At 36.2% G+C, this 125,822-nt stretch overlaps 3 protein-coding genes and 1 long non-coding RNA gene across 6 annotated transcripts; 1 reads left to right on the top strand and 3 right to left on the bottom strand.

Moving 5' to 3' along the window:
- Positions 1 to 64,932: 64,932 nt before the first annotated feature.
- On the bottom strand, positions 64,933 to 72,530 carry LOC113108177 (inhibin beta B chain). 2 transcript variants are annotated; one of them, XM_026271034.1, is made up of 3 exons: positions 72,040 to 72,530; positions 71,612 to 71,935; positions 64,933 to 67,198 (listed from the first exon to the last, which is right to left on the bottom strand). In XM_026271034.1, the coding sequence occupies exons 2-3, from the start codon at positions 71,847 to 71,849 to the stop codon at positions 66,417 to 66,419; spliced, it is 1,020 nt and encodes a 339-aa protein (XP_026126819.1). In that variant the 5' UTR covers positions 71,850 to 71,935; positions 72,040 to 72,530; the 3' UTR covers positions 64,933 to 66,416. The 2 variants fall into 2 exon arrangements, with proteins under 2 accessions (XP_026126819.1, XP_026126818.1); XM_026271033.1 differs by having other exon boundaries at positions 71,612 to 72,530.
- A 3,277-nt stretch (positions 72,531 to 75,807) lies between these two features.
- LOC113109279 (actin-fragmin kinase-like) lies at positions 75,808 to 82,571 on the bottom strand. Its single transcript, XM_026272905.1, has 8 exons — positions 82,498 to 82,571; positions 78,174 to 78,372; positions 77,972 to 78,054; positions 77,637 to 77,715; positions 77,293 to 77,339; positions 77,110 to 77,230; positions 76,779 to 76,959; positions 75,808 to 76,393 (listed from the first exon to the last, which is right to left on the bottom strand). The coding sequence occupies exons 2-8, from the start codon at positions 78,334 to 78,336 to the stop codon at positions 75,808 to 75,810; spliced, it is 1,260 nt and encodes a 419-aa protein (XP_026128690.1). The 5' UTR covers positions 78,337 to 78,372; positions 82,498 to 82,571.
- Positions 82,572 to 84,889: 2,318 nt separating this feature from the next.
- On the top strand, positions 84,890 to 103,598 carry LOC113108175 (ras-related protein Ral-B). 2 transcript variants are annotated; one of them, XM_026271031.1, is made up of 5 exons: positions 84,890 to 85,023; positions 101,410 to 101,579; positions 101,718 to 101,926; positions 102,051 to 102,228; positions 102,502 to 103,598. In XM_026271031.1, exons 2-5 carry the CDS (start codon positions 101,466 to 101,468, stop codon positions 102,622 to 102,624), a joined length of 624 nt encoding a protein of 207 aa, XP_026126816.1. In that variant the 5' UTR covers positions 84,890 to 85,023; positions 101,410 to 101,465; the 3' UTR covers positions 102,625 to 103,598. The 2 variants fall into 2 exon arrangements, with proteins under 2 accessions (XP_026126816.1, XP_026126817.1); XM_026271032.1 differs by having other exon boundaries at positions 84,901 to 85,038.
- Positions 91,356 to 93,829, bottom strand: LOC113108176 (uncharacterized). Its single transcript, XR_003292749.1, has 5 exons — positions 93,541 to 93,829; positions 92,445 to 92,529; positions 92,194 to 92,349; positions 91,487 to 91,568; positions 91,356 to 91,381 (listed from the first exon to the last, which is right to left on the bottom strand). It is a non-coding gene; the product is annotated as an uncharacterized LOC113108176 (long non-coding RNA).
- Positions 103,599 to 125,822: the final 22,224 nt, after the last annotated feature.

Raw genomic sequence — 125,822 nt, 5'->3', positions numbered from 1 at the left:
AACGACCTGCCCAACGCTGTTGCCATCTTCAAGAATCGGCTAAAACACATCTCTTCCATCTTTATTTGACCCTCGAACTCTAGCACTCTCTATTCTAATTCTATTCCTTTTAAAGTAACTTGCCCCTTTTAGACTTGCACTCTATGTATTTACTACTTTTCTTAATAATAAAATAAATCAAAACTATAGTAAACTACTTCTAAAAACTAACACTAGCTTCTATTCTTTTTCCATTCTATCTGTTTTATTTAAATGTATTATATAATAATAAAAAAAACGTTTTGCTACATGTACTTGCATATCATTGCTTTTTAGTTGATATGATTGCTTCCATTGTCTTCATTTGTAAGTCGTTTGGATAAAAGCATCTGCAAAATGATTAAATGTAAATGTTGAAGCAGCAATTAAAATTTTCAAACGGTGTCTGTGTGTGTGTGTGTGTGTGTTTGTTTGTTTCTTGCAATTTATTGATATACCTTAAAATCTTAATGTTTTCTTTTTGGTGGTTGATGCCCATTATTCCAGCTGAAAAAAAATAAAAATAAAATAAAAACAGTTTAAAACAACCAAAGCCAGCTTGTTGGTCTTAACTGGTTCCAGATGGTCTCCCAGCTAAGCCATGCTGACCTCAAGTGGTTTATCTGGTAGTTCAGCTGGTTTCCAACCACTATAAAACCCATCAGTCTGATTTAATATATATTTTTTCAGTAATAATGTGTTTTGCCAAACTTTTAACACAATACAACGACACCTAGTGGAAAAGTGGAGAAGGATCGTGTGTTGGATTGGTTCAGTAGCTGTGATGGGTTTTTTCCAAGCTGGATTACTAAATATTTACAAATGTATACAATTACTTAAATGAATAAATAGATGGGAAAACAGCCTATTTGCAACTAATTAAAGATGATTCAGACACTACACTTTCAAAATAATTCCAAATCATCTATAAGTCACAGCTTACAAACAATATAGGCTATTAATGTATTTTATAACCTAAATAGTCTAAACTGTTTTTTAACTTCTCCAATTAACCTCTCACTGAACAGATAAGGCTTAAGAGACATTGTATAGAAAGTAAAGGAATAAAAAATAAAAGAGCTAAATTAAACTTATTTTTTTCACTTACAAAAGACATTGCATATGCAAATTATTTTATAGCTATGTTTTTCAAGAAGTACATTATGACTGCTAAATGACATTGAATAAGACATTTGGTTGGAGGCTATGCTGAGTAGGCGGCTGGAAGTGCAGCTTTGAAAATTATTTCTTTAAAAGTTAATTCCTCAAATAAAGTAAAAAAAAGAACCATTTTACATCAAACAGGTCTCTTGAGTTAAGTGATGAATTGAATTATATGAAGGTTCCATGACAGGTCTTGTAAAACTTATCAAGACTTATCAAAAGGCCTTCTGAAATGCATGGGGGCTGACTTTGCAAAATTTCATCTCTAAAAGGGATCTTGAGCGTTCTTAAAATGTCTGTTAGCATTAGTTTCCTGACTCATAGCCCCAAACCAAGCATTTAACTTTCTAAACATGACTGCTGTGACATTCAAGCATGCATCAAATGCTGTATAAAAAAAAAAAAAAAAAACAAAGACATTGTTTGTGCATGTTGTACATTTAAGTTTTGAATGTATGTTAATATAGCATATAAGGTAGAGAAACTCCATCTGGATGCTTGCAATTGATTAACATCTGTAGGAATATATTCACATTTTCTCAGGGTATCTTCATGTGTCTGTGGTAAAAGCAACAAAGGACCAATGGAGATAACGCCATCTAGTGGTACACAAATTCAGTCCAGGGGCCTGTACTTGATAGCTGAACAAATTCAGTTACATGATTAGTCTTGAGTTGACAAAACCAAATCTCTCCAATCTGGCTTTGTTGGTACCATGACGCTGTTCATCAACTTTCTTAGTCAACTCAGACTTTGATCCTGAGTTTGTGGAGCACGTGCACTTGAATGTGTGACAACACTGGCGAACACCCAATCACGAGCCTTGCAACACAAAGCAAGTTTGATTTACTTCTCGCGAGAGACCCAGCAAGATTCAAAACTAAAGGTTTTGCTACTGCTAGAGGTTAAGAGATTGAAGAATATGACAAATTTAAACGTCATATGAAAAATGAAGGAGGACAAATAAAATAAATAATCTTGCTCTATCAGTGCAGTGACAAGTGAAAATTGTTAACTTGTTAACTTTCCAAACTTGTTAAGTTTATACATTTGAAAATATATAGTGATAGAGAATCGAACATTTAAGGTCAGATTTCTTATTTTTTAAATAGTGCAATCTCTTGATGCTACAGCTTATTTAAATTACATGATCTGTATACATTCATATTTATTTAAAATAAACAATTTATAATAACTGTTAAACTAAAATTGCTTTTGTGTAAAAGATAAATAATAATAATATTGTGATATGAATCACAAGAATTATATAAATCATAAAATGACTTCGTAATTACCATTAATCAAGATAAACTGGAGTGACTTTGTGTCAGACATGTGTCACTTGGTCCAACATCAGTTTGAGATCTCTAACCCAGAACATAACCTGCCCCGGAGCAGGTTAGCCGTGCAGTGCACTTCCACTTACGTGTTACCTAAAACCCAGGATTGGTGCAAACTAACCTGAAACTTAACTGGCTAGTCAGCTAATCTAGCTTCATGGTACAGGCCCCAGAAGTTTTGGCATTAATATGACCTCAGCTATGAAAATTAAGAGGAAATATTAAAAATTGATAAAACAATATATTAATAAAACAATATCCAAACTGAATGTATTCTGCTAAAATTCTAACAAAATAGACGACAATCTGAGAATAATAATCTTCAACCGCAAAGTACAGAGCATGCAATGGAGAAGTAAAGAAGCCAATTTTGTGAGTTTATATACTAGATACTTACATCCTCTTGCAGCATCATGGAATGATTTAGTGTCTGATCAACAAATGTCGAACTGTTTTTATTCATTATGTCATTATCTAGCCTACATATGGTCAAATATTTCCCCTACCTAAGGTGAAATTAGTTCAGGACTAGGTCACTTTGACATGACCTACAAAATGCAGTAGGAGGATATAATAGAGACATTGGTTGTGGTTTATTATCCTTCTAGCAGAAACAACAGAGTTAAGGAAATTATTATTATTATTATTATTATTATTATTTTGAAAATACCAGCTCTTGAAAAAGAACATCATGAAAATAGAAGAAATACTTAACAAAACTCCTTGCACATATATTTATATATATATATATATATATATATATATATATATATATATATATATATATATATATATATATATACTTAAATATAACAAAATGTACCTTTTACTTAAAATTAAGTTAATATACTACGTCAATGGAATATGAGTACAAATGGAATTATCTAGAGTTCTGAATATAAATGCATAATACTCGAGTAACTGAGTATGAGTAACATAATGCAGTAATATGAATTTAATAAAACCATAAAGAAATAAGCCATAATTAATATACTGTATAAATGAATTTGAAAAATAAGAAAACATAACCTTATTGGAAATTATGATACACTATTTTTTTAATTAATTTATTAAAGTTAATTTGTTAACTGCATATTTAGTATGACAGTTCTGTCAAGTTTACTATGACACCTTTCAAAAAATAATTGCATCAATTCATCTCCTTGTCGCTAGGAGGCGCCAAATATGTAAAACAGTACTACTAGACTTATTTACCTCCAGGTTAATTCAAAACTTAAAAGTCTTAAATTACTGTAAGACAAATATATAAATGCCTTTTTTGGCTGTTATAGTTGTGTTAAAATTAATTGTTAATTTTAAAGCATGTTATTGTCAATTCATTTTTGGACGATTCAGTTTTTTTAAACGCGACACGGAAAGGTAGGCCTATATGTGCTACTACGTTTCACAAAGTTTCAATTTATCTTCGTTTTAAATAAGAAAAATAGAAACAAACTGGGGTAATTGAAGATATTGAACGTTTCGTGTTGTCATTTTGTGTTTTAGCTGAATTTTGAGTGTTGATGACTGTTTTGGTATTTTGTATTTGAAAGCTCGTGGTTAAAACTAACAATTATTGTCAAACCAGGAACACTGAGCAGAACTCGTGTTTGACATTCTGGTTGGGCCTAACCAGACACTGTTTACTTTCCCTTGTCTTTTTAAAGAGCATCATGTAAATATTTAAAAAACTTAGACTATGATACATATAACAACCACTTTTTTGAACTACATTTGCCTTTTAAGTTGTATTTTTAACTATTCATTTTAAGAGTGCTTTTGTTTGTATCAATTTACATTTATTTTAGAAATTGGCATCGTCTGAATAAATAAGTGGTTGAACGCATGTTAAGGTTGGTCATGATGGTGGATTATTAAAGTGGAGGCCCATCATGTCTAGACTTTCTTTGAACCCCAGAGTAATACCCATCGTTTTACAGCCCTGTCGATGTTATCACAAAGCAAGTCTAACGTTTTCATGCTAAAGTTTCCGTGAAACTAACGGAAAGGCCATTCAGGAGCTGGTGATGGGGCTGGTTTGTCGTGGGAAGGTTCATTTTGTTTTGACCAGTGTTGCCACTTCAAAGAACAGGAAAACTGGGGGTTTACGTGCCCTCCACTGACTCATGCCCATGGCTTAGAGCGTGGACTCCCCATTTATTTTAGGCAAATTAGACATCACCAAATGAATGTCAAAAGATGGTTCAAAAGTTATTTTTAAAGGGATAGTTCACCCAAAAAAGTAAAATTATTTTTCTTTTACTCACCCTAATGTCATTAAAAACCCAAAACAAAAGCACAGAAGAAGACAATAACACATTTTGACAAATGTCTCAGTGGTTTGTTAATTTCTGAGTTGTATTTTTTTTTCTTAAGTTATTTTAAATTCAAATTTGTATTCATTCATTTGTGGACCGTGAATCATTCCACTTCACATTGGACTATGTTGTGTGACAAATAAATTGAAGTAAATGAAGAAGGAATTTTCTTTTTTGGGTGAACTATCCCCTTAATTTTTTCTAAAAGAGACATTTTTTTTTATTTTGGTTAGTTTTTTCATGATGAATGTCAGTGAGGTCCAATGATGTTTTGGATAACATTTAGCTCTTTTTTTTTTTTATTTTTTTTTTATTATTATGTTGCTTCTGTACAGGATCAGACAGAAGATAGTGTCATTCTGCCATTTCGTTAAATGGCAAGGCTTGGTTCTATGCATTGATTTCTGATTCAGTTTTGGTATTTGGGAGACAAATGAACATGAGCTTGTAGGGACAAAGTTTTATGCAAGACCAAATGACTGGAGAAGTCTGACTAAGCGATCAAATAGAAGTCTTTTACTGTAAGGTCCAGTTATGATATTTTTATTAGACAGAGTGACAAAATGAAAAAATAAAAATGAAACGTATTTACAGATTAATTGTATACAGTAAGATCTTGCCTGTTTGTCTAAACATTGCTTTTCTGAGATGGAACTGATGCTGATCTTGTCTGAGGGCCGAACATGAGTGTGGTGTCTGACCCTAGATGCTATCTACTGCTAAATATGTTTGTGCCAGGCAGGCGACACTCATCTGTGACTCATAAACGACTCTTTCCTCCATGTTGTGCTTGCAGTGCCTGTGCCAGAGTACGCGACCCGACCATAATATCCTCTCTGCTAATGACAAACTTCCAGAGAGAAAAAAAATAAAGGCCTCTGAAGTGGGACGGCGACCTGGAAAAATGCCTCCGGTTTTCCCGTAATGTGTGGTTCTGTGCGGTTTGGCCTGCTTTTTAGTTTAATGATAGAGATGTTGTATCACTACTTTAAGAACCTGGATAAGGAGAGTGCCACAGTTTGGGAAGCCGAAAATGAAAAGTTCTCAATTTGGCCACTAGAGGGCAGCAGTGAACCTTTGATTGCAGTTTTGTTCATGCACTGTATATTTAACATAATATTTAACTTCTTGTCATTTCTATAAACTTAACAACTTGCTTTCTGGCTGGTTGTTTTCATATGTACTTAATACAATACAAAATCATGTTTTTGCATACTGTATACTAGGTCGGATGAGGTGCTGTTCTGCTATATTAGATTTATATATTGTTCCAAATTGCCTATAACCTCTAAATGCATTATGTTAAAGATTTTGAATTCTAATTAAATGCTTCAGGGTACTACAAATGTGTCAGTGCTTACTCTTTATATCGTTTCTTGTTTGGGATTTTTTACCTTTATTTGATAGGACAGTAAAGTGAGGACATGGATAGAGGCAGAGCGAGGAGGAATGGGACTGGAATACGAAGCAGACCAGATTCAAACCTATGTCTCACAATTCTTATCAAGAAGTGTAAAAATTGTGTCTCAATGCATGAGATGTTAAAAAAACAAGTGAAATATTTCACAGTGGTCAAAGATCTCAAACCCCCTCGGTGTCCCGTGAGAATTGCCATTGAGTGTGCGCTTTGCAAATTTTGTCAAGACTGCGTTTAGTTTACCGCATGTTATTTTGTATATTTCCCAGAAGGCACTTGGATATTTATGGGTGTATGTTTCTGCGTACACACACATTGAACATAGCGTGTGACCTTGTTTAAGTGCTGACACCGAGAAGAATCGCCCGGCAACTTCGCCACAGTATTTTTAGAAAATCCAGTGAGCAAACAAATTGCGTGGTGACCCTCTCTCACCTCTCCATGTTCAAGCCTGACAGGTGTGTAACTTATAGCGTGGTCTCTTCCACCCTTCTGATTACATGCCCTGGACCCCCTCAACCCCCACCCTCAAGTATGTGAGAACCTCTGTCATGGGAGGAGTTCACCTCTGACCCCCATTTCTCCTTGAACTCCACACTTTTTGTGTGTTCACTTGTGCCATGTCCCTTGTGCTGGTGTATCCTATACTTCGTTTTACAAGGAGGAGAGGAAGACCAAGCCCTTACTTTTTAGCACAAACAGCTTTTTCCTGTGACATTCCAGTGAGACTGTGGTTGTTAACAGGTGGTTTGAGCAGCTGTGTATAGAAGATAGCACAGAAATAGCCTTTGGTATGATCTATTCAAGGAAATATCCCATTGTTTTATCACTCAAATCTGGTTATAATCAAGTTCTTTACGCAATTTCACCTAGTAACAATGAGCTGAAAACCTTCCAGAACATTTCTAAACTTTGGACTTTCCAGAAAATAGATCTGGGGATACATACATACATACTGATTTTAATAATTATAGCCAGTTTTGATAAGTTGATCATTTTCACATACTGGCCAATATTCAAATTCTGTAGTATTTGACAAAATAAACTAAAATGAATGACATTTTTATTCTAGATTATGTATTAAAATTTATTATTCAAATAAATGTCCTTGGAATGAATATCTCTTATTGTGATTGGTATAAATCTGCTAGTTTCTAAAATATAAGTAATATATAATATCTAATTATATATTAATAAAAACATATTGCTTTTAATTTTTATTTTATCTCATATTTAGTACCTATAAATCACGTATCCCTAATCTGGAGAAGAAAAAAAAGGGTTTTCCAGAGAGTCATCCCCACAATGCCTTTATTATTGAGTTGCAATGCTTGGCGTAATAAAGATTTACCGCAGATCTTTCTTTCTATGTCTTCAGTCATGTCTTTTCTTGGCATCTGATATCTAGGTGTAACTCTACATTGTTTCTGTGTTGCATTTGTCTAAAGCTGGATGAATCGTGATGCTCATGGTTCACTTCTCGGTGTTGGTGGTACTGTCCAAAAAACGTGAACTGACAGGAATGTGTCTGATGTGCTGATAAATGCTGAAGGTTCGTGCGTCACTCTCTGGGCATGGTGCTTTGAATGCTATCTTCTCCCTTTCAGCCCCAAACTGCAGGGAGAGTTGTAAGATCCTCGGGCGAGGCCACATCTAGATATGAGTTTGGTTTGAGATATCTATCGTGCGCGTATGAGAGGAAATCCTCTTGCTGGCCAGTCACCTAGGAGGTTTCTCTGCAAACCCTTGATGACACGCTCATGCTTCTGCATTATGCCACCCAGAAAAGGATACGCCTGATAACGATAGAGCGTATCTGTGTTGTTAAGTCAATATATTCAGTGCATTTTTCTACAGTTTTAGTCGAAGCTTCTCGGATGTTCAAGATCTTTGTTTTGCATATGACGAATTGAGATCACTTAACCAAGTCCCCCAAGCTAAGGTTAAGCTACAATGGTGTGTGGATCACTTTGAGATCATATGAGCTTCATCAGAGTTACTTGATTCCTCCTGGGAGCGCCGCAGGAAGAGGAGGTCAGAGGTTGTTAGGTTGCCCTGTTGTGCTTTTGTAACCCTTCCATTGCTTCACTGTTAGAGGAATGAATTAACTCTTCACTATTTGCCTTTGCACACATGCTTTGTGGCTTCTTTGATGTCCTTTTGCTGAAGGGTAAGGGCGATTGTTCTTTGGCCAGGTAGGCTTGATGAAATTTCAGAGCTCTTGAAATGAAGACTCATTTTGGCCATTTGAGAATTTAGAATGGAGGGTAAAAACGAATGCAAAATTTTCGTTGATAGTTTTTTTTTTCTTCTCTTTTTGTAAATGAGCACTTCAACCTATTGTATTGAACTTCTCAAGTTAACTCTGTGGTTTTGTGGCCATTTGATGGACGTTGAAGGAAATACATAAAAAAGACTTAGATGTTTAATTTAAAAAAAAAAAAAAAAAAGATGATTTACTCTGCAAAGATTTTGTAGCTCTTTTTGAGTTAAGGTGCATGATGTGAAGACAACCGTCTGATAAGATCTTGGTTCGGACTGTTTGCTTTTGACATTATCTTCGTATTTCCATGCCGATCTGCCCACTCACAAAGATTATCAGGGATGTAGCTTTGCCGGATTTTCTCACAGTCCAGCAACTCTGTGTACAACATCCCACCTACTTCATTCTCTTTTAAGATCTTTTCTCATCTCATCTTTTCTCATCAGGTTATCATACCTGTTTTCCATAAGCAACATTTCTTTTCCCACCACGCCATTTCATCTGTCTTCAACATAGGATGGTGTGTGACTTCTCAAACTGAACTGGCATTTCTCCAATAGACATCACAGTCTTTTTGCATTTATGTTAATGTGCAGGGAACTGTTCACTACAGATTGTTATGAATGATACAGTAATAATATATTGCAGATTTTCCTACTGTTTTCACACCATATAGAGAAAAAACCCTTCTACTCTGCGAGTAGTTAAGTGCTGAATTTGCTTTTTTATTTGCAACAAACAGATTCTGTACTACCTGTGGAATGCATCAGGAATGCAGCATCCTTAGCTGCTTGGATCAGACAGAAGAAAGTGTCTCTGGCTTGCGATGTTGCTCGTGGCTCACCAGAAAACCATGATCCTCTGCTATCTGAACAACTTACACCGTACGCTACAGTGCTCACAGGGCTAGATCACTGAGCAACCTGATCTCTGGATGTTTTGTGGTGAACTCTACCTGCATTGCTCACTCACCGTTGCTTTTTTTGTAGAGGTCAGCTGCTGCGTAAGTGGACATTTCAAAAGGATTCTCTCTTGTGAATTTCCTAAAAAGTGCCATTTTAGCTAAGCTGTCAAATTGAAATATCCATTTGAAATTGTTTCATGTGATCGCAACAGTGATGCACTGTGTGTATATATATGTATATATATATATATATATATATATATATATATATTTTATTTTATTTTATTTATTTTTTTGTTATTTTTTTTTATTTTATTTTTTTTTTCATATATACCCCTTTTGTCAATGAGGTTAAATTTGTTTACATTTCATGCTAATTTAGAGTTTATCTTAATGTGTTATATTGATATAATCTTCTGCAAATCTCTAATATTATTTTTCATAATGCTCTTTATAATGTTGTGATGCCTTATTTCAGTTATAGCATTTAAAATGATTTATTTTTCTTTATTTAAATTTGTTCTTGTATTAATGCAATCCATCTACTGACCAAAAAAGTGCATCATGAAAATGACCCAGCATAGTTCGATTTCAAAATCTGATTCAGATCAATCGATCAAAGCAAGTGTGAATACAACCTAAAACTACACCTTACTGCAGTTTAGAATCTGAATTTACCTTTGTAAGAAAATGTCATGCTACTCATAATGATCATATTCATAAGTCTGTGATGCAATCTGAACACTGTGAAGTCTGTAGGTTTGTTCCTACAATTCTGGGTATTTTAGCATACCTGTCATAAACATGGGCTGTACACTGGACAGTCCATCTGAGAATGTCCTGGGGCCTCTTGCTTGTCTTAAAGCCCCCCACCAGCTGCAGTCATTCCTCTCATTGCTGCATGTCACATAACACCTCAAACCACTGCTGTCCACCTGGGCCCGTAGCAATGCCTGGCAGTAGCCTTGAATTACCTCCTTACATTCAAATGTGGTGAAAGTTATGATGCCTTCATTTTCAAATGGCAGTGTGTCATATTGTGTAGCTCGCCAAACTACATTTTATTTGTCTGCATACTTGTATAACTGTATGTTCGGAAGAAAAAAAGTGATTAAAGTTGTTTTGGCAGCTAAGGTTGGTCAGTTTTCTGCCTGTTTTATGAGGACTACCTTAATCACAGCAAATCTCATTAAAACAGTACCAGAGTCTAGACTCTGTATGAGCACCGCAGCCTTGGCAGCACAAACTAACATCACAGGGACAGGACACTTACTCCATCCGCCCCCATTTCAGAAGCACAGGCTTATTCCAGGAAACAAAAACCCCCACTGAGGTCATGTAACATCAGCTAGACAATGACCTGTGATCTGCTAGGGCAAAAAAGTGGATGCTAGAAACTTGGGAGAAAGCTGTTTTTTCCTATTTATGCTTGCCTGGTCACCTAAGGGTTTTGCATTTTTCCATTTTTTTTTTTTTTTTTTTTACTTTTAAAAGGCCTGGGCTTTGCTCGGCTGGTTAGTAAGTTAGATTTGTTGGGAAGGAAATGTCCCAGACAGTCAAAAAAGGATTAAATAAAAACACAGTGAACACCATGTTGTCCTATCAGAACACACAAGCAGATTACATTTATAGAACAATAGGTCAAATGGGCATGGCAGCAGAGTTATCCCTATTATTGCAGTTTTTGTTTTGTTTTGTTTTTGTTGCATTTTAGAGCAAAACTGGATTTCCATGTTCAACTGTTGGGTGGCAAATTCAATTAAATGTATGTGTATAATAAAGCACATTACCTTACTACTCCTAGCGAGCAAACTGCTGCTTAAACATAAAAATAAACACACATTTCTTATTTTTAAATAGGCACCAACATTGGTCCTGACACACTCTGGATATGTGAACAAAGAAAATATTTATATATTTTTTTAAATAAAGTAGTTGCAGTGATGCAAGTGAATTTGACAAGTGAACCAGTGATCATCATGAATTTTCTCTTCTTGGAAAAGGGCAACTTTGATATTCATGAGAAGTCACAGTCAGCTAATTTTCTGTTTGCAGTTGATTGTTGAGCATTAACTTTTTTGGAGACTTTTTGACAAGAACGTATAGCCTGAAGATTATCCCATTGCTAATTTATTTATTTATTTTTTTAATCATAATTTGGTAGTATTTCTATAACCTCTAACTATTATGTTTCCAGAAAGGCAGCATTATGCATAGTTGAGCCAGACATTTTTTGCTACTAGTCAGGATTAACCAACAGAGTCATTTTTGTTTTAATTGCTGAAAAGATGTAGATGAATTTGTTTCTTCATCAGAACAGATTTGGGAAAATGTGGTGCCTTTAGAATGGGCGCCATCCACCAACATATTTATTTAGAACTCTATTTGTATGTTTTCACTTACAGTATAAACAGTGCTTGATCTGTGCATAGTTCTCTCCTGATTCAGGCAAGACCGCTTTTTCAGTGGAGAAAGCAATATTATAGATAGACTCAAATTTTTGGTTATTTGTAATGGTCTTAAGAAATAATTTATTTCAATCAGTCAGCTTTTGGTTTCACAAGACATTAATTGATGGACTGGAGTCGTGTGGATTATTGTGATAGCTGTTTGAACTCTCATTCTGATGGCGCCCATTCAATGTAAATGATCCACTGGTAAGCAAGTGATGCTACAATGCTAATTGTTGTAATGCAATGTTTCGATTGAGAAACCATTTGAAGGGACTGAAGGTGAGCACGTTTTCAGTAATTATCTATTTCTCGGGTGAACTATTCTTTTAAAAAACGACATAGGATTGATTCCATATTGACCTAAAGATCTACAATACTGGAAGAGAGCACGTCAACTGATAGAAAAATGGAACACATAAGTACTAACTATCTCAACATTACCTTTCATAAAATGTTGTCACTAATTTGCATAATCAGTTAATATTTATTAATGAAACATTCATTTGCAAAGTTACTTTATAGTGCTGGTCATTAGTCTTTATGTAGCTTGTTTAGGGCATTTCCATTAAACCTTTACTTGATTGCGGTGTTGACATTGTTGCATCTCTTCATCACCTGCTATCTATTAGCCCTATTAATGATAGTGAGAAAAAGCTGTGGAATTTATTCATGTAGCTGCTGCCTTTGCTGTGGATTGTGCTTTCAGTATTTCAGTATATATGTCTGTTTTTAAAATATATATTTTTAATGATGTTTCTAGTTCTCTGTGTTGCTAACAATCATAGAGATGTGTAACTTGTAGGTGAGCTGTAACCAACTGTATTTTTCATACTTGTGATTGCCTCAGATTAATGCCATATTAGTGTGCATTAGATTCCTTAAGTATTGCTTGCATATACAAATAGTGAGTCAATAAAGTGTATATTATTGTCTATACTTCTCTTGTGTTAAATGGCAGAAGAGCTTAGAGGCCTAAGTGACTAGAACATTCTTGAGTTTCTTCAGGATAACACATTCTTGGCTTGTCTTGAAGTCATTTTCCTCCCCTTCTATAAAAAAAGGTGCACTGGATGTGTGCTTAGCCAACAAACAATAAACATATCTACTCCATCAGATCAGCCACCCACCCACGAGGGAGGAGTAATATCCAAATGCTTTCAGGAATTTCTTGATTGTATTATAATTTACAAATATGAAAGACCACTTTTTATTGTTTAACATTCATTTGTTTTAGGGCATGCACATTATTAAACCATTAACCTACTGTCTTTTGTTTTCTTCCAAAGACTCTTCCTCCTTCCTGAGCATCCGGATGGTGTTTATTTACCAAGAGTAGCAAGAGATACTGGAAAAGGTGGGGTGGTGCTTTCATTGAGTTCTGGGAAGTCTGACACAGGAATGCCTGCAGCAAAATAATTTTTGTTTTACAATTCAACAGACAATTACTCCACTGGCAGTGGGCACTGATCCTGCACAAAACCGATTCATTCAGTCTGCCTGTTTGCTGATTGTGGATTTAATGAACCTCTAGTAAAATTGTGAATGGATTACTTGTGCCCCACAGTATTATGTTGCCTTTTTCCAAAGTTTGTTAACCAGATATGTGATATCTTTTATAGCCGACAATTATTTTAAGTTTTAAAACTTTTAAAAAATATATTTCACCTCGTTATTTGCACATTGACTTTTAAAATTTCTTTCTTTCTCTTTCTTTCTTTTTTTTTCTTTACAAGGCTATCCACGCCGACATAACAAGCATTTCTTTTTATGTAGTTTATAGTATATAATTGATATATTGACACTCTGTATATATATATATGTGAATTTGCATAAACAATTCGCCTTTCTTGAGTGCGGTCCATTTTTAGCACAAAATAGTTATTTTGCTTGCACTGCAGTTCATAAATCTAATACATAGTCTCTCTAAATCTCAATCTACAACCAGTCTCTAAGATGTAATCAGTCAGTTACATGCTGATGCCCTTGTTTACTGTTGGTCAGGCTTAAATGCTCTTCCAATTGGCGAATACTTTGAGGCTAACTCTTCTCCTTTAAGGAGGTGTCTGGTTACCTCAGGTAAGCTACAGCTCAGTCTGCTTTGTTTTGGTTCGGCATGTGGGTGACACACTTACGTGGGTGTCACACCCTGCTTTAGGGTGCGTAGGTGTTAAGTCGAGAAACGTGATTATGCTGGGATGACCTCTGGCAGCAGAGGTGGTGTGAGACAAATATTGTGGCGCATGCTATTTTGGCTGAGCTTTTACCAGTTGTAAATATTTACTTGTTCGATATCAAATGAAATGGAAACATAATATGTTTTCCGTAGGGGTGTGAGGATTTTCCACCATACCATCCAAATACAATTATATAATCAAGTGTTGTGGCCTTACAGTATCTCTGTACAGTGACTGAAAGATCCAGACCCAAGGATCTGACCTTATGAGCAGACCTGGATGACATCCATGTAATTGTACCAAATGCCATCTGCCCTGTTTGTTCTTGTCCCAGACTCCCAAAGTCCTTGGCTCTTGGTACATATCCAGCCCACACCAGTATGTTATTTGAATCAAATTGCGGTAGAGTCACAGAGAAACAGATCTGTTTCATAAGATATATGCATTTGTATCTAGCTGTTATTAGGGAGTTAAATTCATCATCACGGATGTTGCACTATGGATGAGGTGTTGGAAGCGAGACCTTTTTTGATTCACCTTAAAATGACACGGTAAGAAACTGTTACGTCTACTATGCAACATTACTGTGTAATTCTACTGTTTACTATACAGTCATCAGGACTAAAGTATTGTCTTATACAACCGTGGCTGAGCTGTAAATAGGCTCCTCGTAACGTGTGCAGCATTGAAAGGGTTGCGTTCAGGCACGAGAATGAATACTCGCCTAATGTTTTCAGCAATCAGAAAGTCATGCTCCCAAAATAAAAGAAAACGCTGTGCAAACATGCTGCTTGTCAAGAGCTCATTAAAGCAGAGAGGGGTTTATAATGCAGCAGAGACATAGTAAATCACTCTATCCCCTGAAGCCCTGTTAGAAAGCCAGCCTTTTTTAGCCGTGTTTGCCCTCTTATGAGTTAATGTGCCACACCTCTAACCCACTGCTGTCAGACCTGCTGCCACATTACCTCTGAAAGCAGCTATTGGAACAGAAGGACACATTCAGCTCTCTTACAGATGAACAATCTGCTAACATATAAGATATTATGCACACAGATTTATATTGTGGCATGAATTTTGATGGCATTATGTGTTGACACGTTTGATCGCCTGTCCTCGTCTGATCAGAATCAAATAGGATAAACAAGCATGGAGAATGACTGCTTTTTTGTTCAAATTAAATGCTGCTCTAGGTGCCCCACGAGGCCCCGCTGTCTGTTTTTGCAAGAGGTAAATGCCCCCCATTCAGCAGCCCAGTTAATGTTAATAGACGTTATTTAAACAACTGTTAAACAGCGGATTAAGTTGGATTTGGCTCAAGCAGGCTTGAGGGAGCGGTGTTTTCCCTCTGTGTATGCTTACACACACACACACATACGTGCAGGGTGACACACTATGCAGGTAGACAGGAGCTTAGGGTGTCAAAAATCAGGATGTGCTACATTAGGTCACCCAAACAAGTATTGATAAAGCCAAGGGTTTTAGTTTCCACGTGGACCGTTGGATCCAGGGAAAGGTGCCACGCGACATGCTTAGTGTGTTCTGCTGCGTCATCCATATCTGCATCCTGTTTATTAAACTGTTTGGCTTGAGAGATAAGGGACAGTCGATTAATGAGGACATTCCCCTCGTGAAACCTGTAAAGCGCATATTGTTCTCAGACAGTTTTCTATTTATTGTAATCCATTTTTTTGAGTCAATTTGTGAGAATGTAATATTTTTTTTCTTTTTCTTTTTTTCCTAATTTTCTGATTTTCAGAATTTTGAAATATTCCAGAATATTTAGTTTTTCCCTAAAGAAAAAAAAATCATAAGAAATAATTGTATTAGATTAGATACAAATATCCAAACAATCTTAGAGAAGCAATTTTTATTGCCGTCAGTCTGCGAAGAGTACCACGGCCATTTCCAAACAATATTAAAGGGATAGTTCACCCAAAAATCAAAATTATGTAATTAATAACTCACTCTCATGTCGTTCCAAACCCATGATACGTCCGTTTATCTTCGGAACACAGTTTAAGATATTTTAGATTTAGTCCGAGAGCTCTCAGTCCCTCCATTGAAGCTGTGTGTACGGTCTACTGTCCATGTCCAGAAAGGTAAGAAAAACATAATCAAAGTAGTCCATGTGACATCAGAGGGTCAGTTAGATTTTTTTGAACCATAGAAAATACATTTTGGTCTAAAAATAGCAAAAACTACAACTTTATTCAGCATTGTCTTTTCTTCCATGTCTGTTGTGAGAGAGAGTTCAAAACAAAGCAGTCTGGATATCCGGTTCGCGAACGAATCATTCGATGTAACCGAATCTTTTTGAACCAGTTCACCAAATCGAACTGAATCGCTTTAAACTGTTCGCATCTCTAATACGCATTAATCCACAAATGACTTAAGCTGTTAACTTTTTTTAATGTGACTGACACTCCCTCTGAGTTCAAACAAACCAATATCCCGGAGTAATTCATTTACTCAAACAGTACACTGACTGAACTGCTGTGAAGAGAAAACTGAAGATGAAGGCCGAGCTAGATGATGAACGAAAGATTGACTCGTTCTCAAATCAGAACGATGTGAGACGCATTAAATGACAGAAAGTGATACCTTCAAGTTATTGCAGCTAAAAGTGGATGTGCAGGCTATTACACATGGCTTTTACATTTTTACACACCAAACAAAGTAGTTTTGCAAACAAAAATAATGACCTTTTTCAACAATTTCTTTTCTTTTGTGTCAGTCTTCGACACACGTTCAGGAGAGTACCACGACGCACAAGTAACTTGTGAACACGTGGGGAAGACTGACACGGAAGAGAATACATTTTTGAATAAAGTAGTTATTTTTTTGTTTTCTTTGTCTTCATTTAAACAGTATATTTATTATTTTATCATATGACAACTAGCGACTTTTTTGTGTGTCTAACTAAGTGTACTAAGTGATTTTGGGGATCACTGTATACTGGCAGGATTAAAGGCGAACGATCAGCACACTGACACATTCACCTTATCCCACCTTAAGTGATGGGGTGAATGTGTCAGTGTGTCGATCTGCATCTAGAGAGCTGTGACAGGTTATGTGCACATTATCTAATCTGTCTTTGCATCATTCACTCTTCCATCCCCTCACCGTTGTCTGACCCCATGTACGTTTTTAGGCCAATGGTTTAAAGGTTATTGCTTTCCCTTTTAAAGCAAAACCAAACCGCAACATTAATTTCCCCTTAATTCTGATTTACTAAAATAATGACACCACTTGCTACCTCTATGTATTTAACTACAGTTAATTTTTGCAAGCTTTTTTATATAACCTAGTAAACACCTCGCTTGCACTTGCAGGCAGACAGTGCTCTCATTCCCAGTCAGAATGTTGTGACTGAGAGTGAGATGGCGTAGACTTATCTCTCTCTCTCTCGCCGACTGGAAAGTGGTTTAGGTGAGACTTTTTAAAGTTGCCTGTCTGGGCCACCTCATCACAAGGCTCTCGGAAATTCAGCCTCTCTTTCTAAGTATACTGTGGCCTCATTCTGAGTTCACCCCCCTCCGCCTTCCTCTCGTGGTTTCCTTTCCACTGTGTAATTACAAGGCAGACGCCAGTCAAGGAAATTCTGTGATGTCATCACACTCACTATTGATTATGTATGCGTTGCATTTATATATTGTGCGCGCATTCTGGGTGCTTTTTTATATTGTGTGAACATTCTGGGTACTTCAAGCCAATCTACACACAGGCAATGCTAAATCTGTAAATTTATATTCTTTATAATTTTTGCTTGTGAAACCGCTATTTATATACTTATTTGATAATTGGTGAGATATTTTTGTAACAACAGGTGTGCATTAATTGTTTCCGAAATGGTTCTTGCATAATTATTGCCACATTACCTTTTAATAGAAGGCCGAACGGATGCTTGCTAATTGAATTAAAATACCTGTTGTTTTGGGTTGTGTTTTGAATGAACTGAAAAGGGGTGGTTAAGAGAAGTGAGTGGGGGCGGCGTGGACAGCTGGCCCGTCTGATCCCCCGAGTCTGCTCTTAAATTGGTTTTAGCAGCACTAATAAAGCTGATTATCTCTCTGCTTCCAAGTCCCACTAACCCTGACACCCGGGCAGCTGGGGCCCTTGTACGCCAGCCCGGCCCCACCTCACCCGTCACAGTCTCTCTGCTTCCCTCCTTTTCTCTCTCTGCTCTTATCAGTCTTAGCAGCTGCCATTAAGCTTTCATTGATGCTTCTTGCATCGTTTAAGGTGGCACATGAAGCTTTAGTGTATTTTAATTATGACTGTCAATCGATAAAATTTTGATTTACGTAAATACATGTTATGATAATGAATTAATTTACATATATAGAGGTAAATGTATTGTTTGTTTTAATATAACAGGACACAAGTATATCACTGGCCAACATCAGTAATTTTTTCAATTGAGTTTGTTGGTATGTTTGATGTAGCAGCATAGTCTACTACATATATTTTTGGCTCCAATGACAAATTGCTTGTGTTATTCCTCGTTTGTAAGTTAAAAGCATCTGCTAAATGAATAAATCTGAATGTAAATGTGGACATGAGGGCCTTTCGCAAAGAAGGCATTATTGTGTTGTGCATGTTTTGTTCCATGTACATTTGGTTGATTTTTGGCCGGACTGTAGCATTTCATTTAACCTGTTTGTGCTTATACTAATCCTAGATTTGCTCAGTGACGCACCTGCTGTAGTAGTACTATATATATATATATATATATATAGAAGAAGAAATTCATAAATTAATTGAACTTTGTAATGATCAAAGAGTCTTGGAGAAATGCATTAAAGTTTCTATCAGAAGCAGCACAACTGCTTTAAACATTAATAATAAGAAGAAATAATTGATTATTAAAGAACTACTATTAAGGATAATAATAAGAATAAAAAAAGTAATAAAAATAAGACATTTTAAGAAAGTTAATAAGAAATTAATTAATTAACAATATTATTATGAATACATTCATTAATAAGAAAGTTTCTTGAGCACCAAATCAGAAATATTTGATTTCTGAGGCACTGTGTGACACTGAAGACTGGACAATTGAAAATTCAGTTTTGTCCTCACAGGAATAAATTACATTGTAAAATATATTAAAATATAAGTTTTTTTTATTAATAATAATGTTTCACATGACTAGTTTTAATGTATTTTTAGTCAAATAAATGCAGCCATGGTGAGCATTAGAGATTTACAAAACGTCTTACCAGCCCAAAACATTTCTTTATTCTTCACCAACTTTATTATGCAATTTTTTTTTTAATTGTATAATAATTGCACAAAACTTAATGTAAAATACTTTACCTTTAAGAAGGTAAAGGAGTATCAAATGGAAATGAAAAATCCAGAACGGCCTCTGAAGTAGCTGATCCTCACCATAATTCCTTAATTACATGCGTATTGTGAGAATAATTTCATGTTGTTTCATTGGGTTTCGTGACACATGCACGTAATTCCGTAATGGCCACATCAAGGTCAACAGCCGCTCCCATTTTAATAAAATCAATACATGAAATCAGTGTTAATAACTGTAACTCAAACAGCACTTAAAAAGTTAAAACTGCATAAGTGCTTTACAGCAAGTTAATTAGCTACAAATCACTAGTTGGTTAATTGAAAGGTTATTTATCTGCCCATTAAATGTGCTTTGTTGTTTTAACAGTGATTGTAATACCGACTGTAGGAACAGTATGTGCTGTTCTGTCCTTCCTCTTGTTACACCCTGTGACAATGAACTATAAAGTTCAATGTTTTGCAAACCATTAAAGACTACCACAAACTGTTTACCATGTAATCATGGTCCCTACTACTTCGTTTAACATTAAATCCTTTAATCATCATCATATTCCGGCACATTCTGTCTCTGTATCGCAGAATTTACATTCCCACGTCAGATATTTTTAATAACTGTTTTGATAACTGGTATTCATAAAATAGTTTTCGCTGATCAAGAAGTCAGAAATTGCTCCGCAGCTGTTCTCAGCCCGAAATCAGCCATCAAAGTTTTATTAAACATGTAAACGAACAGAAAATTACCTCGTAAACATGCCACTTTGCTATGACATCTTAATGAGTATGTGGCTAGATGCAGGTTTCAGATGTTTATAGAATATAGTCGAATATACCAGATGGTTTACGCTCTGCATTCTGCAATTGGCTCAAACATCTTAAAATGCTTTCATGTTGTTTCCTGTAATTGGACTGCGAGGTTGCCGGTGGCTTACATTTTTGAAAGCCAATTCCTATAAATCTCTGCGATTTATCAAATTGGTTCAATGGATGGTGGTTTTGCTCTTGTTTAGTGAGATTGTGAAGTACTTTACAGTAAATTGAGGAGGGAAAAATAAGAAATTTGGAAGGGGAGAAGGGGGAGCAAGAACTTGGACCTGTTGGATTGAAACCCAAATTGCCTTTAAGAACGGGAACTGCCTGAGAGCAGGAAACAACTTCAAAGCCTCGGCTACGTTTCAACCATTTGTAGACACCACAATTGTGATGTTCCTCTCTCTGCTGCCTGCTTTTTTAAATGCTGGAATGCTCTTGGCTGTTTAACTAGTTCAATTGACAATAAACATTGAGTCCCCCCCCCCCAAAAAAGACTTTCTATACAACTTTTCTTACTCTAACTGGAACAGAATCAGAACATAACCAGAACCAGTGCACATCAGATGTGGAGTCAACGGCTGAGACTTGCACATAGGCTGATATATCTCACTTCTGAGAGGGAAATTTTACCGTGTTTCTGCTGTTGTGTCTATATGCCAGACTTCCATTACTTTCTCACATTACGTGGTGATTTAAACAGAAATCGGCTGATAATCTGAACTGTCATTGTCATTTTACTTCTTTTTATAATTTTGAAAAGTCTGAAACCGTATATCAGGGGTGAATAAATAGGATTTTTATTTACCTTGTGTAGTTGTCAACCTTTTTTAAACATGAGGGAATGTCATGCAACCTGCATGCATTTCTACCAAAATTATATTAGTTTGGTTGGACACAGATATTGAAAGAGATGAGAGTTACCAAAGATATGTTAGTGTTGTCTTCTCTCATTTATATAAGCAGTCCTTTCATGGTTTTTCTAATATTTCATTCAGTTTAATGTCAACATGCTTCTTTAACACATCATTTACAATATTAATGATGTTGGCTTGAAAGGAATTACATGAAATATGCATTTTATTGGCTTTAGGTACTCATGAAAGATCAAATCAACATCAGTCACAATCAGATCAGTCAAACCTTAACATGGCTCGTTAAGTCAGCGTAAGAAGTTTGTAATTTATCTCTGAAGACATTTCAAGTCTGTAGCTTGTGTCTATCAGGGTGAACGTGGGGTATTGGTTACTAAGCAGAACAACGTACCAAACACTTAGTAACAAGCATGTTTCAACACATCTTGTTGGACCGTTAACAATATGTGGTGTTAAGATAAGATTAATATGCCATTGGCTGGGGGAATTTACCATTTCAATATCACAGTAACTCTGAGCCGTACCTGTTCTCCTTTTGAAGGTGATGTTTATCATTTTTATGATGGCAAAATACTTTCTCCTTTCCCAGTTTAGTGCACAGAAAATCTTTTAAGTAAGTCATTTATTCAGAACACACAGGGCTCAAGCTAGTGATTTTTCAAAGCAAGGCATTTTGGGGTCAGAAGACCCTGCATTTGTAATTAGTCAACATAATCTTCTCATTCTGCACTCTTAATGCTTACTCCCTAAGGGTCGGGGTGGTGAGTGTCGTGTGGCAGCTGAGGTTGTGGGCAGAGCCCTGACTGACTCACAGCGGCAGGAGCTCAGAGTGGCGGTTCACCACAGTCAAACACCTAGCAAAAATGGCCAAAGAGCTGTTAAATATTCAATGTCTGACACCCCTCTTACATGATGAGAGCCAAATGCTACCCTGTTTAAAACAAACAAACATCCAACCTCTCCTTTACCACACCGATGGGTTACTTGCATTTATGCAATATAAAATGTGACGATAATTAGTCTATTTTTTGCTTCACAATAGCTGGGTTTCCATTACCTTGCTTTTATGCGCATTTTGGATTATCGCATCAGAATCGAATGATGAAAACGCTGAATTTCGAATAAAAATGCCTTAATTCACAAAAAGGTTTTTCTGATCGCTTGACGTGTTTTTTGACTTGTGCGAAAAGGGGTTAATGCGAATAATGGGAGATGGAAATGCATTTTGCGAATAAATTCCTCCAAGCACATCAAAAATTAATGTGACTGTACTATGGGACAGTAAATCCTGATTTACCAGCGGACCGATCTTGTTCCACAGCATCTGAAATGTTGTTATATGGTCATTTGGAAACGCTTGAGCAAAGTCCGTCTTCAAAATATTTCTGTATAATTGCATAATTGCTTCTCAGCACTGTTAAAGACTGTGCTCCCAAACAGCAGCATCCACCTCCGAAAGCAATAACTGCATTCATTGTGTTTCGTCTGCTCGTTCTGAGGTGCAAGTCATTTATTATATAGAAAAATTATTATATTCAGTAGCTTCTCCTACTTTTCTTAGTGATGTATAGTGCTAGTTTATCAGGAAGTGATGATTTTGTTCTCTTTGACTCGTTGGATGGAAACGGTGCTTGTTCGCAAATGTTTCATGCGATATTCCAATTTTGCAAGTTTAATTCACAACTTTGGATGGAAACCCGGCTAATGAGACATCCCAGATGATTTATTTAATTAATTGCATATATCAGCAGTGCTTAAAAAAAGCACTTAAATGAAGAGTCTGAAATTGAATAGACCTTAGTCTTAGGCAGGCGCCGTATTGAACTTTGCATGGATAAAAAAATGAGGTTTTGAGGAATAGACTCTGTATAAACTTACTTTACAGCTGTATTAAAGTGATACATCACAGATGAAGTAATGTCTGTGAAAATACAGGTTTGCAAGTGGAATAAATTACACATTTAAATATATTGTAATAAAAAACAGTTTGTTGTATAATAATATTCTACAATATTTTTGGTTGTATAAATGCAGCTTTGATTAGATTATTTCAAGAACAAGATCAAAATGATAGCACAGAATTATAGTATATTATCCATTGAATGCACTGTTACTTATGTAATATTTACTTTTTGTTATACAAATGTTTGTTTATTCACTCTTTGTGATTTAAATTAACCATTTTAAATTGACAGGTATTTTTTCTTCTTATAATTAGACATGCTATTGAGATGTTATTATGGGAGCCTGTGTTTTGTCAGTTTTGTGGTTGGTTTAGTATAGAGATGAATGAGTTCAGGAACAACAGCCTCAGGATAAAAAGAACGAGAAAAATAACAAGCCGGCTAAAGCTGATTTCATACGTAAGCAATAGTGATGAGCTGTTTATACCAGTGCCTTTTATTTAAAATGAGCAAACTAGAACGGATGGCATTATGATTATCCCACATTTGTGCTGTTTGCACTTCAAAGGGATAAGCTCCTTTAGAAAATAATTGCTCAGTTATACATGTAAGTGTTCCAATCCAGGGTCCTTAAACATAAAGCTTCTTAAAAAAAAACGTGTGCTAACGTACTTTTTCCTCCAAGCTTAATATTAATAACTATAAATAAGCTATTCGTAGATTGACTTGTATATGTTGTGTCCAGTGACATGATGTGGGGATGGGACCAATGGCATGGGGTTCTACAAACAGTAATTATTTTGTAAATTTCATTTGGTGCCTTTAAACACAACTTAAGCAAATTATACGACCTGTTAAAATTATATGTTTTCAGCCAACAAAAATTCTTGACCATATGCATTGAATAACTTTCCTTATCTGCACTAGCATTCCTTTCTTGCTGTGTTTTTGAAACATTTTCTTCACGTGTCTGTTTTGCTGTGCTTTTATGCGTGTGCACACATGTAGCGTGTTTTGTTTCGGCAGCGCTATTGCTGTTTTTAGAGCTGATAACCTCAGATAACAACTTTTCCCTTTGATATTTTTGCTTCAGAAGACTTGGGTGGATATGCTGTCTTTGTGATAGGCAGTAAGTAAAAACAGCATGAACAAAAGCTAAGTGGGTTTGTTCTGATGTGCTTTTACACATGAAAACATTAGCTGAACTCTTCAAACACGTGTTGACAACTTTGTCTAAGAGCCGATTTACAGCCAGTGCCACCATCATGCTAACAATCTCTTTAGTGTTCCACTGAAGGAGGAAAAAGTTTTGGAAATAACATGAGGGTGAGTAAATGATGACAGAATCTTTGATTTGACTCCTGAGCCTTAGATAAATCTTAAACAAAGAACAATCCACCTCCGATGGCTCATTGTTTGCTAATTGTTAAAAAGTCAATGGAAAAACCCAACTTTGTGTAGTGCTGGGAGCAGTTGACATTAATGCTCAGTGCCCACATTTTGGTCCAGTTGGTCCATATCCAGTTTCATGCCTCTCCTCATGTGACTTTGATGAAAGCAACGCAGCTCGAGCAGCAAAGTCCACTGAAAGGTCACCCACCACATCTCAGTGATGTAACTCAATGCTGACACATCTGGAGCATGTCAAAGCATGCGGGCGTTCGTGTGTGCGCGTGTAAGTGCGAGCATGTGTTCATGACTTTCATACATGTTTGCGCATGTCTTGAAACAGAAAAGTGTCAGTCTTCTGGTAACGTGAGATACTCTGTCATCATGTGTGTTTGGGATGAAGAGAACGCTGGGGCGTAGCAACCATTATAACAACTTTTAGATATTTCTAAGTTCATCCCTCCCACTTTGAAGGGGATAATCATTATATTTTAAGAGTTTCGTTTTGCTTGGCTGCAGGGCAAAGAAAAAATTGTAGCTGGGCCTGTAAAATGATAGAAGCGTTTACTAGAAGTGTTGGCAGTACTTTTATGATTAGTTATTTTGCATTTGCATATGTGTCTTTATTTTTTATATTCTTAACGTCATCATCTTTTGGGGTATTGGTAAGATTTTATAATGGTTTTGGGAGGAAAAAGTCTCATCAAGGTTGCAGTTATTTGATCAAAAATACTGTAAAAACTGAAATATATTAAGAAATATTTTTACAATTTAAAATATCTGTTTTTATTTGAATATATTTTACAATGTAATTTATCCCCCTGATGACAAAGCTGAGTTTTCATCAGCCATTACTCATATGATCTTTCAGTAATCAAAAAACTTTTATATAACAGTTGTGCTGCTACAGGAAATATTATTGTGGAAATCGTGAGGTCCCACTTTAAAGGGGGGGGGGGGGGGGGGGGGGTGAAATGCTATTTCATGCATACTGAGTTTTTTACACTGTTAAAGAGTTGGATTCCCATGCTACAACATGCGATGTTGTCATCAAACTGCACTTTCCACATGTACACCTTAAAAAAAAAAAAGACGACATAAAGCGGAACTTAGTCATTTTCAAAAACCGTTAAAGCAAATATATACAGTTTCAATACATACTACATAGAGACGTCCTGATGTAGTCGTTGCTGCTGCTGCTGCTGCTCATCTGGCTGATGTTTTTTTCCTCACGGTAATGTCACACCTTCCAAACGCTCTCAACGCAAAAGCCTACTCGCGCTCGTTATTCTTTAGCTCCGCCCACACGTCACGCCTCCAGGCGCTCGTGTTTTTCCGTGAAAAATCTGTACAGACTATCTTTCTCTTATAAATATAATAAAACTAAAGACTTTTTGGAGTTATGAAGGATGCAGTACTACTCTATAGGTACTCAAGATTAACAGGATATTGAGTGAAAAAGAGCATTTCACCCCCCCCCCCCTTTTAAATTAAGTGGCCTTAACTACTATCTACAATATGTATGGACTTTTAAAATTAATTATTTGGTACAATGCACATATTTTGTACATACATGGTTTTACATGGTACTTATATTCTAAATATACCTACTTAAATTTTTGTAATTAACCTACATTTCTAATTACACTGTTGACCTATCGCTTCTACCTTAACCCACCCTTAAACTTACCTATACCAACAAACCTGTCCCTAACCTTAAACATGTGTCCCTCCTCAATTGCAGCAAAAGTGTTTTGCAATACAGTATGAACACAGTAAGTATACAGTATATACAAGTACATGGTAGTTAAGGCCAGTTAGTATAAAGTGATTTATATATATATATATATATATATAATTTTTTTTTTGTTTTTTTTTGTTTTTTTTTTTTGTAACAATGTAGTATTTTAATCTTTCCTTGTTTAATAAAGGTAGTAATTCCTTTTCATATAAAAACATCTGACCCCAAACTTTTGAACAAAATAGTGTACGTACACACTTTTTGTAACACTAAGAAATCTTCTTAACGGCTTGAGCAATATTCAGAAAATCCCCCTGACAAAAGAACTATTAATTCAGTGTTTGATACTGTCCCGTCTTCAGTTACTTCATGGCAATGATTCAGTCAGTTTCTCAAGCAAGACTGATGAGCTTTTCCCAAACAATGTGAACATTATCTATTTACCACTGAAAAACAGCTCACACAATTGGAATTGGAGTATAAGCCATGTGAGAGCATTCTTGTGTTTGCTTGCCCTGTCCTTTTTCCCTGCATTGCAGTAACTGATGCTCTGTTTTTGGATCTTGGACCAAACACTAGGGAACAGAGTATATTTAGGACATAGATATTTTCTCCCAGAATGTGCTGTTTTAGAAAATTCTTAAAATGGAGTCATGAAATCTAGTTGAAACAGGGTCTCAAATCTCTCTAAATTGGCTCCAACATGTTAACAGCTTCACAAGTGCAATCGGTTTGGTAACCAGAGAGTCCTGGTACACCTTTAGGGTTTATTTCAAGTCATGGTCAAGTTGAAAAACAAATGGATCACTTAAGATGTATTTGAACACCCCCTTCTAATTAACGGGTTTGTTTCAACCCCTTTATCTTAAAGCTACACCATACAGTGACATTCTAGAGATTTGTGTGTTTCTGAAGTTATGGCAGCGGTTTGAGGAAGGGCTTTTTTATGCTTTAGTGTGACAATAGACATGTGCACAAATTGCTCTATTAATGCCCATGGTTTGGAAAATTACATGTTTCTACTCTTCAAACATTTAGGTTTAGTTGGACTTCTCTCTGTTCATCTCCCATTACTTTTTACATTGCTTTAAAGTTATTTTAAAGTATTAATTGAGCTTGCATTTGTATGGACAGTGTTTGACTAAATTTGAAAATTATTTATGTCGGCTTCTGTTGTGCCAAAAGTGTGTATTGTTGATTGTAGCAGTCACAATCATGCTGTTATTCACAAATCATATATATTAAAATTAATCAGTAGGAGACTTTATAACCAAAATGATACACTGCCAATTATAAGTTTAGGAATAGTTCACCAAAAATGAAAATTTGCAGGAATAAAGTACATAATACAATATATTGCAATAGAAAATAATTTTGAATTGTAGTAATTATCCACAATATTATAATTGTTGGTATTTTAATCCAATAAATGCAGCCTTGGTTGAAAATAAAATACATTTTACAAATGTTTTACAGCATCTGGTAGTTTGGAATAATTTTGCTAGATGTTTAGTCTACACTGGTTTGCATGGCCCAGTTAGCCTCTACTGGTAGAAGCCGTAACTACGTATTTTTGCTGGCAAAATGCATCGTTTTCCACTGACAGTTATTTAAATTTAGCCATGAAATCCATTTTTGCATGCATATGAATTGAAAATACTTCATAATAGAAGTTATTTTGACAGTGACTAATTTTGACATCTTGTTGTGGCTCAGATTAGTCTGATGTCACTGACACCTCAGCTGTTTGGCTCATAAAGTTCTGTTATCCATTGAGCAGAAAAATCAGGCATTTGGAGACACAAATCCAATCTGAGTGGTTTGTCTATTTGCAGATAAATCTGGGAAAACAATAATATTAGTATAAATTGCAGTGTTGTAGTGAGATGTTTGAGATGTTTCCTCATCTCATTTTCCAAACGAAAAGCCTAATCGGGTTGGTCCTCATTGAGGATAAAAGAAAAATGCTATTTTCGAAAGGATGATCCAGTAAATTGAAAGTAAGCGACTGACTCCTATGTTTAAGGAAAGTGGGTCTAGAAAATTCTGGGTTTGAAAAGAAAATTAGCATCTGTCAAGTTTGGTTGTGTAGAGATCAGTGGTTTACTGAGAGGCAGCTGGATATCCGTCAGCTTTAGCGAGGAGGACACAGCTAATCAGGAAAAGCACAGGAGTCTTAGGTTCTGTAAGGCCGCTCTGCATACTCGGACCCTTCACAGCAGATTGATTTAATCCCCTTTATTGAGCATGAATAAGTTCCAGGACTTCTCTAAATGATTCAAACGAAGATAAGATTTTAATAGCTTAATGTTTTAACAATTAATCTCATAAGAGCCTTTTCCCCTCCCCTCCTGTTAAGCATCAAGAGCTGCACCATCAGGAAACCAAGCTGAATTAATCCATTACATTTTGTATGTTGCTTTTTTTTTTTTTTTTGGTGAGATCTGCAGTCTGACGTCTTTTCAGTTATTTTTATATTGAGCCAAAGGATAATTTTAGGTCTATAATACTATTTGGATTTAGTTTGTTGTCATCAAAATCTGTGTTTTGTTAGTTTTTAATGTTTTGTAAGTGTTGCATAACGTGAAGCTACTATTTTTGCACTAATGCCAGATTTCTTTTACTATGAAAGATCTTATGTTTTGGTTTGTGTCAATTGAGTTCCACAAAAAAAATTGAATTATCACTTGGATATTTATTTATTTAATTATTTATAAACTCCTGCTGCAATAATTCTATAGTGATATCTACCTCTGTCTGAATATGAAATTAATCATTTTGGTCATACCACCCACCCTAGTCAACAGACATGCCTCAATCTGTTCTCTAAAGTTTGGTGTTCCTGGAATCAAATTGCTCATTGTGTCTGGATGAGAGGGAGGGTCATTAAATGACGATTAATAGGAAATGGCAGTTTTTCTGACCCAGAATGTATTCAGTATTGTCTCAGTTGTTGTTTGATTGTTTATAATAATCAAAGATTGTTATATATCAGTCCCTTATTTACTTGATTTAGGCCTGCAGATTCCCACCTGTTGATAAAATAATATCTTAAATCCATATTAGTGTGCTTTTAAAGGGCTTTTGTCCAACAGATGGTTTTGCAAATCCCCCATCATTTGCTTCAGAGCATGAATGTTTGTTTATAACATTTTTTTTTTTTTTTTTTTAAATATCCTGACGTGACATCCAAATGATACATTATGAATTGGATTTATATCCAAACAAATTAACAGATTACAGAGAGTATCATATTTCAGCCTCTCTGCAATTTTCGGCAATAAATCAAGTCTTAAAAGAGATAAAGATGAAGGGCAAACATTTGGGATATTCAGTAATCCCCAGCATACTTGACGATCTTTTCTTGTTCATGGATAAATAGGTCAGGAAGAGTTATGTAAAAGAAATTCAGCATAGAGCTATAAATATACCAAATCTGCATGTTTTGAACGGAAGTCTGCGCTTCTGGGAAAGCACTTAGTCATGGCAATGACATACTTATTTTCTTTAATCCGAAATGCCTACAACTCCATGTCGCTATGAATGATACAGTGCTACATCCTATTATCTAACCATTTAAATCCTTAAAGATTTGTTTATATAGTATTTGTTTTCCTGAATCAGAAATCGTCACTGACATCAATTCTTTTACAAATATTATTTTACATTTTTCTTTAATGACGGTCGTTCATTCTCAGGGAAGGTTTTGCATGACTGCAAAACAGAAAATGTGAAAGAGTCTGATTTGCCCTTCCGTAGTCAATCATTGCCTCTGTCCCGTTCAGCAAAATAACCCCACAGGACACTTTCTGTTGCTTTGAGGTTAAATTCGGGCAGAGGTGGCAAGGAGAAAGGGTACAGCACGGTGGATGGCCTAGAACAACAAATGCATTGTGGTTTGTGCAGGGCTTACAAAGCCAAAGCTATGCTTAAACACTTTGTGAGATGTAAAACAGATCAGATTCCTCATCCCCTTCATCAAAATGCCACTGTATGTACTATATATCCCAACTTGACTGTTTTAGGTTTGATAAAATCCCTCCAGACTGACTCTTAAAGGCATAGTTCTCCCAAAAATGAAAATTCTCTCATCATTTACTTAACATCAAGCAAACAGACCTGAAAAGCAAAAGAAGAAGAAGAGGGGTGGTTTTGGAGCCTTTTGACTTTCAGGGTATGGGGGAAAATAGTTAAAATGTTCAAAATATATTTTTCTTTTCTGCAGAAGAAAGAAAGTCCTACAGGTTTAAAGGTGAGTAAAGAATTGATTTTGGGTGAGTGATGATTTATTGGGGTGGGGTGGGGGTTTAGGCCAAAATAGTTTGAGGGTGAATAAATTGTTTTTTGGGTGAAACTATGTTTTTTTTGTTGTTGTTGTTGTTGCCCAAAATAGTTCATCAAAATGTTTTATTTTGTGTTCTACAGAAGATAGAAAGTCCTACTGGTTTGAAGGTGTGCAAATAAAGATTTCTGGGTTTAACTATGGGTGAAATTGGGTGAAATTATGATTGTTCTGGGTGTGGGCCAAAATAGTTGATCAAAATATCTTATTTCGTGTTCTGCAGAAGATAAAAACGTTCTACTGATATGAGAGTAAATGATGATTTTGGGGTGAACTATCCCTTTAAGTTTAAGCTCAAGCCTTGTGAGTGCTAATTATAGGATATTTAATGATGCTTATATAACCTGTATTATTTATTTGTTAAAACTTGTCTTGAGGAATGCTGCCATGTAGTGTTGATTCCATTCCAAACGGCCCCGTTTAGGATTCCTCATGGAATGTGAGGAATGGTGAATCAAAGCAAACATCGCTGCCGAGACTGTGCCCTAAAACAACAAAATGATTGATGCCACAGTTTAATGTCCGGGGCATGTGGCAGAGATTAATTCTCATCTGGCTCTTTTTGTTAACGCTATCTCGTGCATCTAAGGAGCCTGCTCATTGTCTTGCCGAACTGGCAGGTTTTGAATGATGTGCACTCGCGTCTTTGTCAGTGTATTAGGTGGAATATCTCGGTCCATTCACGGACAATGTGATGAATGAAACAAGACTCTTCCAGGCTCAGAATATCTCACACCATCATCCACCATATTGGCACGCGATACAATGAGATTTAGCGTGCAGGCCCTGCAGGTGCTTTCTGCCCTGTGTTTCCCACACCTGGAAGGGCACCAAAGGGCATGGACACCCTACACGCCTATTCAGTGTTGTGTCTTACAGGCTCCGCCCACTCTATAGGATACACTATTCCACCAGTGTGCTAACAATGAGCATCGCTATCACTGTCCATCTATTCAACGCTGGGCGGGACGCACTTATCATAAAGGCTTCTGTCATTTTGATGGCCGTTATCATTGAATACGCCTTCATGAAACCAGACATAAAAAAGACTGCCACCTTGGGAGGCCCTGATCCGATCCATCTCCGAAGGAAGAGAAAGAGTCGGGGTCAGAACCTCCACTTTTCAGTTGTCATTTATCACGTCAATAGAGACTGTATATTACAAGGGATTAATCGGGCTGAATTGAGGCACCTAGAGGAAAAGGATATACGGAGACGGCTTGGAGATCAAGAGATGAAAGAAAGTAGTAAAGAAAGAACTATGGGATTTTGAGCTCTTTGAGAAGTGGCCAATCTGGCACGGAGCAGTGGCGCCAGCGCCAGCAATATGTCTTTACTGTATTATGAGTTGCGTACTGGAAAGCTCAGTACTGTCATCAAATGTCATCGGAAGGCTGTAATTGGACTGCATCCTCAGGCTTTCGGGTCAGAGATAGCAGAAGCTAAGCGTGTCGGATTTGTGTCCTCGGGTGGCCCTGTTGTAGAATTGAGCGTGCTGATGGCATGCAGTCATTATTTGCCCGCCACATGCCTGCCAGATTAGTCTTGTGACTACAGCGGGAATCGCAGGCCCTGCTGTGCCCACTGTCCTCTCTCTTCATGTGCACTGGCTTGAACATCTCTTTCCGAGAAGGTCACATGGCGGTTCATTCACTGCCATTTATGACATCATTTCTTTGTTGCTCGACTTGCTGAACAGATCTTTGTGTTGAAATGGGAGCATATAAATTATTTGGGGTGGTTTGCTGCAGTCTTTGTTTTTTGGAAAATATCTGTGCGTTTAAAAAGGAATCAGGAAAACAGCCTGCTGAAAATACAAGAGCAGTAATGAGTGTTGTTTGTTAATAGTGATGTCTGGGTCTGCAGTGTGAGAAATTTACTTTTGCATTTAATTTTGATGATAAAATGTAACAAATGTTACAAATGCTCTTTTGATATTTGTTAAAAGCATTTTGCAATAAATCTGATGTTCGTCCAGTTAATTGTTCTAACACTCAGGGGAAGGGGAGTTCGGTAGAAAAAGAAAGTTATTTTGTTTAAAATCAAATTTTGTATGTTACCGCTGTCTCTCGGTTTTTACCCTCCTTAAAGAATTCAGAGCCTTAGAAATTACTTTTTTTGATACTTATCCATCAATGCAATGAAATGCATTATAAATAATTAGACTGTCCTGTTGGAAAACCACGTATTAGATTTATAAAAATACAAATTTACTGTTTTTCATCGATACATGTATTTTAACATGTCGTTTATTGAATTTTCAGCAGCCAATACTTCAATTTACTGATTTGATATTCAAGAAACATTTCTTATAATTATTGATGCTGAACATAGATGTGCTGCTTAAAATTTTTGTGGAAACTGTAATACTTTTTTCAGGATTCTTTGATGAATAGAAGGTTCAAATGACAACAGAATTGACTTGAAATAGAAATCTTTTGTAACATTATGGGCTAGATGCCTTTACTATCATATTTGATCAGTTTAATGCATCCTTGCTGAAAAAAGTGTTCGATTCTTAATACAAAAACAAAAACTCTTACTGACAAGAAGGGGATCTTCTACAGTTCTTAAGACTTGGATGGCTCCGTTGTTGTGCTGTGTGTGTGTGTGTGTGTGTGTGTTTGCGTGAGTGTGTGAGTGTGTGCGCTTGTGTGTGTGTGTGTGTGTGTGTGTGTGTGAGTGTGTGCCCGTGTGTATGCGTGTACATAAAGCTCCTTTGTTGACCTTGTAGAGTTATAGTTTCCTTGTGAAATCTTTGAATTGGTCCTCCCTTTACACAATGCAGGCTGTTGTATTCTCAATCAGGAGAGGGTTAAGAAAGTGTCAAATGCAAATGTGACGTCAAAACAAATTTGAAAATATGTCAAAAAAAGCCTGTAGTGTACATTTGTGCATCATAATATTATATTTCAGAATTTGAAGTTTATTTATTTGATGAAAAGGTGTATTATTCAGAGGTTCACTTATGGATTACTATGAAACCTAAAAATGGTTGGCATTGATTCTGACTATCTTAAATGGACATGGTTAATAGCATTTAAGCTATGAATTTGGGGGAAAAAAATGGTCTGGAGTGATTCTAGCCCTTAATATTTATTTGTCTTTTACTCTCCCAACCACTCTTTGAATTTAGGCATATTGGATGTTTTTCCTTTTTAAGTAATATAATAAATACAAAAACATATATATATATATATATATATATATATATATTTTTTTTTTTTTTTTTAAGGAAAAATACTTTTCATTTTTCTTGAGCACTTATGTTCTCTTATAATATTTATATTCAGTGAATGATTTTGTATTATGTAAAAAAAAATATTACATTTAAAAAAAATATTTTGTACACACATATTATTTTTTTAAATATACCATAGTTTTATTGTGTGTACACTTGTAAGCACACTCATTTCTCAGACTAGATTACAATCCAGTGGATTTACAGTATAAGATAAACAGATATGCCAATATTAAATTTCTTAGCTACCAAACTGCTCATACAGAGAACTTAAAGTAGAATGCCCTATTTCGGATATATTTAATGTGCGACTTTGGCTGCCTGTTGAGACATTAAAGATGATTTAATTTACATATGCTTTAAATAGGCCACACCGATATTTTCTATTATTTCTGCCATCTTTACCCTTTTACACCCTTGGCTGCATGTCACTGACCTGTGATTAATGTGAAGAAACATTATGCTAATTTTCTAGATATGTTCCATGTCTTGACAAGACCTTGAGGAGCAATTATCGTGTAATTCTCAGAACTAATAAATAGTCTTGCACATTAAAGCTTTATAAAGCAGTGAAAACAAATGGATACAAATTTGAAAACAACCCACATCTTTGTGTCTGTAGATACAATGTATAATCTAGTTCATGGGAATGCACAGTTTTGGCTTTACTCCCTAGGTCCTCGCGTCATTTGAATATTTACACAAGACAAACATCTCTGACAAAAGAAACCAGCATTTTGAGAGTTTTGTTCAACACTGCCTTTGATGAAATGCAGAAATCTGTACAGAGATGTGTGATTGTGTTTCATGTTGTATCATTGGTTTGGTCTTAGGCCTTCATAAAAGTCCACCTGGCCCAGCTGGGTAAGTGATGTCAAGGTCCTCACAGATGGTTTACTCTTTCTGAGCCTCTCGCCCCTCACTTAAACTTCTCTTGAATATATTTCTGTAATTACTGGCTGTGTTAACTGAATCAGACACTTGAGTTTAAACTAGGGCTGTGTTTTAATTACACAATGTGCTGATCAGTTAATCAAATGTGTTTACGAGGAATCAAATGTATAAATATTTGCTGAAAAGCTGCCAAATGAAGACAATTCTAAAAATGCTGGGTTATTTCAACCCAACTTTGGGTCAAATATGGACTACCCCAACTGTTGGGTTAAATTTTTACATACATTTTTTGCTCTATATACATTACATATAATCAGATATCTGAATCACATTCTTGTGGACAAAGCATTTTAAAGTTATTTAAAATTAATAAGTGGTTTTCAATGATAATTCAAAAATAAAATGATAATGAATCACAGGCAATTAAAGAGATAGTTCACCCAAAAATAAAAATGGTCATCATTCACCAAAGTCACGTCATTCCAAATTATAATTTTTTCTTCTATGTGGAACTTGAAAGAAGATATATATATAAAATATTTTTTTTCCATTTAGTGGAAGTAAGTAGTAGTTACCTAAACAATTTGATTACCAACATTGTTCAAAATATAAACTTTTCTACTCCAAAAAAAATAAAAATAAAAAAATGATTAAGTGGTAAGAGAATTTTCATTTTTGGGTGGACTGTCCCTACATCTATACATCTAATTATCAATTAATTAAGACCTTGTTGTGATTAAGCCTATTTTTTCTTTTATTTTGACTTTGACATTTTTTACCTTATTATATTCAGGCTTTTGAATATTATATGACACAGTCTCAATCAATTAACATTTACATTTAAAATGAGTAAAAATCCATCCACTCTAATCATAATTATGACATTGAAACAGACATTGTTGTATGCATTTGGTGAATCCTCACCACGTGCTGTTGCAAAGTTTTCTGTTAAAAAACTTCCTAACCTCGTGTCAGCTTAGCAGTCATTGGTAAACCGGAGGATTGTTTACTTGTGATGTTAGGAGCATCTTGGCCTTGATGACAACTACCCCCATCACCCACCCCCTCGGCCTCTAATAGTCTTGATTCTGCAGAAGTAACAGAATGGTCAAACATATGTCAAGGGTAATCAAGGTCCAAATGCACCTGACCTGATATAATCCCCTTTGAAAGGGGCTTCCAGCTTTTTACTATTGTTAACAATGAGTGCACTGCTTAAGGAGCTTCACATTGTGAAAACAGTTTATTGGAGCACTTTACCACCACATGAACTGTTGATCTTCAGAAGATCCAAAAAAACGAAACAAAAGGATAGCGCACTGAAAGTTGTCATCATTTACTCACCCTCATGTCGAAAATCAATGAAGTATAATGTTTTTTTGGACCCTTATTATGTAGACAAAAACTTTAAAAAAATATCTTCTTTTGTTTTCCGTAGTAGAAGGAAACTCCATGGAACAACATAAGGGTGAATAAATGATGACAGAAGTTTAATTTTTCAGGTGAAATACTCCTTTAAATACTAAGAAGTGGAGTCTAAAAGTTATAAATGTTTGTGCATTGAATTCTTCTTAAATAATATTGTAGCTCATTTATTTAAAAAAATTAATAAATAATAATACATAAAAAGGTAACTGCGACTTTCTTCCAATTTTTTAAATGTTTTAAATCCCAGTTCAGTTCTGAGTTTATCTCACTTGTCTCGTTTCTGAGAACAAAAATGCAAGATATAAATTCAGAATTCTGTCATTTTTTCTCACAATTGCGAGTTTACGTATATCTCAAAATGCAGACTTTTTTTTTCAGAAATTCAGAAATTATTTCTGAAATCAGATTTTTTTTTTCTTCTCTGAATTCTGTGCTTGCATTCTGGAATTCTGTTTTTTGTTTCTGCCGGCGAATAAAAAATACAAATGTAAATTTTTTTATGAAAAGTCAGGAGTAGTGGTCGACCGATATGTGTTTTTTGACAGATGATGCCGATATCTTGGAAAGCAGGGTGGGCCGATATAAAGCCAATATAATTTTTATAATTATTATTATTATTATATTTAAGAAGTTTGAAATAATTTGACTGGATTAAAAAAAATGCATGTGTAAAAGAAACATACTGTACTTTGACAGTATTTTTCAAAAATAATATATTTATTATTATAATGTGTATATATAAATAAACTCTGTAACCAACAGGACACTCCATATTCTGGGAAGTTTGTGTTCATTGGGAATTATATTTTTCAAATAAAGCCAGGGTAACCCTCATTTTACATACAGCACACAGTGAAAATGACATGAATATGACAGTGGGCAAATATATAAAGTGCACCATTATTTGAAATCACGAGTTTAAAGTTTAAAGCATTCAGTTCACACAGACTGACCATCACGCAGAGAACACGCGATAATGCTGGATAAAAATGCACACTTCAGAAGATCTCACAGCTGGATTCGACGGAGTTTGCGAGGTTTGTGAAATTAAATGTTTATTAGTCCTTCAAAGATTTGTTTAAATGATTTAAATGCGTATTTGCTTAATGCTGACGGCAAACGAGAATATATTATAATGCTTGCCTTTCTATTACTAATAAACCCAATATAAAAGAAATCGTTATAATACTTTTTGTATACATTAATTCCTTTGTTTAACAATTCTATTTGATTATTAGACAGTCTTCTATCGGTATTAGACAGAACTGTTAACAACGACAGTGAACAAGAGGGAGAGTGTGAGCTGTGTGCGCTCAGGCGCAGCCGCTCTTAGCGTCGTCAAAATAAAAGTCCAGCCTCAAACACATCGACCAAGCAGAAAAACTTATCAGCCGATACCGATATTTGAAAAATGCCAAATATCGGCTCATATATCAGCCTTGGCGATATATCGGTCGACCAATAATTGCAAGATACAGTATAAACTACTGTATGAAGATTGTTTCTCACAATTCAGTTTTTTTCTTGTTCTCAGAATTGGATGTTTATAAGTAGCAATTGTAATTTAACACAATTGTAGTTTTATGTCATAATTTTGTTTCTACCTTGCATTTAGGAGTTTATATCTTCCAATTCGAACTTTATTTTTAAGAATTGTGGAAAAAAAAATGTGTGAGATTAAAAAGTCACAATTACTGTTTTTATATGTTTATTCCGTGGCGATAACAGCCTTACATGAAATAATCTTGCATTATCACCTTTATGCACTAATCAGCAAGAAAGGTCTACGCTTTCACCAGGGGTCAGAAAGCGATACTGAGGCGTGCAAGTTGCTCAAAATGTTCCTCCTGAAATGAGCATTATCAGAGACTCCCACATCGCTCATCCACCATGATAAATTACCCCTCCACACCAATTTACATGGTCCCACCCCCACCGCTAGCCGGGTTTTGAGGGGGTTGGGGTGACAGACCGACCTTGCATGTCCACTAACGGTCACTTTAAGGCACTGGGGGTCAAGGGATTAGACCGGGAGGGCTCACCTCTCTCACACCGCACTGATAATGTGAATGAGGTCAGTGTCGATGAGGGAACTAGCGGAACCCAAATTCCCTCCCTACATCTCTTGGGGCAGCAGCAGTCATGCAGAACTCACAAGTGAACACACGGAGTGTGAGCTCATGGGATTAGGTCACTGAATAAGGTCAGGACACCTCTGTGAAAACGCTTGGAATCCCTTAAACCTGTTCTATTGACCGAAAATGGTTTGCGTCACAACTGTGGTTGTTAGGCAAACCGATTTTCCATGAATTCTGTGGTTTAGCTCTTAGGACTTTTAAGTCATTAGCTAAAGAGAGAGAGAGAAAAAAAAGTCATGTTCATGTTTCAGAACTTGACTGTAATTTAAGCCGAAGTATTTTTCCATATCAAAGGTGTAGTACTTCACTTGTTATCCCTGGCATACGCCACAACAAATACTTAGCTCATTGTTCATTCAATGTGGTTTACCAGTCATACAAGACTATTTGATCTTGCCCTATAGCTATCAACATATCTGTAATCCCCTTTGAAATACATGATCTGGGCTTCAAACATGCCTGCTGTCAGAGAGGCAAGTCTCTTATGATAATACAGAACACAAACACAAACAGTGATTTTCAGGGCTGGCATAAACACTGATATCATGTCTTGTTTAAACATGCCGGAAAATAACACATCGCATTGCATAGGACGTGACATAACTGGTATAGCTTCCTTTATAAAAACTATCAAATTCAGAGAGAGCAATGATGCATTAAATTGATCAAAAATTGGCTGTAAAGATACTTTGTGTTAAAAGATTTCTAAATTTTTAAAAGTGTCACGGTTTCCAAAAAAAATTAAAGCAGCACACCTGACAGATAAAAAAAAAAATAATTTTGTGCACCAAATCAGAATAAATGTTTTCTGAAAGAGCATGTGACACTGAAGATTGGAGTAATAACTGCTGAGAATTTGGCATTGAAAAAATATATTAAAATAGAGGAAGAGGTTTTCATTTGTTTTAGTTGTAATAATATTTCAAAATATAAATTTTTAACCTGTATTTTTGATCAAATAAATGCAGCCGTGGTGAGCAGAAAGAAGTAAAAAGAAAAATTCACACATTTATTATATAAATATCCACAAGTGTGTTATTCTATTCTATTCTATTTTTATCAATAAAATGTGTCCGATGTGGACAGGACTATTGGTTTGCCTGACCAATAGAAGGCATGGGATAAACCTGAAACCTGTTTGAAAATCAGTATATTTTGCTTTTTTGTGTTTCGGCACTAGTGGTGTAGACATTACTTCAACTTTAATAAGTATGGTTTTCTTTATTGAAATTGTATCTATCACCAATGAATGAACTATTCACAAGCAAATGTTTTTGACTGTTTTGCATGCTTCATGGAAGGAACAGCCCTGTTCACCCTGGGAACTCCATATGCATCATATGCATTGAAAACGAAGAGATGTTGGCGAGGAGGAGGGTCTTATCGAGGATCAGGGAGAGCAAAATAGAGAGAAAGGAGAGGGAGTGTCTTGAATAGAGTTAGGGGCTGATGGCTTGTCCTTTCAATCATGTTCTTTGTTCTCTTCAGAGCGGCTTATGTTCTCTGACTCCACTCCTGACAATCAACAGGGGACCGTCAGATGTACAAGAGCGACCTGCTTCTCTCCTGTCCATCTGTTTGACTACTGACTTAAATAACTCAGATCAGGGTTAATACACTGCTCTGTACCGATTCATTGTATGTGTTGTGCGACAATCAGGTTTTAATTAACATTTTTTTTTACAAGTATTCCCCGAGGTTGTTATATTCACTAGGTTAACTAAACAGAGGGGCAGTTAAAGACATGTTGAGTTTTTACTACAAGATTTGATTAAAACACCATTTCTTTAAGCCCCAAAATAAACTGAGTGGCATTTGTGCAGAAGCTTTTGGGCCATTCATTGAGGACCACAGCTTAGGTTTCTTAATACAGAACAATTTTCAGATAAGTAATCTGCCTTCTACTCTTTGAGTTGAATTTTGAGAGGGATTTCTAAGAAAGCAATGCAACTGCTAATACTGCAGTGCAACCTGAAAATGTACACCTTGTAATATATTATAATGGCAACATTTATTTCATGTATTATTTTAATCTCATTTGAATAATTTATTCAGGAAACTAAAGTGAATGAACATGTAGAGCATTCTCTGGCTGTGATTGAGTCTCTTCTTTGAGCTTGTGAAACATGTGAACCCGTGGCATTGTGCTTTATCTGATTAAACAGAGCTGCAAACGCTCACTCAGAGGAACACAGTTCTAAGCTATTGTTTGTTTTGCTGTGTGCTTATTGAGTGTGGGGTGGACAGCATGCATGAAACTAAGCAGTTATTGCCATATACACCTTGTTATTATTCTGTCAGATAGTATTTATAGTCATGCCTCTTTTTTTCCATCTCTCTATAAAGGAGCAGTTGTGTTGAGCCCTTGCTCTCTTGCTCCTGTGTGTCCCCATGTTTGTTTTTACTGCAGTTCACTGTGTTTGGGTTATGGATTGTAATTTTATAATAGTTGTTTGGATAGCCTCAGCTTATTACACACAAGTAACTCTCTGGCTATAGAGTTGTTTAACATACCAGCTTGACAAGTTTACTTGGTCATATTTCTTTACATTTAGCTCACTTAATGGAGATGTAAACAAAAACAACAGCAAAAAAATAGCAATTGGGGGTTAAAAATGTAACATAGTGTTATAGACCTATATAAAATAAATTTATTGTACAACAATCATATTAAAGCACAATTTTGCTGTTTTTATTATACATTACAATTAGAATCAAATAATTCCAGCATTGTTTATATATATATATATATATATATATATATATATATATATATATATATATATATATATATATATATATATATAAATTAAATACTTAACTTAAATACTGACGGAGCAGCCCAATTTATTAAAATAAATGCTAGTGTGCAGTGTGATGAGCTCATGGATTAAGATAATTATGCAATGCATAGCGACAAGCAGGTGTTATAAAGTGCTATAGTGGTTTCTCTTGCTATTTAGTGCTGTGAGAAAAAATGAAATCAAAAGACCTTTACCCCAGGGGGCCTTTAGCCCTGTAGTACCCTATACATATATAAAAGAACTTATTCATATTCACTTTGTATCCCCATGTGTCTGTGGTTATGATACTGGAGCAAGGTCATACAAAGTGTTTTGCGTGATATCCCTCCCTGTTTCCCTCTTCTCAGACATTCCTCAGTTCCCATCCTCTGTGTTTTGAAATAGTGCCACATTCCCTCTAGAGATGCAATGGAATGAAAGGGGCTCTGAACTGTTAAGTCTTCTAATTTTCAGAAAATGCTTGTATCTTGTTCTCCAGCTTGCAAGAGACATTACTTTTTATACATGAAAAGACATGAAAGTTTATAAAGAGGTCATACTATAATGTGTTATTTTATGAATGACTGTTTCATGGTTTTTGATTGGCGACAGCTAATGGATTGTTGTTTGGTGATACCATAAATAGAGGCACAACTAAATAATAAAATAAAGCTGTAGCTTAAAGATGTAACTAAATTAACTGAATAAACACTGCTGCTGAAAACAGAAAAAAAAGAAAAAGAATTGGAAAAAATAATGATAGGCAACAACAAAGTGTCCGGACCCTCAATTTAGTGCTAATCCTAAAGTCTGAAAATGCTCATTTACCTTATACGATTAAACCCTGAGAGGATCCAGATGTCAGAGTTGGTGGTGTTTCATCTCTTTTGAACAGACAGTTTACTTTTGTGCTTTATGCTTCTCGGTCTATTCAGCTCATATGAGACAATAGTGGTTTTGTTTGACCAAATCAATGCTGTCTTAGAGAAGAGAGGGAAAGTGGATAAGGTTCCATTTATTGAACAAAAAAACAGCTGTTCAAATTCAATGTAAAGCAACATAAAAATATAGAGAAACAGAAGATAATGATCAGCGGCAGTGCACATCAAAAAGGAAAATATTTCATAAAAGTAAAAGAAAACACATTTTTAAAGCTTTTGAGAAATCATGCTTAATGGTATTGCTGAATTTTTAAATCTGATTGGTTGAAGCCGCATGACAGTTGTCACAAAGTATCAAATGAACCAATTTAATTTGGAGGCATAAGCAAATAATATTTCCCAGAAGAAAATGTAGTGAAATGTTCATACAATTCATCCTGAATTCTCTATTTTTTTTCTTTAATATGCTGAGCACACTGTGAGACATTGTAGTGATTTTAGAAACTACTCTAAATCCTGTACAGAATTCTGTAGACTGGCTAAAATCACTATTTTATCTCCATTTAGTCATATTGCCGTTAATGATAAACAATTGGGAGAGTTTTAAGTCGACAGATTTGGGTTTTGAAAGATATTGAGATCGGAACTTCTTCCAGCAAACAAATTTGTCTTCTTCCCATCATGCCACGTGCAAAACGTTTGTACTTGTCAAGACCCATCATATCGTTCTTCTGAAGATAAACTCCATTTGCCCGCCTGCCAGGCTTTACAATGAAAAGAGACCAACTATTCATAAACAACTAGGAGATCAGTGGTGTTGGGCAGGTTGTAGAGTTCAAAGCTGGGTCACAGCGCACACATCCATAGAAGAGAGATGAACCAGGTGTTGGCTACCTTAGAAAGCCAGTTGTATGTGGGCCATGAGGGCTATTTTCCGCATCTATTCAGTCAATCCCTCTTAATCACACCTGGGTTTGTTAGCACCCCCAGGATACACATGATCATGGAAAGATCAAGGGAGAGTTTATGGTCAAAAGTCTGCATGGTCAAGACAACATGTGCCTTAGAAGTATCTGACATACAGTCATACCCCACACAAGTCTTCATTGTAAGAGAAGTGGGTTGTTTTAGCAGCCAAAAATGCAACGTAATTTCCTCTTCGATCATTAATGGTGCATTTCCTCACTGTCTATGCTACGCAAGACCATAACGATGACTTATGGGAGTGTTTTACATTAGTCCTCCGTGTCATATGTCTCTTTCTGCCAAACCTCACCTATATTCCCCGTATCTTTCATTTAGATGCTGAAAACCTCTGCAAACACAACACAGAGCTGTAGCATTTGATTAATGCGTCTTTTATTGACATGCTCCCTCACATGTGGTTTGGCTATTGTATCACATGTGGTTAACCATGATACAGCAGGCCTTACATAAAGCAGGATGCAAGGCACCAGTAGCAGACGGTGGCCTGTTTTAATCCTATTTATGACATTGTCGTCCTGTAATAAAAGGGCATCATATATGAGTCTGTCATTATTATGTTTTCTGCTCCTTACGTCAGAATAAAAGACCATGAAGCTAATCAGACCCTCGTGGGGAGCTTTCAGATCCTATTAAGAACTGTGTCTTGACAAAACCGTGACTAAAGAAGTCTTTGTCAGGAAAGACAGCTCAGTTTTGGCTTTTTAAAATATAGCTGGTGATATTTTCTCATGCTATATTGGATATTCTAAGATATATGGATATTCAGTGGAACCGTACTACATCAAACAACTTGTTAAGATTGGCAAAATTATTTTAAAACTTTCAAATTAAGGGGAAAAGAAGAACATAAACAGTATTTTGTTGTAAATGGCCAAGGCATTGTGTCCAGTTTGGTGCAAATTCGTTGCCATTGAGGGGAAAAAGCTAGGTTTTTGCTCCAAGTTGTAGAAACCAAACTGTTTTTCTTAACAAAATGAAAAAAAAAAAAAATAGAAATAATGAGGGAATGCAATCCTATTTATTGATTTGAAACAATATCACTCAATGGAACTTGCTGATTTTTGTTAAAAGGAAAAGTCTGGTTGCTACAACATTTACTTTGAAGCAGGAAATTTGGTTTTAAATCTGAAATAAATAAAGATTAGCCATTTATCGTATCGATATTGACTTGACTGATGTGAAAAAAATATTGGATGGCATTTATGCCAATTCTAAAAAGAAATTCATTGTGTAAACTAAGTATATCTTTTGCAAGAAACATGCTTTTTTATGTTTTATATATATCATTGCATTTTTTCCCCCCAAATTTGTACAGTATTCTGTAAAATTCTAAAAATAATTATTAGAAGAATTAAAAACCAAACTATGCATTTCTGTAGACATTTGTTAAAAGAGTTGCTAATTGTTTTTGCATGCAGATATAATTTGCCCATGGCATTTTAGACCTGTCAAACTTTACATTCCCTCATACAATTTATTGTTTGGTCATAGAGGTCATATTACTGAATCTACTGTTTAGTGTTGACCTAAGCACAGACTGTGACACTCAGGCCAGAGTTCATCAAATGAGCGGGAGCTTATGAAGATTTTTGATAACAGCAGAATGTGTTGTTTCATGAAATATTTCAGCTCTGGGATATTAACGCTAGAGTTCTTAGAAATTTTTTCACTCTGCTGTCACATGAGATATGTGTCAAGAAATATTGTTGTAGCTTAGAGCAAATCTTTTGATAGTGATCTTATCAAGACCTGACTTACAGAGCACAACAATTCAACGGCATCGGTTTGTTGACCAGGATTTTGTCCATTTTTTATAGATTCTCAAAGAGACGAATTAGAATGATCTCCAAACATCATGAATCCTGAACCCTGTCAGGAACTCTCAGGACTAATGCTGATAATGCTCACTTATTGACACTCACTTTGTGCTTGTCATTGACCTGTGTGGACACAAGCATGTCCAGGGATGTGACCCCTGATATGGTCAAGGATGTGTCAGAGGGCACTTGGAGGAATGTGCCCTCTTGCTGAAGGCCATGTTCCAGATGCATTAACAAAAAAACCTTATAATAAAAAAGCCTTTGACTGCCAGCCTGGAGCACCAGGGTGATTAATTTGAAGGATTTGCTGTTGTTTCCAGCTGAGGCTTTGCTATTAAGGCAAATGGTGCAAAATGGCATAAAATGAGCTTGTAAAGCTCACCACATTAGAACAGTGGAAAGTGTTGACACAGTCCCTGTTGATCTTTACAGGCGAATGCAGAAATAAGCACACAGAGAATCGTTCCTTTAAAGGGTCTTGTTCTTGAGTTTCTCTGCTACCTGCTGTGTCCGTGAAAATTAACTGTGTGTGTGAATTCACACAGGACTCACTGTCAAAAAAACTACAGGAAATACAGACACTGAAACAGAATAGTTATTGATCAATGTTGGATTCTAAAAAAATAATTGTTATTTTTTTAAACTTAGCAAAATGTCTAAGCTGCTCTCTATACAACAAAAGTGAATGTAGAATACAGTTTTGACTGAAAGTTTTTCAATAAATAAATGTCAGTTGCCTTTAAAGCAGTTGACTTATCAATAGTGCTGTCAAACGATTATACAAAATAAGTTTTTGTTTGCATAATATATGTGTGTTGTGTGTATTTATTGTGTACATATAAACACACATACATTATATATTTTTAAAATATATTTAATATATAAACAGCATATTTTTCTGAAATATTCATGCATGTGTGTCTATTTATATATATATATACATAATAAACATACACAGAACACATACATGTATTATGTAAACAAAACCTTTATTTTGGATGCGATTAATCACGATTAATCATTTGATAGCACTACTTTTCAATTATCAAATAATCTTTTGATAATTGAAATAAAGCTAAAATTTCAATCTAAATATTTAAATGAAAAACTTGAAAAAAATTTTTACTGAACAACTAACTGAAATACAGTTATAAAACTAAAAATCAATGCTAAATAGAAATATTTTAAAACAACAAAAACAAATAAACTACTAAAGCGTGTGTAAAAAATTTAATCTAATATATTAATAAATACTATAATAATGTATAAATAATACTAAAATAAGAGTAAAGGTCTTTCCACACGGAGTCCGAAATGTTTGCACGTTAAAAAATAAATATGACTTCATGTTATGTCAATCACATTTAACTCTGGCTCGAAACTTTTATCTATTATTAAAAAATTCAGACCAGGTTTGATTTTTTGCATTTTCACATCTGGTAGCAAGCATTTTGATAGGAAAGGATGACGAGTAAGAAAAAATTAAATAAAAATGCATACAAAAATTTCAGACTCAGTGTGCAAGGAATGTTGAATATTACTGAATAGAGCTGTAATCGGGCCATAAACGTTAGGCCCGACAGGACCCAGCCCGACAGGTTTCGGCCCGAGCGCGACAAGTACATTTTGATTGACAGCTTTTTAAAAGCCCGAACCTGTTTACAGCCCGAAATTATTCAAATGTAAGCACACACACAGCTTTTTTTCCTTTTGTCAAGAATGAGTCATTTATACATGTTTTAACATAATTTATTAATAACTAACGTAGACTAGACCACTTGGAAGTTGGAATAAAGAAATAAAATAAGTCCTCTGTGATATCTTAACATCTCAGCACTCTATAGACATAGGCTAATTTAGCCTATAAATAGACCAACGCACCATTAAAACGAGTCATTTTTTTAACAAATTCAATTAAGATGGGTACTTGGCAATAACGAAGATAAAGGCTCCGCCGGATTTGCTTCGCCACTAGCAGCTGACATTTAATAAAAGAATAATGCCAACATTAGCGTATATACTCTGTCCACATTATGCATTTAAGACCCAATGAATATTTAGTTATCATTTGAAAAACCATTACTCACAGAGCCTAGGCTAAGCCTACATGATTTTGTGGAGGAAAATTATTCAATTATTGAATCCACTGTAGATGGCTTCAGCGCATTCCTGCGCTCACTGACGGTGCGTCCAGCAATATAACCCATTGGCTCATTATTCTCATTATAAACATGGTCAAAACTTTTCCACACCTCAGACTTTGCTTTAGTTGCTGGTGCAACCAAAACGTAATCGCCAGAGGCAAGCCTCCAGTACACCTACTCAGCATCCATTTTCTAATCAAAATGCATCACATAACCACTCGTTTACCTCTCAAACCAGAGCGCAAGACCGAGCCCGACCCGTGCCCGCTAAGATTATATAAATTAAGCCCGAACCCGTTGGGTCCCATCGGGTCCCGGCAAAGATCTTCAGTTCTATTACAGAACATAATGCCGTTTTATGGACTTCTTAATTTTTGTTTGATAGACTCTAGTGCCTATCCACTTTCATTGTTTGTAAAAGAGAAGCTTTTGATAAACTTCTTAGTATTCAACAATTAAAAATACAAGTTTTACAGGTTTGGCTCAACATAGGTATGAGCAAATTGCATTGGTATGATTACATGATGACAGTTGTGTAAGTCTATAACTGATCCATTTTGATTTGAAGTAATAGTCCTTTGTTTTTTCTGTGCACTGTATTGATTGATATCTTGATTACCACGGTTGGGCTGCATTTAACCAGGTACCTGCTGTGTGCTATGCAGCCCCAGTGTCTTGTGAGGCCCTCGCTCCGTTTTTACCAGCCCTGAGCACTGAGCCGTTGTTTGACTTGGCAGAAATTGGGCCCTCCCAAGAGCCATACCACAAAGGAGGTTCTGTTACTCATAGGAGAGCTTATTGTTGAAAAATTACCCTGAGGGTAGAAAAGAGCATGACAGAATACTGCATGAATTATTTTAAGTCGGTGATATCTCCTTGGTTGGGCCAAACACAGATTGGTCTCTGGTGGGCACTTTATAAATGGAAATGAATCTTCTGGCATTGTTGCAGAAAAAGAGATATTTTGGGCTCACTTGATTGGTCCAGTTTATCCTTGATTGTCCTATACTATAGTATGTGAAGTGATTTCCAGGATTTAAGGTCCACCGTCCTTGCCACACTGAGTCTGAAATTTTTAAATAAAAATGCTTGCTGCGGATGCAAAAACAGAGGGAATCGAACCTGGACCACATTTTTTTCATGACTGGCGAAACTTTAGGAGGTCATATTTATTTTTTAACGTGCAAAAATTTCTGAAGATAATTACTGACTTCACATAAGAGGAAATTGTGAAACTCAGATTTAAAGGTCCTGTTTTTCATGCTTTTTTTGAAGCTTTGATTGTGTTTATAGTGTGCAATATAACGTGTTAATGTTTCACGTGTAAAAAAACACAGTATTTTTCACACAATTCACCTATCTGTGTACCGCTGTTTTCACTGTCATAAAAACGGGCTGATGACTTCCTTGTTCTATAAAGTCCCTCCTTCAGAAATACGTAACGAGTTCTGATTGTGCCAGAGGTTCCTGTGTTGTGATTTGACAGCAGCTGAGCACGCACTGCCCTCCTGGAAATGTGATTGGGCTTGAACGCACGTGCTGGAGATGTACTTATAATCACAGGAGCGTTTTTACTGACGAGATGCGCATGAAAATCACATTTGATTTTTTTGCACAGCCCTAACATCTAGTTAACAAAGCTAAACAGCGTTGCCCTTTGTGTAATAAGTTACAGAAACTGTTAAACGCACCAACTTAAATAATAAAATACACTTATCGGTTGTGGTCCATAAACAACGCCTTCTCCAGACAAAGAGGGAACTGCTCCATCTTTCATGAATAATCTTTGTGCGAATCCGGCATTAAACTGATTGAGATTGAGGAAGCTGTCCTCAGCAACATGTGCTGCACATAGTTTTACATGTGAATTATAATTTTCGGGAACCGAGTTAAACATAAATTGTAACCGTTAATTTCCAAGTACAGCATCCCTGGGAAGCCCAAACAAAGATGATTGGACTCAGAGATGAAAATAACAGCGTTTCAACGACATGGCGACAAACACAAAAACAACTCTTCCTCTTCTCTGTCGGAGCGCAACAAGACCACACACCCTTTTTGTGTATTCATGTGGGCGGAGGTTAGTCAAACAACTGTTTTAGTGACACTATTACTGCAGGAACTAGAGGGATGTAGTCCAAACGGGTCGTTCGTTGTAGGCGAATTCTGTTAAATAAAATATCTCGCTTGGCATTGAACTTTGAGCTTTAGAATTTTACAGATATTATTTATACTCTAACAACAACATTATACACTAACTAAAGTTTAAAACATGGGATCACGAAGAACGAGACCTTTAAGATATCACAAATTATTTGCATCTTTGTTTTGTTCTCGTTTTGTGCCATGGTGTTCAATATACAAATATACAAAACTTCAGTATATTTTCCCAAAATTATATTATTTCCTTATAGGACCAGACAACATGTTTGAATGTACCAGTTTCTGAAATGTTCTTGTTGATTTGATCCATTATAAAATTAGTTAAATCGCATTTATTATTATTATTCTTTTTATTGTTATTTGCTTCCTTTAATAGATGCAGACATGGTTTATAATTTACAAGTTTTAGTCTAATTTTCTTTTTATCACTAATGCTTATAGCTGTTATGCATTTGTAAATTTTTGATACAATGCCTTTAGTTGATAACTTTAGTTTTTAAGACAATCCACCTCATATGCCATCTAATTGAAGTTGGGGATATTTGTTGCAGAAGTGGAATTTAGGTATTTAAAATTCAATTACATTTCATATAAATATATAGTTTCTTAAATAAAAGGTTTTTAAAAGCATTCTGTATTGTGGAAAAGGTTTATTAAAATGTCAAAGGTTCTTACTCTGTTAAAGATTCTAAAAACAAAAGGTTATTTTAAGAATCTCTAGCTGAAAGCACACTTCTGTGTGAGAAGTTTCCCATATAATGCGAGACACTGCCGTTTTATAAGATAAAACAAGGATCAATTGTAATTTTGTTTGTTTCTTCAGCGCCTAATTATTTTGGCATCCATCATCTAAACCTCATCCAAACAGGAAGAGAAACTTACACTATCCCACACTGATGCACTCAAGTCCTCTCATTCTGGTTTGCTGTCATTCCAGAGAGAGGCCTAACAGTGACTCTTTTGTCAACGTTAGAGAGGCTCTGGTTTTTTAAAAGTGTCAAGATCAAAAGGTACTTCTAACAATACATTTTTTCTTATTGCTGAAGAGACCATAAGCTTTTAATGTTGCAAAGCAATTACTGTAATTAAGAACAAGCTTTACAGCTCTTGGATCTCTGCAGAGGCTTTGAGGAGAAACCACAAGCGTAAAAAAAAATTGACGATAAAGGGGCCTGCATATAAATACGAAGTTTTTTTTTTTCGGAAGAGTAAATATAAAGCTAGGCTCAAGGGTCTCTCATCCGTTCAAAGAGTTTGGGGCTGAACAAATTAAAGGGAGCGTCGCTCAAGCATGTGTTTACAGTGAGAGAGGAGGAAAGAGAGAGCTGGACAGGGTTGGGGGGAAAGAAGGAACATTTCTATTAAGTTGTTACAAACATCCCTTACAGACAGTGTGCTGTGTAAACTGATCAATCCCAAAGGAGGCATACTGTCACACTATATGGGGGAATCTGTCAAAACAGTTTATTACTATAGTCTTTTAAGCAACAATTCATAAAACGGCAACAAACATGAACAATAAGACTATTATTTTGGACAACAAACATGTCTGATGTTTACATAAAAAAAAATATACATATAAACAAAAAAATACGCAATTAAATCGTACCATGATGTCATATATTAACATGGTTTTAAAATAAAGCGTTATTACTAGCTCCAATCTCACTTATATATTTATAAACACCAATAAAATGTGAGAGTTTTCTCATCATATAGAGCTTTATTTGAACTATTAATATACATTTTGCTACTCTGAAATAGAACACTGTGTGGAACAATTATGTAATTGTATATATTTCCTTGTAAATCGATACGCAGTAGGTAAATGACAGAAAACGATTAACATTAAAACAGCACAGTGGATTACAGCATTCCAGCACCTGTGAAAAGATGTCTTTGTTTTTTGTGTTAATGATCTGGTTGAACTTCCTGGTGCTCTCATGTCTTTTTTTCTTTTTTTATCCTGCATATTTGGTAGTTCATCCAAAATGCTATCTGACACAATCAGTTCTAAGAAATAAATTCATTCTTTCTACTACTTTATTCAGTCGATGACAGTTAGGTAGCGTGCTTGAAAAAACCTGTTTGGTAACAGTCATTATTTTTTTCAATTCTGCTGGCTGCGCAATTTGGTTTTAGTAGCCTATATCAAGTATATAATTTGATAAATATGGGAGACAAATAGCCTATATTTATTCTTTGTTGTTTGTGCCGAACAATAAAGTTCATCGATTTCGTAGCGCAATAGATGACTGAATGTCATTTCTCTTAGAAGTGCTGTCGTTTCAGGTCAGAGCTATTATTCAGTCTGCCTTGGCGGTCTCTGTTCCCCTCTACACTGGTGTGGACCACTCTGAAAGCCTGGCCGAGCTGACCCTGACCTGCAGTCATTGTTCACAGAGCTTGGTATTCCCCTCGCAGCACACTCCAGCCTCTGAAGGATGGCCTTTTAGGACCGGTGTTCAATTCAACCCCCCCCCCCCCCCCAACACATTCAATTTACCAAACCTCACAGGCTTTCTCTTCAGTTGCACTTTTCTTTCTACACAAGCTCACATTTAGGTTTGTGTACATGTGGTTTTACCCACGCCATCTTGTGTTGTACCTAAATTGCTCTTTGTTTGGTCCTGGCTTGCCCTCCCTTTCCACTCATTTGACAGAAAAGCACTGTTTGACACAGATGGGACACCCTCATAACCAAGAAAAGCAGAATCTATCAATTATGGCTATGTTTTCTGAGTCAGTGAAGTGTAAGGGATTGTAACGGAAGGCTTCTGGGAATCCTGAGCACTGTGTATTGACTGATATTGATTGTCAGTTGCAGTTTGACCTAAAGATACAGACACAGAAGTCTACTAATGCTTTTACATCTGTTTTCAGCAAATATTTCTCCCGCACTGATTTCTGCTCAGAAGGAAGTTGTTTTATATTTAAAAGGATTTGGAATTTGGAGAATCAATTCATTTCTGGCTGTAAAAGTCTGGCCTAAGTTAGATATTATCAACAGTCCTATGAAGGAAGTTTTGCGTATGGTTTGTTTTTGCAGAATTTGTATGCATACCTGTGTTATAATGTCATGGCAAATCTGACGAAGGCTTGCTATCATGTCATTGATTGTTGTTATGGTATTGTGTCATTACTCTTTCATGGTCTTAGAATGTATGTCACACTTTGATATAGATCTGATACTGAGTGTGTCTTATCTTCTAATTGTGTTTTTGGTTCGGCTGAGTTATGGTTTGCTGTTGGGAGACAGTAACAGTTAGTGAGGAGGGATGAAATGGAGAGACGTTTACAGAGGAAGTGCCCTGTCTGACATCAGCTGTGGAGGGTCTGTTCTGTGTTTATTTATTTGTCTGATATATCTAGACCTTGGCCCTGGAAATTGTCTACACATTCAGCCACTGATGCTGATTTAACTTGAAAGTAGTGAAGACAGCCAGATGAAGACAACTAACTAACTAACTAACTAACTAACAACTACATTTATTCAGCGAGAAGGCATTAAATTGATCAAAAGTGAAAATAGTTACGAAAAATATATATTTCAAATAAATGGTGTTCTTTTGAACTTTATATTATGCACAAAAATGTCAAAGAGTTCTTGAAGTATTGATTACTTTGTGGTGCAGTAAAGGGTTAACACAGCAGGTAATGTTTACACAGTTCATTGGAAATAAACAAGATTCATTTAATCTCTTCATTCATGCCATTGTTTAGAGCCAGAAAACAGCATCCTTTCATAGCCGACATTCTTTGCTACGAAATGGACTTACTGAAGAATTTCAAAGGAATGTGACCTCAGAGAAATCAAACAAACGTATTTAAAGTAGCAAGGAAAATCTTCATAAGCGGGTGAAAGCATTCGGCATTCCCACCACAAGCTTGTATAAGCCCTTTAATGAAATGCACTGTGCAGTCGGCCCAGACGGCTGCCTTCTTGACTGATGGAATCACTCATACCAAGAGATTAGTCAAATGCACACAGGGGCCTTGACCCCGAGAAGTGCCGTATGCTCTGCCCTTCACCATACCTGAAGTGAACATGCAACAGCAGGAACGGGGTCCTGTCTGTGCCTTTTTTTTTTTTTTTTTACGGATCAGGGCAGAATGGCTGCACCATTCCGGCATCAGCCCCACTGAGGAATGCTGAGCTAATCTTCAGGTGCTGGAGCAAATTCCAGCCTTCACTTTCTCCTTTAAAGACCCTCATCATATAAGTAAACAAGCTAGAAGTTTTTGTAAGTGCTAGAGGTTTGATGAGCATTGTGTACAATGATGACTTAAGTCAAAAAGATTATGGAGCTGTTTTGATGTTAATATGTTATTAGTTTAATGTGCAGACTGGCTCTCTGGTACGTTAACATTTTTGTTAGTTTGAGTGGCGAAATATTGACTAAACCATAGGTTTTGGGTAGGACAATGTTCTAATATTATCAATAGTGATGCACCGATATCACTTTTTCCAGGACTTGCGTGGTATCGATAGTTTTATTTTTGGTACTTTCTGACACAGAGAACCGATACCAATATTTTATTGCATTTGTAAACATTTTTAATATTGGGTACAGAAACCAAAAGAGTATGTATAAGTTTAGCTGGTTAACTTCATTTATGAAATGGATACAGTCAAACCAAAACGTATTACCTTCAATCTTTTTTTCACATCATCACAGTTTATTCTCTAAAGTTTAGAACAGTGGTTCCCAGACTGGGTGACCACCGGGGGTGCGCGAGAGAATGTTTGTAATGGCGGGGAAAAATATTGTCTATTTATTTTTACGTATTTAACTGAGGTAAACTTCACATGCGAAAGTTTTATTAAGAAATAACATTTCATATTACAAGCTATAAATTACTCATGATTTAATTTCATTTTACAAACACATCTGTGTCACAATGTCGCAGTGTCAGTGGAAACAGGAACAGATGGTACATTTGAATGAAGACGTTTTGTAGTTTTTTATTGCTTAGGGTGTATATATTCATAAAGAGAGAGATACAGAGAGTACAATATAATAAGATGCTTTCGACGCTGTCGCAAAAGACACAGTACAAGCACATATTAATCCATGTTGTGATAATTGAGGAGAGACCATATTTGCAGTGGCGTCCGAAATAATTCCACATGTTTAAAGTCCAGTGTGACCTCCCCTTTAGTTGGGCAACCCTTAGCCTTAATGACTGCCTGTAGACTCCTGGGCATACTGTCATCCAGGTTCATGCAAACCTGTACTTAATTTTTCTTTTTTTTTTTTACCAGACTCTGTATTAATATTTTTTGGTCCCAAATTTGTATCAGTTTTACTGGTAGTCTACTGTATGAATAATTTTTGGGTATAATTTGTCACAGTTAAGTTTATTTTGCTATCCTCATTTACATAAATGAATTATAGTGTCCTGCACCCACTATAGTAAAAATGGTCTCTGATAAATTTTTCATTGACTGCATATCCTTCGGTTAATTTCACACTTAGTTTTGCCCAGTAAAATGTATGTTACAAGGTTTTGTTACTTTGTATATCTTTTTTATTTATATTTTTAACTTTTTTGCTCTATGGTTCATCATCTTTAATTTAATAGCATTAAGGCTGCTCCAATGCAGCGGCTTAGTGCTGGAATCACATGCTTTGCTGTAATGATACAGGGAACCATTCATTACAAATCTCCTAACTGTGATATTTTCACAAAAAGTCGCATATTTATTTATATATTTTTTTTTTCTGAAACGTGTTGTGATTTATATTCCAAAGCCACTCCTATAATACAGAAACACTCAAGCAAGCAAAACACGCGAAACGCGTGCATGTATCTGTACTGGTGCAGAATGAGAAGGACAAGTAGTAACAGGCCGTTACAGCCTAGCGCATTTCACACAGGCTGCTAGATTCAATTTTGCTGGAAAGTCATGTATGCCTAAGGTTGAAAATAAATTGTTTATAGTGAATGCCCCTATAAATGGTCATATTTGTATGATTTAGTTTTAATCCAAATGATGCACGCGCTAAGTGAGTGAAAATCAAAGATCACATAACAGAAGTGTGAGTGCTCTCTCTCTCCCCCTCCCTACTGTTAAGTAACTTGTGCATTGTTTTACTTACTTATTTGACAAATTTGACCGAACTACAAACTTTCCAGTGATGAAAGGTATATTCACTCGACAAGCTCGCTCATTGTAATGAGTACGAACGAGTACAGGAGCTCAGTATTGGGCTGATACTGGTGCATCCCAAATTATCAATTAGACAGTGGAGTGTTAAGGTATCTTATTTGAAGTTATATAAGATATATGTGAATATATATTTATATATTGGGAATAACAATATACAGGTGCATCTCAATAAATTAGAATGTCATGAAAAAGTTCATTTATTTCAGTAATTCAATTAAAATTGTGAAACTCGTTTATTAAATAAATTCAGTGCACACATACTGAAGTAGTTTAGGTCTTTGGTTATTTTAATTGTGATGATTTTGGCTCACATTTAACAAAAACCCACCAATTCACTATTTCAACAAATTAGCATATGGTGACATGCCAATCAGCTAATCAACTCAAAACACCTGCAAAGGTTTTCCGAGCTTTCAAAATGGTCTCTCAGTTTGAATCACTAGGCTACACAATCATGGGGAAGACTGCTGATCTGACAGTTGTTCAGAAGACAATCATTGACACCCTTCACAAGGAGGGTAAGCCACAAACATCCACAAACATCCATTGCCACAGAAGCTGACTGTTCACAGAGTGCTGTATCCAAGCATGTTAACAGAAAGTTTAGTAAAAGTGTGGAAGAAAAAGATGCACAACCAACCCAGAGAACCGCAGCATTATGAGGATTGTCAAGCAAAATTGATTCAAGAATTTGAGTGAACTTCACAAGGAATTAACTGAGGCTGGGGTCAAGGCATACAGACGTTCCAAGGAATTTGGCTACAGTTGTCGTATTCCTCTTTAAGCCACTCCTGAGGCGTCTTACCTGGGGTAAGGAGAAGAAGAACCGGACTGTTGCCCAGTGGTCCAAAGTCCTCTTTTCAGATGAGAGCAAGTATTGTATTTAAGTTCGAAACCAAGGTCCTAGAGTCTGGAGGAAGAGTGGAGAAGCTCATAGCCAAGTTGCTTGAAGTCCAGTGTTAAGTTTCCACAGTCTGTGATGATTTGGGGTGCAATGTCATCTGCTGGTGTTGGTCCACTGTGTTTTTTGAAAACCAAAGTGACTGCACCTGTTTACCAAGAAATTTTGGAGCACTTCTTGCTTCCTTCTGCTGACCAGCTTTTTGAAGATGCTGATTTCATTTTCCAGCAGGATTTGGGACCTGCCCACACTGCCAAAAGCACCAAAAGTTGGTTAAATGACCATTAGTGTGCTTGACTGACCAGCAAACTCACCAGACCTGAACCCCAGAGAGAATCTATGGGCTATTGTCAAGAGGAAAATGAGAAACAAGAGACCAAAAAATGCACATGAGCTGAAGGCCACTGTAAAAGAAACCTTCCATACCATCTCAGCAGTGCCACAAACTGATCACCTCCATGCCACGCTGAATTGAGGCAGTAATTTAAATTAAAATCGGTGGGTTTTTGTTAAATGTGAGCCAAAATAATCACAATTAAATGAACCAAAGACTTTTAACTACTTCAGTCTTTGTGCATTGAATTTATTTAATACATGAGTTTCACAATTTGAGTTGAATTACTGAAATGAATTTTTCCAAATTTGAAATGGCCATTAACTGGTTAAAAACGTTATTTTATCGTTCCATTTAATATTTGAAATTTGCTGTCAACCAATCACGAATTCCAGTAGAACGTCCTATGCAAATGTGATGCTAAAGCCAACGAGTGAAATATCGCTCAGCTGTGAACTCATCATAGGTCAGTCGCAATGGCAATGCACCACACTTCGAGTTTATCTGAGGATAGTGTGAGATGAATTTAACAGATCAAACGCACCTACAGCGCTTCTGTGAATGGAGAAAACAGAAAAACTATAGGCTTACATAAAAAGGAATAAAGGCATATATACTAAATATATTTCACTTAAATCATATTGACAGATTAATGAAACAAAAGGAAAAATTAGCAAAATTATGGTTCATTGTGACACGTTCCAAAGTTTTTGGAAAGGAAAACGAAACCGCAGAGAGTAGTTTTCTTTATTTTGCAAAAGCTTTACATGGGTTGTTCATATGCTGAAAAACAATGCGTATAGAAATGGTTTTATATCAGAAATTGATAGTAAATTAGACAAATAATTTCAAAGAAACAGCAAGTAACATTGAATTAAATGTGAAAGCAGAAAACAGTACTCCAAAAATATTTTTCTTTTACAACCATCTTTTACTGTGTGTAGCATTGTGTAGCCTACGTAAAAAAAAATGCATATTTAAAACAGAAATACAGAAATATTCTTATATAAAAGTGTTATTTCTATGGCACAAACACAATGAAAATTACTAGAGTGATAACAATATTATGATATATATATATATATATATATATATATATATATATATATATATATATATAATGTATTCAAAACATTCATCCATCACCCCTTGAGTGATTTTATCATTTTTTTCTACTAAATAAATAAATATGGCTCCAAAATGTTTTATTTTAGTAGCCAGTGCCTCTTTCGTCATAATTTTTGTCTGGAATCTTGGTTTTACGTCTTGTTAGGTTGTCCATATTTTCATGAAGATGTCTGCGAGAATTATTTCAGAAAAATTTTGCTTCGTTTACTTGTGTCTTAATGTTCCTAAGTATGATTTATCCCTGTAGTAAACCTGACATTCCATCCTAGAGCAGAGTATCTGCATTTGTTCTGTTCATCTTCCTGTTCATTTACTAAAAGTAAAAAGATGCCACGACAAGTTCCAAACTCAAGGATACCATGATATAATCTTCCAAGTAAGCAGTAATGAAGGCATACATCCAGTGTCTTGGTCACTGTGGTCAGTTAGTGGTTAGAGTTCTTCACAGGCTCCCTCTATGTCTGCTGGCGCACTGATGAGTAAATCCTGCTGGTGAGTCATGGGACTTTGTGGAAAGCTCCATTCCTTCCCTTATCTCCGTTGTTGTTGCCAGAGTCTTCATGTTTACAACTGGACAGCTGAACATCTGTTGTGACGAGTACTCCACCCTTCTCTGTGAGACAGACTCATTCACTCAGAGGTTTCCTATCACGGTCTGAGTGACTGGATTCAGAAAGCAAAACGGAGAGGTATATATAGTATCAGTGGATACAAACTCACTTTTACATGCTTTTTTTTTTTTTTTTTTGCTATATGATGATTTGGCCAGAAGCTAAAGATTAGATTTTGGACATTTATATTTGTTTAGTAAATTGCTCTGGATCTGGGTGACCATTCACTATAATAATAATAATAATAATAATAATAATAATAATAATAATAATAATAATAATAATAATAATAAATCCTTATTATACACTTTTATGTCATTTGTAAAATCAGTAAATAACAACATTAATGACATATTTTAATACACAAGGTTGTGCAAAATTTCACTTTGAAGAACTGGCTCTGTTTCAATCCATGAGTTTGAATTCTCTTTTTTTCCTTTGTTATTCCATCCATTCATCCCTCCTTCCCTCCCTCAATCCATTCATTCCACCCTCTCTCCTTCCATTCATCCATCTATACATCCATCCAGCCACCCATCCATCTAAACATTCATCCAACATCCATCCATCCATTCATTCATCCTCCCCCCTACCTTTATCCATCCATCCATCCATCCAAACTATTGCTTCAGTGCTTTTAAACAAGGCTTCGTTAAACCAACATTCAAAATATGTCTTCAGTTTTCCATTTCTAGTTTCAAATTGCAATTGAATATGATTTTCTTTGCATTTCAATTGATTTTAATTGCTCTCCCCGCTTACATTCAAATTTGAATGAAAAAATGCATTCATTGTACTACCATAATTTAAATTGAGGAATTCTGAATTATAATTTAAAAGACATTCTCATGCAAAAGCATGAATGTATGGAGTTATTGCAGTAGCTATTTTTAAAAGGAGACATGCCTATAACATTCTAGAGGTTTCCCTGCCTGCAATCCAAATATCCCAGAGATTCACTCCACCCTTAAGATAACATTGCATCAGATAGATAACATGTCTGGCTCCTCTCACACTCACACACATTACAGCAGCGTAACTTAGCATTTGAAGGTGCTGTATGCTTTTTCTGAGAGTGTCTATGTGTCAGCACAGATAGGACCGGAAAAGGCCTACTGCTTTCAAAGCACACACTGCATATTTTTCTCATTGGCTCTCAGGATGCAAACAGCTGTCCAACTTCCCAATCTAATCTTTACTCTGGCCTGGTACTCGGCCGCCTGAACGCTGGCCCTCACATCAGCTGATAACTGTGGTCAACATGAGGAAGTGACTGAGATAACTGTGGGATTATTCAGTGCTTAAGTGCATTAGGTAAGATGTGTGAAATCCATGGTCATTACCTCAGTCAGGCGCACTTGAGCAATCCACGCCCAGTGCCACCTTTTTTGGGCAAACGGATCATGTCATCATTGTGGAATTGGAAAAAACAGCATTAAACATCGACATGTGCTTTGTAAGGGGGTTTTGAGCTTTGGCAATTGTTGAGCTTTGGTTGCTGTAGAGTGAGAAGAAAACAATCTGAATCACTGTGTCATTATGCCTTTCCTTATTAATGAATAAACTGGGACAGGCTGCACAACGAACAAGAATGTAACATCCAAAGGTAAACATTTCCTAAATAGAAACTGTTCTCTTGTTTTGTTGCATGTACTGTCTGCCCTCTTCACAACATTCCTGTTTCTGTTTTCCCCCCATTAAATAGTTACCTGTGGTGTGGTTCTGGCACAGGACGCTGGAATGTTCAGTATGCACCTGAAATGTCATCAATCAAAGTATTTACATTAAATCACACAATGGGATCCATATTAAAACAGAGGCTTTTGTTGGGTTGACTTGTCTGGTGGTAGATTACGGGCAAGCTTCCAATCTCAAATAGAGCAGCCTTTGAGAGTGGAAAAACTTAAGATGGTATCTCGAGCCAAGGCATCATCATCAGAGGCATCAGAGAACCGCAAACTGTGTGTGGTACTCATTCCCTCTTTGACTCAGCACTCTGTGAAATTTATTTTTAATCCGGTGATAACTGTAGCCTTTGACTTATGTTGTACCCCAAGGGAAAGCCCAAAGTCTGATGGGTATCTAGTCCGGCAGAGGTCCAGCTCTCTGTTCTTTAATGTTGTGCTGTCCTTGGGTCACTCGTTCCTGTCCAATAAACATTTTTTGGGTTTTATCGTTTTGTGTGTTGAATCAATCCGATAATGGCAAGAAAATAAGCATTCTTTTAACATTTTTCAAATATCCAACTGGCAGAAAATGTTCCTCGTGCTTCCTACATGTCAACAGTCACGATAGGAGTTTGCTGATGCCTTGCTGTTAGGGACACAACTAATGATTATTGCTGATTATTTAAAGCAGCAACCAAGAAAAGCATGTTATTTCATATCTTAGTTATTTTCATTACATTGCAAATGTAGAGTCTAATAACTAATTCCTTAGCTAAATCAATAATGCATTTGGAATTATTGCGTTCCGTCTTTTTGATGTGCATTCGTATTCACCCTCATGCTCGGTCAGTGAAGTCACTGAAGTTCGTTGGTTTTTGGTTTGTCGGTTGTTTCCATGCAAAAAAATAAATACATGCATGGAATCCGAACATTTACAGATATAGCCATAAAATGTAAGTTGGGTGCTGTCAAAAACATTTCAGATTCATCAAAACAGTGCAAGACTTTTCTGCTATGTTTAGATGTGTTTTATTTATTGATACAATTTGCAAACACATGAACTACTGGCAATATTTAAAATGTAGGTCTTTTAACATCCTATATTTTACCAAGTAATGAAATATCAAACAAATTTTGCTTTTCACAATGAAAAACAGCCTGAAAACCTGTTTCAATTTTTCACACTTCAAAGATAGATCGATATAAAATCTATGTATGTATGTGTGTGCGTGCATATATATATATATATTATTTTTAGTATATTAACTGAGTAAAGAGACATTTAAAAAGTGCATTTGAAGTGATTGCCCCATGTGTAACTATGGCAGCCATGGTTAATCATATCCCTAGGAGTGGGCAGGACCTTGTTGCTAACTGTGTCTATAGAATTGCGTTTTATAATGGCGCACAGGCTTGACAAATTAGTACTGAAATTCATGCAGTCCTGTGTACAATGCAACATACTGTAGAATAATATTGGAGGCACTGTAACCTCTCCTATGTGAGCGGTTCAGCCAAAAATTCAGGGATTCATTTAGTTTAGTTCTGTCAAATATCCAGGCTTATATATATGTCTATTTATGGATACATTTTAATGCCACAGTGCCTAATATTCCCTTCCATATGGAACATTCCCTCAGTGTGTATCTTGTATGTTGACTCGGTCCACATTCATTAGCATAGAAGAGCATGTCAAGCCTGTGTGTATCTTTTCATCTGATCAGGTTGCCTTCTGTCTTTGTGTCTTTGTTTCTAGCTTCCTTTTAACCAATAGGTGTGTCACCCAAGAGCGACATTCCGCTACTCTTTCCACTGCCCTTCTCTCTTACATGCCTCTTCCGACAGTTTCTCCTCACAAAGGTCTTCTTTCTTCAATACGTGATGGAGACGGCAGCATCTTGAGACACCCACACTCAGGATCGCTGTTTTGAACGAATCATAAAATTTCCCCAAAGCCGAACAATGGAAAACAATGAGGCACCTGCTAAATAATGAGCCATCAGTCAGCCGTGATGAGCCACGCAGGCATGATGACTCTTTAAAAAGGCCTGCGATGAATGTACAACCACACCTGAAATCCCCTCCAATGGAAATCCCCCTCATACAAACACACAGTGTTCTCGGCGATCCAAATATGCCCTTATTTATCCCCATATTTTCCTTGTGTTGTGAGATCAGAGAGTCACAGGCTTTTGTCTGTGAACTTGAAGGCAGAGCCGTGCTGCAGTTTCACTTGTGCTCATCATTGTCACTATCACCATCAGCGGTTTCAGTCCTTGCATGCACCACGTCACATGAATGCAAGGAGAAACTCTGCCTGGCTGAACAAAAGGCCAGCTGTTTGCTCTTGGCTCTTTTAACTGTGGCGTACGCGCGGGGAATTACTCCCCAAGTACAAGTCTTCTTTCTGTCTTTCTTCCGTTCTCCAAAGGTTAAAATAATCCCATCCTTCAGAATGCTGCCACAAAGCAGCCTCGTGTAGCTCAGCCAATGGCCAGAGCAAAGCCAATGTCAACATACTGTTTGGCTGTGATGGATATGAAATGAGTTTTGGTTGCCAGACAGAGGGTAAGGGGTGATTGACTGTGTGCCCTTTTCATGCCTTACACTGTAATATCAGCTCGTTCACAGTGGCGACTCTCTCCTAGGTTTCCATATAGTGGTGACCCTCGTTGATCCCTGGTCCCCCAGCCATTACTAGGTAGAACCACGGCACAAATGGAAGCTTTGTGAGCTTGAATGTACTCTGGTGCTCAAGGAGTCAAGAGGTCAATGCGGAGGGGAGGAGGGAAGTGGAGAGTGACAAACCTTAGGTTGTTTCCCTGTGGAGTTAAATGCGTTTCCTTCGACCGTGATGATTGGGAATGAACTTTTTGTTTAATTATCCATTTTAGATTCAGGCTTGAGCTTTAAAGGACAAATCAAAAATCTATTTAGTGTGTTTTTTTTTTTTTTTTTCTGTAATTGCTTAGGTGTGCAGACGTTGGACGATTGCCAGGTTAATGAACTTTCTGCTCATTGGGCCACTCAAGCATGCTTTCACATTCCCAAGTCTTTTTACCCGGGCCTGTAATCCCCCTCTGAGAGTTCACAGGCCTTGTGCAGGTCAATTCTAGGGTTGAAATTTCAAGCAGCATTTAAACTTGATGTAAAAAGGGGGAAGAATAATCAGTTTTAGTTTTGTTTAGATTCTCTCAGGCCTGCATACTTTTCGTCTCACATGCATTAAAAGTCTAAATGCTTTTTTTTTTTTGTAATAAATAGCATGTTTTTCAAATTTGAAGAATAATTAAAAGTATATAAAAAAATACACTAGCATTTAAATGAACACTCAGTTAAAAAAAAAAAAAAAAATAGGCTCATTTTCCAACTCCCCTAGAGTTAAACAATTGCGTTTTTTAAACAGTTCAGTTGAGTTGTTCTCTCACGAGATCTTGGGAAAAAGTCTCATGATTTATTTCCACATCAAGATGCATGATCGGATACAATAAGCCTTGAATACCACTCCGGAGAGGTTTTCAAGATAGTGTGGATTTAGTGTGCATGAAGGGCACTGCACTTTGGCGTTTTTAAGATCTGGGACAGTCTTGCGCACTTACTTCCTGTCGTGTGCACACGCTCTCAAGTGGCCAAGACCGCAAGTGTGGGTATTTGGACAAGGCATATGTAGTTGCAGAGTTGCTGGGGAATATTTTCAGATGCTGCGTTATATCACTGCACCTGAACAGCATATATGTCAGGTGAATGTGAACCAAGTAGAACCACATGTGGGTTTATGAAATTATAAGCAATTCTTGCCTATAATAATTGCCATTTTAATAACGAATTATGCCAAGTGTGTGTCTAATACATTCGATTTATTCACAATAAAGACACCTGTTAACCTCAGATGGTGTGTATAGATTGAATTGTATGCGTTTTGTCATGTAAGATGGTTTGAGGTGTTTTCTTAACTTGTGTGTGGCTTCACAAGTTTGCCTGGAGCGTCGCTATGGTGTCATTAACATTCCAGCAGTCATGTCGGCACCGTTAACACTCCGCTACATGACAAGACAGCTCTGTCTGTAGCTCTCTACCTTGTAGAGACTTTCTTTCCAAAGTCTCGTACGTTTCTCACACCCCTACACCTGCCTACACAAACAAATACATATATACACAAACCAAACTGAATAACTAAGAAAGTAAAACCGGAATAGTTATTTTTGTTACACGTGGGTGTCACTTCTGACTCATATCATTCTTGTGCTGTCATTTGAAGAAGACGTCTACAAACATGTCATTTTTCACACCACTTTATCTGCCTTTCTTGACAGATGCAAGACAGGAACACTTCAGGTAATTATCTGTGTTATGTGGTATGTTTTGGAAAGCACTTGTTTTGCTAGGCTTGCACTAGGATTCGGCAGAAAACGCCCCAACCGTTGGTAGGTGCGCTGGCCTAGCTCTCTCTGTTTGCCTAAGGGATCTTAGCATTTTGGATCTATACCTCCAGGGCTCAGAAAAGGAGGTACATTTTGATAGTGATTCCAGGGGACCCACTCTGATATAATTGGTCTCTGTGCCTACATGTTTGCAGTGAGAGCCCTCTTGCCTCCGAGCCAAGAATGTACTAAGAATGACAAATATTGAAACCATGGAGCACAGTCATTAAATTTATGTTCAGCTTGTTACCTAGTGTGTGTATATATATATTCTCATCTTGTCGATCGATATCTCTGTGTGAGGTTGCAGGTATTGTGTTCATCTCATTGTCTTAACCAAGCACTTTTGCAAGCTTTGCAGAACACTGCATAGAACTGCAGCGGTTACAAGATTGCTTCCTCTGTCTTGTAATCATACACAGACTAACTTAAAAAAAACAAAAAATTGGGTAAAACTTTAGTATAGGGACCAATTCTCACTATGAACAAATTGCTTATTAGCATGTCTGTTATTAACATATTGGCTATTTATTAGTACTTGTAAAGCACATATTCTGCATGACCACATTCTATATACCTAATCCTACACAATACTCAAATTTAAGAACTAACTATTAATAAGCAGCAAATTAGCAGTTCATTGAGGCAAAAGTCTAAGTTAATAATGGGAATTGGACCTTTAAATAAAGTGTGACCATAAATTGTATATTCTTTTAAATGCATGCAAGAGTGGGACTGGCAGTAAACAATGTGTTATAGTTTTGACACTTTTTAGAAAAGCAACTTGTTCACAGGGATGCAAAGTAAGAATTTATTTTAAAGTTACAAAATATTTAAGAAAGAATATTTTTATTTGACATAATCTGTACAGAGATGACATCTGTTTACCTAAATGACTTTGTAACAAGCTAAGAAATAACTCTTATTAAATAGAAGACTGGAATATTAAAGACAGGAAGAGATTGTGTTTCATCGGTTTGCTGTACATAGTATAAAAAAATTAGACAGAGCTACAAATGGAATCCATAATGTTGTACCCTGATTATTAGGCCTCTTGAGAAGTATGAATAAGTATTTTACAAATATTGGAATGGCCTTGCCACCTTATTATAATAGCTAAAATATTGGCCTCTTTGGTACAATTAATTAGGTACAATACATTTTTCACAAAATTCAGTTTTACTACAAAAATAACATTTTCGATGGCAGTTGTTTTTTTGTTTTTTTTTTTACTAATTCCGCAACTTTTCAGTGCAAACATCGTAACAATCATCCGCTTTGGAAAGCAAGCGAAAGACCACATTTCAAGTATTGATAAAGAGTTAAAGACAAGCAGAAAGAAGAATTCAGTTTGTTTGACATAGGTCAGGATTATTATACATTGCATAGTTCGTGCGGCACTTTATATTAAAAGGACTAAGGGCAAGGGTAGGTCCACCTCTATGTACCCTTTTGAAGGCTTTGCAATATGCAAGTGCTTTAAATTGTGCATTTCGAGAGTTTTCGCAAGTGCTGTACTCCCTGTAAACCAGCTGGACAGAATGGAAGCAGCTCCGCGGAACAAACACTGCTGCAAGCGTTGTCAGCCACTGAAGTGTGCAGATGAAGGAAGCGGTGAAGTTTGCGCTGTACCGGTTAGACCTCAAGATTTAGTTATGCAGTCTGCTGCAGTCAGGATGTGCACATATTATTAGTAGAACGGCAGAAGTGGTTTTAGTTTCAAGATGTTCTTGTCCAGAGGTGCTTACAGTTTGAGTAGAAGCCTCACAACAGAGATTTAGCAATGCCGCTGACAACTAGAGTCATTGCTGTGGGAATGCCTCTGGGATCGACAGGGAAGATGACATGCGCTGATTTGGAAATCTCCATATCAGCTAGAATGATTTGTCATATTGTCTTTAGCTGTTGAAGTGCTGGTGTTCTGAAGTAGGAGATATGTCAGTGCTTGTACAAAGGGTCAAAAGGGTGACACCAGTTTGTCTAATTTTTGCTGTTGGAGAGGAAAGTATTGGGCCATTTTTTTTAAGTCTAGAAATGGCAAACTAGAGATAAACCATTTGGTGATCCCTTTCCCTTATCACCCCAAAGCCTTTTTGTTGATTAGAAGGACCCACCTGTCATACATCTGATGATCTACTGCTTGATGCACACACACACACAAACGTGTGTGTGATTGTACTTTGTGAGTGCACAAATATTAACAATCTATATGTATGGGGTTCAAAAAGACCATAAATATGACTGTCACTGCTTTCGTGTTATGTCTTAACATGGCTTTTTCTCAGGCACAGCCACACTCCTCCACGATCATGTTAGGCACATCACGCTTGACGATGTTGTACTCGTCATCAAAGTAGAGCATGGACATGGTGCTGAGTTTGGTGGGTATGCAGCAGGAGTTGACCGAACCAGGACTGATGCCTCTCATGCGGTACTGGTTAACTACTGCTGTGTGAAATGATGAGGCAGAGCCTGGAACACCTGCCATGTAAGCTGGGCAGCTGCCTTCACAGTAGTTCCCGTAGTACCCTGCTGGCGCGATGATCCAGTCGTTCCAGCCAATTAGCCGGAAGTCAATGTAAAACTGTTGTCGGCAGCACAAACCGCCATTGGTGCCGTCGCACTCCAGGCCTCGCTTTCGGATGCGGTGCTTGCTGTCTGTCTGCTGGGCACGGACCACCAGGAATGGACGGTGTGAGGGATCACTTGGGTCCACCAGGATGGGCAGAACGTTGGCAGCCTCGCAGCCCTCACAGTGAATGTCGAGGTCTTGTCGACGACCCCCTTTTGCAAGCATTTCCCGCACGGCTTCGGACACGGGAAAGGTGTGCCAGCCACTGCGTTTCAACTCCACACGCTTTTCCATCATGGGCCAGTGCACATTCTGCCCGCCAGGCTCATAGGAGCGCACCCTCACTGTCACCTTTCGCCGCAGTCCTTTTTCCTGAGTACCTGGCAACAGCTTGAAGTATAGCCACAGGTTTGCTTGCAACACATACAGGTTCTGATTCCCCTCATTTGAAATCAGGAAATAGAGGCTGGACTTTGATGGAGTCACATCGTCTGTAAAAAACAAACAAGTTTGTTAATTCTCAAGTAGCGACTCTTTCTTACAAAAGAAGCTTGTTTATGTCTTTTCTCAGCCCAAACAGGTCGTGATTCTGCTGTTGACTACCTCTCCTTGGCCACATTCGTTGACATAAACCACTTAACTTTTCAAGATAGACTAGATGCCACAGTTCTGGGCCCAAGTCCAGTTGGACTCATAGTTTGGGCTGAAGATGTTGGGCCGGGTGGAAGGATGGGGGGTCGGATGTGGGCCTTACCCCAGGGGGTTCATTGAGTTCACAGGGAGTACTGTGAAAACCCAGAGCTTCTGGAGCCGAAAGACTGACAACACAATGCATTGCAAGAGGTATTAGGAGACTGCTGTGGCACAGCCTAGCATTGAGCGTGTGCCCTTAAAATTAGACACATGATGAGGCATTGACATCACACTGGCCAGTTTCTGAATGCAACTGTGTAGCGAATTGTATTTAGAAAGTCCAAGATACAGAGTTTTTTTTTGTTGTTGTTGTTGTTGTTGTTGTAATTTGACTGTAATTATTTTTTGACCACCCAGAAAATTTGAAATTCACTTGTGACTCAAGTTGCACATGAATCACATTCACTGTAATCCTGATTGGAATGCCAGAGCTGTTTAATATTGGCAGGGTTTGAAACAGTAAAACCATGTTTGCCAACAGATTAGTTTGGTTTAATGTCAACAACTTGCTACAAAGGGTGGCTTCTTCAGTTGACAGCCTGAACTCACATACAGTAGTAGTCACATATGCACTCTCTCCGGATTGAAAAGACTTGAAAGCATGTTAAAAAGCTACAAATCAACCAGTAAATATCTGCATCATACAGTATGCTATCAGCTTTCAAAATGTTGTTATAGTTATTCTAGCTGTATAATATTATTAGCTGATTTTTTCAGGTGAGGGTTTTTTTAAACAAAAAAAAAGAAAATTCAGGTTAAGCTAGTTAAGATATCTAGTTAAGACCATCATTCAAATGCATATGTTGGTGACAAGCAGTGCTGTTTCTTTTTAACAAGGCTGTCAAGACTCATTTTGCTGGGAACCCGGCCCTTTATATCCCACAGTGCACACACACAGTCAGAATTCATCAGTGACGGAGAATCAAGCCTTGGAGAGGTGTCAGGTGTGAACAAGTATGTCCTATGATGATAGGGAACACATTCACTAAACTGATTACTCCACAATTTTACCTCGGTACCTGCCTTTATATGCCCCCTGGATACAAATATACTTGTATGGCCATGTGCTCAAGTGTTTCAGAACCTGTCTCAACAACTCCTGCTTAAAGTGGATCTAGTCAAACAAGGCTTTGTCCACTCTGCATTTTTCCAAGGCTGTGTGAACAGGGATGTTGTCAGTGTGGTGGGATACTTTATCCCCATAAATATCAACATTTTTCTACATTTGAATTGTTTCAACATATTTGCATAGAAACAAATGATTTGTGGAACACTTCAAAAACGTATAAGATTTTATATTTGACTATTTTGAGTTTGTTTACCTTGCTTGCTTCTACTGCATCCTGTGGTTCCCTCTGGCTGTTTAACTTTTATCATCTCTGTGCAAAGGTATGCAACTTGACAAATATTCATTTTAGCTATGCATACCGTAGGTATTTTTAGTTTGCTGAAATTTTTATTTTGTTGTCCTGTCAAATAGAGCATGGGCAAATGCACTTTTGACAAAATGGGCGTTAGCTTTGTTTCTGTAGATTGCTCTCATGCTTTAAATGCTTAATGTGAACTGCTTGTTGAAGATCAATAAGATCAAGACCATGGCCTGCTGCCTGATTAGATTTTGACTGTCTGCCAATCAGTTAGCACCACAGGGTCTAATTTCCTTGCTTGGATCGAATGTCAAAAAAACAAAGATTTCCATTTTCAAAGATTCAGTTTGGCTCTTTGACCTTATGGACACTGTGTCATGCCGAATAATGTCTAATAATGAAGTCTTAATACCCCCGTGCTGAACTGGTCCAGAAGAGTTCAAGGAGTCAGAATGGTTACACTGACAAATGAGAAGCGAGCATCTACCGCTCCGCTCCTGTGGCTACGGGACACCAAATACTTCTGAAATGGCCCATAGGACAGTGTCAATAGAGACCTAAAATTGGCAGCCATCCTGTCCTGTACCTTGGCAGCCCTCTTCTCATTGCTCTCCTAAAGCATGGAGCCAGATAGGAGCCACCTTCTGGCTTGCGGTCATACCATATAACAGCAGGGAAGAGCATGCAACACATGAGGCAACCCAAATGCCTGCTGCTGCAGTGATTTGCACATTGCATACTTCACAAATTCCTCTTTTTGTACCTCAGCAGAATGGATCTAGGGTTGTCCTAATGCTATACCCTGGCTGGCGGCCTTCACTTGAGGGGTTAGGGCCAGCTGGCCTTGAGGCAGATGGGGGTCCAGAGAGCCAGTATCATGATGCACTGCTGCTCACTGGTTCAAAGGTGTGGTGAATAAAAGGGGACACTGCAAAGAGGCCTGGTCGAGCTTTGATATTTGAAATGCATTTTCAGAGTAGGATATAAGAAGGCCATGCCCCCACCCCAGCCTCTCCGTCACCCACAACGACTCAAATGTCTCATGCATTATTCTGAGTGATTTCTTTTGTTTTCTTTTGTTGTTTTTGTTCCCAATGTTGACATATTGGGTTTAGCAAGAACGCACAGTACTCTCTCAATAATTGCCTTCTTTTGTTGCACTGTCATGCGTGCGCTCAGATCCTTCTTATTGGAGCAAGAAGTTCGGATAATGTCCAAGCTAATTGTGCTGCACAGTGTGTGAGACTGGAAGATAAAGAAGCCAGTTTTACAAGCTTAAATGTGTCAAACTGAGATATTGGAAAATTCTATAAAAAAAAAAAAAAAAGCAATTATAATGTTGGCATATCTGCTTTTCCTCTGTCCTTCCTGATAATTCTGATAGATTATGATTGTCTATATACAAAACTGGATTAAGGAACACTATTCACTGGTAGCTAGTTGCTTATTAGCACATATTAATATCTTAATCTGCATTACCATATTCTAGAAACTTACATTGATGGCTTAATGACATCATTAAAAAGGTTCAGAATGTTATCAGTGTTTATTTCCATACATTCTCCTGCAAATTGAACTGCACCATAGATTTATAATTGATGAACTGGTTATTCAAATGAAACCCAGAGTTTCATCAGTTCCCATCCTTTTTGACCAATGAATTTTCATGACTTACTCCAGCATTCAGGGTTGCTGCATAAGTATTGTATTGTATTTATAATATATATATATATATATATATATATATATATATATATATATATATATAAAACATTTAATGTACATTGATTATATTAAATTTTTTAGACCTCATATTTCCAGTTTGTTCATGACCATGGAAAAACTGTAATCACTTCAAAGAAATGTGTACTTTAAAAAAAATAATAAAAGGCATTCGTTTTTATTGGTTTTAACAAAATATTTTATGGCTGAATTGTCTGTTAAAAGGCATGATAATGTTCTTGCCCTCTTATTAACAAATTATCTGTAATACTTTGATTGCCAGTTTTTTATGCTATCTTGGCGTTCCCTGGGAAGTTTTAGGATTTTAATTACCTCAACAGCCACCTAGCAAAGGTCATAATTTGACAAATTACTTATTTTCTGTCAGCATATCTAATTATATGTTAAGAGGGGATGATTTGTTCTAATTGCTCCAGTTACATAAAATATCAGATCAAGGATGTAGGTCTCATTAACCCTTAAAGACCAACTTAATATTCTGTACTGTAATTTACTGTATTACATTTGCAGAAAAAAACATTGATCAATCCTTATTGATGTCATCAGATCTAAATATATATATATATATATATATATATATATATATATATATATATATATACACACACACTCATAAATAATGCAAAAGATGGAACTGGAAAATATGTGAAGTTTATCAAACCACTGATTTATGAAGTCCCCTCTCTGTTCGGATGCTGCTTATGAAGGCAGTAGGCATCTCAATAGGTATCGGAACTGACCCCACTAAATGTCACAGCTTACTAAAGTACACAATGTAGTCATTGTTTACTGACACTATTGCTAATAGTTTGGAAACAAAGTAGGCTTTCTGACCAGTAAATTATGTATTTGACTTGTAATATTTGTACATCTTGTGTATTCCAAACATGTTTTGTGATAAATGAACAAACACCCAAAAAAATAAATTTACTCCATAAATTTCAGTTGATAATTTGTACTTGTATGCTTAATTATGCTCAGCTGTAGTGACATTATGCAGATGTTGCAAAATATAAAACATGCTTAAATATAATTATTTTAAGTTAACTAATAGATTGTCAACATTTCTGGAAGATGGAATATTGTCGATCTTGTACACACCTGACTCGGCAAAACTGATTATTTCCGACGTTTCTTCTTGCACCTCGTTGTGGGCAGCGTGTCCATCAAAGTTGGGAATTTCAACCCTCCCGTCCTCTCGAACTTTACCCGCGTGAAGTTTGCGAAGCGCCGTTACCATGGCAGCTTTGGGAATGGGATGAGTGATATTTGGTCTCTCTCTCATCTGCAGTCGGTTCAATATGTGCCTTTTAACCGCCTCCAGAAAGTCTGTGTCCATTCGGCCCGAATCATCCGGATGCCCGAGTCCACAAGAGGCACACTGAGACTCCTGAGACACAGTCTCAGCTCCCAGACTACACTGAACTGAGAGTATGCAAGCCATTAAACAGGTTACAGAGAGGATGGGAATACTCATTTTCTTAAATAACGTGTCCATACAACAAACAAATCAGTTCATGAATCCCTACCGTAAAACAATTTGACCTATAAACAGGACAGAGTTGTACTTCCAACAACCTCCTTAGACAGATGCCCATTCACCATCATGCTCGCGGTCACTTTTGTGAGACGTTCACAGAAAGTGTGTGTTTTATCGCCCAGTAAACACATTGAGTAATAATGAGGGCTAGTCGCGAAACCGTCAGTCTTTATTGACGCTAGTTAAAAGCGCGAAAAGTCTCCGCATCTCCAAGGGAACTGACAAATGGACGCGCGTGAAGAGTCAAAACAAACCGGTTACTAATCTTGTGAGTTATTCCTTTAAAGGTCAGTGTAGTCAAGAAAAACCTTTCTTGTTTGAAGACAAAATGTGACTCTTTGTCTTTCCACCGGATATCAATAGCTCGTGCTCCTCTTCTCTCAGTAATAGTGTTGTGAATGGTGTATGTTCTCGCGTATATGTCTTCAGCCTCGGGAGAGATGTTGTCCTTGGGTCTTTTCTCTCGTGTAATCACGACACTAAAGCACCTCGCGCTGAAACTTTTTTATACTTCAAACCACGTGGGACGCTCGACCAACTGCGAGTGAGAGATTATGTGCTAAACAGGTTACGCTCACAGAGCCGCATCAGTCCAAAAAAAAAAAAAAAAAAAGGGAGCGAGCGAGCATGACCGCTGGATCTGTGTGTGACACGTAAGAGACATTTAACATCAACTTTTTTCATTGTGAAAACATAAGACTGCGGGGCTTTCATAACACAACAGAAATCGGTTTCTTTCAAGAAGCATAATAAAACATTGAGGCATAATATCAATTGCCAGTACTTGTTTTAACGTTAGTTTACACATCAAGATATTATTATCATTATTATTTAACGTACAAAGCAAAACGTTTATGGTTTCATAGTCACTCATTTCAGACCGGTTTCTGTAATGATTAATACAATAATGCAGGCGCTTTTGCGACTTGTTTTAAGAAATTCTCTCAAGTGTCGCTTTGTTTGCCAGTATATTTCACCACTGGTTCTCAAACCTGTCCTGGAGTACCCCTGTCCTGCACATTTTGTATGTCTCCCTCATTTATCACACCTTATTCAACTCATCAGCTCATTATTGGAGACTGCAAGACCTGAAGTGGGTGTGTCAGATATAGAGACACACACAAAACGTGCAGCCCTGGGGCTACTTCATGGAGAGGGTTGAGAACCCCTGCAGTAGGCTATTAATCGACTCTTTTTTTTTTTTTTTTACTGCGGATAGGAGGAGTGCATTGGCGACTTTTTTTCTGAAGTGATCTGACGCCCTCTATCGCTTCAACAAAATAAATACACGTTACATTTTCTGGGCATCTTCTATGAGCACATGTATCTTGAGTGGCACATTTTAATTTTGCGATTTTTTTCACATGGAAAGTCTTTAATAATTGTGTCTTATAAAATCTGTAGTATTCATATATATCATCATGAATGTTAAGTCTATATTTAATTATAATATACAACTTAATATTTTAATGGTTTTTGTAGCCTAATTAAAATAAATAAAAAGATTTAAAACGTTATTTTTTTTTTTTTTTTTTGCAATTGTAGTTCTTGTGCATTTATGCTGCCTCTCTGCAGCGTTAAACAGACTGGGTAAGAGAGCACATTTTGTTTAGAATATGTATGTGCCATTTTTCTGAAGATACAACCTCTATACCAGTTTTGCAGTCTAAAGCAGTAATTCTTAAAGTGTGGTCCGCGGACCCATCGCCCCCTAGTGGTCCGCGAAAAAAATGACCTAAATCTCTCCTCTTTGGAGCCAGACATTCAGAAACTGATGTGTGATAAGCAGCACCACCCATCTCATTAATATTCACGTTAAAGTTTTATATGGAAATCTCAAAATCTAAAATCCACAGATCTATTAGTTTTGTAATGTTCTAGTTTTGTTTCATGTGTAAAATCCCAGTAATTTCAGTGATAATGGACACTAAGGGGAACATTCTTTTCAGCATTTTATTGTTACCATAGTTACAACCATAGACTTCCTATACCCACCACCTCAGTTTTAAACTAATGGAATGGCATTAAGTGGGACCTAGGCTGTTACAGTGTTTAATTGCAGGTATTTTTTTTCACATGTGCAGTTTGTTGTTCATATTAAGCTGCAACTCATTTCGCATTTACTTTTTCAAATTAAATAAAAATTAATATAATAATTTCTGATCATATCATTGCATTTGTGTTTGAATAATTAGTTTTTGACTTTAAACAGTCGCATATTAAATGTAAATGTAGCTTATCCTTCCTATTTTGTTGGTTTTTGGGGGCGTGTTAGAGTGGGATTCTGTTAGGTGGTCCTCAGAAAAAAAATGGGAGATAAAGTGGTCCTTGGGCTGAAAAAGTTTGAGAAACACTGGTCTAAAGTGAACAAACCATGCCTTCATACAGATTATATGTAGTATCTGTTTAGCCTACAGATGTGAACTATATATTTCTGTCTTTTGTTTCAATGTACAAATAAACAAATAAAGGTTAGAATAACCCAGATGTGTTAAGGAGATTGTTGGATTAATTTATGTGTATCTGTGCATTTGTTGAATTTTAGAGTAGCGTGAAGTCTGTCGCCCTCCAGTGGCAGTAAACACTTCATGCATGTGATATGTAAGTACAGGTCAGTGTTTAACAATTAGTTATTACAAGCACAGGTAATTCCTTTTTTTTATTTGTATGGTGTATTATTGTAACATGTTCTAGCTATTATAGTTATATTTAGTACAACATTAATTTATTAAAAAACATGACACTTTAACACTTGCACTGTTTTATTTATCATTAAAAATGACCCTCTAGCATTCTGTAGTCTACTTGTTTTCTTTTTATTCAGGCATATTATTAAAAATGCCCCTCTAACACAAGCTTTCTCTATTCTTTTGACTTTTCTGTTTATTAAAAAAAATTACCTTCTAGCACTAGTTTTCGGGGGTACTTGTTTTCTTTTTATTATTAAATATATATATATATATATATATATATATATATATATATATATATATATACACACATATATATATATATATACACACATATATATATATATATATATATACACATATAAAACTTCCTGCATTTACTATGTCAAGACTAACCAATACTTTTACATATTACATATTATTAGGTTGGCTTGTTGGTTTTGATTGCATCTTTTGTGAGCTGCTTTGGATAAAAGAGTCTGCTAAAAGACTAAATGTAAAGTAAATTTAATACAAATATGCTACAAATTTAGTTTTCTATCCATATCTGTTTCAAAAACCTGTTAGATGACTTTTGTTTAGCAATCCAAAAATAAATACAGTCTAGTATAGGTTGTAACATTGGCTCACATTTTTGATTGTTGCTAATGGATCACACATTACTCGTGTAATGCATTACTTATTCAATCATTTGAGTGCAGTTATCCTGAAACAATGCAAAGGCAGGGAAATGAACGTGTTCTGACAGCGGTATACATGGATCTAACAAAACACACACAAATTGATTCCTAAATTCACTCGAGGAGTTTTTACCATTATTTCACATTTAGTGAAGGTTCTTTAATATAAAATTTTGATACATAGTAAAATAATATGACATATAATGAAGTAAATAAAAGCCCTAGTTGGTGCTTTTCAGTCAAGGAAATAATTACAGACACTGTATAATGTGTGTATATGACTGAATTCAATTGTTCTCCCACAGGATATAGATAGGTATTGTTGCTAAAGGCCACTCATTTCTCACAGAGAAAGTAGAATGCACAAAAAAAAAAAGAAAAACAGATTTATGCCATTGTCATATGCCACACTGAAATCACATGTGGTCCTTGTAGAGGTTTACCTCCCAGGACTAACAGCACGTCAGGCATACGTAGAAACATGTCATCCTCAGTTTCCTCTGCCAGGTCACCACTATTCCGCTTCTCGCTAATAGCCTCCTGTGTGAGACAGGTTCCTTTCAGCTTAGTGTCTGTCACTGCAATACTTAAATCTGACAAATACTTCTTTCTGTCCATGTGGAAAGTCTGGAGCTCAATACAGGGCTCTTGTAAACTGGCGCGGGATGGTTGGCACTTGTTCTTAAATGGTCTTAGCTGGTTATAGATGTTGTGCGAGTTGGGAATCTTTCTTAAATAAATGCTGTTTGGTGATGTTGGCTGGAAACTCTGGCCTATGCCAATGCTGCAGTGATGGATCCGGCACAGAGAGGGGGATCCAGGCAACAATCCTAGCTTCTTCCAGGTTTTTGTTGTCAGGTTGAACCTCCACAAGCTGCTCTGAGGAGAGCTCTGGGTTTCCCCACCACCAAAGATGAGCATGCTGTCCTTAAACAATACAGCAGAGTGACCAACCAGCCTGGAAGGACCTGAACTGCAGAGTAAGAGATCATAGAAGTATTAGTGTTTAAGTGCGTGTCTGAAGGGGGAATAATTCAATCAAAAACTAACATTTGCTGAAAATGAAACCACCCTCAGGCCATCTATAATGTAGATGAGTTTGTTTGTTAATCAGAACAGATTTGGAGAAATGTACTGTAGCATTGCATCACTTGCTCACCAATGAATAGGTGCTGTCAGAATGAGCATTCAGCTGATAAAAACTTCAACTTACTAATTACATAAAAAAAAAAAAACTCTGAATATCTTTCAAAGGTCTATAGTTATAAACTTTGCAAAGTTGGGCCAAATCTGTTGATTACTTATTTGACAATCAGGGTTTATGGGATGGATAGATAGATGTTAATAAAGAAGCTGACTGGAAATTGATGCAGCTCCAGGTCTGACTGGCAGAACTCCAGCTCCACAGGTCCTTCTGTTCCCTCAGGCCCTGCAGGCCACCGTAAAGGTACATAGAGTCCTGGTATGTCATAGCTGAGTGACCATGTCTGGGACCAGGCCCTCCTTCTACACTGCTTAGGAGTGACCACACTCTGGAATCTAACATGCAGAAATATAATTATTTGGCAAGGTCATTTAGCAATATGCACAGTACATCATACAGAAATCCTACACCTTTTCAAATACATATTTAGTCTTAGAAGGTGTTTTAGAAAAACCATAAATCCACTGCTATGTGATAATACTCACCAAAATCAAATTTCCAGAATTCCTTTGTTGATCCTCTCATATCAATGTATCCACCGTAGACATACATAGATGACCCAAAAATGACAGCACTGTGCCCCTTTCTGTTTGCTGGTATCACTCCCTACAAATACAGTTCACTATAATAAAAGGATCACCTTTCAGCTGAAAAAAAAAAATGTTTACCTGTGAAGTTTCACTCCCTGTTTTCCAGTTAATCCAGGAATCTTTTACTGCAAAGAATATAAAACTGGAGATGTGAACGAAAAAGTGGCATATTACAGTGTAGTAAAACACAGTCTGTGTTCATGCAGCATGCTAGCTATATATATATATATATATATATATATATATATATATATATATATATATTCCATAGAAAAGGTTTTAACTGAAAAAATAATAACTTTAATAAAAATTCATAAAAGTACATTTTGCATAAAAAAAAAATACTTTTTATTTATTTCTGATGGGCTCTGACTTTTTAGAGCCCCACTGAACATGAATTGAACGTAAAAATAAAAAAATACCTGTATCAAACACCCAAAGAGGCATTATTGATTTAGTATAAGATGAATCTTGCATTCCTCCAAAGACATAAAGAAATCCCTAGAAAGAGAAATGATGAATTCATTTTTTTATTCTTTTTTGGTGCAAATATTTGTGACTTAAGTAATATGTGGAAATAATCAAATATATACTGTATGATATGACCCTTTTAAAAAGTATAACATTGTTTGTTTTTTGGCCATTTTTGTGTACTGAAGTATATATACTTGCCATTTGTGGAGGACTTGGAATGCAGTGGATGACTTACATGGACTGAAAATCATGGAATGAATGAATTGTGAATTTATTGCATTACCTGATATGCTACCATTGTGTGCTCCTCCAGTTCTTCAGGTGCTTCTTCACTATCACAGGGAAGCTCGGCCCACTTGTCACATACTGAAAATATATACATTTTCCATAAATTATAGTCAATGCAGCAGGAATCATAAACTATGCAATAACTAGTACAAGTGTACAAAGAAGCAGGCTGCCGCAGATATATAACAATGACTTACCCACATTATATTTCCAAAAATCTCTCAGCAAGTGTCTTTCTCTGCCACTTAGTACGTAAACATAGCCTCTGTGGGCACAAGATGCATGCTTGTAACGATCACATGGTGCAGGGCAGTGCTGAGGCACTGAGGTCCACAAACAAGCACTGCTCCCCTGGTTCATGCTGAGGCTCTGAGAGTCTCATGCGTCGGCTAATCTCTGTGAAGAAAAGCAAGCGTGAAATACATCAATACTTCCTAGAATAGTACAGAAACAGCAGATAAGAATATTGCAATGAAAGAAGTTTTTATTATGGAGTAAAGTAATATATTAGGTAAGAGATAAGCAAATATTTGACCCAGAAAGCAAGTATTTCTAGTAAACAACACTGCAGATTATGAACCCTATAATAAAAAATTATTTCATACAGTATAATACACAAGTTATGGAAAAAATTTCATTTAGACACAATATTGCTATTTTGTCTATTTCCCCAATAAAAATAGAGCTACAGAACCGATTGAATGACTCAACAAAATAAATGATTTGACTCACAAATCACTCAGTTACTTGTTGCCATCTACTGTGTGATTTATATATACAGTATACAACCCCCTGAAACTTAACAAATTCTTTAGAGATACAATTTTACAGCAAATCTACTTGGTCGATTACCAAAGCAGCATGTCAAAATTATTCCGAAAAAGGACAAAGGAAGGAAGCACTTTCTTATTAAAGTGACTAAATGTTGTGTTGCAAAAAAGGAGTAGATTCTCTTGAACCAAAACCTTTAAAGAGAAGCTTTTGACAATTGAAAGGGATATATTAGTACACACTGAATCATTCCCAGACTTAATGCTGACAACAATAGAACCAATTGGGAGAGAACTGTCAGGATACTTCCTGTTTAGCACAAAAGAGGACAATAGTACAAGAGGAATGCCAAATCATTGTTCTAAGTGTGAAAACACAGCAAAAGTGATGCAGAAAAAAAAACAAAAAAACAATGGGCTTGCAACTAGGGATATGCATGTATCACATTTTCATGTTGCGATTAATCGCTAATACTTTTATCACGGTAAAAGTGGCCATAATACAGTATAATAGATTTAATAACTTTTTTCTTGTAACAAAAATAACTGAATATTTAAATACAATAAAGAATAATATATAAAGTTAAACGTTTTGCACAGATTAAAGTGCAAAAGAACTATAAAGACCAATAGGTATCACTTTACAATAAGACCTCATTAGTTAACCTTAGTTAATGCATTGACATTAACAATGAACTATAGCTACATTTGCTACAGAAGTTATTAATCTTTGTTAAAAAAAAATACAAGTCTTAGTTCATGTTAGCTCATTAAATAACACGGTTGCAACTTTCTATTTTAACAACGTGTTATTAAATATTGGAATACCTAAGATTGATGAATGTTCAGAAGAATTTTTCATTGGCAGTTTATGTTAACTAATGAATTAACTAATGTTAACTAATGAAGCCTTAATGTAATGTGTGAATGAACAAAAAGAATCAAAACACTTTCAAACAATATCTAGGGCATGTTGTATTCCCGATTAAAGTTTGAAGATGAAGTTTGAAAATGAATATCCTATTAAGTCTAAATATTTAAGTATTTGGCGCTGTGAGGAACACCATAGCAAATCCACAAATCTGAATGGCTATTTATATCTTTTTAAAAGTAGCAGCTACTTCATTTATGGGGTTTCCAGGGTAATGGCTGCATTTTCTGTAGGTTAGCGCCACCTGCTTCTCATGCATGCTTGTTTACATCTGAGCGCACACGTGTCTTTCAAGCAGCATAAAGCGGTGTCTTGCATTTTGCCCAGTTGATGGGAAAAGTATTCTTAAAATGCATCCCAAATTCGGAATAATTTATAAGTATAATTATCCACGGTATTAAGAATTGCCCACGATCTTTTTTTTTTTAAATTATGTACATTTATAACACTATACTTTGTATTATATCACATTTGTATCAAATTACAAACATTTTTTGGGATCATTTGGGAGGAATTCTAAATTTGACATTGTTCTCTCTTCTGACTGCTGTTATCAGTCGGTCATTTTTTTCCTTTGATTGAAAGTTGTGAAAATGCTATCGTAGAGTTTTTCTTTTGCTATTTGAGCAAATGTGAATGCAACACTTATATTTGTGGTACTCTCCCATTCACTGCTCTCAAAGTTTACCCAACTATGACTTCTTCCGCTGCTGAGAAACCTGGAAATGTGAAGAAGGCTTTTTAAGCTACATACAGCTATCTTGAGGCTTAACTATTTCTTAAAATTTTGTGTGTGAATTTTCCCAATCAGTGACCTCCATTTAGAACAGGAAAGAAAATGTTACTATTGATTGGACTGTACATGCAATTTAAATTAAATTTGTAATTTAATTTATTAATTTAAACTGTACTATTTTTTAGGTACATGAAATGTTTTTTTTTATAGTTCTAAGATATTTGAGTCCCATTTATTTGTTTACAGTTTTGTCAATGTGTAAATGTTTTATTTTTTGTAACGGTATTAACACTGATGTTTCCATGAATGGGATTGTGATGTGCGGTACTGACTATTCAAGGTGATTATTTATTAGAAACTATGGATAATGTTGTTGTTTATCAATAAACATTTTTTATATGCATTTGTCTTAGTTTTTCTGTTTTTTTTTCTTTTGTAATTATTACAAATGTCAATTGCAGGAAAAATAAACTAGTGGGGGAGGGGGATGTGGGTGTGAATATTAAAGAACTGAAATTAGGGAAATGGTGCCTTGGAGCACCCAAGGTGGTTATTGGCCATTCTTAATAAAATGGTTCCTCCAGGAACTGTTAAAAGTTCCTTAGAAAACCACCCCTTTTAGAATGGAGCCTAGAGGTTCTACAGAGGGGCTCCTCCACTGTGGCAAAGTGAAGAACCCCAAAAGGTGCCTCCAGGAGCCTTTAGTTTGTACAAGTGTAGGCATGATGAAGAGGATATCGCCCTCTTTTGGAAGGCCAAAGTAGTTTCGCTTTCGCAAAGAAACACACAGCATCTCCACAGCATGGCTGCAGTGGCAACAATACTACAGCAAGAATAAAAGTTATGCCTCCTTTCTTTGCGTGAACATTTGGGTGTTGTTATGCAAATCTTCCCACACAGTGACATAGACATGTGGGGGCGTGATTAAACGAGGCATTTTAGGGGGGCATGGACAAGTCTTAACTTTAATAAAGAATATCTATTTGGATTTGATACTTAAGACTTTGAAGCTTTACAGATTTTCTTTATGCACCAAGAGCTTGTAACACTCCAAAGAGAAAGGAAACATTGAAATCACATCATATTACCCCTTTAAGAAATTTGATGACATCCATAACAACAAAAAAAAAATTGATTTAAAAATGTTAACAAAATTGGCAAATATACTTATTTTACACATATTAATGGCATATATTTATCTGTTTTTAATTGAGTGTATTTTTTTTTTACATCTTTCCATGAATTGTATTAGTAATCATTAAGAAAATACATCTTTTGCATTTATTAAGAAGGGGTGTACTGCACACACATAAAGAATTAGAACAAATATATACTTTCACCAACTGAATGGGACACAAATGTAATTTCCTGTTGTTTACAGACAATAACAAAAGTTTGCGGGATACCTGTCCTAGCATGTTACTGTTTAAATCGGAATGTGTTTGGTTTTGGTTTGATATATGAATACATTTCTTTTTCAGCATAGCCTTATTACACGAAGTATTTTTATTTATTTATTTTCAAATTTGAACTGTTAAAAAAATCTCTTCCAACATGCACACATCACATACATCTACAACCAAAATGTGACATGGTGACACATTTAGTAATCAAGTAAACGTTATTTTACATACAGTATACAGTAATGCAAAAATATTATACGTTACCCTTTGTCGGCCTTTTTTTAATTTTAGTTTTACGTTGCTCACCACAGTATGATTTTAACGTAAGTTAAACGCCCTAAGCTGATCTGGTCGTAGCCCGTTATAGCTAACGTTACAATCATTCGTATTATGGGCATATTAAAGTAACGTTAAGAAACACTGCTACCTAATCGCTTTACTGCGGTCGCTGAGTAGGCTGTTTACTTGCATCATAAGAAGTTTTTATGTGAGTTTTCATGTTGAAGAAAGTCCCGACAGTGTCACATGACCGCGAGGAAGAACTGCTTCAAAACTTGAAAGCAACGAGCGGTTGATAGAGGTCCTCAAAACACAGAAGCGCGAGAGTTTGTTATTTCTGCTGACTGTAATATAACCGTTTAGACTGAGTTTGTTAGTAAATGTGTTATTAAAACTCCTCACCGCTCAAAATCGTCGTTGAATGTCTGCCCTCCCTTGGTCTTCATTGAAAAGATAAGCGATGGTGATGGGTTTAGCTGCCAGTGCCAGTACATTAGAAGGAGGGGCGAAGAAGGATCATCTGTGACTCTGCTTCTCTCTCAGGGGTCTCTGACTGTAACTGAACACAACACTATAAATACTCCCACTTTTAAAACAAAACTCCCCGGCACGACGCTAAGCACGTTTATATTCAGAGCTGGGTAGATTACTTACAAATTGCAGTCCGTTACTGATTCCAAATGAACGTTACATGATAAAATTTGTAGTAAACGGGCATAAATCGCGGGTGAGTCGGGGTGGTCAAGGTTTCCCAAAACTGGGGTGTGTTGAAGGACCTGTAGGGGGTTTGTGAGCTTAATGAAAAGCTAATAATTAATTAAATCATAAAAATGTGAAATAAATTATTTTTAAAATAAACATCAATCAAAATAAAACACTTACTATAAATAATGTTTTGTTAAACTGCATGTCAGGTAAGGAAAATGTAAAATATGACAAAGAATTAGGCAGAATCAATTCATTTAAGAATAATTGCTATGAATATATGTAATCAATAAAAAAGTAGGCTAACTGTACACTGATTTTAATTATTTTAAAATGTAATTTAATCTGAATACATGAATTTAGTTTTTGGAATCTGATTACGTAGTACAGATTACATGTAATTAGTTACTACCCAGCTCTTTTGGTTTTTTAGGCCTATTATTTATATATCCTATTTATATATATTTTATTCAAAGCTTTTATCTGAAGCTATGTAAAAATTAGAACTTGTAAAATTGCTGAAAACATTAAAGATTTACTGGATAAAGGGAGATACTTGGCACTGCCTCTTCAAAAACTCTGAATATTCAACAGCATGAATCATAAACAGGACACATTCCAAATTAGAGAATTCACTGATGTTTGTAAGTGCTGACTGATTTCCAGCCTGAAGGATTTTTCAATATAGTTACTTTAACCAGCAGCATTAATCACTAAACTTCTATCACACGTCTTTGGCCCTACGAGAGGAAATATTGTTTTAGGTTATGTTTATGTCAAATATGTATGTTTTAGGTTAAGCAGAATACACAAGAGTCTTTCTACTGAGTTTCTGTTTCCTTGCATAGCAGTTACTCCAGAAATGAGAGAACATGTAGAAAAAGGAATACAAACATGTTGAAACTTGCCATGTGCGAGGACCTAGATGATTACTGTATGTTTAATTTGTCACATGCTGTTTCAGTAAGATGGTGGTGTAGTAGCCACACAATTACTCAACAACCAAGAGGCCTTAGAATGCAGATGTTTTCTTGTCTATGCATAATGCCTACTGAGCCACTCCAGTGTGGATGATTAAGAGGGTCATCCACCTGGCCCTCTCACGCTTGCATAATAAAGGCACATGTCATAATGCTGTTTACTGATTTCAGTTCTTCATTCAACACCATCATACTTAAGACACTTGTGAGAAAATACTCCATATATACTTGGACTTAATACACACTCTGTAACTGACTCCCTGACTATCAGATTCACTTAATCTCCTTGAGCAAACTTCATCCACTCACAACAATAGAAATCTTCAAAACTGTGTTTTTAGCCTTTAATTAAACAGGTGAGAGGTTGTGACAAATTCTTAGGCCGTGCTACAGAGCCAACAGTTTCATAATGTAAAACAAAATAAATGATTGTTTACTTTAGGCAGTCATCTCCAGCTTCAGTTTCCTGTAACCAGAACACCTCCTTACAAGACAAGCCCAACAAGTACTTCATTTTCGGTGGTGATTCAAACAAACTGGCATGCTGTTTAGCCTATAAAGTGTCTACATTTGATATTGTTACTTGTCTATATATGAAATTGTTAATCAGTTTTGGTTTTCGTTAACTCATACATTATGATTTATTTATTTAATGTTTAACAATAGGGGGCACCAGCCTACTAATTTAGTATACAACACTTTTTCTTACACTTAGGTCTTTATAAATGAAAATATATGTCTTCACATTTTTGGAAGTGGTAGTCTATATGCCAAAGGGTCCCTCATGTCTGGGAGTTTTTGGCATAAAGGTTTGAAACCATAAACCATAGGAACATAGATCCGATCATACAGTAGAACAGTTTTTTTGTTGTTTCTGTTACTTTGTAGTCTAGATGTTTCCACTGAGGTAAATCATGCATGAAGATTGCAAACTTGTGTATGTATGATTAAAATTTGCTCTTATGAATACGGTATTTTTTCTTTAAAGTCATAATAAACATATTACGGTACCTCCAGCAGCATACCATGATCTGTTAATTACATCATATCCGTTCATCCCTCACCCAGAGGGCGGAGTCTACGGGTAGCGACATCATATCCGGTTCATTTGCATATCCTGAGGGTGGGGTATATGGCAGCAACGACTGATTTAGAGAAACTACGGGGTGTTTGAGTCGGAACAGGCGATTAATGCGTTCCTCAAGATAGCATAAGAGACCGTGGAGGACAAAGTCTCCGAGAGGTAGTGTGTCTTTATGTATGTCCCTGGTTATTCATTGTTATGTTTGTTTATGTATTTAAAAATGATCCCTTCCAGCTCGAGCTTTTTGTTACTGGTCGACAGGCAGTTATTACAAGTCCCTACGTGCATATTTTACTCTGAGAAAAATGTCAGGTGAATGAGACTTACAACCGTGATAATTATTTGGCAGTAAGGGTTAGTTTGACCCAGCTGACGGCTGGTCACGAGAGACGGGCGTTTCTGCGGATGTTGCGCGTGTTTGGTTGATGTGGAGGTTTATTTTCAGAGTCCTAACGTGGATGTTCTGCTTATGGCGTGGATGTGTATGAATCCGAGATATATCAGGCACTTTTGCATGTTTCAATTGAATTGTTTAGCTTTTTCAACAAATAGGGTGAAATGTAGGTGTTAATACTTAAGGAAATATTGCTCATTAACCTCACTGGGTCAATTAAATATTAGCCTCTATGACCTTATTTTCGGTTTGGTTTCTCAACCTGTCTTCAAAAGTGGGACATGCCGAAGTGTCTTTTAAACACTTCACACACACACACACACACACACACACACACACACACACCTTTTTATTTTTGGTACACCACCGTCATGTCAGTTGTGTGGGAAGAGTTGTTTACTCCTCCTTCAGGAACTTCTGTGCCTTACTTCCTATATTCACCTAATAATAAATATGTAATTATAAGTGGCATACTGGTAAAGATGGAGCACATGAAGGCACTATAGTATGCAGGCCCAACACGTATTATTATTATTATTTATTTTTTATTTGTTTTAATAACTGTGCATCTCAACTGTTTGCTATTATATTTACACAATACAATCCAGCTTTGAAATCATTTTACCTGTACAACCCATTGTAAAGATGTAGGCTACTTTTTTTTTTTTTTTAGTAGTTTGAAATAAGAATTCAGATGTCCTTGTCTCCAGCATGCATATTAACCTTGAAAGCAGGCCTGCATGTATGCTATCATAAGCACAATCTGCTTTGTCAGTACCTTGGTTAGGTTTGTTTTTGTTTCATATTGAGTGGGCACTTTTTCCCCTCTTTGTCTCTGGGATGTTTGGGTGTAACATCACTGCCTTATCACATTCAGCATGGGTGTTGTGAAGTAACACAGTTATAATTTCTTTTTCTTTAATCTTATTGTAGAAATACGCCTATTTAATGAACAACCTAGTATCTGTTCATATTATTGAACTTTTTTTTTTGCATTTTAATACCTGGTTAAATGTACCTTGATTTTTTTTTTTTTTTTTAATTATTATTTATTTATTTTTGCTGGAAAGCTACATTGTGCATACCATATAGTATACAGTACCATATTTTCAAAATATTATGTAAAAATCATTGTGCTGTGCAATACATTACAGTAACAATTTCCTATTAGGTTTATGGGGCCTGTGCAACAGGTTATTGTTTATCTTTTTGGTGGCTTGCATTTGAATTGTCTAGTTTATTGTAAAAACAAGCAAGCCTCTGAGTTCAACACACTAATGACCTGTCCAAAACTTATCATTTAATTAGTTTGCTGTACTTTTTTTTTATTTTTATAAATGAGTATGATTTGGACATTGCTTCAAGTTTAGCTAGCTCTGTAGTTCCTATTTTCTAGTTAGATGGGTTTCAGTGTTGATTTGGTGTGTGCATTCATCTAGTGGGTGCTTGAATGGGTTTCATAAGATTTTTGCAAATATTTCGAGTTTTTGTTCCCAGTATCTTCTCCTTAAAATCTATATACATGACTGTTTGTTTACTTGTAAGTGGATGACATTTCATGCATGTTGAGCTCTCAGCTGTTTATATTTGATTGTGCAAATGACTTGACTTTTATATCTAGATTTCTTTTATAAATACATTTACCACTAGGTCTTTTTTCAGGTAGAGTTTCTCTGATGGCCCCTTGATTCCTGAACTGCAAAAAATGTGGCCTGCCTGACCAACAAGATCAAGTGTCCGTTTAAAAAGAGGTGGTGTCATTTAAAAAATTGCCGCTTTAATAGATATTACAAAATGAATCAAAATGGAGCACATATCTACTTTAGTGTTGATGAAGGGGAACTATAGGCTCATTTTTTAGGTTTTCGAGGACAAACAAAGTTGGGAAAGACTAGATAAGAATGGCTGTAGAATAAGCATACATGATGGGTAGTTATTGTTTATTCAGTAATACTAAAAAAAAAAAAAAAAAAAATCCATCTATAACAGTGTCGTCCTTTGTCTCTGCTCTGTTTATTACATGATTAAGTTTTAAATTGAATAGGGTTAAACTTAATTCTAGAAGATTGAGCAAACATTCCAAATATCTCAGTTATAAAATGCTCCAGATATAACTATGCTGACCCTGATGGTGTAGAATTTCATCTAATTACTGAGGAAAATATTTTTATTTTTTTTTACATTTTTGAAATGAGATGCTAATCAAGGCTTAATTTATTTTTGTTAAAAATACAGTAATGTGTAATGTTGATTATGTGCTTGATTAAATGCTAATTTGTGCTCAAACATTTCCTATTATTAATTTTGAAAACAGTTGTGCTATATTTATACATTTTTTCTTTTGTTTTAAAATTTTCAGGTCAGGATAAAAAAAAAAAAACCTACACTAAACAGCATTAATTAAAAATGAGTGACCCCAAACTTTTTGAGTATAGTATATTGGTAATTTAAAATGTGTATTGTGTAAATGTGTATAGCACTATTAATTTAAAGTGTAAAACTCACTTCAGTGTTTTAGAGCTGTGCTTAAAAAGGAAAAATCTCATCTGTGATAGTCATTGCACTCTGAGGTGAATAAGGGTACTTTTTGAAGAAACGCACATCAACCTAGCCAAGTTCATGAATGTCAACAGTTTCCTTAGATTTGTTTCTCTTTTGCCACACCATGTGATCTGACAGAAATGAAAAAAAAAAAAAATGAATAAAGGGCAAGTTCTGCTTTTTCTTACAGGCCATCTCTTACCATTCGTGCGTATGTCTGTGCACTTCCTTGTAGGCGAGAAGTGCTGATTTGCTACATGCCCCAACAATGAAATGTCATCATTCACTTCATAATTCATTATTCTTATGTAATCTGGATTACAGAGGGTCATGACTTAGTCATACCAGTGGGGAATGTGCAGCCAGAAGTTAGCTCAATTTGTTTCTTGGTTTTGGATTTTACTATGCTTGAAATGTATCTTTTGCCCTGCATACCCATTGAGAGCCCAGTGGAGTCTGTGTCACTGGGTATGTGATAAACAGAGAAGGGTCTGCATTGTGAAGTCTGTCTTTTATGGGATGTGTGATAGGGGTAAAATATATTGTTCATCAGCTACATGCCTTTGCCAGTGGTTTTAAAACTCTTTGCTGCTGTCCTCTTTAAGCTTTATATATGAATGCTTATAATTGGATGAACAGTAATGCATTTTGCCCATAATTAAAAAATGCGTAATAATCTGTTACTGCTGAATGCTTTTCATCTTTTGCTCATTAACAATACCCCAAGTATAACATTCATTTATCAATTGTCATTGTTTTCTAAAATTCCTGTTCACCGGTGGGTTGCAGTAGGTTTTATCTGTAATTTATTTGAATGGAAAATTTATGTCTGCTTAACAGAGATTATTTTCCCTCCCTGTTAAAGAGATACTTGAGGTGACTTATTTCACGCGGTCTGGAGAATGTCTTCACAGTGCTGTTGAAATCAATTCCACCTTTTGGGAGTAACAGTATGTTAGAAATGATTTGATGTGGAAGAAAATAGGGCAAGATATAAATTTTCAGATGGAGAATGCCATTGCTACTTTCACTTGTTTATTCATATAATTAAAATAGTCTTCATTAGCTATGTTTAAAGAGATTGTAGGGTGAATGAAGCCTCTGTGTCCCAGCTCTAGATGGTTAGTATTCAGCAGAGATGCTCACCTTGAGTGTGAGAGAGAAACACGCTCTTCAGACGACAGATCCTTTGCTATGTTGCACAGACTAAGCATGTTTTTTGTAGTTTATTCATAACTGATCAAATCTGGCATTTCGTATTGGCAATCTCATTTGAAAACTTTGTTTCACATCTATAACTCTGTAAAGAAACATTTATTTTATACCTAATGAATGTATAACTGTCCACACAAGCTTTTGGAGCCACTGTAGTGGTATAAAATGCTCTTTTATTCATGCTCTTTCATGCCAAAAAGTATGACAATGTTTTTCTGTAATTTTGTTTGTCTTAATGAAAGAAGGGACCATAAAAGAGGACCATAGAGTCCAGGTATTTATGCAAGCCAAGACTCGTAAAAATAGCATGCTACACTGTAAAAAGTGAACAGTTGGATCAACTTAAAAAAATTACTTCAATTGGTAACACCTAAAGAAATTAAGTTTTCTCAACTTAAATTATCATGTTTTATCAACTTAATTTCACTAGGTTAATCACACTTATGTTATTTGAGTTCATTCAATCCTATTATTTACATTAGTCTAACTTAATTTTACTGAATTCCAACTTAAATATTTTAATTTTTACTTCAGTTAGATCAACTTAAAAAAAATACTTCAATTGGTAACACCTAAAAAAATTATGTTTCCTCAACTTAAATAATTATATTTTCTCAACTTAATTTAGGTCAATCACACAAGACTCAAATTGCTTTGGAGATATTTATTACCATTAATTCATTTATACGCTAACAGTGTTTTCCATATTACAAACTTTGAGAAATCATTTCATTTACTGCCACACTTTACATCCATAACCGTTGTCTTTGCACTGCATATTTTTATAAAAATAAATATAAAAAGTGGTTATGCCCTTAAATGAGCCACCTAAAAACAATTAAAGGGATTGTTCAATCAAAAAATTTTCAAGTTGTTCCAAACCTGTATGAGTTTCTTTCTTCTGCTGAACATGATGTGTTGAAAAATGTTGGTAACCAGAAAGTTAACCGTACCCATCAACTTCCAGCAGGAAAATAAAAGATTGAAAGTCAATGGGTACAGTCAACAGTCTGGTTGCCAACATCTTTTGTGTTCAGCATAAGAAAGAAACTCATACAGGTTTGGAAAAACTTAAACCATTTTTGGGTGAACTATCCCTTTAATATTCTTAAAAAAGAACCACATAAGTGCATTTATAAGTGCTTTAGAACAGCTTACAGGTAGTGCCCTAAACTGAGCCCTGTTTATATGTTTATATATATATATATATATATATATATATATATATATATAATATTAGGGCTGCACGATGTGTCGTTTAAGCATCGATATCGCAATGTACGAATTCACAATAGTCACATTGCAGGATGTGCGATGTAGGCTGTCGTAGTTGATCCGTTATTCATTAATTGTACGTCCCTTGACGAATGTGATTGGCGGATTAATTTCACAGCAGTTTTAAAATGTTAAGTCCTGTGATGTTTAACAAGACGGAGAGAGACAGAGCGCGAGAGCCCCGGCCGCACGCTCACCATCTTCAAACAACACGAGCGCCGTCTTGCTCTCTCTCCCTCGCGCATATTAATCAATTTACACAATGTTGTCGATGTGTAAATCATTTAAAATGAGAATGTAAGTGTGCTCACCCCATTTTTGTTTGTAAGAAAAAATTTGATTAGATTTCATATCGCAATATATATCGCAGAAAAATAAAATATCGCAATGTAATTTTTTCCCAATATTGTGCAGCCCTAATATTTATTTTATATATATATATATATATATATATATATATATATATATATATATATATATATATATATATATATATATATATATATATATATATATACACATATACACATACACACACACACACACACACACACACACACACACACACACACATATATAAAACCTTAAACAGCTCATGGAAAATGTTTTGACAGCTTAGAGTTATAGGTAATTAGCCTTTCACCAATGTAAAAGCAACAAATCAACTACAGATTTGAACAACTACACACTAGACATATGAATGAACAAATAGATAGTCTTACAATAAGAATACATGCCATTCAACTAAAATAGAGACATTGTTTCAAACACATGCACATTCAAACATTACTGCAAGTTAACTGTAGTCTCCCGAAAAGACTTTGAAATTTTGGTGTCATCTTGTGCTGATCGAGCTGCAAGAGAACTTTCTGGAATACCTCGAATGTAAAAAGTGGTTTTTGATAAGCCAGATTGATGATGTATATCATTCCGGTGAAGCAAGGCACAAGCTGATGTGGACTAAGACGGTTCATTAAGAACTTTAACACCCTTGATGACGACACCCATGTCAGCCTGTGATTCGTGATGTTCTCCCTCCTCCTTCCGAATAACATACACCGCCATGACCCTCGCAATCATCTGCTGGTTCTCCTAAAGTAGTGTACATTATTATTACTACATTTTTCATTCATAACTACAAAACACATTTTGTACTTTTTGAAAAATCTAAATACAATTTGTGTACTTTCAACTCACAAGATACTCCTTAAGGATTTCCCCCCAGGAAAACGATGAGGGCCTTCAGGACACACTCTCTTTTCACGTGAATGTTTTCAGTCTGTGATAAAGCAATCGATAACAATTAGATTTACACCCTAATATATTTAATCATTCTTGATTAAAGGGACACAGTAATTCACCCAAACATTCTAATTTGCTGTTAATTTAGAGGCCATCCAAGATGTATGTAGACTTTTTCTTCATTATAACAGTTTTTTTTTGCTGAAACCGTAGTCCACTGTGATTTATATAATGCAAGTCAATGGCTAGTCACTTTGAGAGTAAAAAAAAAATTAATTCTTGCATAGACCGAATCGTTTCACTTCATAAAACCTCAATAAATTGTCAGGACCCACAGGTATTAATTTTGTTTTGCCTGTATGTTTTACTTTTTTTTTTTTTTACTTGAATTAATTAAATAAAAATAAATAAATAAAAAAAAAACTTTACTGTTCTACTGAAGAAAAAAAAGTCACCTACATCTTGGATGGTAAATTAACAGACATTTTTTATTTTATGAGTGAACGATCACTTTTAAATTATCCATTTTGATTGGGTGGTGATGACAATTTCAAATTTCCATGCTATGCAACAAGTATTTAACAACTAAATGTTACTGTAAAACATACTGTGACTAAAATAAGATTGTGTAGTTGATATTAATGTAAAAAACACAGACGTACCTGATCCAATATGTGAAAAATTGCAGCAGTCTTCTCAGGGGTTGCTCCTCCTTTGGAACGGATTACTCTGATTAGTTGACTCATGTATACATCCAACTGTGCAAAGAACATGTCTTCCAGTGGAACATCCATAAGCCTATGTAACTCTGCATTGATCTGAAAAAAAAAAAAAAAAAAAAGTCAACAACAGTCAAACTGCAAATGCAAAATTGTATTATATAATATTATAGAATTTTAACTTATTTCAATACCTCGTAATGTCTGAAAAGTGCAGGCCACCTCGCCCTGAAATTCCTGACACTGAGCTCCTGGTTCACTAACGTTACCTCCTGTCATCTGTAAGCAAACGTGAGAGACATTTTCTCCTTGACAACACTTTCATTTTTCCTTTTTTCAGTCAGGGCACTGATCAGGGAATCAGTAAATGGGCTAACTCCCGGGATTTTATCCAGTATTTTAATATTGCCTAAAATATCCAGGTTTTGGCTATTTGTACTGTGCAGATTGATCGTTGTGTAACATACATGAGAGCTACAAAGAGCAGAGCAGACGGCTACCTATGGTTTCTAATCGCTTTCACGTGTTTATTCGTTCGTTTGACTTGAAGCACTGTGGCGCACTTTGTTTTTTTTTGGGGGGGGGGGGGGGGGTTCTCAGCGTCAATATAACGAACAAACGCATATTTTAATTGCTTTGAACGTCCCCTCTGGATCTCACCTTCTCACACGCAGCACCACGATTGGTCGATTATGTACAATACCTGCATGTTATTTGTCAAACTGCTCTGGATGTTTTAGGCATTATTAAAATCATGGCTGGGACGAGTCCCGTATGGTCACCCTAACCCAATGACTTTCATCATCATATTTCTGGGCGAAAAAAATGTATAGAAGAATGAATCAGAGCTAACGTTTTCAAAGAAAAAATAAAAGAACAGACAAACATTACATTAAAATCATACTCAATACTTTAATGCAGGAAATCAAATTCGAGCATTTTATCCCGCTCTCCAAGCACTTCCCGCCCAACGCATTTCCAATATCTCGCGCGCAAAGACGGTTAACATTAACTTAAGGAGGCATCAATTAAAAAAATAATTGTATACACACACTCAAAGGATCCAAACTGATCACATTTGTATAAAACAAACGAGTAAATGCAACATATGGTATACATAGAACATGTTCAGCAACGCTATATCGCAAACGTACGTTCAAAAATTCGGTTAATTAAGTGTTCGTTCGTATTCATGTTCACAAACAACATCAATAAACTCATAAACAACTAAAACACACGTCCAAAAGTTTAATTGTCGCGTATATTAATTAAAATAAACTTCCAACCTACCTTTTTCATCCGAGTCCGGAGAGAAAAAAATGGCGGCTGTCAGTTGAGAAACAGAAGTTGAAATCGGGCTCGTGCGTCATGACGTCAGAAAAAAACGTCTGACGCGGAGATTCTTTTAAAGGGAAATTATACTTTGGGTGAAAGTGAGATATTTGAGTATTTGTGAATTTCTATGCGCTCAAGTTGAATGAGTGTACAATAATCCATTACGATTAGGAAAGCAGAAATACGAAGTAAATAGACTCAAATAGTTCTAGTAATCCAACTTAGACCCATGTTCACTTTTTACAGTGTAGCTTTTCTGGCTTGCTTTTGTCTGTTACTGATACTGTAACTGTTACTTCCACTCTTCATCCTTAGTGTGCAGTTTTTTTTTAATGTCTAATACATAGGCAAAGATCAGGGTTGGGCAGGCATGTTTACAGCTAAGTGAGTGGTGTAATGAACTATTGCACTTACTGAAATGTATCACTACCTTTGGAGCAGCTGTTTTATTCTGAGGTATGGTTTTACTCAAACTCACCATGAAGGATCTGAAGAGAGTGCTTTCTACCTTTCACATGTGTATAGAATAAATCAAATGGATTGTTACCAATTCTTCACCACTGCATTCCTGCAGAATCAGTGCTTATAACCTGCCTGTACTGGCTCATGTTATTTATTTGTACTGTATTTTATTCCCTGCTGTACATTCCTTTTGCATTATTCTAGGCGCAAGTCTCTGAGCTTATCTCTGCTGTCTGTTCCCAGCTGGCACTGGTCTCGTGGGTATAAAAGCACACAGGGAAAGTATGCAGTGAAGTAAGAGTATTATTTGGAAGGGGAGAGCAGGAATGTTTGGAGCCCTATCCGGCTTTGGCCCAGTTTTTCCCACTGTTTTCCCCATCAATCTGGCAGGAAGTTCCAAACAAGCCTAGCTTAGCGAAAAAAAAAAAAAAGTCATCTTGTTTCCTGTAGTTCAGATATTTCCTCTCGCACAGCATGTCAGAGGATCTATATGGATTTTTGTGTGTGTGTGTGTGTGTGTTTTGTAGAATCCATTTCAGAATCCAACTTCATCCTTATCTCATTTATAGTGGTTGAACTTTTTATTCCTCAACATTTCTTTTGCAATGAAAGTTTACCTTTAGTACTACAATACTTGCACTGAAGTTTATGTAAAGAGTCTGTCAGTTTTGAGGATGGTTATTTTATTAGAATTAAATGTTAGTTTCAAAAAAAGTGTTTCAGTTTCTGCAAACCTATTAAGCAGCACAACTGATTTTAAAATGAATGTTGCTCTAGCACCAAATCAGCATATTAGAATGATTTCCGAAGGAACGTGACCGTGAAGACCGGAGTAATGACTGTTGAAAATACAGCTTTTATTACAGGATTCAGTGTTAATTTTGAGAGCAAATCTGACTTTAGGTTTTAGTTATCTGAATTGTTTGTCAACTAAATATAAGATTTTAGTAGACTAAATATACAGTGAATTTATTCAGTTAAAGAGCCACACAGATGGGAAATCAAAAATGACCTGTATTACAGTGTATGATGTAGCTGTCCATCTGTGTAAACAATGTGCAAATAATTAAAACAAAAAGTACACGATTTATAATGTTATTGGCTTCTAAAGTAAGGAGTCGACTCTGAATCGCTGAAACGAGTCGTTATAGATTTCAAATCTTTTGCCCATCTCTATGTACGTCACTAGGAGCACTTTGCATAATAATCTCCGCCTACCGTCTTGAGAGAAACGGAACTCTGACCTGCCCCACCCCCCCACACAGACGCTCTGTTTGGTGTGAGAGCATCATGTCGAGGAGACCTTTGTTTTATTTTCACTGCCAAAGAATGAAGATCAGAAGAACCAATGGCTAAAAATCATTTTCACCACAATACCAGAGCAGTACAACAAATCCCTTTTGTTGTGTTCACAACATTTCACTGATGACTGCTTTTCTAATCTCGGTGAGTACAGCGGGATTTTCAAAGCGTTTGGCCATAAAAGAGGGTTCATTACCAACTTCATTTAGACCAACGAGCATCTCCAAATCACAACGCGAAGTATGATTATGAAGTTATGTGTCTGTTTTCTCCCGAGCGTCTTATCAGTATGTGTGCTGTCTGCAGCCTTTGTTTGTGCTGATCGTCATGTACAAACACATCATTAAAATGAAGTGTAACTCCGTGAATACTCAACGAAGAGACATGAGAGAGATATCTATAGAAAGCTTGACATGTCTACTTTAAAACTAAATAAGTGCTGCTAACAGATATTCTGTGATAAAGTAATCCATATGAAAACAACGCGATGTCTGTTTTTCATGTCTCCCTTCGTTATATCCAATGTGACCACGCCCCCGCGCTGAACGCGCTATTCAGATTCAAACTGAAGCACAGAAGAAAAAGCAGCGAGACTGTTCAAGTTTTTTATTTTACTGTTTGCTTCGCGATGAGAGGAATAAGACATAATTCACCCCAAACAGATGCTAACGCATAGTTTACCGTGGAGGTGTGTGGGGAACAACCAATCCAAACTGGTTATGTTAGTTGACCAATCAGAACACAGTATGCTACCGAAAGGTGGGGTTTAAGGAAACTGAATCTTTTGAACAGCTTCACGCGAACCGTTTGGGGATCTCTGAGAACTGAAGTAATTTTAAAATGATATTTTGACAAAATGACAATGTTTTTTAACCTTGGATGGATTTAAACCTAATGTACAGGACTTATAAACAGTGATAGGAAGCTTAGAATTTTCATCTTACTGGCTCTTTAAAATCTGATGGGTTTAGTTACAGTGTAATGCCATTATTAATCATTTCTCAAAAATTTCCAAACTCATTAAATAAGTTTGATATTAAGGTTTTATGATAGACACATATTTAACTGCAGTGATGCACAACATGCTTTTATATTACAATTAAATAAAACCATTTCTCATAAAGAACAAGACATGGTCTTTTCAAAGAAATACCAATGGTTATATAGGCTAATTTAGAAATATGCTGGTATTCTGTAATGCCATATATCACGATAATGAATATGCACAATATTGTTATTGTGGGCACTTCAAAATACCAAGAATAATTATATTACAAATTATTCAGAATTTTAAATCCATTTTAGGAATCAACTGGTCACACTGCACAAAACCGTTGTATGCTGCATGAAAGACGGGTGTGCACTAACAAGCATGGATGAGAAGCGCATGGAAGAACACGAGATGCTCTGGATGAAAACGCACATTCACTCTGACAGCAGATGCCGCTGAAATGCAGAAATGCAGCCATTACCTTTGAAACAGCTGCACTACTTTCTGTTTCTGAAACGTTTTTGAATGATTATAAAAGCTATACAGATTTTTGTATTCGCTACGGTGTTGGAATTGACCTATCGGTAAGCCCCGCCCCCCTTAGTTACTGTTGCTGCCTCGGACAAACCCACAGAGTTGCCCACTGTCAAACAATGACAGCTCTCAGTATGAAAACATTGTCCCAAGAGGTTTTTGATAAATTCTGCATACAGAAGTACCACCTCACGTCAAGGAGCATTTAGGATAAAAAAATATGCCATGGAGGATTTAAAAATAAATATGGTGGGTATGATTAATTTGGAAGTGAGGGTTTACAGATTGCAACGCAAACCATAGAAACCTCATGTTATGGTCGTCACGATCACAGATAACAACATCCAGTGTTCATGTACCGCAGTGTAAGATGTAAATGTATTAATTTACCGGTTTAAAATGAAGCGGCACTCATGTGTTTTTGTCGTGAGAATAGTTGGCGGTTTAGGTTTTTACGTTAGCATGGACTCAATAAATTTTTACATTCGCTACTTTTAGCCAGAGATATTAACAGACTTTAACGTTCTGCTTAAGCATATGAGAATCACCACTTAATGGGAGTATGACAAACAGAAAATGAATGTTGAATAAAAAAAAATACATTCCAAATTACATTGCCTATGTAAGCAGGGATATTTATTTCTATAAATAAATTTAGATTCATCTTTATGTGGGCTACTAAAGTGGTTCAGTCAAGAGCAGGGAGTAATTTGTCTGTCTTTCTTTTGTTGCTTGACATCAATGACTCGGACAGTAGCAACTAAATTAGGCTGCTGTCCCTTTAAAACTGAATGCATTGATGCAATGTTCTAATACATGTCTGATAATCTCCTTACTGTTTATGTTCACTTAATACATAATCTACTGTGTTTTTGTGAATACTTGTCAAAACAGAACATCAATTCAGCAAAATTTTGTGTGTATTTCTACGTTCATATGACACAGGAAGTACTCGTGTGCAGTGTGAGAGACACTTTCTGTGTGTATGCTTCAGTTTGTGTGTTTGCTCAAACCAAATTGAGGTCTCTTTTGAATTGTCAAATTTATCCATATGCCTACTCTTGTTTTTATTAGTTGACGGCAATGTCAATAGATTTTCGTCTTGTTTTTGTCATTCAAAACCAGTTTTATTTCATTGTCTCGTTTGCGTCGGTGAAAAAAATGTAGCTGATGGAAATTTTCTAATTATTCGTCAACGAAATTAACCCAGATTGTATTTTAAAATTTAAAATTTAAATCTATAAAATAATATAGAAACTTATTTTGAAATTATTTTGGTTTTGGTTCTGTTTTGCTGTGTTTTACAAAAAATTCATGGTGAGCATAATGACCTAAAAATATTTAGACATTTAATTTTGGCATAAATTCTTACAGCCCTAATATTGAAGTAAACCTCAGGGTCTGCTTCGGTTTTGTAAATGCCAACTTTCAAACACACTAAGTTAAATCTAAGTTAAGCCAATATGGGTTTAACAAAGCTGTATATTTAATCAGTAAGTGGGAAGAACCTGGTAAATTAACCAAATAGACCGTTGAGTTACAGGAACCACCATTAAAGTGGCACACACAATTAAGTGGAACAATAACTTCCTTTTTGAAAAAATTGTACAATAAAAAAAAAAAAAAAAAAGGAATATATGTGAAAAAATCTTTAGTATTTCTGTATGCCTATGTGTGAACTATTAGTGCAGTAGGTATTACACACTACTTTTTAATTTTTATTCTTGTGCATCTCCAGATACCACATCATCTTAAATGGGATCATCGAATGCCCATTTTCTATAAATATGATTCCTTAGGGTCTTAATGAAAACTCTACAGCGTTATTAGTTAAAAATTCTCAATGGTAGTGTAAAACAACTCCCTTTTTACCTGGTCGAAAACAACTCTTTTCACAAATCATTAGTCCCGTTTCCACTGTTGGGCCAAAAACAGGTGTGCTAGTGCATGCCAGGGCCAGTCGCATTTCCACTGTCACTTCTGGTGCTTGATCGTGCCTCATCGGTGCTTCCTGGGGCCCAACGGCCCGGGGTTTTTGACCCGACTAAAACCTTGGGCCAAAGCTGTGTGATTTAATCTGACTAATTTCGAATCTTGATAAATTAATTCATAATGATCAGTGTATCACTTATTATAGTAAAACATTGATGCTTTTGGATTTAAATATTTAATGAAGCATGCACACAAACGGACGCTTTTATCATGTTCATTTTGTGATCGCGCTAGTTCCAGTGACTTATTTCTTATTCGTTTTCTGATAACTTCTCTTTGTTGGTCAAATTATGGGATTTCGTGATGTTGTTCCTGAGAAGCGTGTAAAGGGTGGGTTTAAATGAAGCACAGCGGAGCTTCTGGCCCGACGGTGGAAACGCAGCACTATTTTGGCTTCGGTGCAACAGGTCCAAGGCTATTATCCCCGCCTGTCTAATTTAAAGCACTTGCTCGCACTGACCCGACAGTGGAAAAGTGGCTAATGTGTTGCATGTCCCTTTAATGCTAATGAGCTCTGCCACATTTAGCCATGGAACATGCTTACTAACACATTATTAGAAAAGAAGATTTGCAAAGATTCATAAAAACCCCTTATACTCACTTCTTCTGTAGGTCTGGCTCACTAATGATTTGTGTGAATATGGACACATTTAGGTAGATTGGGGGGCACATTCCCTTCAAAAACAAAGGTAAACCTCTGCGTCTTCAGCAGCTCAGATGTCGGGAGTAAATGACGACTGCATTGTTCATTATTACATCCAACAACAAAACACCTCAGTCACTTAGATGTTCAGTGTCGATCAACTATTGTGGGAGGGTCCTGGGTTTGTGTGACATCACACAGCAAAGCATCTGAGAACAGCTTGATTTGAGAAAGGGTTATTGTTTTGGGCGCTGTAAAAAAATTATAGGGTGGATGTATAGAAACAGTGCCAACACACATTTATATTCAAACAACATGTAAAGTATTTTGCATCTGATGACCCCTTTATTATTTAAAACCTGATGAAGGTGATAATTTATCTTGTACATTCTGTCTTGTTATGGTTATCCTCTCAATGCTTTATCATTGGATGAAGTGTGCCATATGAACTATCTTTATCCATTCCTGAGCTCCTGACGGGTGTCATGATTGTCCCCAGCAGGCCTGCAATCAGAGAGGGTCAGGCCAAATATGTCAGCTTGCCAATCCACTCAAGCAGAGGGCATCATCCACTCTTGTGCATGAAATCAGTGACCCTCCTCTTAACTGGCATCCATTTAAACGGCTAAAAATGAGAGCATCTGTGCTGCATGGGAATAGAGTCATCGTTGATCTCTGCACTTCTCCCTCGGCTGTAGAGAGGCTCATTGGCGACACTGCTGAAGGGCCACTATCGCTTGCTCACAGGGGTTTGGTGATGAACGAGTGTAGCAGAATGTGGACAGTACTGAGGGAATCCTAATGAATTCCACCAGCCGGGGGAGGAGGAGGGCCGTCATTAATATTTCAGAAGCTAGTCTCCATCCGGCCATTCTTAAGAGGTGTGCATATGTAGGTCATATCTGCCATCGTTTTAGTGTTCCCAGCCTCTGTTTAACCCTGTTTAACTGGCATTTTTTGTAACGGCAATGAAACTGTGCATGTATTTCACTGTGTTGCACTGCCTTGTCATTTGGATTTTACCAGTTACTTCTTTTACCACTCGGCCAATTTCCCATATATTCTTAAAGTGCAGTTATCTATAACCAAATAAAAGCAACTGTTTTTATTATTATTATTATTATTATTATTATTCAAAAGATTGGGATGAGAAATGTATGTTTTTTTTTTTTTTCATTTTTTTGATGAAATTAAATTAAAATTAAATGTATGCATTTAGCAGACGCTTTTATCCAAATCGACTTACAGTGCAATCAGGCTATCAATTGAAAAATAAAAAATATGAAAAAAAAAAAATAATAATTTGTGCACTCAGCTTTAGATGTTGTGAATGGGGAAAGATTTTACTTCCATAGACTGGTGTTTTCCCAGAAGAGGATGGAAATAATGCAAATAGAAATATGCTTCTCATACATGTACAGTATGTACACATGATATACATTGTACTCCAGTGTACATCATCCTGTATTTAAAAAATGTTTGACACTTGTTTTTGTCTTCCTTTTTTTGTGGTATGTATCACCATAGTACATGGCAAGAGGAAGCCTCCAAAATAATTAATTTCCTCTTCGTGCTAAGCAGTAAGCCTTTTTTTATTTTATTTTTTATAAATCTAACAGGTTCTTTGTGTTCTTTCTTTTTGTGAATCTATTTGTGGTGACTTTGGGGAAATTTATTAAGAAACATGCCATATGGATTACCATTACAAATGAATGTCTTTTGTTAGAATGTATAAAGTGTAAAAAAAAAAAAAAAAATTGTTAAAATGTTTGGATCCAGCATGATCCAATTTGTTTTAGTGTATGATTTAAGACCCATAAATACAAAATGAAAGTTCAACTGCACACCTGTGCTTGTGTTGAAGGTTCAGCCTTGAAATAATGGTTTTGTTTCTCCACAGGTGGTTCCAGCTTGTGTGTGGGTGTCTTGTGGTGTACCTGAGAAAGGCAGTTCGATATGGCAGCCAGTAAGAGTAAGGGTCAGAGCTCCCTTGCCCTGCACAAGGTCATTATGGTGGGCAGTGGAGGCGTAGGAAAGTCTGCTCTTACCCTTCAGTTTATGTATGATGAGGTAAGTCAACAGACCAAACTCTGGCAGATACAGAAGGCTTCACTTATTCCATGTGAAGTGTCAAAAAGGAAAAGTCTTCAATATGCATTGCCTTGGTTTATTTAACAGTAGTGATTATAGCTATTTTCTGTTCCTCAGTTTGTTGAAGATTATGAGCCCACAAAGGCCGACAGCTACAGGAAGAAAGTGGTGTTGGATGGAGAAGAGGTGCAGATTGACATTTTGGACACAGCTGGGCAGGAAGACTACGCGGCCATCCGAGACAACTATTTCCGTAGCGGAGAGGGTTTCCTGTTGGTGTTCTCCATAACAGAGCACGAGTCTTTCACAGCTGCAGCAGAATTCAGGTCAGTGGTATTGCACCATTCTAGCTACTTGAAGAAAAGCTAGTACAATCAGAAAATGGGATCTCCTGTCGTGATCTAGTATAGTTGGAAAATTGGACCACTCAACATTAAATGTGTGTTACAGGGAGCAGATCCTTCGGGTTAAAGCTGAGGAGGATAAGATTCCGCTGCTTGTGGTTGGAAATAAGTCAGACCTTGAGGATCGGAGGCAGGTTTCAGTAGACGAGGCCAGGGGAAAAGCAGAAGAATGGGGTGTGCAGTATGTCGAGACTTCTGCCAAGACACGGGCCAATGTGGACAAGGTAATATTTGTGCCTGGCTACTGTTTATTACATGCAGCAGAATCCAGTTTTGGAATATTTTCTGTGTAATGCAGTTTCTGATGGAAGGATTTTATCATTATGTACTCTATTGCCACAAAATGACAGAAGTCGAGAGGCTGTTCAGCAAACAATAGAATTTTTGTTTTGTTTTTATCACAATGTGGTTGCACTTTCCTGTTTTGTTCAACTGAAAGCCCACGGTCATATAAAATAGTCATATTGTGCAATAATAAACCATTTGTGTTTCCAAAGGTATTTTTTGATCTAATGAGGGAAGTCCGGGCTAAAAAAATGTCAGAAAATAAGGACAAAAACGGGAAGGGAAAAAATAAGAAGAATAAGAAGAGCTTCAAAGAGCGATGCTGTTTACTTTGAGCCACACTTGGACTTTTCCTCACCAAATCTACTTGCAACTCTGTGGGGAAACTCCATCAGAGCCCTTTTCTTTATTAAAATCATAACTTGATTAGTAAGGCTTTGTAATGGTCAAGGTAAGCTTTCATCACATTCTTTCATTCCCTTAGTTCATTTCAAATAACTAGACTAAGATTGAATGGTATGCATACTTTTTAACAGAAGATGACCACTGTATGGCTACTGGTTGACGACTGTGGCACTTTAGGATTTCGTGAAATGTAGTTGGCCAACATGCGCCCAACACTAATTTTATTGCTCTGTAATTTATCTTTCCTTGACAGTTTTAAGTAGAAATCCTCTTTAGTAGGTAAAGTTATATCTTCTTTTTTATTATTGCATGCCTTTTGAGTATTTTTGTTAGGATTTTTAAAAACCTAACCATTTTATTTCAACACCTGTTGACGCCATCAATGCATAGAGAGCAAGAAGTGTTTTTGTGGTAGTACTGTGGTTTTTAGCCTGTCTATTGAAGAGCACACGTGGTATTGAGGACAGAGTGCCGATGCATGGACTAATAGTGCCACCTAGTGGTTCATAAATGTATACCTTTTCAGGAAGTACTCGTGCCTAACTACAAGTTACTAACCTCTGTGAACTGATCTGCCTTTATGCTTTCGTGTATTATTGAAATATTTTTGTAGGACTTGTTACATTTCCACCACTGTTTTATGAGAAGAATGTATTCTGTGTGAAAATGTGCCAACAAGCACCATGACTAAAACTGCATTTTCAGACTGAACATAAGACACGTATTATTTAGGGTTTGTTTAGCACTCTGAGCTCGGAGCTGCGGTCTCACCAGTAATTAAAACTGCTCTTTAATGCAAATATCACCTAACCTAGACTGCAATTTGTTTTGTAGTATTCCACTGGCTTTTAGAAGAAAAACTTTAAAGTATGTTGCCAAATAAACAGTTTTTTTCTCCTTTGTATCACTTGTTTTTCACTCATTGAATTTGAACAGTTGGTACCTAATGTGGAAACCAATTTCTAGACTTCTAGCAATTACCTGAAACTCTTTTTCATAATATCCTTATGAAGCGATAGGGAAAGGTTATAAGAATTTGCCATACCCTGTATTAGTTTAATAACGGTAGTGTTTTCTTAGGGTAATAAACTGTGGTACTGCTATTGTAACTTAGCGGTTTATTTACAGTTAATTTAGTAATTTACAGTTAACTAAATGTTAATAATAATATATAATAAAAATTATGTAATTTAAATAAAGGTCATTTTTTGGATTAACATTTCCATCATTGTTGTTTTAATATATAATAATAACCATAATATATTATTTTTGTTTTATAAATTTGTCTTTTTTTTTTTTTTTTTTTTTAAGAATTAAAATTTTCTGGTATCAATCTAGTTATTATTGTACTATCATTATTAATAATAACAGTATATTTTATCACTTGTAATTAACAATTGCACTTTTATTTTTTTGTATTACAAATAATTTAACACTTGTAATTTAATTATTTGTTTTAGCGTTATTGTTATCATACATAGTCGTATATACTATAGCATATAATTATTATTTGATATTAATTATTATATAATTAATATACATTATTTTATTATTAACAATAACATTTATATTAATACTTTTAATTATTATTGTTGTTATAACACACATATTGTAGGCTAAACAGATTTACATTTAGAGGTAAAACTAAAATAATGTTTCATTTTAATAAGTAAATGAACTAGTTTTGATTTGTTCCTATTAGTGTTGGGTCTCAATCACCAGTAGGTAGTATCGGTCTTCCTTGCAAATGTGTGTGATATATTTTTATTGCTGCATCCTGAATATTCAGTTTTGCTGATAGCAGCAGATGAACAAAGACGCTTCTGTTGGATCCGTAGTGCTGATAAACCTGAGTGTACCACTTGATGGCAGTGATGGTGTTTCAACATACACAGACTCAGATTGTGCTGCTTGCTGCAACATGGAGCTGTTTCTGGATGTATTGATCAGGATCAGTGGTTTCTAATGCATGCCATTTGTTACAAGTACATGGCATTTAGTAACACTGGCCAATAAGTACCTTAATGGTGGCTACAATTAGGCAAGGTTATGTATTATTATTATACACTGTTTTTTTTCTGTAATTAAATGTTTTGAAACAAAGTATTAAGCAATGAAATCAACCTCTTGCTATTAGCAGTAAGAAACCTTCCATGCTTTTCCATGTGTTGAATTTCTCTCTACATCCTCTAAAGCCATTAGTGGCATCAGCAACACAATGTTTGGTTTTTAACATTATCAATTAAATAATTATCTTATTAGGGCTGTAAGTCGATTTAACTACATATGTCAATTAATAATTCAAATTAATTGCAAATAACATTTGGATGTGAAAATACCCCCAAAAGATTATTTAATGCTATTTTTGTGTAAAATGAAGTAATTTCTAGACATTACAAATAGTAACTTTTTAGAAAGAAATATTTGATTTGATTAAGCATGACTGTTCCTTTAAAGTCATTCAGGTTTGAGTGGTCTAAATTATGACATAGTTAAAGATCATTTTGGGTGAACTATTCCTAGTTTTCCCCTATTTTTTCCCTTAAAGCTGCGGTAGGGAACTTTTGACGCTCTAGCGGTTAATAAACAGAACTGCTTGCGTCTTGCGGAAGAACATCGTAGCCGGAACTACTTCTCTCTGTTTATGTCTATGAAGAATCACAACGGTACTGGGTTACTCCCAAGGGGCAAGGAACTCGACCGGAAGTTGAAGTCGGGTGGGGGCTGCCATCTTTTAGCAGAACTTCACTTGCGTTAGCATTCCCATTGACTCCCATTCATTTTGGCGTCACTTTGACAGCGAATAACTTTACATCTGAGGCGTTTAAAGACTCTGTTTGTCCATTATTTATTTCTAAAGATACACGACAATGTATAAAGGGCTCCATTACCTTCTATGTTACATTATGGCCCCGTATAAACAGTTTTTGTAAAAAATAGGCTAACTATTGCGTCATAACCACTCGGCTCTCTGTCGCATTACCGTACAGACAGGAGGAGAAGCTCGCAGGCAATTAACTTAATATGGCGTACTGGCGTTACATTTTAAAATACTATACAAAATAATTAATCAGAATACTTACTCCTGCTCACTCACGACAAAGAACTCCCCGCTCAAGCTCGCCGTCTCTGCAAGATTAACGATGGCAGTTTGCACGCACAGCTACTAGAAGATTTACATCTGCCAGACAGGTTGCTGACGTCCTCAAGCTTCGTTTGAGTCTGCGCGTCAGAAACGGAAATGCTAAAAAACGCTAAAACCGGGCTTCATTTGTCTCAATTGAGTTCCAATGGGGTCGCTGTGTCCATTTCTTTTACTGTCTATGGTTACTCCGCCGCGGTACCCCCGAAGCAATCTAAAATAGTCCGAATATAAACACTTATTATAGGTGCACCCTAGTGATTCAGGACAAGCTAAAAACACGGTTTGGAAAATGGATTCATGGTGTACTCGCTTATTATATACATTTTTCTACATTTTGAACACAAAGTTACGGACCGCAGCTCTGATTGGCTGTTTCTTACCGGGAGTGGATGACTTTCTGCAAATGGCAATAGGACCACTGGGAGGAGCCAGAGGAGCTTGATTTTTTTCACAGATGATCTGTCTCATATTCTACTGTCAGGACATAATGACATGTTTAACAAATATGTAAAAAAATATGTTTACAAAAGTTACCTACTGCAGCTTTAAAAAAAAACAAAAAAAAAAACACTTTAAATAAGAAACTAAATCTGCCAGCAGCTGGCGGTAAGTGTCTCCAATCGATTCGTTCAAATGGCTGATTCATTCAGGAATTAAGTATACCGCTCACTTTATGAATGAATGTTCCTTTGACAGCAAAAACAGACACATTGTAATTAAAATATAAAAATATTAACTTCTTATTGACTATACTGCTGAATAAATCACATTTGCACTTGTTATATTCAGGACAAATAGCACTCGTGTTGTATATCGCTTATCATATGATATAAATGTGAGACAAAAACATTTTTTTGCCCCAATATCTAGAATTTTATGGTATAACTGCATTTATGGAGTTGTTACCCTGCATCATATTTGTCAACAGTCAGGTCTGGGGGTGGAGCTAGTGCATTTATTTGCTTAATTGCATTATTTTTCATGACTAATTAAGTTAATGTGTTAAACTGGCAGCCCACAATCATATATTTATTAGAACTATTAAATAACCTTCAATCTTATTTCTGTCAAATGTTTATTTCAAAGTGGTTTTTTATTTGTTTCTCTCTTTATATTTAAAATAGTAAAGCTAAAACATTCACAAAGATGAGGCAGAATAAGAAGTTGCAAAATAATAAAGGGTTATGGACTGTCATCTGCAAAATTCACATTGTAAAGAAGAATTTGATTGGTGTATGTTATTATCTATTTATCTATCAGGTCTTGTATTATGCTTTAGACGAGGTCTCTGCTACCTATTATTTGTGCTGTGGAATTATTAACGAGAACAAACCCTTACAGAACTACAAATTATGTGAGAAAGTTGTTAATAATGGAAAAAGTGGTAAGTTTGAAAATTATTTAATATTTGATATTGATTTGTTCAAATGACTTCTTTCAGATGTGCTTTGCATTCAACATTTGCACTGTGATTATTAATATTAACTGTTGCAATGATATGATTGAGGTCATCGACCTTCCTTAATCAACAGGAGATATCTTGGTTTTTATAAGAGCTTTCTTTCAAAGCAACCATAACAACAAAAGTAAGATCTGAAAACTGCACTGATATTAGTTTCATTTTAAGACAATCTTGGGGAACATTTGTGTTTGTGGTTACAATTCAGAGGCAGACGAATTTCAAGACCACCTTCCATTTCAACCAAATGTCTCAAGAAGTCTCCCTTTGGGCATTTTTATACTTTTCTGTTTATGCACTTATATCATTATTATGACTCCGAAAAGCCAGCGAACCTTTAAAAATAAGATAATAGAGCATATTTTCCTCCTCCTCGTAATATTCAGCACAAAAGCATCCTGCTTTTTCCCCTTGCTTCTGTCTTCTGAAAATATATTTCTGTGATTGATATTGCTTTTTTCTGTAATGATTTCTGACTAAATTTGATTTGCAGGAAAGCAAAGAGGTCAGCCGCCGATTCTCATCTATCTGCAGGTAGACACTAATAAGGCACATGACATTTTCCCTGATGCTATCACACACGATCACACCATCGCTGTGCAGATCTGTAGCGCTGCTCTTAATATTCACTCACTTGAGTGTTTGTATTAGACTCTTATTAAAAAACTTCAGCTGTTTGGGTTGAGCATTATTGCAGCCGTATTTTTTTTTTGTAAAAGAAAGCAATATCCTTCTCTAATATCCTAATATCTTTAGACTGAATATTCCATCTCTGGTTTCTTTGCCGAACGATACTTCAAATAAATCTTAAAGCCATTATTTTGCAAGCTGCAAATTGTTCATCTTAAAATAGAGCTGATAAATGCTATCCTCGGAGGTCTAAGGGGGGAAATCACTAAGAATGAATTGCACTCACTGATTGTGTCATTTGTTTGCACATGATGTCTGCATTGTTTGACAGAAATTATGCAAATTATGCAGTTATGAGAAGCACCCTAAAAATTTGATGAAACATGCAATGCCCATATCTATCTATTGTTCTATCTATTTATCATTTTTGTATCCCCTGTATCTGTCTGTCGGTCTATTTATCTGTCTGTCGTTCTATCAATCTGTTTTTTTTTTATCTCTATCGCTCTATGCATTTTTCTGTCCATTGTTCTGTTATGTCCGTTGTTCTGTTTAGTGAGTGAAAGTGATGTGACATACAGCCAAGGATGGTGACCCATACTCAGTGTACTGCATACACACAGCAGTGAACACACACACACCATGAACACACACCTGGAGCAGTGGGCAGCCATTTATACTGCGGCGAGCAGTTGGGGGTTCGGTGCCCTGCTCAAGGGCACCTAAGTCGTGGTATTGCCGGCCCAAGATTCAAACTCACAACACTAGGGTTAGGAGTCAAACTCTTTAACCACTAGGCCACGACTTCCCCGTTTATCAGTATATTGTTCTGTCTGTCTTTGTCAATCTATCAATCTATCATTATATAAATCTACAGGTGATGGTCATATAATTAGAATATAATCAAAAAGTTGATTTATTTCACTAATTCCATTCAAAAAGTGAAACTTGTATATTATATTCATTCATTACACAAAGACTGATATATTTCAAATGTTTATTTATTTTAATTTTGATGATTATAACTGACAACTAAAGAAAATCCCAAATTCAGTATCTCATAAAATTTTTATGTAACTTAAGACCAATACAAAGAAAGGATTTTTAGAAATATTGGCCAACTAAAGAGTATGAAAATGATAAGTATGAGCATGTACAGCACTCAATACTTAGTTGGGGCTCCTTTTGCCTGAATTACTGCAGCAATGCAGCGTGGCATGGAGTCGATCAGTCTGTGGCACTGCTCAGGTGTTATGAGAGCCCAGGTTGCTCTGATTGTGGCCTTCAGCTCTTCTGCATTCTTGGGTCTGGCATATCGCATCTTCCTCTTCACAATACCCCATAGATTTTCTATGGGGTTAAGGTCAGGTGAGTTTGCTGGCCCACTGTGTGCAGGTGCCAAGTCTTGTTGGAAAATGAAATCTGCAATTTGGTCAGCAGCAGAAAGCATGAAGTGCTCTCAAAACACATTGGACCAACACCAGCAGATGACATTGCACCACAAACCATCACTGACTGTGGAAACTTTACACTGGACCTCGAGCATTGTGGATTCTGTGCCTCTCCTCTCTTCCTCCAGACTCTGGGACCCTGTTTTACAAAGGAAATGCAAAAAAAAAAAAAAAAAAAGATTTTCCACAGCCTTCTTTGATCATATTTTCTAAGGGTGCCAATATTTTTTGCCATGACATCTATCTATCTATCTATCTATCTATCTATCTATCTATCTATCTATCTATCTATCTATCTATCTATCTATCTATCTATCTATCTATCTATCTATCTATCTATCTATCTATCTATCGTTTTGTGTATCGTTCTGTGTATCGATCTATCTATTGTTCTGTGTATCGATCTATCCATCGTTCTGTGTATCGATCTATCCATCGTTCTGTGTATCGATCTATCCATCGTTCTGTCTGCTGGCCTATCTATTGGTGTATCTATATAATAATGCAGTTTGTCATCATTTGATGATTAACTGGTGCTAGGATTGCTTAAAAATTTAACATTTACTGCCACTAAAAAGTAATGCAACTTGCCTAGCTTATAATTTGCCTAGCATATGCTTTTATCCATTACAATAGTTGTATTTATGTTCCCTGTTTAAAGTTCATTATTTAAATGAGTTGGTTATTTCACAAAATGCTCTCCTGAGCTCCTCAGACAGGACAGATGAGGCTCTAGACTGATGATTGAATCTCTGTCCATGGTGCTGAAGATCTCTTTGTAGTCCAGCAATCCTCCAGATTGATTCTGCAGTTCTCCACAGGTACAGAACCACATTCTGAGCCTCATTAACTGATAGCGGCTGAGATGGAAATATCAGCAGGGAAAAAGTGAATCAGCGCTCAGCCTGGAGACTGTCACACAGAGCCTCGAGCCCTGCGGATGTTAGATGTGAAGGCCTGCATGGTCTTGCTGGGACATAGTGCAAGTTGTTACTGCCACTGACCACTACTTCTTTCCGGAGGATGAAATGGCAAAGTAGGACAGCAAAGCCGATAAGACTTTGACACTTTAGAAGTTACAATGAAACACCTCTGAGTTTCTGCTAGATGAGATTTCTGGTATTAGGTCAGATGCAGAGTTAACTCAAGGCACTGCATGATTTTCATTGCTAGTCTAGTATAAGTACCTTCTTGAGCTCATTGCTTCTTTTTATAGCATATCTGTAGTTCAAAGAAAGCAAAGGCAACACCAAGGTAAAAAGGATACCAGAACTGTCTGGGTGAATTATCCTTTTAATAAATTACATTTTTGCTTTTGAAAAAAAGGTTAATGTGATGTGTTGTTTAGAAGGGTCAATTTATAGTTAGTTGATCTTAATGGGTCTTCATTCATTTAAGTGTTTCCAGACAGAAACTATTGATTTAATTGTTGTTCTTAATATACTGCATATATAATATGTGACTAAATGTATATATGACTAGTCTGCTTAACCTGCATGACATTTTCTGTTATTTGTGAAACACCAAATAAAATCTTTTGAAGGCCTTTAGAGACACATCCTTCATTGTATGCAATATACCCTGGAAAAAAAATCAATTAATCATTTAAAAAAAGCTTTTATAATCTGCAATTGAAATGCAATAACTTTTCTCTAAAATGGCCTTCCTTTTACACCAATGCCACGGTTACTGGTTAACCAATAGCCAAACGTCTATTTAGTTGTTATTTTCGCAAACTCACTTGATCAGCTCTCACTCTTAATATCCCGTTTCACTTGTTTTCCCTGCATAAACTTGGTTGCGAATCAGTAATTGGAGCTAAATTTAAACTGCAGATTGGACAATCACTAAATGGATGGCCTTAAACAATGATGCATCAGCAAATATGCACAGCACTATTTGGAGTGTCTCTAGATAATTCTGTCTGAGCATTATCTCAATATTAAAATGATAAATATTGTCCTTCAGATCAAATTGACTATTCCATCTATTCATTTAATTGTTGTTCTTAAGACTCAGATCATGCCTCTGCTGACTCCCCCACAATAGGGAGGTGGAAATCTAATCATAGGAGCTCACTGCTTCCGTTTATTAGGCCTGGAGGGGACCCGCTCCTTTGCATATTCATAACGTTGTTCACTATTGTTGTGAGGACTTAAGAGATGAGCTACAGCACACAGCACTGGGAGTACAGCCCTGTTCTACAACCCCATAAACAGTGTTCAGAGAAACAGCTAATTACCCACAGAATCAGGTCAAGCACAAGTCGTCCGAGCTGAAAACCTCTTACGCTAAGATATAATTAAAGTGTGAACTATTAACATTGAGTAAAGTTTATATTTTAGTGTAAAAAAAAAAAAGAGAAGCAAATGTGATGCTATCTATCAAAGGTCAGTGTAGACTTATTAGTTGATCCTAATGGATCTTTATTCATTTTAGTATTTCAAAACAGAAACTTTTAAAGGATATCTGACAGCAACTTTCAAAAGAGTCTTGAGACTAATGATGCTTTCTACTTTGGATTCGTCTTTAATCAGCCGAGATGTGCTTGACCATCATGTCAAAGTTTTAGTCATTAGTCTTTGCAATAACTGATATATATAACACAGTGGATTAAAAAAATTAATTGGAAGTCTTCCATGAAAGCTTTCAATAGATGTGATGTTTTCTGTTCAGATAAATGATTCCTGCACCTTTTCATGTTTTCCATGAATAACAAAAATGCAACCCTGTTTTCAAGTGTTTTCTAACCCAACACCCCCCTCCCACTGTCTAAATTTCCATCCACCTTCCAATTTGGAAATACTGCCCTCTTATTCGTGTATTGAAAGAGAGCCTCTGATGGAGCACGATTGCATGTAATGACATCTCTTCATCTGAATCTCGTAGACCAATTATCAGATTGTGATTAAAGTTTACAAATATAAACATTTTATTTATTTATTTATTTATTTTTTACAGAGGATTAACTTGCACGGATCAATTGTTAACCTTAAGACTAACAATGTGCACTGAATAAATATTGTACATTTTGATTTCATGCAGACTTTAAGATGTTTTAACTTCAAACCGTAAGGCCCTGTTAAAATAAGAAAAACATATTATTATTATTTATTTATTTTTTCAGTGAGACACATGTCTTGTTTGAATCAGGTGAGAAATATGAACGGAATAAGCACTGTTTACAGAATGGATGATGTTAAACACCTTAAAAGGATAATCAAATTCCCATTTTCCACAAGTTAATATGGTTCTTTAGGGTCTCAATGAAAAGTCTCAATGGTAGTGTAAAACAACACACTTTTAACCTGTCAAAAACAGCTCTGTTCACAGCAAGCTGTAAAGGTGCATGTCCCTATAAACAACAACAAAACACCTCAGTTGCTTAGGAGTCTACTGGTCTACTCTTGACTGAGTGTGGAAACAATGGCAGACTGATGACAGCTCACTCAGGGAGGGTCTAAGGTAAAACGCCAGTGTCAATCAACAATCGTGGGAGGAGCCTTGGCCTTGTGTGACAGCACACAGACGAGAATCTGAGAACGGCTTGATTTATCAAGAAAACTTGCGAAACAACACTGGGTGGATTTTTATCATCATAGGGTGGTTGTGTACACACTGCCAACACAGATTTCAGTTCAAACAACATGTTAAAGTCAATTTTGCATCCGATGTCCACTTTAATGATACAGTAGATTTGTTTCTTAAAAACCTGCATGCAACAAGATTCAGATAAACACATTTTGAAATTAAATGACTGGATCAGCTTGAAGATTTAACCAGTCTAAAATGATATTTAAAGTCAAAAAAATATTGAAATTGCATTAAAATATTCCCTTTTTAAGCTATCTTTAGTTGTGGCCTTAAATTGGCCTTAGAGAAAGAGGTAATACGGTGTCTAAACAAGAATCCAAATTTGTCCAGATTTGTCTTTATTGTCCCGTGTCCACTGCAGTAAAGTGGTAGTTTGTGAGTCTGGGAGAGATATCATGTCCCATGGGACACAGAAGTTCACTACAGAGCCAACCAATTACTGTATGTAGCTTAAACTTTGGGCTGAATACAAATGCAGTCTGTTCTTTGCTGTCACTTCACTGACTGCTGAAGCCCTTTAACAGTGTGGAAACTGACAGCCTGTCAATTTTTGCTGTATCCTTAAACAAAACATACAGCTGCAAATCCCTCCATATCACTTCCATCCTTATCATCTCAATTTGCAGTAGTTAAACATGAATAGATTTGACTTTATTTCCACACTTTTTCGTTTTGCTTGTGTCCTGTCAGTTGATTGTGTCTTTATATTTTACTTGGTTGTAAGAATATACCATTTGTGATTACTCATCAAACTGACTTCAGACATCTCATTGTGTGTATAAAAATATACATTTACGTGGTGTAGTTTTCAGTGCATGAGAGTCAGAGAACCCCGTGATGGTCTTATTTGCATCTTGCAGTCATACAGTGGTTGTGTATGACAGCGGTGTATTTCTCAGGGGGAGGTAATCACCTGACTGATAGAACAGCTCTGCGTGCATCTGTCTTCCCCTTGTTGTACCATGATGATAAAGAATTAAGCAATCTTTCATGCAGACTTTGATGTCTCCAGCATCTTAATCTGGCTCTCGCCTTGTGTGTGCTTTGGATGTTAAATATTTATTTTATTTGTAATGCCGGTGTCATATCTTCAGGGCATGTGGTCACATTCAGATGTTAATATTTGGTTTATTTTAATATTTGATTTGAAGTGAAAATAACTAGTGGATCTAATTAAAATTAGGGATGCACTATATATTGGTGTCATCCTTAACAAAGCCAAAATATACGGGAATATATTGGAAACTTTAATGCAATATATATTTAAAAACATTTCCATATATGGGAAAATGGCACTTATATTTTTCAGTATACTGGAATATGTGCATGGACCATCTTCACATATAGCTATGCTAATAGAAACACTCAATTCATTTTTTCTTTTATGAGTTAACACGTGGGTTGACATACTTATAAATCTCACTTTATTGTTTACATAGGTACACATTTCATGCAATAAAATATGTTGTGATGAGTGTGATGATGATATATAACAATATTTACTGAAAACACCAATATTTGGATTTTTAGTCTTGTTGAAAACTTACAATATAAGTAAATTCATTGTAAAGTCTAATATTACTACTAATTGTTTAATATTGATCAAATCTCAAAAATAATATTATTATTCCTTTATTTATCCAGGTAAACTGTTTGAGAACCACTTCTCACTTACAAACATGACCTGGCCAAGAGGCTACAGGAATAAATAGGCACATACTGTACAACTGTACATAGTCAAACACATGAAGAGAAACCAATGATGGAGTCGCCCGGATATGAAGTGAGGGCCACTCCAGTTTATATAGGTCACAATGATGAGTTTGAAAGGGTGCATTAGTGGCAAAACGTTTATATATACATTTTATATATAAATTTTTCTGTAGGCCTAAATTTCTTTTAATGTTGTGATGCCCAAAATCAATTGTAGTATTTAAAATGACAAATTTTCTTTTAAAATGTTTATTTTAAAATTAATATTAAATTGCACTGTTGATGATTTATCAGTTATTGACAATATAATAAGTAATAAATAATTATCAGCCCATCTTCATTGACTAGAATGTTAACATAGAACATCTTTAATTAAAATGTATTTCAGTTGGTCTGAGGACATTTTATTGGCTTATTGATGCAAAATGATGGTTTTATTCCTGATATCTTTCTTGGTATAATACCAGTCTTTTTGAAAATAAACTGAAAAACTAATCTTTTAAAAAGGTCACATTGACAGATTGCACTTATACTGTATGTCATGTTTACCTGGAGAATTCAATAATGTGCCCAAGGTCAACATTGCAGTGATTACTTAGAGCTCCGGATTAACCAAGCACATTAATACATGCTTGAAACATTAAATTCTTTTAAAAACGAGAAGAAGTTTGAGAAGGAAGTCATATAGATATGGAATCAAGACCCTGGTCCTCTGAACACCATTCCAGAAAGTTCCATTGACGGTCACTGCTAACCAACCGTGCACAATGCCTCTTTTGACTTTAAGTGATTGTGGGTTATTTGTTGGACGTGACAAATGGCCTGGACTGAAACTGGGTCCCAGCAACACATAATGGGGGGCTACAGTGGCGCAGAGGAATGAACAGAGGTGCCTTTGACTGTTGACCCTGACAGCACAGGGTAATAGAGGTGGCGACGGTTGTGCCAAGGGAAGATAGCCTGGACTACAGCTCTGTCGCATGAAATAAAATGAAAAAATGAAAATAAAATTCACAAAGGATGGTGCAACATGCTATATTTTGTCTGTACTCTCAGATTACGGACGACTTCATTCATCGGCCTCAGCTGCACCTAGAGGCACACTAGATGTCAGTCATGGAAAATGAGTAATTGATTTAGTATTAAAATCAATATTACACACATAAACATGTAATTGAATGTCCTAGGGGTGTTTGCTTCATAATCGGCAGCATAAACCGCCACATCAATCAATCGTGATGAAACGCAGGGATGTTTTCGCAAACAAATCAGCCCCCATGTCAAAAAGTCACGTGGTCTGTATATTTTCTCCCGTTTCTGGCAACAGCAGTGAATGTTATAATTTGATGTTTTTTTTTTCTTGAATTTTCTGCTTAGGAAAGACAAAAGGTTGGCAGAGGTCACGTGGCAGACAAAGTCAATTTAAAAGCAGATCACTAGAGGGAAGCAAACAACGTCAAGCAATCTCAAATCGACATTCTCTGGGATGAGGGAATTATCACACAGAAATTATGACCAGTAATAACATACACAGCCAGACAGATACACACACACATTGCTGTGTTAGCTTTCCATTACGATGCTTACTAATAGTGTTTGTTTGGAAGTGATTGATATTTTACCGCCAGCTTTGACTTAATCGGAAAGTGTAGAGCTCCAGGTAATGTGCTGTATACTGATAATAATTCATACACTAGAGCTGTCAATCAGTAAGTTAACTCAAATAAAGAGGCTTGTTTGGGGGTTTGCTTGGCCTGCTTTTGCTTTGTCCTTCAATATTTGTCATAAAATGGGTGGATTTCTATTTAATCAGATTATATATACACTGCTTTTAATTTCTGTTAGGGTTGGACAGATTTTAAAAATGGCTTCTCGGGTTGGAATGTCATTTTTTTCTGGCCCTGTACCACAGAAAGTTGAACTGAAATTAGGCTAACACTTTATCTTTAGATATTTAGGTCCTCTTTAGATATTCTGTTGACTATAAGTAACTTAAGTAACTAGCTACATATCAACTACCGGTAGTTAGAGTATTAGCAACTTTGTAAGTACGTCACCTCATTCTACTAAACCTAAGCTACCAGTCTACTAATACTCTGTAATGATAGTTTGTTGTATATATATATATATATATATATATATATATATATATATATATATATATATATATATATATATATATATATATATATATACAATAAGCTCTTGCTAATGAATCTCAATATTATATAAAAGTCTGTATAAACTATATCCATAATTTGTATTGTATCTGGGATTTTACAGATCTGTTTGTCTGTCAAAGGCCTATTTTTATTTTTTTTTTTACTTTCAAAATGTGGAAGTTCATCTATAGCCAAGCCTTCCTTTTCTTATTAAAACCCTCTATTTTAATTATTTGGTTACACTTTATTTTGATAGTCCACTTTAGACATTCTGCTAACTATAAGTAACTTTGCAAGAATGTCAACTAATTCTCATTACTTTGCAACTACATACTATCTCTCAGAGGTTTAGGAGGTAAGGTTTAAGGTTAGTGTAGTTAGTTGACATATACTTGCAAAGTGTCTCACAGTCAGTATGTCGTATGTTGTGGACTCGTAAGAATAATGTGTCAGAAGTTTGCCACAGCCATATAACCCTGCAGCCTGGTCTGAACTTGAATGGGAGACCTCCTGGGAAAACTACTGTGTTCCTGTAGCTCAAGTGGTGACGCATTGCGTTAGCAAGCGCAAGGTTGGGAGTTTAAATCCCAGGGAACACGTTAGGAGAAAATTGTTAGCTTGAATGTAATGTAAGTCGCTTTGGATAAATTTATAATTTATAATTTAAAACTAGGTTGCTGTTGGAAGAGGCCAGAAGGGGGTGCTCACCCTGTGGTTTGTGTTGGTCCTAGCGCCTCAGTATAGTGATGGGGACACTATACTGTCAAAAATCACAGACCTACGGATGAGACGTTAAACCAAGATCCTGACTCTCTGTGGTCATTAAAAATCCCATGGCACTTTTCGTAAAGAGTAGGGGTGTTACCCCAGTATCCTGGCCAAATTGCCGCCAGTGGCCCTTGTCTGTCATGGCCTCCTCATAATCCCCATCCACTTGACTCTCTCTCCTCTCCACCTGTAGCTGGTGTGTGGTGAGCAGGTGGATGCTGCACAATGGTGGTGGTTGAAGAGAGACCCCCCCCCCCCACGATTGTAAAGTGCTCTGGGTGTACAGCAATACACAATAAAGCGCTATATAAATGCATCATTAATTCATTCAAGATATTAAGCAGACAGTCTACTAATACTCTAATGACTGCTAGTTGACATGTAGTTGCAAAGTTACTTACTGTTAGTAGAATGTCTAAAGAGGACTATCAAAATAAAGTGTTACCAATTATCTGTATATTTAAATATATTAACATATCTGCATCCTGTATGTTATCTCAGCTGAAATGCAATTAAATTTCAGACACTGAATTAGAATTTACTAAGCATTTTCAAATCAGTTCTGAGTTGACAAACCTGTTTCCAATAGAGTCAGACAGTCCATGAACACTCTTCATCAAACTCTCACCAGGATTTTTTTTTGGGGGGGGATTTGAGTGTATAAAAGCCAATAATCCATAATGGACTCATCAGCTGTCATGTGCTCTGCTTGAATTATTCTCTTTGGTGCTAATTAGACATTCCTAGCATTTGTGATCACAGAAAGCTCACCATGCGTGTGGTTGACACTGACACAGTTCTTTTAACAGTGTGCTATAAGGAAAAACCAGCCGTTGTTCTATTTGCTGCATAGGTGAATGCACACAAAGGCTTTGTGAGTCTCATAATGCATGGCTCTAAGTCGGGTCTTGTCTCACACATGACTTGCATTTGCGTAAAGGTCACTCAGTATTGGGATAAAGAAATCCTCTGGGGTTCTAGGAAACAGTTATTCTCTGAGAGAGAGCGATACTAATTATGGCAGCACATAGTGTGAGTGGATTCTGCTTTAGGTCTAAATGAACAAACTAATTGGCAAACTCACCAGTGATTTGTTGGACATGCTCAATGCTTTCCTGTCTTGAAAAACATACAATGAATGGCCAATTCTTCTTCTGTCTTTGTGATCTGCAAGGGAGTATCTCAGAATAAATCATGGATGTCCCTTGGTAGGAATTGTTTGTCAGTAAATCATTGAGAGGAGATCCATTAGAGGACAAAGAGGAAATTTGAACACCTGCAGTAGCCAAGGCTGTGGTAATAAACACGTCCCTGAAATAAATAAATGCGGTCTGCTCATAGAGCCACTTCAGGATGCTTTTTGTCATTTGCTGGCGATGAGCATCCAGGAAAGCATCAGTAAGATGAAAAGTCTCTGGAGACTAACTCACCTGGGGAAGTATGCGGATCTTAATCATGAGGGACCCAGTTCTCTGGCATTTCTCTCGGTGTCGCCATGCCCTTCACAGTTTCATAGAAGGCAGAGTCATTTGCATATTTGCAAATCGTGATTTCCATACCAATGACTAACACCAAAGTGAGCAGTTGGGAGATTTGACCCTGGCGGGAATATTTCTTTCCGACATGATATTTTCCCTGTAGAAATGTAAAAAAAAAAAAATCACTACACCAAGTGCTTCAACATCCACCCTTGTCCCCTCTTTTTTTTAATCCAATAATATGATTTCTTGATATCTGAAAGTGGGTTTATGAATGCGTCTTGGGAGCTATCTGTACATGTGTTCAGATGTAATTAGGGACTTCAAACTGGCTTTACTGACACATTCAGAGCACTATGAATTTGTGCTGGAAGTATTTGCATGAAGAATGACTGCCTGATTTGCTCACTTGATACATGGCACCTCTCTCTCTTTCTCTCTCTCTCTTTAATTCCTGAGATTTCCAATAGGGTGCGTCCGTGTACTTCAAACAATGGAGACAGCTCAGTTCAAGATGTGCAGTCAACATAGTAGAAAAACTAGGCACACTGTATTTTTGTAGTATGAAATATGTGGGATAATGTACAGTCGGGTGATCATTATCGCAAAATAAATAGGAAGTGGTTTGTTATACAGATGAGTGGTCAGTTATATAGCATTGCCCTGGCAATGGTGATTATTCAGAAATATTTGGCTGCTGGATGCCGCCATTGACCAATAGGAATTTATACCAGAATGCCACTGCAATAAATCAGATTGACCTAATACATAAATCATAAAGTAGCTCTGGTAAAATTTGTAGTACTTTACTTTTTTGTTGATTTAGGCACTAAGTGAAATAAGCAGTTCCCAGAACATTAAATACATAATTTTATTTATATCACTTGTGTTGAATTAGTTAATTATTAATAATAATAAGAACAACAAAATGAGTTTCATGTGTATTCCTAAAATACCTCAATCTCCTTATGCCAATTTTTGTTTTTTGTTGTTGTTCCAAATTCATATAAATATATATATATTTAACAATTTTACTCTAATCGAATACATCTAGTCTGAGAACCCAAGGTAATCTGCATTCTGAAAGAATAAATTATGTAAAAAGGCAGAAAAATGCAACTTTTAGAGCACTTATTCTATGCAGGTGTTGCTTGTCAACCATAAACAGCTTACAATCAGCCTGCTGTGTCACTTGGTAAAAGAGTTGTTCAATTATAATGAATAGATTCAACTGTTTTATATAATAAATCTGACTAAACCTGTCATTAAATTGTAATTGTAATGCACAGCCTGTAGTGGCTTATTACTTTATTAATACTCTTTTGTGTAATAGAGTGGTTATTACTGGCTCACATACTTGTTGACTGATTTTGCTGCACACTAGTGTTGTTATGGACATTTAAAATGCTAAAGGACAAGTTCAAGGTTTAATGTGTCACGTGCAGAATTGCAATAGCAGTGAAGCTTTACTGAGGTGCCTAAAGGTTATTGTGAAGAATAGTAGAAATAGTAATAAACAGCAAAAGAAAGAAAGTGTTGCCTATGTTGCTCCACTGGGGTCAGTGAGCAGTATGCATCATTATTTAAGATCCGGATGGCTTGAGGGTAGTAATTCCTCCTGAGCCTCTCCAAGCTGGCCCTCAAGCTGTGGTGTAGTGTTTTCCCTGCTACGGTGGCAATAAGAGACCATTGTCTGGGCAGCTTTAATAATTCTCTTAGTTTCTGTCCTAGTCCACATGGCAGATGATGTCTTCCATGTTAGGAAGAGCACTCCTTGTGAAACTTTCAGCCAGTTGTCTTAATTAAACATCATTGATATCAAACACGGTTAATCTTTGTCTTATATTGCTAAATGTAGTGGTACAAATCAAAAGGTAATGCAAGTCATTTTTGCCATTTTTGCATTTGTTTGTAGATGGGAGAAGAGAGGAGAATGGGAATGGATCTCAAACTTGAGTCATCCACAAGACTGTGGTTCCAAAAAAAAACAGGTTGCTTTGTTCAAAGGATTAGGTCACACAAAAATAATATTCTCTCATCATTTACTCACTCGTATGTTGTTTCAAACTGGTATGACTTGAACTACAGCTTTTTGGTAAAATATAGCATAAAATATGGCATGAAGTGAGGCGGCTTGCAATTAAATTGTAGTAAACCGGATTAAACCACATCCAAAAAGTTTTCCAACCATAAAACTTTGTTGGAAAAAAAACTAACTCATTTAATTAAAATAGTTGTCATGAGCCCCCAATTATGTTTTGGTCCCTTCAAGGGTCTAGGAGTTTAAAGGGACGCATAACATAATAGATGGACATGGCTGGAGTATACCAAAATAATCCTTTATTTTAACAAAAAAATGCTCACAAAAGTAACCAAAATTATGAGATAGGGAGCCCAGCTACATAATAAAGAAATAACTAAACTAACAGAAACAGGCTTGGGCTCCCTACTCCAAAATAACAACAAGATAGGAGCAGGAGACGATGTGGTAATGGAGAAGTCTGTGGTGGCAGAGAGAGATGTGAAAGGGTCCGCCTCCTTCCATTTTACAACCTCGTTTCTCCAGCTCGACCAATCAGAAGCTGAAGACAATAAAAGAATTAAGAAATGAGCGCTACTAATTATTTGAGCACTCTGGGCCGGGGCGTACGCGAGACGCGCGTAACACACACATTACAGTAAATTACAATTTATGCAATATGTCGGTCCTTTAAAGAACATCTACTGTATCTATGAAAATCTATCTATGGCAACAGCTTACAAGTAGCCCAATTCCGTGGAAAACCTGTAAACGTGAACACTGGCACTGGATGGCTTGAATAGTTAACAGTGGATGGTTTGTAGAGATTGTAATGGTATTTGTATTAGAAAAGTGAACTTCTGTGATGGTTTCTTTTTTCTTTTTTTTCTTCTTCAGCAGGGTTGTTCTAATTGGCCCATTTGTGAAAGTTCAGAGACAGATGTTGGATTCATGATCAAACTATTCCTTTGAGTCAGGTTTTTTTTTCCACCCAATGAATCAATAGATCCAGTAAAAAACCTTTTTGAATGATTTATTCACAAAGTATAACTTATGATTGTGATTCAATCACTGGAAATAGTGACTTAAATTTCAGTCTGTTCCTTACATTAAGCTATTATATACCTTTAAAAGATTTTAAATGTAGCACATACAGTAGTTGTATTGACCATAGTGCTTTTACAATATTGATATAGTAGGAACGTGAGGTATGAGGTACCAGCATCATCAAAGTACAACTGCCCACTTGTCCACCCATGTCCACGAACTGAGATCTGCCTATCAGCAAGTTAAGGATCCACAGACAGAGTGAGGAATTCAGACCCTTGTCCCTGAGCTTGATGACAAGCCTGAGGCAAGTTATGGCACTGAATGCTGAGCTGAAGTCAATCAACATCACGCTCAGATTTCTCCTTCCTGTGGGAAAGGCTTGTGCGCCGTACACAGAGAATGGCATCAGCCGTGAGGTTGCACAGTCCCTGTTAAGGTCTGCATGTTCAAGTCCTGAGGTCTGTCACTTAAACCATGTGAAAAAAAATGACACAGTTACCATGACAACACCAGGAAACCGAACCTTTCTTTCGTTATGTGTCTGAGTATGCGTGTTTGTGTGTGTGTGTTTCTGTGTGTCTAGGAGCGATAGAAAGAGTGTAAGGAAGACAAAGAAACAAACAAATTACATACCTAATTACCTAATTAATGAGAAACTGCGAAGAATATGAAGACATTTCAATGATGTAAGATTTAGCTAAATCAAACATCTTGTACTAAACAATTTCGAGCTACATTAGACACAAGAACATAAATACATAGAATTATTGAAGTGATCAAATTTAAGAATCAACCATTGAAAACTGCTTCCTGTATGTTGGAGGGGGCGTGTCGTTCTAATGTCTGTCTGTGTCTTTTCTCTAAATCATAATTCATGGCCATTCTTGTAATGCCTATGTTTTAGACCTATACTATGATACACATTCAGACCTGGGCTTTTGTAATTATGTGTTGTACTGAACTCTTACAAAATAGTGTCATGATGTAATTGTATCAGAAGGATGTACATTTTTCCACATTTTAAATTGTAAATGGTTAACATTTTACAAGTGCTGTTAATTAGCATAGATTCTGTAAAAGCCAAATGCATGAACTGATTTAAATTTTAATGCATTAATTTAAAGCCTTCTGCATAAGGGTTTGAATTGATTAATCTTTTTATGAATTGGTTTATAATATGAACCAATTATCTAGAAACAATCAGATTTAAAACGCTACATATGAGTATGTAAAGACTTTTAGTTTAAGAGACTTGCTCAGCTGTAAAGCAGCGTGCACAACATGCTGCAATAAGAAATTGGAACAGCAAAGTTTTTGACACTTTCACTTGTTGGAAAAAGTAGTTTGTTACCAGAAAAACTAAATTATAATAGGAACAAGACTACTGTCTCATTACTAAAAAAATGTAGCGATGTAACAGACAACATACCAAGGAGGTAATCTATTGGATGTTGGATGCTGGAATTACCATCTCACTTTGTCATCAGTATGAACTTGCAGTACTGCCTCCTAAGCCATAAAAGAACCAAGAATACAAAAAAGAAACAGCCTATTAGGTCTAAATTTCATTACGGATCTGGCGTGATGATGTTGAACACAAGGCACAGCTCATGTGTTCAATGTACAGCCCTCTTGTTCTTCCTCTGAGTCTGCACTTTCGTGACATAATGCTGCTTTGACTGTCGGGTAGAAGTCTGCTGCGGAGCTCGACCCACTACGGGCTTGGCAGAAGTGTGGATCAAGGGCGCCTAACGGCTGCAAAGGGGGCGCTCACGAGCACCCTTCTGAACGCTAACATGACAAATGGGACATCCTACGTTCTCATTGACTTTGTAAATCAGTAAGACCGCAAGTATACATGAAGTGTTCCATTTGGGACAGGGCCATCATCACTGACCCAGATCCAGCGCCGCCACACGCTTGTGTCATGGTACAGTTGTGAACGCACGTCCACAAGTGATGCATGTAGAGACAAAAATTTGGATAAAATTGTTATACATTACAGTTAAACCACTGATGTCACATGGAATACTTTGTTGATCATCAGGGTACTTTTCAGTGTCTTGACCCTGGTAGTTCCCTTGCTGTCAATGTGAGGGTCAGAGAGCCCTCAGATTTAAACTGAAAAATCTTAAGTTGTGTTCCGAAGATGAAAGAAGGTCTTACAGGTTTGGAACAACATGAAGGTGAGTAATTAATGGCACAAAGTTTAAATTTCCCTTAAAAGAAAATGTTTCTTTTCACTAAGTCTGAAAACTATTGTTTAGTCATACAACAAAAAACACAATAGAACACCTTTTAATTAGTGAACAGAGGCTCTTTTTTATGCCCTTGATTGCCATTTTCAGAAATCAACAGTGCAATTACTAAATCTTAGCAATGTCTGATAAATTAACAGCTAGTGTAGCATTCAGTAGGCATCGTCACTCATCACTGATGTGAAAGGATAGACACCCAGAGTGAAGCTATTTGATGTAGACGGTCCTCTATTGTGGAATCAAAAGATCGGCAGGTTCCTGATGAGAGAGGAGCAAGTAGTTTGTCACACAAATTGATGTCAACTGGGTGCTTGGTGAACAATTATGCTGATCCCTGGGATGTTTCATAAGGCTGGCTATTTACAGTACATAGACTGCTAAGACAATTTCCATTGCTTGTTGTGAAGAGGTTGCTGCTGTTATGCAAATTATCCCTAAGTTCACCAAACATCATTGTGCTATGGATAATAGAAAAACCATGTAACTCATAATTAAGTGAGCAACCACACTGAATGACATTTTGTCATTTTGTCTTAATAAACAGGCAATGTTCGTTCTGCTAAATGAGACTATAAACTATAAAGTGTAACTTAAGTTTGAGAAAAAAATTTGCAGCTCCACAAATTCAGGCCACTTTTGCAGCTTGCAACAAGAAGAAAAACTTCTGATAAAGATGTAAAGCAACAAGACATTTTGGGGGAATTATGCTACCATATCTTCTCATTAGTTAACTTTAGTTGATACATTAACTAACAACGAACAATACATTTGTTACCATATTCATTATTCTCATCAAAAAACCTTGCGGCTTCTAAACCCGATTAATACACTTGCAGTTCTCGACCCTAGAAATTGTATATCAGCAAGGCAATGTGAGTGCTCTATTGTTGAATGTTCAATGAGATGGTCAGTGAAAAGACTATCTGCAGAGGCTTTTTATCCAATGAGACTTAGAGTATATTGGTCATTACATTATATAGGTGAAATGTTTAAATGCCTGGGGCATCTGATTTATAGCATGCAGGGACAGTGATGACCTCTTCTGTCTAGTGGACGGCGGTTACATAGCCATCAGCTGCCTTGTGCTATTTGATTAATTTTCTCAGTAGGCTTTTGGATGCAGTTGTTTATGGGTTTTTGGCATTACAAAGAACATAAATCATCATCCAAGTCAAATAATTTGATTTCAATCTTCTCTTGCTTTTAAAGGTGTAGTATTTTGATTTAAAGAGCTATTGGCAATCAAAAGAAGTATGCTGGGTTTGAAACAAATAATGAATGTAGTGGTAGGTGGATGTTTTTCTGAGTTCAAATAAGTTTGTCACAGCTTGTTAACAGTCCTCTGTTTTTTTTTTAAGGATTTATGCGGCCCAGCATGTATGTAAACTCTTTAGGCTGCT

This window comes from Carassius auratus, chromosome 9 (genome assembly GCF_003368295.1).
Source record: "Carassius auratus strain Wakin chromosome 9, ASM336829v1, whole genome shotgun sequence".
In the NCBI taxonomy this organism is placed as follows: domain Eukaryota; kingdom Metazoa; phylum Chordata; class Actinopteri; order Cypriniformes; family Cyprinidae; genus Carassius; species Carassius auratus.
Note: the sequence above shows the minus strand (reverse complement) of the source record. Positions and strands in the feature narration are given on the sequence as shown.

Coding starts and splice junctions, on each gene's coding strand:
- LOC113108177 (XM_026271033.1), bottom strand. CDS start 72,008: ATGGACACGTTATTTAAGAAAATGAGTATTCCCATCCTCTCTGTAACC. Junction 67,199..71,611: donor AATCAGTTTTGCCGAGTCAG/GTGTGTACAAGA, acceptor TGTTTTTTACAG/ACGATGTGACTCCATCAAAG.
- LOC113109279 (XM_026272905.1), bottom strand. CDS start 78,336: ATGAACCAGGGGAGCAGTGCTTGTTTGTGGACCTCAGTGCCTCAGCAC. Junction 78,055..78,173: donor TTTTTGGAAATATAATGTGG/GTAAGTCATTGT, acceptor ATATATTTTCAG/TATGTGACAAGTGGGCCGAG. Junction 76,960..77,109: donor ATTCTGGAAATTTGATTTTG/GTGAGTATTATC, acceptor TCTGCATGTTAG/ATTCCAGAGTGTGGTCACTC.
- LOC113108175 (XM_026271031.1), top strand. CDS start 101,466: ATGGCAGCCAGTAAGAGTAAGGGTCAGAGCTCCCTTGCCCTGCACAAG. Junction 101,927..102,050: donor ACAGCTGCAGCAGAATTCAG/GTCAGTGGTATT, acceptor TGTGTGTTACAG/GGAGCAGATCCTTCGGGTTA. Junction 102,229..102,501: donor CACGGGCCAATGTGGACAAG/GTAATATTTGTG, acceptor GTGTTTCCAAAG/GTATTTTTTGATCTAATGAG.